This window comes from Cervus canadensis, chromosome 15 (genome assembly GCF_019320065.1).
Source record: "Cervus canadensis isolate Bull #8, Minnesota chromosome 15, ASM1932006v1, whole genome shotgun sequence".
NCBI lineage: Eukaryota > Metazoa > Chordata > Mammalia > Artiodactyla > Cervidae > Cervus > Cervus canadensis.
Genome location: NC_057400.1, coordinates 41,270,870 through 41,415,048, shown reverse-complemented (window position 1 = coordinate 41,415,048; position 144,179 = coordinate 41,270,870). Strand labels below are relative to the sequence as shown.

Below are 144,179 nucleotides of genomic sequence, written 5' to 3'. Positions count from 1 at the left end.
AGCATAACTGATGTATTTCTAATATATTAATTGCTATTTATTAAGAGGAAATAAGAGTAAATTACACAACTGTGCTATTTGGTTTTATGTTCAAATGTACATAAATGTGTCAGTATCATATAATAAATATTTGCATTAACTCACTAACAAATAATACAGTTTAAAGTGTTAGGCAACTTATTCTGAGATAAATTCATAGGCTCACAGTGTTGGAAGCACTCATCAGGCCTGTCACTGATGTTCAAATGACAGTTTTAACCAGACTCATAATTACCTACTCTTTTACTTATAAAGTAGAATGTTTGCATTTCCAGAAATAGAAATTTTTAAAGCTTTCTTTAAATTCATCTGTATTGTTTCCTGGACCTAACAAAAACTCTTCTTTATAAAAGTCACAAAAAATAGTCTGTTTTAATAAACATCTTTTTATTATTTAGACATGAAAAACCCCTGGTCAGCATCTTTTCTCTGAAAATAATACAATTGAATACCAATCAAGTCACACCTTAGCCTTTTAAGACTGGTTAATGGCAATTCCTTAGCTTTTCTCAAGGACCTGAAATACATCTTTAGCTTTATTTTTCTTTATTCAACTCTCATAAATTTCTCCACATCCTTTAAAAATGTGATCCAAAACAGGAAGTCATTTTCAAACAAAAGTAAAATTAATATTTGACAAGAGGAGACACTGTCTTTTGATAATCTAAGGTTATTCAGGAAATCATAAAAAATGTTTGTTTTCTCCCACATTGTTGACCATTTGGACTTTGTCAACAAACCTTAAAGATTTTTCTTCTGTCTTTTTTGCCTAGACACTCATGTCTAAACCTATACGGCACTGAATAGTTATGAGCATTTGCTTCTTCTAAGCATCATTTTTTATATGATCATTATCCTGAATTGAATTTTATTTTTGGGGGATTCTAGTCACTGCAATTACTTTAATATCATTTGAAAAGTTGTACAGTATAGTTTTGACTATTTAGAATAAACAGAAAATATGTTGACTATTATGGGGCCCAAAAATAATCCCTTAGCCCTCTCTTGGTAAGGCCTTGAAACAACTTGCTCATCATTCTAAAAGAAGAATGACTGAGAAGATATTTTCCTCAGTTATTAATGAGAAGAATATATATGATGGGATCAAATGTCTATGTATTTATTTGGAAAAAAATGGTAGAAAATAGAAAAATCCTGTAAAAGAAAGAGTGATAGGGTAGGAGCTATTATACTTTTCCACATATTAAAAGCTATATTAAGTATACTGTGGAGAAGCATATATACATTTTTTTGAATTACCAGATGCTGGGTTCAATGTGTTTGGCATTTATCATCTATATCATTGAATCTTTACAATAATCACATTTTAATAGCGAGGAACCAGAGACTTAAAAAATATATCTAGACAATGTGGTAGACAGTATCATTTATTTACAAGTCTTCATTTTCCCCAAGTTCTTGACCTGTGAAGGCAATATACTTTCCTTTTTAAAAATTGTTTTAAATTTATGTTTATTTATTTGGCTGCATCATATATTAGTTGTGGCATGCAGGATCTTTAGTTGCAGCATATGAACTCAGTTGCAGCATTCAGGATCTAGTTCCCACAACAGGGATCGAACCAGGGCCCCCTACATTGGGAGTGTGCAGTCTTAGCCACTGAACCACTTGGAAAATCCCAATTATTTTCCTTTTCTATTCACTTAGGGCTTGGCCAGGTGATTTTTCTTAGACCTGTTCCATTGGATGAGATTTAAGAAGTGTGACTAAGTTTTCACCAGCCATCTTGAACTCCTGCCATTTATCATGAGAAGAATATGTTCTAGGGAGCTGTTACTACTTCAGCTTGAAAAGAAGTGAAACAGTCATAAACTTGACCTGGAGCCCAGAGCAAAGTACATTTATGTTCAGCATAACACTGCAGTGTTACAGTTGACCCAGATACCTATGAGGGAGGAATAAATGTTTGTTGTAAGTCACAGAGGTTTTGGGGGAGTCTTTGTTACACATCACTATTGCAGCCTAGCCTGAGCAATATTCTCAGAATCTCACTAATAAGGATCATGGTAATACAGATAAATGAAACAAAAGATAAAATCTGGACCTAGATTCCAAGATATCCAGTAACTTAGTGAAGAAAATGTGGGTTTCTCAAAAGTGGCATAGAGACATTAACAAATAATTTGAGGATAAATATGGCTAGATCTCTACTTACATCTTAAAAAGAAAGTTTAAATAGCTTAAAGATTTAAATGCAAAATATGAAAACATAACTATAGTTAGAGTAAAACAGCAGAATTTTTATTACTAATATCACAGAAAATGTCTTTCTAATAACGATACCAAAGACTTTGAATTCAGTGATATCTTGTAAATTTGATGACATACAAAACTGTATGACAACTAGCTGAGCCACCAGGGAAGCCCAAAAATTACACAAAAAAGGTAAGAAGACTAAAGATATACTGAAAGACATACATATCACAAACAAATAATCATATTTTCAGTCTTTAAAGAACCATTTATAAGTCAAAAACAATAAGATATATACTCCAAAAAGAGGAAGAATCAGATAGAATAGGTAATTCACAAACACAGAAATAACAAAAGAGCATAACACATGAGAACCTGATAAAAATAAACCATAAACATATGAGAACATGACAAACTTCAGTTCAGTTCAGTTCAGTCGCTCAGTCGTGTACAAATCTTTGCGACCCCACGGACTGCAGCATGCCAGGCCTCCCTGTCCATCACCAGCTCCGGAGTTTACCCAAACTCATGTTCAGTGAGTCGGTGATGCCATCCAGCCATCTCATCTGTCATCCCCTTCTCCTCCTGCCTCAATCTTTCCCAGCATCAGGGTCTTTTCCAGTGAGTCAGTTCTTCACATCTTCAGTTCTTCACAAAGTATTGGAGTTTCAGCTTCAACATCAGTCCTTTCAATGAACACTCAGGACTGAGCTCCTTTAGGATGGACTGGTTGGATCTCCTTGCAGTCTAAGGCACTCTCAAAAGTCTTTTCCAACATCATAGTTCAAAAGCATCAATTCTTCTGTGCTCAGCTTTCTTCATAGTCCAACTCTCACATCCATACATGACCACTGGAAAAACCATAGCCTTGACTAGACGGACCTTTGTTGGCAAAGTAATGTCTCTGCTTTTTAATATTCTGTCTAGGTTGGCCATAACTTTCCTTCCAAGGAGTAAGCGTCTTTTAATTTCATGGCTGCAATCACCATCTGCAGTGATTTTGGAGCCCCCCCAAATAAAGTCTGCCACTATTTCCCCATCTATGTGCCATGAAGTGATGGGACCAGATGCCATGATCTTCGTTCTCTGAATGTTGAGCTTTAAGCCAACTTTTTCAGTCTCCTCTTTCACTTTCATCAAGAGGCTCTAGTTCTTCCTTACTTTCTGCCATAAGGGTGGTGTCATCTGCATATCTGAGGTTATTGATACTTCTGGCAATCTTGATTCCAGCTTGTGCTTCTTCCAGCCCAGCGTTTCTCATGATGTACTCTGCATAGAAGTTAAATAAGCACGGTGACAATATACAGCCTTGACGTACTCCTTTTCCTATTTGGAACCAGTCTGTTGTTCCATGTCCAGTTCTAACTGTTGCTTCCGGACCTGCATACAGGTTTCTCAAGAGGCAGGTCAGGTGGTCTGGTATTCCCATCTTTTTCAGAATTTTCCACAGTTTATTGTGATCCACACAGTCAAAGGCTTTCGCATAGTCAATAAAGCAGAAATAGATGTTTTTCTAGAACTCCCTTGCTTTTTGGATGATCCAGTGGATGTTGGCAATTTGATCTCTGTTCCTCTGCCTTTTCTAAAACCAGCTTGAACATCTGGAAGTTCTCTGTTCACATACTGTTGAAGCCTCAGTTGGATAATTTTGAGCATTACTCTGCTGGCGTGTGAAATGAGTACAATTGTGTGGTAGTTGAACATTCTTTGGCATTGCCTTTCTTTGGGACTGGAATGAAAACTGACCTTTTCCAGTCCTGTGGCCACTGCTCTGTTTTCCAAATTTGCTGGCATATTGAATGAAGCACTTTCACAGCATCTTTTAGGATTTGAAATAGCTCAACTAGAATTCCATCACCTCCACTAGCTTTGTTCGTAGTCATGCTTCCTAAGGCCCACTTGACTTCACATTCCAGGATGTCTGGCTCTAGGTGAGTGATCACACCATCGTGATTATCTGGGTCGTGAAGATCTTTTTTGTACAGTTATTCTGTGTATTCTTGCCACCTCTTCTTAATTACTGCTTCTGCTTCTGCTAATCAAATCACTTCTGCTAATCAAATCACTGCTAATCAAATTCTGGAAATTAAAAGAACAATAAAACACCATTACCTGCCTATCAGATTATAAAAGATTTTTTAAATAATATTAACATATAGTATTGGGAAGGCTTGAGAATAAAATCACCATGACTTTTTGGAAGACAGAGAGGCAGTATGTATCAAAAGTCTTAAAATTATGCAGACTTATTGATCTACCATTTCTATTTCTTAAAAAAATAATGTGTCAAATGTAAAAAGATGTTTTAGAATATTTATTGTAAAATACTGAAAATTAAATATTGATCAAAGAATTTCCATGGAGGCCCAATGGCTGAGACTCCATACTCACAATGTAGGGGACCTGGGTTTGATCCTTGGTCAGGGAACTAGATCCCACATGTTGCAACTAAGAGTTTGTGGGTTGCACCTAAAAGATCCTGTATGCTGCAATGAAGATCAAAGATCCTGCATGCTGAATTAAGCCCTGGCACAGCCAAATAAATAAGTAAAATAAAAATAAATATTAAAAAATGTTGATGAATGGAGGACTGATCACATAAATTATGGAAAATTGTGAAATAAAATGTACATTTCAATGGCAAGCACTAAGAATTATGAAGATGTGCATTTATGGATATAAAAATACAGCAGTGATTATAAATTAAAAGAAAAAAGCAGGGTATAAAACAGTGAGTATAGTGTGATCTCATTTATAAATATATGAAATACATATGAGTAGAATTAATTCGTGAAGAATAAGCAAAATGTGAATAGTTTTTTTTTTTTCTGGATAATAGGGTTATGGCTGATCTTCAAAAAAGAAAGTATTTTTCTCTATAACATTTGAATGCTTTTTACAGTGAGATTATAGTCAGGAATAAAATACTTTCCTTTTGAAAAGAAAAAATATAAAAAATAGGAGTATCTTCTACTACAAATGTGGCAAAAAGTCTACAGAACTCCAAATGGGTCATATCTATTGTTTCTTCCTTGTCTAGGTCCTCGTAAATTATTTATAGAAATTCTATCTATACTAACAATTACTTTTTCATTACTTCTTTAAATTTCTTTTCAGAACATGATAGGTATTATATTCTGTAGTGATTTTTATTTTAGAGGATCTTCACAATTTCTATTTCCTTAAACCATGTTTATATGACTAAAAAAAGTCATACAAATTAAAAAATTATATTAAGTAAAATTAGAATATTTATACCTAAACCAATAATTTTAGTTGAACTGACCAGTTACTTTAGGATTATCTTTAAAGTCAAGAAAATTAAAAATCAACCATTTCTTTCAGTTATTTAAAGAAAAAACAATTAGGAAATAGCCTTCAATTAGACAAATTAACTTTACAAAAGACAGCAGTTATGCAATATATCCATTTATGAAATATAACTTTACATGTCTGTATATCAGTCTATAGTTATAGATATATAATTAACATATAACTATAAATATATAAAATCGGGGGGTAAGCTAATAAATTACAGGGCTTGTGTAGTACCCATTACTGAAGAAAATTACAATACTCTACTGAGGAACATATATTTTTTTGAAAAGCGTTCTTATATGGGAAAATGGCAATATTAGAAGGGTGTCCCACTTAATTTATAAATTTAATGTAGTTCTGTTTAGAATTTCAGGAATATTTTAAAATCCAAACTGCCTAAAGAAGACTAAGTTTTAGTAAAACAGAAAAAAGTTCTCTTTCCTACAGAGTCTGTTCCTATTTCCCAAAGACAATCATTGTTAATAATTTTTTTTGTCTATTCTTCCAGAAATTTTGTATGTATATGTAAGGCATGTGAGCTTCCCCAGTGGCTCAGCGGTAAAGAATCTGCCCGAAATGCAGGAGATGTGGGTTCCATCCCTGGGTTAGGAAGATCCCCTGGAGGAGGAAATGGCAACCCACTTCAGTGTTCTGGCCTGAGAATTTCCATGGACAGAGGAGCTTGGCGGACTACAGTTCATGGGGTCACAAAAAGAACTGCACACAATGACTGAAACAACAGTATGGCACATCGTCACACACACATGGGCAAGCGCACACACTTACATGCTCTGACTTTTTTTTTTCCCCTAGTAGTGATAATATTATACACACTGTTCTACAACTTGCTTTTTTCACTTAATATATCCTGGGCACTTTTCCATAGTAAAACATATGTTCTCAAGTGAATTTTTTAACTTAATAAAGTAATTCTGAAGAAGATAATAAATTAACAAGAATAACAAAGAAAACTTTCAGAAAAAAACTACTTTAGAGGAACCTGCAACACCAAATGTAAAAATGTATAATCAAAATACTGTGGGAATTCCCTGGTGGTCCAGTGGTTAAGGCTCCTCACTTTCATTGCCGAGGATGCAGGTTCAATTAGATCCCACAAACTGCAGGCATGGCCAAAAATATATATAAATAAATAATATAAAGAAACATACTACTAAATATATCTACAGACCTATGTGGACCCTCAGATAAAAATAATCAAACAACACACACACACACAAAATGATATATAAAAAAAATTTTTAAATAAAAATTGTGATAAAAGTGGACGAGTTACCAGTGGAGCAGAAATTAGTCTAAGGACTGGACCCTGGAACATAAAAGCTATCAATTTGATTCAAAAAATCTTTGCAAATCAGTCAATAGTGAAGAAGTATATTATTCAATAATATTCAGAGGCAATTGCTTAACAACTGGAAAAAATGATCAAATCCTCACTTCACATGATATACTAAAGTAAATTACAAATTGATTAAAGCACTAAACGCATGAAATAAAAACAAAACGCAAAACAGAAATAAAACAAAGTCATCAAATATATAAGAGAAAAATATAAGAGAATAATCTTGGTGAGGAATATTTTTTAAATGTGATAAGCAAGGATAGAAACTTTAATAACATTCAAATAATTAATAATTTTAAAATGAAGTCAATAACAAAATATGATATTAGATTGGAAAAATACTTGTGAAATATATAGCACAGAGTCAGTATCCTTATTATTAATATATGAAGAACTATCATAAATTAACTTAAAAATAGAAACATCCTGAGAGAAAAATGGGTGAGGCATAGGAAAAAGCAAGCCATATTGAAACAATATAAATAGCAAATGAAGCATGAAATATATTGTTTTTCAAATAACCAAAGTAACAAAAACTAAAAGAATAAAAATCTTTTTCATACATCGAATTGTCTGTGCTTAGTTGCTCAGTCATGTCCAACTCTTTGTGACTCTATGGACTGTAGCCCACCAGGCTCCTCTGTCCATGGGGATTCTCCAGGCAAGAACACTAGAGTGGGTTGCTATGCCCTCCTCCAGGGGATCTTCCCAACCCAGGGATCAAACCCAGGTCTCCTGCATTGCAGGCAGATTCTTTACAGTCTTAGCTACCAGGGAAGCCCATACATTGAATTGTGTGTGTGTGCTAAGTCACTTCAGTTGTGTCTAATTCTGCGATGCTGGACTGTAGACCGCCATGCTCCTCTGTCCATGGGATTCTCCAGGCAAGAATAGTGGAGTGAGTTAAAAAAAAAAACAAAAACAATACTGAAGTGGGTTCCCATGCCCGCCTTCACGGGATCTTCCCGACCCAGGGATCCAACCCATGTCTCTTATGTCGCCTGCATTGGTAGGCAGGTTCTTTACCACTAGCGCCACCTGAGAAGCCCACACTGAATTAAAGAAGATTAAAAACCTAATAACATTTGGGGTTGGTGAAGGTATGGACAAGTGGACACTCTCATACATTTCCATTTTGGAAGACACTTTGACCTTAAGTATCAAAAATTGCAAAAAATACCCCCAAAACTAACAACTTTTGACCTTGAAATATTCCTTTTGGAAACTCATCTGGAGGAAACATAGATATAAACAAGCACTGTCTATAGAGATGTTCATCATAGCATTGTTTATAATGCAGAAAAATTAGAAACCATCAAATAGTCTTTGAGAACTTGTTAGGCAAATTATGGTGTACTATATAGGCATTCAAAATAACTCTGCTAACAAATATTTAATGACATGGGGAAATATTTGTGATATATTTTAAATGAAAAGTATAGTTCATGTATTATAGTTATTTTTAATTTATATTGGTGCATAGGAAAATGTGCTATAAGTATATACTCTAAAAAATTAACTGGTTCTCTAACTGGATAGGTTATGTGTGATTTTATTTCATTATATTATTTTCATAACTGCCAAGATAAACATGTATGTTTTATGACCAAAAATAATGTTATAAAAATAAAATACATTAAACAATTATTTGAGATGTAGATATTAAAATGCATGTTTTTTTCTCAAGGGACTGGTAGCTTTGCATTGCTTAATGTTGTTTAGGCATGATTTGAGGCCAGTTTCTAGGCATTTCATTGAAAAAAATTAAATCAGTATAATAAAATCATGTTTTTTTTAAAATAGCAATCTTTTTTCCACATAGCTAGAATATATTTTCATTAAAAAATTTTTTTATTTTCATTTTTTTAAATGAAACAAATTAGTATAATTAAAGCCTTCAATTAGCATTACATGTCTTTAAATAAAGATTAAATAGCTCTTCATCAAAATATATCATGTAATTCAGTTTCATTTTTTTAACTTGGGACACAAATAGGTATAATTTTATAACTTGACACTCAGCAAAAATCATTTTTTAAATAAAAAATTTCTAAATATTTTCTCATATACCAGCCCTAGAGACTAAGTCATACCATAAAATATGGCACATAACTTCCAGGAAAAGTCTTCATTTGTTCTTTCTAGAAAATACTGACACTGATTTTGTGACAAGCATATGTACATATATTATACTGAAAATAAAATTAATGTAAACTTAACAAAATATTGAAATTATGAAGTGCAAAGCAGCTAGTTAAGAGGACTCATTCTTGCTCATATGCCTATCATTTTCCATTTATATTAATAAAACAACTTTGCATAATCCTCAATGGGCAAAATAATATAAAATATTAAAAGACTCCCAAGTAGAAAATACTGTATATGATCTTCTAGGATCTGATTTTTAGGTATGACTAATTAGTCTGGCAGTATGATAAGCAACAACCTGTATAACAGGTAAACAGGAGGGGATAAATTCCAAGCATTGTCTGAATAAGAAGTGCAACTCATTTTTCTTAACCCAGACTTTTTTTACACATCAACGCACTCTCCATCTGAAACTTGGTGATGATCCCAAAGGAGAAAACACTGCCCTCCAGTGGTCTTCACTGGAGAAATGGAAATAGTTTCAGGTACCATGACTGCAGTATTTATGTAAAACATTGTGAGTGTTCACCTAGTCTTATTTCTGGCTATGTTTCTTAAGCTGAAACCTATATCTACAACTGAGTAACTGAGTATAAGGATAGAACCTCCAGAGTAAATTCTAATATACAGGTAGTCACTCTAGTTAAATAGAAATATTAAATAGGAGGAATGATTACGGCATCTGACCACCTAAGCTGACCATCTATTAGACTATGACAATTGGATTATGTTAGCCACCTATAGCTTCTTAATTCCCAGAGAAGGAAGAAGAAATTTCATCTCTATGTTTCCCTTGTTGGCCAATTTTTTAGCTAAAAGACATTTAAAATTGTACAGCAGGCAGAACCCCAGGGGACTGAACAGTATTCCAACATCCTTAAAGCCTTCCCATCACTTGAAAAACCAAATTCTCCCTCCTGCTTCTTAAACTAACCAAAGTAGGCAAAAGCAATTTTAAAAAGTCTTTGTGTCTAGCATTGGAACTTTCTCATATTTCACACCATTATATAAATGTCACTCTAACCTATATGTATCACAAATGCTACGCTAAATTAGGGCCAAATTTGCAACCTAGTTTAACTGGGTTTCCTCTTTTTGCAAATGCAGTTTTTGTGTCTGCATTTAGCAATGCATACAAAACTGTCCGTGTAGCTAACTGCTTCGAATTGCTAAATTTGAGGATGGGTGTGTAGATCGCCTGAGTCTTCTTCATGCATGTGCCAAAGCAGTGCTGTTCCTAGTCATATGAAGACTTCCCAATCAAAGGAACCTGGACTACACTGCAAAATTCTGGAAGTGTTTCATTGACTCTCTTTGATTTTGTAAAGGAAAAATGGAATGTTAAGAGGGTAGGAATGGTTTTCCAACCTCCAGGCCTCTATCCTTTAGACATCAGAATGGAAATGCCTTTTATGATAAGAGTGTGGTCTTCAGGGTTCTACAGCCACAGGGGCTCATCCACTTCTAGCTATTTGATTTAGACTTATCCTCATTTTCTTCATCAGTAAAATAATGATGCTGGTCTCACAAGGTTATTATTGTGAGGGAATGTATGTAAAGTACCTGGCCAGAACCAAGGATTATTATTATTCTATCACCATCATTTTCTAGACTAGTAATCCAACGGCCAAGTAGATTTCCTAGAAGCATGATTTTCTAAAAATACTATTCTTTTATCACATTAAGTAAAGGCTCCTCATTCAGCTTACTACATAGAGTCCTCCAGATAAATTCTTCAAAATGAATACCTTGTGCTAAGACAAAACATTTTAACATCATATTGCTTAAATACCTTTAAAGACAAACCAAGGGTTTCTTGTTCTCACTCCCACAGAAGGTGGTATCTATTATATATTCACCTGGATTCACAAAGTACTTTAGAGTTTAAATAAGTCGGAGATAAAAATTATTATGAATGTGGTAGAGGGATGAGACATATGTGGGTATATTGCAGTGAATTATAAAGTTTCTGGGTTTGAGAATATAGAGTGCCACAACCACACCCATTCTGGTTACTTAATTCAACTTAGAAAATGTACACTTCAGGGAGAAATATTGCTTTCTTTCAGAGATAAATGCACTTTTCTTTAAGATGAAGAAAAACTTACAGACACAGTCTAATAAGATGTGATTTCCCCTTCTCATGATTGTTGTGAGGAGTTTTCACTGAGCCATGAGTCCCACATCTTCATCTCCTCCCACTGTGCACACCTGCAGTATTAGAAAGCAGAGTTTCTATCTGTAGAAGTTAACTGAGTGTTGTCCTCACTGTGACATCTCACCAATCATCTCATGATATTCTCTGTCATACAGCACAGCATTTTGATTACTCAAAATAGCTTTTATAATGCAAAATTGTTTATGATTTAAAATAGGATATATTGAACTGAGAAATGATAATTTGATAAATATCTCATATTTATCAAACTGAGAAATTTTTGAGATGATGTTTCATTTAAAGATGGTGCAAAGTAAGTACAGCTAGATGGTGTAATAGTGTATATGTGTAAAATTGAAGCCCATTTATACGCATGATCTGTGTATCAATAAATGCAAAGAAAATAAACTTGGGTTAGAACAGTTATAGCTAATCTAAGTTAACTCAAAATTTGACAATGAAACAAATGAATTTGTGACAAACATTCTGAAATTTTAAAAATGCATCATATTTGTAACAGTACCAAAATAATCTAAAGTCAGAACACTTTCTTCTGGGTATAATTATATTATTATAATTCTCTACCTTAACAGATGACAATTTTAGAAAACTCTAAGTACAATTTCTAGTATATGTACTAAAATAAAATGTAACAGATAGACAACTCATCATAGTATAAGTAACACATTCAAATTTAGTAATTTATTTTCCAGGTGGAAACCAGGCTTCTTGGAAGACTTCAAACTATGCCAAATGGTCTGATTTTACCATAGAGGTAGGCACTAAAGGACTAAATTTACTTCTGTGTAATTTTTGTTAACTACATTTTACATGCAAATGTCTATACAACCATGTTAATGAAGTTATAGAGAAGGAAAGTTGGCATTCCCATTGTTCTGTTTTATTGAAAAGCAACTTTTCAATTGACTTGCTATATAGCATTTTAAATCAGTTTTCATTAGTCATAAGTCTAACTGCATTCTAATTGGATCACAAATCAAGAAAAATAATCCTTATGAATAAAATATGGGCTTGATAATTTTCTTCTATACTTTATAATCTTCAGAACATAGGCTACTTTTATTGGAATCAGACCAAAAGAGTTCTGTTAATCATAAATATTTAGAAAAGTGTAATCTACTGACCCAGAGGATAGGATTTTTGTGCTTTTTATTAAAGGCTGACATCTTTCTGTACCCCAAATGGGATTGGTTGTTTAATTGACAGTTATCAATTTTTTCCCAAATAATATAAACAAACATTTAAATTTACATGAGTAAAGTTCTTATTAAAATTTTAATATTCAAAATTCAAAACCAGTATTAGTAATGAAAATGTACAGTATGCTTTCAACTGGAATGTTAATAATCCAAAACTTATCTCAGATTATAAAAGAAGTGTTCCTAGGGTGTAAGAATAAGAATATTTTTAAGCTAAATGCACATTTGATTTGCAATAAAACTGAAAGTACTAATGCCAGACGTGTAGGTGATCAAAGGAGAAAAAGACAGAAATAACGGTTGCAATTCTGCAATTATGATATATGGTACAGTCAGAAGTGACCCAATCTCATCCTGAAACATCCAGAAAATAAAGCAAAATAAAACCTACTTCATCCTTACACACTGAAGGGAATCAGGATACTGACCCAAATTTCAAGCTCCCGGAACTTGGAAATATCTGTAAACCCTTCAACACCAACACTTCTGAAACCTGCTACATACCAGAAACAGGCAGATCTTCAACCATGGAAATATGACTATTAAGAATTCACAGATTATCTGAAACATTTGCTAATCACTCCATCCCTGTGCTAGAGACAGAGAGAGAGAGAGAGAGATGAAGACTCTCTCATTGGGGAAAGGCTGCTGTGGAAACGCCAGGCCCTTCTTGGGGTTTAGGTTGTCAACCTAATCCCAGCCACAGCCATTGTATGACTGTATCAGGGGAAACAGTGTACTCGTGTGTGAGAGTTGGGGTGAGGTGGGGGGCCAGGATGTTAAGAAATTTAACAAATTCATATGATTTTTTTCCCTTAAACATTTGAGAGTGTTGTGTTTATTCATGCTGGGCAACATAAACCATAAATCCTGCTGGATTTCTGCAAACTGCTGCGTGAAGCCTACAAACGGCATTTCTGTCAACGGGAGGAAGAGACAGACAGAAATCAAGACACAGACAGGCAGCACCCCCAGGACGTGAAGCTTACTCCTATTGCAAGCTGTAGTGGAAAGAGATGATGACATCCAGAACAAAATGTCTTTTTCACGAGGATGCGAAAGCTCTTGCTTTGTGTACTCTGTGCAGAGAAAGAATGATCAGTGGAAAGGGCTTAATTTCCATCTTTCTGGAATCAAAAACATAAGGAATTTTAGTTATTTTTAAACTTCTTCCTTTGAGTCCATTATTGTGTTCCATAAAACAGACAAAACTCAGCAAGACAACAAAGACTTGATCTGTAGGAGAGGAGGTAATAAAGAGCAAGTCCTCTCCAGAGGGTAATTAATCATTAGTCACTCATCCTAGAAGTCCCAGTTACACTTAAGGTTAATGTTCAGGTAGCTGCTTTCTATTTTCTTAAAAAATTTTTTTAAACATTTTTTTTTTTTTTGCAGAATGTTATACTATTAATTGCCAATTTGCATATGTGTGCAGCTGCTGTTCTGGCTCTGAACTCGATCCGATAAGCTTGCTGGAGGTATCGCAGAGCACTTGGCAGCTTTCCTATTTGAAAAGAAAGCCTCTCCCCACTACAGAACAGCTGATCGTCTATCAGCGATAGACCCTGATGGCGTGAATTACAATTACACTACTTTTCACACTAAATCTGGGTGATAGCTACTTGGAAAGAAGTTTCATCATTTTTTACCACAAACTGGAAAAAGAATTACATGGTCATGCTGTGCTTTTAAAGGCAGTTTGGTTCACTTTTGTCTATTTAACACCTAATTCCAAGAAGTCCATAGGCATCCAGAGATCTGAATGGCGCGTAATGAATTCACTGTTTAGATTGAAGATTTAAAAAATCTACCTCAAATTACATTTATTAACAAGGCGACCAGGAAGTGTTAAAGTTGTTAGACGCTTCATTTATTAAATAATTTGTGGGTATTTTCAGTTGTCATATCTAGAGTCATGGGTTTTGCTTATTTTTTTTAATTAGCAATCCAAAACAATGCTACTGCAATTTAACAATTCATCACATAATCTTGGGCTCTTTAGTTCAGCTGTTAATGTTAGATAATTCAGATTGTTATTTTGATCTGTTTATAAATGATTTAGGTTGCATTGTGCTATGAGGAGGCTGCTGTAGCAGGCCAATCTTTCTCATCCTCCCTGCATTGCTCAGGGTAGCTGAGGGGCCTTCCCAAAATGTGTTTGGGGAGTTTAGTGTCTAGCAGGAGGAAACTGGAGTGGGGGCAGGGGACACGAAAATAACCTGGTTTATTATCCTTACTTAGTTAACTTCTTTATTAATTTACATTCCCTGTGTGATTGGAGAACTAAGGAAAGTCCTCTTTGCCAAAGTACCTCTTATTAGATGCAAAGTGCATCTCTCTGGTTCCCTGGGATGTTAGCAAGTACTTTCTTTTCTCTTCTTGCAAGAACCGCTCAATCATCAGAAAAATGTAAGAAGCCCCCCAACATCCCTCTTCTTCTCACTCTTCCCTCAAATCGCTTCCCCTCCCATCTTGACATTTAACTCTATTTGTTTAAAGCAAACAAACCAAACAAACAAAAAAATTAAACCCACCTCAAGCAGCAGAAGTGGAACACACTCATCCTGACGTAGTGAAGCTAAGAGAAAAATAGATTTTGTTTTCCTTTTTTAGTCGCTAGTTTTATTAGATTTCTCACTCTCACAGATTATCCGAAGACTACCCCATTGATTGATCGCCCGTAGAGCTGCATTTGGTGTAAAGAAAAAACTCACAGCTTTATTGGCTCCCAGGAGACAAAACAAACAGAACAAGATATTCATATTAATGCAAACAATGCAACAAATGAGGGGAAGAATCGCCCGGCTGTAGCGAGGCGCCGAGCGGCCGGCCGGGCGGAGAAGGGCCCGGGGCCGAGGGTTCCGGCCTCCCCGACCCCCGGGCGCTCCGAGCCGTCGGCACCCGCGCCGCCTGCCGCCCACAGGGGCCCCGGGCCCAGGCGGCCCAGCTCTCGGCCTCGCGGGGCCGGGCCGGGCCGGGCCGGGCGGCCGGCAGGCAGGCAGGCCCGGGCGGCGGGAGAAGGCCTCCAGGCCGGGCCTCAGGAAGGCCTGCTCGGGCCCTCACCCCTTCCCAGAGCGGGGCTGGAAGGACCTAGCGCTCCCGCGTCCTCTCCCTTTCCTTGCCCACGCTTCCAGGGGCCCAACTGCACAGTCTCAGCTTCCCTTGGCACCCGGGTCAGAGGTGGGAGTGGAGAATTCCCGCTGCGCCTCCTTGCCCACCTGGGCAGCCTGGAAGCAGAGTCTAGCCAGGCGCCAGGGAAGCCTGTGGAAGGGTGGAAGCCAGGTGATAAGGTCTGTCTCCCTTTGAAAAAGCTCACGTTATCCTAGAGGAGACTAGATAAAGACACACACATTTCAATACAACGCGAAACCTTGTATAATCAAAAGCAAGAAGAGTAGCGTGTAGAGAAGAGGCTGAGAGATGCCTAAGAGGCGCTGAGACTTCCCCTGCGGAATGAGAAAGGAAGAAAGAAAATTCCAGGCACAAAAGGGGTATCTGATCTGCACCTAATCCCCACCCCCGCCTTCAAATCCACAAAAAGTAAAAAACTAGAGAAATATCTGTTAAGACTTGATTTCACATCTTTTTAGTCAACAAGATGTTAAAAATAGGAGTGCCAACATTGCACAGGGCATTCTTACAGCAAAAAAAAAAAAAAAATTATTTATTAGTTATCTGAAACTGAGATTTAACTGGGCATCCTGTACTTTTATTTGCTAAACCAGGCAATCCTCACTAAAAAATACTAGATTGAGGAAGCAAGGGTCATTCTCTGATGTATACTAATTGGGATATTTGAGACATATTTAGTGGGGCTTTAGTGCGGCTTGGAAAGGAAATGAGTTACCCCCACAGCACACTTTCCCAAGCATATTGTAGGGTGAACCAGGAAGAAATGACTGAAACGTTTGGAAATGTCCTTATGTTTTGGCAGAAGTGGCAGAGTTTTTTGACTCTTGTTGACTCTTGACTAGACAATGGACCACTGCTCCCTCTCTGTGGCCTTCCAAGCCAGTCCAGGTTACTATAGCACCCTCTGAAAGTGGAGCGTCACTTACAATGGTACTTCCAAATTGGGATCATGTGTTTTTTTCTAACTCTTGCTATAGAGCCACACTACTCCTTAGTATTAATTGTATTTAAAAATAAACTAAGTTGGGACTTGATAACTTTAAAGATGGAAAGGTGGAGCAAAATCTGCTTTGAAATTCATGAAGTGCCCTAATATACAAATAGATCTCATCCTGGTCTTCTTGCCTTATAGATGCTGAAGGAAGAGACTTTCAAAATGCCAGTAATAAAACCTCAGGATACTGGAGTGAGTGTTTGTGTGTGAGAGAGAGGAAGAGAGAGTGTGTGTGTGTATGTGTGAGTGTGTCACAAAGCTGCTTTAGCAGAGGAAGCCTGCTGCTTGCATTTCTTCCTCAGTCCTGGTTAGAGAGAGCTTTTTCCAGCAAGCTTTATCACCCTTACTGATACCTCAGATTCCCAGTGAGCTTGCCTTCCTTTTAAACCAATTGCTTGAAGTTGTATGAATACACTCACACAGGATGCCCCTTTCTTACTGGCGATTAGTGCCATTTAACAACTGCAAATGGAGAAACTATTTGTCTAATGAGAGCTGTTTTCAGAGTTGATTCACCAACACTCTAGGGAAGAGACTATAAAGCTGAGACCGCCTCCTGAGTCTCAAGTCCAAGGAGACAAGCAAAGGCCGGTTCTTGAAGCAGATGAAGTGTGTGTTTGGTTTAGAAAATGTTTTACTTCCAGATTAATAGTTTTAGAAAATACATAGGCTCACTTCCAGTTCATACTGGTTGGCTTTTTTCTTTTAACTTCCTATACAAACTATAACCTTTGATTTAGAATTTGGACTATTAAACAATTAGCATTGTGGTTTGGGTGTCATGGTAAGGTTTAACTCCATGCTTTAGAGGTACAAATCCTTTTTACCTTTTCTCCTACCTCAGATTGTGTCTCACGCTACAAAATACATTCCAACACTTGTTTGCTCGTCGGAGGAGGTATGGGGAATCTCAGACTCTGTGCTAAGATGCTTCTCCCAGCTGACAAGTTCTGGGGCCCTGTGTTAGGGTGGTGATAAATCGATAATCACCCCAGTAGCCACCCCATCTCATGGTCAGGGAATGCCAGGCTCCCTAATGTCTCTGTGGTTTAGCATATTAGTTAGTTTCTTTGGGTACAAAAGATTCCAGATATAAAGTGATTTAAGCTTCCTATGAAGTCAAGTACAAAGACAGTGAAGAAGTTATTTCTATCTTGAGGTGAAGGGTTATTATGGAAAAAATAGTGGATTGAAAGTCAGGAGAGCTTGAGATGGGTTCTTGAGTAGGTTTGAGATTCATTCATTCTCTTTAGACACAGTCTTTTTGTTTTTTTGAGTTTTTTTATGTTTTTGGTCCACACAAAAAGAAGGTAATCTTCAAGATTTGGTTATTTCTAAAACAATCATTCCTTGAATTAGTAAGTGATAACTCATCTTTTGTACAGTGCTTCTGAAGGGTACAAGCAGGATATTTTTAAAATGTATTCATGACATAGACCTAAACAACAAAGGAAGCATAGGCACACTCCAGGTTATCAGGCATTTCAGATCCCGAGGAGATATTCAAATGAGAGAGCCCAGTTAGGCATCAAGGGCTTCCATAATCAGGTGCAAATACTCTGGAAAAGTGTGCTTGACTTAAAGACAAACGACCTTGTACAGACAAGACAAGGGGATAACATGTTTGAGAACTTATATTTCAGTCCTGTTTGGGAATCTCAATCTCAGAAAGATGAGAACTGCAATAAAGCAAAAATTAAAGTTACTTAGTAAATATTTGCAGCACTATCATTCTAAATATTCTAGTGTTTGCTGCACTTTATTTGCTCGGAGGGTGGAGGAATTTAGCAATCTAATTGTAACTGGTTTTGGAAACAACCTAAGACTTTTCTTCCTTATATATTATCAGTGTCATAACGTGATATGTCTTTTAATTTGAGGCTCTCCTTGAACTGAAAGCTCCAACAAGCTTTCGCTAACCAGACTTCATTCACATTCTGAATCTGGTTTTTGTCTCACACATATTAAATTTTACAAAACAGAAAGAAACAATAGAGCTTATTAGGAAAAACTTGTTTTGAATAGTAAATTAAGCATAATGGAAATAGGCACATGTTTTAGCACGGTTTTCCCCCCTTTTTTACCAATTGAACATTTACATCTTTTTCAAAGTGCTGTGATTTTCCCCTTAAGTCTTAAGCTGGCACCACACACTTTCAATAAATGAGACTTACATCACTTGTATTTACTGAGAGAAATCATTGTAATACTGTAGATTCCAAATGCACAGCCTTCTGTAAAAAAGGAGTTTTAAGTAGTCACCCCTAATTGTATTAATCAAGTCATTGTGGCATTCTAAGAATCCAAAGAACTACCTAATTTCAAAGACAGTGTAAAATCAACTGTCAGTTCTGACTAATTTCAAATGATGCCCTGTTCTTGAGACTGGACACCTGTACATTTAAAGGTGCACCTGACTGTATGGTTTGTTTTTGAGAGATGTTCCCCAGGTGGAGGCATCTACAAAGTCAATATATTTTCTTTATAACTGGTGTCAAGTTGATGTATATATTAAAAAATCTTGGAAAATGATCTCAAAAAGGAAGTAACAGCCCAATGAGCCATATGTTCAGGGAACCTAACAGGTTTCCATTGGGACCAAATTTCACTTCACCTTTTTGTCCTTATGTGCAAATAAAAACTTATCTGCAAATACACCATTAAAACAATCATGCAAATTTGCGAAGTCTATAGACTGAGAAGAAATTACAGTAAATCCGTAATAACCAAGTTGTTAGAAGGTAAAGAATTTGATTATGTATTAGAAATACATAACACAACATAGAATTGAACTAAATTTATGTGAACTCTAAAGGTTTACTGCATCAGAGAGAGACACTTGGCTTACATAGAGTTGGTTAATGAAGAAAAGGCTTATGAATTGTTAATAAACTGCTTAATTTTGATATGATGGAGCATCTGAATTTCAAAGTTTATATTAAGAAATGTAAAGTTATTATTTTTTTTTCTGTTAGATAGGTTGCTATTTTAACAGATTCAGATGCCAGGGAATTTTCTAAATGCCAGATAATACTGTAGCACTAAAAAGTCTGTGATGTACTAAGGGCAGAGAGGCCTGCTTAGTGGTTTTCCAGAGTGGAAACAAAAAAGCATTAACATTTACACAATTCTTTATATGAGTCTTTTAAGAAATCTTAATTATAAAACTTTTAAACATTCTGTACAATTCAGTAGATTCTAACAATTCTGCTTTCTGCTATTGTATTGGTATGCCTGGGCACATTCTAAAAGGAAAAATTATTCATTCTGTGTGTTCGTGTAGTTTTTCATAGGACTAGATCAGGGATGAAGATCAATAATACCAAAATTTACTCAGGTCATTTTATTTTTTGTGTTGTACTTTTTAAATGAAACATTACAAGTAGAGAAGGGTAGAGAGAATATTATAAATCCTCATATATATATATATGACAATTTTTTCAAACTTTCACATTTTATGTTGATTTTTTAAACAAACAATAGTGTGTAAAGTTATGCAGTGGTAAGGTTCAGCAGAACAAAAATTATACTGTATGGATTATCTTTCAACTGATTTCCTTTTCCATTTATGACTGGGGGAAGAAAGTATTTTATGTTAATTCAGACACCTGGTTAGCTAAGTAGTACAGAACTCGTTAGAAGGGAATTGCATTCTCCTTCAAGTCTAAATACCTATCAGTTCTCTGGAGCTGTGTTTCGCTTAACCCACTTAAGAACGTCCGTGTTTCAACGTGTTTCAGTCTCTACGGGTAGTTTATGTAAATCTGTAATAGTAAAAACGTACGAATTAAAGTGTATTTTAGGCAAAAGCTTAAAGCTCAACAATGGGCTTTTAAATTCAAAAAGGAGGAAGAAACTCAGGTCCCAGGCCTGTCTCAACAGGTCTAAGGCGACCTTTTCCAGCAGAAAGGTTCCGGTGGTCTCCGTCCAGGGGCAGGCACGGCCCCGCGGTTTCGACCAGCTTCCCCGAGGCCGGAGCGCAGCCGCCCGGCGGGGAGCGGTGCTGAGAGAGATGGCCCGGACGCCTCCGGCCTCTGGTCACTGCGGCGGAGGGCGGAGGGCGGGGGACGGTTTCCTAGAGGCGTTCCTTCCCCGGCGACAATGGAGTGGTGTATCTCCAGGGGTCCGGAAGCCCCTAAGCCTGGTCTTGGGGTCAGGAGGTCAAGCCTTAGGCAGCACAACTAACGTTCAGGCCCTTTACTTGTCTTCCTCGCAGAGGTGCATATTAAACCACGTCCGTTTGGTTCTGGCCGGGCTGGCGAGGGGAGGTCGACCGCGGGGGAGACTCTGCCCAGGGGTTGGGGACGGCTCCAGGGCCGCGTCGAGGGGCCTGCCGTCGGTCCGGGGAAACTTTTCCGCCTTCCTGGCCCCGACTGTTTTCCCACCCCAGGCTGCCCCCCGCCCTCTTGACTTCGCTTGTCTTTCCCACTCGCTGTCCACCGCGAGAAGGCAGGTTCCCCGGCCTCTCCTCCGAGACCCACTCCCCCGAAGTGGCGCGCGGGGAGCGGGCCGGCCCTCGGAGCACCGCGCGGGGCAGCGCTCGCCGGTGGCTAGCGTGCGGCCCGGGCCCGGGAGGGCGCCCGCGGGGAACAGCGTGGAGGCTCCTGGGCCGCGTGGGGCACGGCGGCCCGGCCCGGGCTCCACTCGCCAGCGGCGGGAAGGACGCGCGGGAAAGCGAGGGAGCAGGAAGCGGGTGGCGGCGGCGGCGGGCCCGCTGGAAAGGAGGGAGCGCCGCAGGCGGGAGGGGGAGCGCGGAGGAGGGAGGCCGGGAGGAAGGAGGGAGCGCGGCAGGCAGGCGGAGGGAGGGCTGATTAGCATGCAGCAGCGCTCGCGCGCCCGGCTCCATTGTTTTAACACCTCCCCTCTCCTCCGCGCCAATCTGTCACCGTTCAGCAGGCGAACGCTGCTGCCTCAAATGCTGCTCTTCTCAAATGAGACGGATAATTAGTTGCCCCGCACGAATGCCGCACTCTTCTCACCCCTGATTGCTATCACCTTCTTGCTCCTGGCAGTTTTGACACCTCGTAATCAGCCTGCTGCTTTTCTCTTTTCTTCCCGACTTCTGCTTCCCTCCCCCCCGCCCCTTTCCTTTCTAGTTTATTTATTTACTTATTTATTATTATTATTTTAAATGCAATCCTGGTTCCTATTTGGACGAGGCCTGTGCCGAGTTAACCTTCTGCGTATACAAGTGTGCATATAGATGTATATGTAAAATAGTGTGCGTGTGTGTGAGTCGGGGGCGGGCTGGCAGTTTTGCGGAAAACACTGCTTCCACGCGGAGAGAATTCTCTTCCCCTAAAGATATTTTTGGGAAGGGAGGAGTTGAGGAGAGGGACGGGAGGGGAGAGTTGGGGAGACCTCAATTAATGCTTTAAAGATCTCTTAGAAATTAACAAACTGGGGAGTCTCGGAATCTGCTGTCAGAAGTGTGTTTCCCCCTCTCTCCTCTTAACAAGCACTGACAGTCTAATTACTGTAGCTACAAGCAGCTGTCGAGGCAGCAGCCCGGGAGAAAAGTCGCCACAGGCTGAGCGCACCCGGCCGGCCCCTGCGCGCGGCAGAACCGCCGAAACCCGGGCCACCTCCGGGGAGGCTGGAGAGGAGGGCAAGGCCCCGCACCCGAGAGCCCCGCGAGCAGAAGGCGGGCCTGGGAGCCAGCGGACACGCTGATCGTTTCATATTTATAAAGTCTTTACCTTGAAGGTTAAAAGATGTGAAGAAAAAAGGAGGGGGCGTGGGGGAGTGGGAAGAAGATCTCCCGAGCTTCCATCCACCCTTTTTCTACCTCCTCGAGCTCTCCCTCCCCCGGTGTTGGTAAAATAACCACGCAACCCGGGGCTGAGGAGGCGGGGTGAGCCAGGCTGGAGTGTAAGAAAGCAGATGTCCCCGCTGGCAGCAGCCTCAGCCTCCAGGGAAAGCTGCACAGGGTTGGGGGGGGGGAGTGGTGGTGGGGGGACGGGGGCCCTCCCGAGGACATTCACCTCCCACTTCTCAGGCATCCCGCTCACAACTGCCTCGCCTCGGCGGGGGTGGTTTTTTCAGACTCAGCGTTTCGCGTGTGAAGCTTTTTTACCTGGGAGCTGTTCTTACCCGGCCACGCGTAGCAGGTGCCAAGATGCAGCCCCTACACGACTCAGGACTAAGAGAGGAGACCCGGCGGGTGCCCGCTCCACTTATCAGGCTGCAGCCAGCACCACCTCTGCAGTGCAGGCTTGGAGCCTGGGTTTCCAGGCGGCCTGTCCCTTGGCCCGAGAAGGCCTCTGGCCCTTACAAGTTGGAACTTGGGATAGCACTGGAACCTAGCAGAAAACAAGAGTTCCCCGCTTACTAGAAGTGATGGAGGTGGGAAAAGGGTGGACTGGAGGAGTCAGTGATACACTCTGAGTCCCTTTCTGGGCCATAATCTCCTTCCGTTGTCAGTAGGCTAGTAGATGTCAACTGTGAGAGAGGAACTCTTCCTCACCTAGGAAAAGAGAAGGAAAAAGAATCGCCTTTCACTAGATAGATGCAGTGGTATATTCTGGCTGGAATACGTTGGGAAGTTTTTTTTGAATTTTGCGTGTGTGTGGGAGGAGTGAGTGAGAGGGGAGGTTGGGTGGGCGGGAGGTAGGGGGGAAGGGAAGAGACTTGGATAATTGTCTAGGCATTTCCATTCAGCCCCAGTGGCAGTGAAAGAAAGATGTACATGCCTCAGAACCCTTCACAGTGAATGCCTAATAATCACTGTCACCTTGCTGAGGAAGATGTCAATGTGATGTGCTTGGCACCCGGGGAAGTCGAGCCACCACTCTCATTCTTCCACAAGCTAAGGCCCTTCACTGTGGCACAGGTGAAATATGAACAAACTGCTCCAACCCCTTATCAGAAACCCTCCCCACAGCTTTCTAAAACACTTGCTCCCAAGAAGGCTTAATTTTCTGTTTTGAGAGTTGCAAATCAGTGTTTACTTCATAAAAGAGAAGCCATTCCTCAAACATTTTAAAAAATTGAGAGTGGGGTGGGGGAGGGAAGAGAAACCTAAATGACAAGAATCATAGGGAAGTCTCATTTTAAACAAAATTCTGCAGTCTTCTGAATTTGGTATCCTCTCTCTTAAATATCCTCCACTGGCCATCAGGCTGCTAACAATGAATTAACAATTTCTCAACAAGAATGTGAACATTTCTAATATAAATTAATAAATATGGATAATCCTTACAAGGTTTTAGATTTGCTCCCATTAAAGACAAATGTGTTCCTTTAGAAAGTTTAGCTTGAAAAATAATTTTAAATTTCAAAGTGATCTATTAACTGTAATAAAATGTCACCAGATCTGGTATCACCCTTCTTTCAGATTATTGGAAAGAAACATGAATTATATGAATTTCCCCCAAATGTGATTTATTTTTTTATTCAGGAACAAAGAACACATTAACTATCACAACATAAGTAACTCTTAATATTTAACTAACTTCATCATGTAGCTATACATACAGAAAGAATTAAACCTATGTCTATTATTTAAAAAAAACTAAAGTTTTTAAATAATCCCACCAGTGATTTTCATCACTGAGCAACAAATGTCTTAAGTTTGGCACTTACTCAGATATTTATCTTGTCTGCTATTCTCTATTATAGGTTTATTCAAAAAGAACACCCAATGCATAAATAATCTAAATTTTAAAATGAAAACAAATTAAAAAAACCCTATAAACATTTGACATCACCACATTCAATAGATCTAACTAGAAACCCAAGCAATAAGCTTAGACATTTGAAAAAACATAAATTATTGTTACACAATTGCATAATCCCATACATAATAAAGACTGTAAACATGAATACAATGAATTACAGCTTTGTACAAAACAATCTTTTAAAAGGCAATAAAAGACAGTTACGATATTAAGTTTAGAAAAAAATTCAAATAGCAGTGACTGGACTTTTCAGTAAATGATCTTGAGCTAAGTTTGCAATCAAGTATTAATATATAATATTACAAACCCAAAATCATCACGTAGAACTTGAGATGTCTGTTTTCAAATGCATCTTAAGTCTCCCCATTAAAGTGTGAATTAAGATGCCGGAGGAAATCCCCCCTGGATGTAATGGATGGTGGGAAAACTGCTTGACAGAATTCACATACTCGAGGTATACGCAGTTCAGAGCCTGTTCCACTTGGTACCGATAAGTCACTGTCTTGATTAGGAAAGGGCTTCCAAATGGGCTGCAGGAAACAAACAAAAACATCTTCTGTTATTTGTATTTAAAATCAACTTGCACTGAGTTTCAAATTCAAATTTTTTGAATGGGATATATACATATATATGAAATTCCCTAATATGAAAGCAAATTACCTTTCCATAGAATTAGCACGAGGACATGACTCAATTTTCTTTTTTATAAAGGGTATAGCTTAACTTAAAGAATCACTTAAAATACACATTCACACACTTTATCTTCACAAACTAAAAAATCTTTCAGCTTTAACATCAGCATGTTTTAATACCCATTATCACAGTGATAATAGTTCTGGAGCAACAGTCAATACCGAGACTTTAAAAAAATTAAAATTCTATCTTTTTTATTTTAATTGGAAACTTTCAGTTATAGGACCTTTATTAATACACAGCACACTAGACCTGATGTGTGTGAACATGCATTTTGATCAAGAGTAATTTAAATTTTACTACTATTTACCAGCAAATCCACAACGAATAAATCATAGAAATAAGTAATTTTTGAAAATAATTTTTTTAAGTATGAAATGAATTCTATTGATCAGTTCTTTTTTGAAACCTCAAATATTTAATCATTCAACAAAAACCAACACTGGATGCATTCTTTTGACTTCTTATTTTGCTTCTGTTATACAGTGTATACTTTGGCCTTCTTACCTTTTCTAAGTGGCTAAATAAAGTGAAGCCTGTCAATAGTTGCCCAATTAAAGAATTATGGAAAAGCATAATTCAACAGAACTACCTCTAGTATAATAAGCAGCACATACATATTCTTAATTGTATTTACTATTAAAAAAATATTTAGAAGGGTAAGAGAAAGCATTTAGTTCAAGAGTAGGTGCTCTGTAAATGTTTGCTGACTGGAATATCTTATTTTCCTGAAATGCTATAAGCCAAATTATTTCTAAAATTTGCTTTCTTATCTTAAAACATCTCAACTCTGGCACTCTGAGGAAAATCCCCTCAAAAAGTCAACTTAAAGAGACCCCTTTGTGCTCCTATTACTAATTTGCTTTTAAAATAACAACCTAATCCAACTCTTGACACAGTGTTAGTTTTCATTCCCTTAACCAATCTCTTTCATCCTGGCTAACCAATCATTACGTAAACAGTATATTACTAACTGAAGCATTTGGGTTTCACGTCATCACTGTCTTCTTATAAACATTTTACTGGACAGCTGTGTACAGTTGGTGTAAATATACAAAGTCTGTCTAAGCACCCAGATACATTCAAGTATCAATACAGAGGGCTTATAACACTGACTCAAATCCTTTTGTGAGAAGCAACAATTTTATAACAAAAAACAGTAATATTTAAAATACATATTTGAAATTTGGGGTGAAATCATTTCCTTTCTCCCATGATAAAAGAAAAGCAGTACTAACTGTGAGTATATAAGAGTTATCTAGACTTAAATTTTAGTGTTGGCGGTTTAAACAAAAATTAATAGGTACCATTCTAATGGGAAGTTGATATGGATATAAATAAAAGATTATTAAGTTAAAGATACTTTTAATTAAAATATGTAAAATAGTTATAGGCTCAGGAGCAAACTAGCTTTTAAATTTGATAAGCCAATCTTCTACTGCCAATTAATTTTCAAAGTCCATACTTATCCTTCTCTGTTAGGACCTATTAGTTCAGATTTGATCTTTTCACAGAATTTGGTTGGGACCCCAATGACTGACTCAGCAAAAGTAGGAAGAAAAGAAAATCACATAAAGCAAAATAAACAGATATATTTTAGACTTTATTATGATAGCTGAATGTATAAAAAAGGTGTTAAGTAGTAATGATATAAAAGTAAAAATCTGAATTATGAAACCAAAATTTCACTTTCTTTTGTTATCAACAACTCAAGAATTTTGTATTCCTCATAGTCGCTTTACTAAAGCAAATAAAACAACAAAATGTTTTAAAAAACCCATTTTAAGAAATATCCTTTGAATCCTAAACTGTAACACAGCATTCAAAACAAACGAGTTTCTCTGCCTTTTCTGCCAAAATATCAATTATCTAACCTTATGCCCCATGTCTTGTGACAGCTCAACACCAATTCTCCTGCATTTTTTAAGCTGAATACTTTTCCATCAAGTTGTAATCACATACCAGCTGTTTCTCTTGCTGTAGCATAGAAAGCAAATGCACAATGCAGGGTGCCATCTACTGAAACATGACCGTACAGACTAGTAAAAGAACAAGCAGGAGATATAATGGGGAAGAAGTAACAGCATTAGAACTGACGCACTTCACAGCTCCACAGGAATTCTACTTGCAATAAATGAAATTGTTTAATTTGTTTCATTAAGTAGTAACTATAACTGTGAATATGATGTAAAATAAGGTACAATGTAGAACATAAGTGAGTCAATAATTAAAGCTTATTGTCAGAGCTGCCTCCTTTTCTCCACTGCTAAACTATACCACAGCTTGAGTACTGCCTTCTTTGTATGTGGATTTAAAAGTCTATAACCTATAAAAATACTGACAAAGCCAAAGAGTATTAATCAAGTTGGTGGTGTTTTTTGGTTTTCAATATCTCAAGGCAAAGGGAAATCAAACAAATGTCCTTAAGTTGTTTTAGACACTTGTATCAATCTGCAGTTTTTTCCAAGCTCCTGTTTATTTTAACAACTGTATATTTTTCAGTTGTCTTCAGGCATTAACCCTCATCCCCAATTTTTTTAAACCTAAAGAATCATTTTGTAATAGCACCTGAATAAAAGGGAGGGTAGGAAGGGACTGGGGTGGCGTAAGGGTGGGCTGAAAGTAGTCTGCAAGCTTTAGAAACACTAAAGAATTTGATAAAAATCATACATATGTAACGACTATTTAAAAAATATATTAGGCTGTGTGTTCAGGGCCAGATTAGAAACCAAAACCAAACCCTCCAGATCCTAAGTACTGTATAAATGAGACTGCAACAAAAGTATTATTTGAAAGACAGTTCACTTATTTTCAGAAATAGAAATATACAGTGTGATTATTTACTTATTAAAAAATGATGCATTCTTATAAAGCTAAGTATGATATATACAACTTTTTGATAAAAAATGACATCTGCTTCACTGAATAAAATTTAATAAAAAATCTTATAACAATGATACTGAGTAAAAATCTGAGTAAGGGACTAGGTAAGATAATGACACATACTAGATATAGATAAGGTTTACATCTATTTTTAAATGTGCCATAAATTTTAAGGTACTTTGTAATAGACCTTTGCCATAATCATCTTTTAAATTTCAAGTCATTTATTTTAAGACCTGGATTTTGTTAGTTGAAAGCTTAACTTTGGCTAGTCAGTAGTTTAAAAAAGATGTCTGATAACCTGAAAGAGATGCGTATCTGTGCATGCATGGCAAAATGTGTGTTCACACATAATATATTTGTTAATGCAAAACAGTTACCTGCTGTGGTCCTCGGATAGCTTTTCCTGGGGAATCGAGTGAAGGAAAAGGTGCATCAGATGGGTCCTGAAGTGGGAATGTATTTACAAATAATGCATTATGGTCTCCAGGTGGCAAACACGGAGCTCTGTCCAGAGATGTCCTAATACAAGGATTTAAGGGTTTTGTTTTGTCAGTTGTTTTAAGGTTTTGTATAGCTGAAGCTATGGGGTCAATTCCCTGAATTTCAAATAAAGTTTCTTCTGTTTTGACAAAGTTTCCTGGATTGTCTCTGGGCTCCATACTAAATTGATCCTGGCACACAGTCTCAGCTGTGACAGAACCAAGGACATTGGGTCTTTCTGGAGTGCTATGTAAGAAAGTCGAGTCATTGTCCGTAGGTGGAAACTTGACATTGAATTTAGAAAGTGATTCAAAAGATGTGTCTTCCTCATCTTGGCCCAGTCCTCTTGGTGTGACAGATGTGATGCATGGTGCACCTCTATTTATATCATCTTTTGCCTGGGGCTTAAACAGCACTTCTTGTTTATCTGTTTTATCCGTACACTGTATAGGCATAGAGCACTGTGTCTCTGCAGGGAAAAAAACACAAAAGGAAAACAGTCGCATTTCAATCATTCTTAAAAATCTGAATGTTCAATTAGCTTTGGATAGATGAGTATTATTTTTTCTATTGGTTTTTATAGTAACTGAAGACAATTGGCTTTTTTTTTTTTTACATTTGTGACCATCTTACACAGAAATATTAACAGTCTCCAGTGGGTGAACTGGAATATAACTTATTAGTCACAGTTTAACTACTTTGTCTTTTCCTAGGTCTTGTGCTGTAAGCCTTGAGTCTTGTTCACAGTTATTTGCTCTACACTTAAAAACATTTGCTTATAGTATATACATTTCAACATTTTGTCAGTAATGGAAGCTGCAACTGTTAGCTTACTTAGACAAGTAAGTTATTAAAAGGGAAACTCCTTACCAATCACATATATGTACAGGTTAAGAATCTATATGAATTAGGTCATTTACTCCCCTATAATATGTCTGTGTGACAAATATTAATATATCACCAATCAGCTTAGCCACTGTCTACTCTATGTGAGGGAGTGGTGGTGGTGGGTGTTAGGGACAGAAAAGCTTGGAAGCAAAAGAAGGATGAAATTTTAGGATGCATGTTCAGAAAACTCTATGTGAATATAGGATTTTCTCATTTAGAAAAGGCCTCTCTAGATAACAGGTAATATCAGGTAGATACTAGAAACTCCGAAGCTCATTTATCTAGAAGATACTTTTCCAACAAATTCAGCTCCCAAGGACAGAGGCAAAAGCTAGAAAATAAGAAAACAGTGCTTTTGAGGAGTCAGGTTTAGAGCCACAAGGCCCACTGATGAATTTTGCTCTTATTCTCATTTTAGATTCATTCTAACAAGCTTGATGATGTCTGCCTAGTTCATAGCTGGTTAGAAGCAGCACACTGCAAGGTATGGACCTGAGTTGTTGAAAGCAGATGCAGCCATCAGTAAGAGCTGAAAGCACGAGACAGGAAAAACAAAAAAGCAGATATAAGAACTCAGAAAACACTACAGTTCAGTGTAGGGCCGACCAGAGCTACGTTTTTCAATGCAAAAAAATGATGATCAAAGCACTCTCCCTGTTGATGATATTGAGAGATTAGAAAAAGCTAAATTACGCCCCACAATGTTACTTAAGATGACAGTGAAATTGGAGGCTGGTAATATGCATATTTTCATTAAATGGACAAATGGTAAAAAAGAAATTTTTTAAGTGAAAGTGAAGTTGCTCAATTCTTTGTAACTTCATGGACTGTAGCCCACCAGGCTTCTCCATCCATGGAATTTTCCAGGAAAGAGTACTAGAGTGGGTTGCCATTTCCTTTGCCACTGGATCTTTCTGACCCAGGGATTGAACCCGGGTCTCCTGCATTGCAGACAGATGCTTTACCGTCTGAGCCACCAGGGAAGGCTGGTGATTTTTTTAAAAATCAGCACGCTAAAAAGGTAGTCATCAGTGAAGCTGTACATTAACCAATGATGCCAATTTAAGCAGACAGGGTATAGAGAGCACTGTGCAATACAGCGTTTGCCCAGATCAGTAAGCACTTAACAAATGTCGTTCTTTTCCTTTCCTTTTGGTGTTTACAGTCTCATGACACCTTTCTCTTCTTTGCCAAGCTACATTCCAACACAAGATGTTTACTGTTTGGACATGATTGTAGTACGATGCCAACAGCTTCTTTAGTTCATCCTGTTACATACCTCTGCCTCTCTTTAGTATGTACCATCTTCTCTTACTGGATTAACTACAGCAGCCTTTGAACTGCTTCCTTGCATCTAAATTTTTCTCATATCCACTCCACTATCTACACTGCTTTCCCCTACCCTGCCTTAGTTTTTCTAAAACACGTATTTGGTCAGGTTATTTTCTTAATAAACCCTTCTCATGGCTCTCCAAGGCCTTCAGCCCTAACATTCACATAAAACAATGCGTGACTGATCCTTGATCATGTCTCCATGCTGCAATCTTTCACCACACCTGCTCCATTCCTTACTCCAGCTTTAATGAACTTTGGTACAGTTGTCCCAAAGGTCATACTCTCTTGTCTGTGGGCCTTTGCGCATGTGGTGCAGACTATCTGAACTGCCCCTTTCTGATACTCTTTGCCAAACTCTTATATGCTCTTCATTTCTTGGCGTAGGCATTCACTTCTCTGGATGGCTGGCTCTGGCTTCCCAAGACTGGTTTAGTAATGACTTGTGGGTGCCCTGAGGACTAAACACTCTGCATTTTATTTGCAAATTACCTCTTTCTCCCATTAAGGTAGATTTATTGAGGTCCTTAACTATGTTTTGTTTCCCACTTTCCCCAGTACCCTGCTCAGAACTTGCACATAGTATGCCCTCAATAAATGCATTCTGAATTAATCTGTGTTCTCTTTCCCATGGAGCTTAGTATAATAATCTACATTTGCTAGATAATCTGTCAGTAACTAGGAGTGAAAGTGAAAGCGCAAGTCTCTCAGTCATGTCCGGCTCTTTGCGACCCCATGGACTACAGAGTCCATGGAATTCTCCATGCCAGAATACTGGAGTGGGTAGCCTTTCCCTTCTCCAGGGGATCTTCCCAACTCAGGGACTGAACCCAGGTCTCCCGTATTGCAGGCAGATTCTTTACCAGCTGAGCCACAAGGGAAGTGGTACAGTATTAAGATCAAGCACAACTGGTTGGCAGGATTTCTTTGTCCTCTGAGGTTCTTAAAGTCCATTAACTCTCAAGTAGTCATTTTTCCTGGTAGTAGACTTAAAAAATGGTAGGAAATTCTAGGAAATAGTACTTTCTTTGTAGATTACTTACTAATTGCAAATAATAAACCAGGAACCACCTCTTGAGATAACTAAATTTTGTTAACACCTTAGAAGGAGGAAACGCTTATCTAAATGTTCTTCAATAGGAGAACAGGGTGAAAGCGAAAGAATCTGCTGCTGCTGCTAATGACAACTATTAACATTAACAGAACTTCTATGTGCCACACGCTTATAACCATTGTATGTGTGTTAATTCAGGGGTTAATTCCAGGGCTACACAGCTAATAAATGAGTGGTAGATCTGGAACTGAACTCAGGCAGCCTAACTCTAGAGCCTGTTCTGAATTATTATGACACATTGAACGTGCTGCTTTCTACATTATAGAAAAGAATCTCCAAAATGATAGAAATGTGCTTTAAATTTCTTTTCCAGAAGTAGATCTATCCCCTTTGTGAACAAAACATAGAACACCCAAACGAGTGTAAAAAAGCATATATTTTCTTTCAGTATAGCTAGTTGGCATACCTCTCAGCACATTAATCTTCTGAATTAATCTGTTCAAGCAACAAGAGTTACTATTAAAAAAAATTTTTTTTTGTTTAAACCTAAGATTTCTAAGGCTACCAGAAATCTAAGCTTAGAAAATTTAAAACTCAAGCTGTATGAAAGCACTTCCATTCTGACACTATACTAAGAAATATGATTAGGTGAGCTTATTGTCTTTCTACTTTGTTTACTTCAAGGACACTTATCTCTAAATTTTAGATTTCTAAATTTTAAGAACAGGCTGTCCATTTGGACTACTTCTCAGTTTAATTATCTGGTATATGACAAAAGAAAAAGATCTGATGGTTGTTTAAACTTATAGTCCTATATCTTCGTCTCCTGATCCCCACTGAAATATGACCCTGCTTCATGGACCAAATAGTTCTTCTTCCTGAAGCCATAACTGCTTAAGCATACTTCATCTTTATCCTTTCTCAAGGTTATTGTCATATGTGGATGAGAAGAAAAAATTAAAAGAAAATTTATAACTCTACTAACTCAGCAATTTATGAATTATATCTGTTTCTTAGAAGTAAAAATCAAATTTTAACAAAAAATAACACAGGGGACAATCATGTTAAATATACTTTTTCCAGCTATATTATGCAAATCACATTAATACAGTTACTTTGTATTTGTATTCAACGTAGTGTTCACCCTTAAAATAAACCTGAACAGGCAGGCGTCTTCCCCAACCCATCTCCAAACATTTCTTTTTCTTTTTTTCCCCTTTTATCTACTCCTTTCAGAAGCAGAATATGTGATATTGTGGTTTGTTCGGAGTCAGAAAACTTCATTGGAATTTGTAGCACAAAAGACCTAAAATGTTTCCAGAATAATGCTGTATTTATTATTTGTGACACAGTTAATATAAAACATAAGAATATTGTTATGAAGCAGTTTTAGTGGGAAAGGAACTGAAGTTAAACACTCCAGTTAAGTATTCCAGTTGACAGATACATACTCATATTTAGACCTGTGCAACTTAAAAATGGTCAAAGTATTATGCCATTGATAATGGGTAGGTTCTCTGTGTAACAAGGAATATGTCACCATTACAATGTTTTGATAAGATGTTGATGTTCAAAGAGGCATGTTTATGAATTCTAGGTACTACATCTCTATAGCTAGTAGATTTTAAATAAAGATAATTCTTTTACTTCAGTAGTACTTAGTGTTTTCAGTCTGTAGAAAAGATCAATTTCTCATGAAAATGACAGAAATTAAAGTGTAGAAACTCAGAGCTCTTTCTGGGGAAGTACAGCAAAGGGACGAGAAGTAAACTATGTCTGTTTACAAAGATTGTTTTGCTTTTCCAACAGAACACTGTGTACCTTTTCTGAAAACAAAATGGTAGTAGTAAGCAAAAAGTGAATTTACACAATAAAATGATTTCTTAAATAGCCTAGTTATGAGTTTTAAGAAATGGGAAGTGATCTTTAAAGGGGTGTTTCAGATTGAAAACTGTAAATCACATCTCTTCAGAACTGTATACAGAATATCTCAAATCACAAGGGTAAAAGAGAATTTATCATTATAAATGATCAGTTTACCTTCCTTTTGTTTACAGAGATGCTTGGTAGCCAAATTCAATCCTTCCTTGGTATTTTGCTATTCATATTTAACCACTGAAGCAAATACCAGGAAGCCTGTCTGGGGTTTTAGGGAAGGGTAGAGCTTTTAAAAACCACACTACACATATCTGTAAAACAGATATTCCTTTTGAGTTGTATTTTATGCTAAATTTGCACTTGGTGCCTTCAACAGAACTGGACTCATGAAATGTGAAATGTTTATTTCTTCAATCAAATTAGAAGAATGTATCTATGATGTACAATTAACTTTCAGGCAGAAGTTAAAAAACAAATCTAATGTTATAATTTTATTTAGCTCATATATGATAGTGTAGCTTCTAGGTTGTTTACTAATATATCAATTAATTTTAATAAGACACCCAGTAGCAACTGAAGATTTTGAGAGATATATCCTGTATTTATTTTTCCAAGGTAGGACTTCTTATTAAGAGGATTAGTAATTATGTCAATCAATTCAATCTGAATAGCGCCACACAAAATAGAGGGAAGAGGCCAATAATTATATAATGTAATAATTATAGAATTTAAACAGTACTTACCCATTTTAAGTGGTGAAAGGCACAAGTCACAATCCTCAGCACTTAATAAGCATTTAGAAACATTTTCACAATCAAAAAGAAATCAATTTCAACCAATTAGATTAACATTACTGTATATTAAATCAAACCTTACCAGCTGCAGTGGTTGGTACATTAAGTTTGCTTAAGTGGTCTTTTTGTGCTTTAGCTAGCACGCATATTCTATGAAATTCTTCTTTCAGATCCCGGAAAGTCTTCTCTATACAGCTTCTGAAAATAAATCAACATTTTAAAATGTAAAGACTATATCTTCAAATTTTAAAAATCATGATTGAATTTACAAGCACCTTTGAATGTACCACAAAATAATTACTGAAAGGTTCAAGTTTAAAAATGTCATTTTAAATTCCTAGACAATATTTCCTAAAACAACTTTAATATTTGGCAAGCCAGGCACAAAGTAAATGATAAAGTTCTAATACAGACATATTGCACAAACTAGCATGTCTCCTTATTCATATATTCCACTTATGCTGGCTGTCTCATTCTTGCATTAGAAACTACAATGTATTGACTTTTTGTCCTCTGTGGATATTTTAAACAGAAAAAACTTAATTTTTTATTTTTCACATTGAAAAGATTAAAGATCTATCCATATAAAATGATGTGGCCATAATACTTGTTCTACTGAAATAGGAGAACTTCAGAGAATTCAGTTTTTAGAACCATCTCTGATATTAACTGTATGACTTATTTAGGTCATTTTAACATGGAGAAGCCTTGAGTTCATCTCTTCTAGTTTTAAAAGGCTGCTGTTTCTTACAATTTCTAAAAACTTAAATATGTAAATAAAAATATATTTGAGTATTTATAATTTGTAGAGTGGGCCAAGAAGGACACAGAACTACCTTTCATGGAATAAAGGAATGCCAAGACTCCTTGGTGAAGTTTCTTTTCTTGGAGAGGAAACCTCTTGTCTTCTTACCTTCAAGATATAAAATGATTACCACTTTAAATTGCTTCCAAACTCAAATGAGAATGGATTAACAGAAAACAATGGAACATTTATCTTCCTCACTGAAAAGTAAGTTTAGTTAGTTTTACATATATATGTTTATATATATTAAAGTGAAAGTGTTAGCCCCTCAGTCATGTCCAACTCTTTGTGACCCCATGGACTGTGGCCCACCAGGCTCCTCTGTCCATGGGATTCTCCAGGCAAGAATACTGGAGTGATTCCCTTCTCCAGGGGGATCTTCCTGACCCAGTGACTGAACCCTGTCTTGCATTGCTGGCAGATTCTTTATCGTGTAAGGCATCAGGCAGGGAAGCCCCATATATGTGTATATATTACAATAGATTTTTAAAAAATGAGAACATTCAGTGGAAAAAGGAAAATGAAAATAGAAAAATAAGATGAAGTCATGAAGTATTTCTGGTAACTTCAATACTATTTCCAGTATTGATAATTCAAGGAATTTCCTCAAACTCATATCTTGATGAAATTGCTACTCTGATCACCAAGCATCTGACATGACTAGAAACTTTAGGAAAAAAATCCATGTGAGTTTACTTCTTTTCCGTTATTGGCCTATACATCTAAATCAGTGTCTTTGTATTCTGCTATAGATTCTTTGATGAGAAATGCAGCTGTCTAAGAGGAATAAAGAAAACCAAGTTACAGCTCTTTAGCATTTAACAATCGTTTTTAAAGACAGGGCAATTATGAATTTAAGCTCCTTTAACACAAGTTCTTGCCACCACCCTGTGGCTTCCACTGGTATTACACTTATCACGACACAAGTCAACATTAAAGAACATGTAATAATTTACTGCATAGTTTAGATTTTTAAAAAATCTTCAATCACACCTAGAGAACTTTGTGTACCTTTTAAAATTACAAATTGATAAATTCAAATATTTGAAAAAACCTTAATATTATTCAATTATTTATACTTTGGCCAAACTGCATAGGATCTTATTTAAGTTCAAATTCAAACCAGTATTTTGTATTAAGTGACTTTTCAGATTTTATTCAATTAAGGTCATTGTAGCTATTACTAAAATGGATAATTTTACTTCATTGCTTACCACCTGAGTACATCTCCCTTATAACCTTACTTTCCAATAGGTTCTTTTAATTTCTTAAGAGTATTGTTCGTTCTTTAGGGAAAAATCTGATTCTAGTTTGCTCTTCTTAAAATTCATATCTGCTCCAATTTCTTCAGTTTATTGTTCTACTTTTCCAGCTTTTTCGAAATACTAGTGTTTGCTTAACATTTCTAAAATAGTGTTATTAGTTTATAGTAAGTAGTAAAATATAATCTTGGCAACACAAACATATGCGATTTTATATATTATGTTTTCAAACTGAGGTAAAACAAAGATCATTTGCTGATGCATACTTTTTGTCTGCAATATTTAGGCCATTTCTTCTTCTGGATTAAAACTGCTTTGTTGAGCTTTATGGCTTCCCAGTTGGCTCAGTGGGTAAAGAAGCCACCTGCAAAGCTAGAGATGCAAGAGAATGGATTTGCTCCCTGGGTCAGGAAATCCCCTGGAGAAGGGCACTGCAATCCCTCCAGTATTCTTGCCTGGAGAATCCCACGGTCGAAGGAGCCTAGTGGGATACTGTCCAAAGAGTCGGACATAACTGAAGTGACTAAGCATGCACGCATGCACACACTGAGCTTTATAAAGCAGTCATATAAAAGACATTTTCACATTCACAGTTTGTTTTTAAAAGTGGTAGACAAGGTTTTCCTTTGGTGTTATGTGCAATTAGAACACTCAGTAGATTTTAGTGTAGACTAGGCAAAAAGGCAACATTTTAAAGCTAACCAATCATGTCAGGACACTATAATAAAAACCTCTTAAAAGGTTATATTAAATCTATAGCAACAAAATAGAGAAGAGGTAATGTTAAGAGAACAGAAACATCTGACAATTTAAATAATAAAAAAGGTGATTAAACTAATAATCTCCTTTTAAAATTTAGTATCTGAGACTCTCAACATGGGAAAAAAAAAAAAAAACTGTGTTAGGAGCCAGAAATAACCAAAGAGAAGTAACTCCTATAATTTTAGCCTGAAAATGAAGATAGTTAAAGAAAACAGTGATGACTTCTCCAGTTTTCAAAGTATACTGATTTAGACATAAAGTAGGAATGACTGCTTCTGAAACTAAAGAAGCCTGAAGACCAATGGGTGGGGGTGGGGTGGGGGAGGAGACAGAGGTGAAGAAAAAGGTAGGAAAAGAACGATGAATTTTTGTTTGGCTTGCCAAATAACTTGTGTCGACTTACTTCTGAATTTATCTGGAAAAGACTCCTGGGTTGTACTGGCAGGAGGTAAAGGAAGACAGACTTACTGAGGAATCTATGAAGCATCTAAATTAAGGACTTCAAGTTTCTTTGGAGTTAGGAACGGCTCTACTTACTATTATTTCTGTTACTATTGATATATTTCAAATGAAATTTTTATGTCCCACATCCCAAGAGAAAATTCAAGAGATCTTAATATGCTAGTTAAAAAAAATAAAGGAAAGTACATTTTGAAGCAGGGTTTATCTAGAATGGGTAGAGAAAGTTAATGTTAGTTTCCATTGTAGCAATCAAACACAATTTTCTGAAAAAGATTATCTATTTTCTCATAGGATTTAAGATCAGTACAGTTAATAGCAACTCAGAAGCTCAGAATTTCTTTTAAGTGGTAAAATTATCTTACCTAATGAAGACTACTCAGTTTTGTAAGCATCTCAGAGAGTAAGTAAATATTAGAAGAGATAACTAATATTTTGCTATTTTCAAATATTATCCAGGTGGGTCCTGCACTGCAGGAAATTGAAGTTACTACAACTTCAGATAAGGAAGCAAGAAAACTCTGAACGTTATATTTTAGGAGATTTTTAACATGAAATCATTCAACAAATGAATTTATTTCGAGGTACTAAAACTTAAAATACTTAACATTATAAACTGTTCCAAGTACTAGTTTGGAAATGGCGAACTTGTGGAATGAATACTGAAATAAGAGTTTTACACGTCGTACTTTTCATTTACACTTCCAGTATGGCACTGGATAAGTCATTCAACTAAATCATTAAGATAAACCCATTTGAAACAGTTGGAAGACGTTGTGAAACGATTCCTTAAATTTCCTCTTATGTAAATTGGGAGAATTTGTTTTAGTGTAAATCAATTTAGGTTTCTCATAGATGAGTAGTATATATAAAAAATGTTCTGTTCAAGACCTAGTTAAATATGCAAAGATATTTAAGAAGGAGAAAAATGAAAAAGTGCTAATATTTCATTAGTCCAAAACCTTCTTATTCTTAATGCATATGATAACAGCAAATATTTTTGTGTTGGAATCCAAGATTTGTCACACATCAACATTTCAAAGAAAGAAATGTATATTTCCCCCAATGCCTGCCTTTTTAATATTTGGCACTAAAAGTATTTTGTTCTTTTTATAAATCAATGTAAAAAATACAGAAATGATTCACAATAGCAAACATATGAATTCAATCTATGTGTCAACTGATGATGGATGAGTAGTGAAAGAAAACGTGGTATATATGCAATAGAATATTGTGTGTGTATACACACACACATTTTACCGATGAAGACATCAGCTTTAAAAAATAATAAAATTCTGTCATTTGAGACAATATGGATAAATCTAGAGGACATTATGTTATGTGAAATAAGATAAGACAGGCACAGAAAAACAAATATAGCACAATCTCGCTTATATGTGAAATCTAAAAAAGTCAAACTCATAGAAGCAGTGTAGAACGGTGGCTGCCAGGGTTTGGGGGAAGGTGGGGGGAGATGTTGAGTACAAAGTTTAAGTCATGCAAGATGGATCAATTCTGGAGATCTAAAGCAGAGTATGACAACTACAGTTAATATTACTATATGTATATTTGAAATCTGCTGAGAGTATAAACCTTAAATGTTTTCACCACAATAAAAAAGAAAATTATATGAAGTGATAGATATGTTAATTAGCTTGACTGTGGTGATCGTCTCATAACGTATACATATATCAAAACATGTTACACACTGTAAATATATATAATTTTTATTTGTCAATTTATACCTCCAAAAAGCTAAAGGGAGAAGAAGAAATGCAAAAAACAATTTTAATCAGAATCATTAGTTGACTCTTAATAGTTTTTCTTTAAAATCATTAGTTTTTAAAAATTTTGAACAATTAAAGTCAGCAAAATTAAATTGAGTTATTTAAAACTCTTTAATACTTTTAGGGTATATTCTCTCATATGGAAGGAATTTTAACTTTACAAGGCTATTACTAAATAAAGGTGGTAAGTTTTCAATGATACGTATTTGAACTATAGCAATCACTAACACTTTATTCTAGGATTCATATCAAAGATTCTCTCTAAATTTAGCTGAGATCCTTTCATGCACGAGGAATATTTATTTTCCAGTATCTCAGGCCGCTGAGTGTAGGCTATATTTGATTTTACTTCTGAGATTATGCTTTTAAAACAAAAGAGAGGTATGTTTTTACTTGGAACCAATATCAACCAAGAAGTCAAGGTGAGATGGGATGGATCAGTAAAGGGAATGTAAACTGTGGAATAGTTATAAACACTAGCTTAATAAAATTTACTACAGAAAAAGAAAAATGAGCAATGGAAAAAGAAACTGCAAATAAGGATTCAGTTATCACTTAGATTTCTGAAACTAAGAATGAAATGTTAAAGGAGAAACTGAGGTTGCATTTGTTAGTTTAGATGTACTGAGACAAAAATGGACTAAGAAAGCGAAGAGCTTAAAGTAGAAAATAGGAACAAAAAAGTTACAAGAGATTTGATAAGAATATAAAAGCATATTAAAAGAAAAGTTTGAAGACAAAATATAATTTTAAAAAATACACAGAAATTGTATTTATAAGAACTTATGACCATGTGAAATCTATGGTTCTCTCACTCTCAGCAGTATTACTGAAAATCTAGAAAAGCAAGAGGAGCACAAATTCTAGGAGCCTTATTGGTTCTGCATGATGCAGTATGCTAGGTAGATCCACTACCAATGCAGGAACAATTCCAGGGCAAGATGGGATCCATCCCAGAGTTCTGAAGGAATGGCAAGAAAATAAACAATATAAAAATAATATTAAATATCCCAATTATTTCCAAGTGCTTCACAGGGTTTTGGTTTAATGTTAATCCCCCCAAACTTCTATCAACTCAATGTTACAATAAAACACTAAAAAAAGTTATCTTGCTGAATTTTCTTAACAAATAATTGTATCTAATTGTGGGAATGCCTTTTTATGTGGAACAGAAAATAAATGATTAATCTTAAAAAGTAAGGTTTCCCATACTTCCCTCACCCCTTTGCCGAACACTGCATTTAAAACGAAATAATCTGGGAAAATTCTTTTCATTAACTACTCATTTTATGTTTTATCATTACCATGGTGAACAGAGAATATCTTCATGAAAATAGCTGTTATTTAAGCAACTTGCATATATTATTTAACTTAATCCACATAATTTTGTGAATTGTTGTTGTTTAGTTGCTAAGTCGTGTTTGACTTTGCAACCGCATGGACTGTGGCCCACCAGTCTCCTCTGTCCATGGGATTTTCCAGGCAAGAATACTGGAGTGGGTTGGCCACTTCCTTCTGCAAGGGATCTTCCCAGGAATTGAACTTGAATCTCTTGTATTGGCAGATGGGTTCTTTACCACTGAGCCACCAAAGAAGCTCAATCTTGTGAATTAAGTATTAATACTTGAATTTGATTTTAACATTTGCTAGAGGCTTTGCTAGAGGCTCCCTGGTAGCAGAAGACACAGGTTTGATCTCTGTATCCAGAACATGCCCTGGATAAAGAAATGGCAACCCATTCTAGTATTCTTGCCTAGGAAATCCCGTGGACAGAGGAGCCTGGCGGGCTAGTCTATGGAGTTGCAAAGAGTCATACATGACTTAGCGACTAACTACAATAGTTACTAAGGCTTTGGAGAGGTCAAGTAATTTGTCTACCGTCTAGTAGAAAGAGAGGCTACAATTGGAACCCCAGGCTCTCAACTTCTTGGCTTTTAGGTCCTAATGGTGCTAGAGGAGTAAAATAGTAAGGTTATCTAACCTGGAGAAGGGAAAGGCTACCCACTCCTGTATTCTGGCCTGGAGAATTCCATGGACTATGTATAGTCCACGGGGTCACAAAGAGTTGAACATTACTGACTGAGCGAACGTTACTGAGCGACTTTCACTTCACTTCATCTAGCATGGTGAGGAAGATGGATAACACTTACACATTGCACCAATGCAAACAAATTTTAAGATTCTAAAACTTGGCTGTCATATAACAAATATAGTTCTCAGTGAGGCATAGTTATAAGCCAAGTTTTGATGTTTAAATATTACCTGGGGGAAGAAACTTTTGGTATGGCCTTTTTTTGTGCTCAAGAATGTCAAGAAGAAATTCAAACCCCAAAATCACCTGGATAGATTTACTGAAATTTTACAAACCAGTTCATGTATCAGAGGCAATTTGGCAACAGTTTCTTAACCAAAATTTCAGTTTAAGTGTTTCTCAACCTTCTGACAATGCATGACAACTGGAGTACCTTACTGTTAATTCTCTCCTTTCAAAACCTTACTTCTCTACCTGCCTTCCTAAATACCTCCTAATAGACAGCTAGACATAGTTATAGTAGCTGACTGAAAATCTTTGTCTGATAATCTCAGTTGGTACATTATCTCATGATAGATATCTGTTCCCTTGAAACTGGGTGAGACTTTTCTTGACTCACCATATGTTGAATAATTTTGGATTATACCCCAAACATTGTGAATATTACACTGGGGAGACAGTATTTTATGGTGCCAAAGGGTGTTGATGGTTTTTGTCTTCACCAGGTAATTGAGTGGTTTGGATGCAGACCCCACACTGCCCCTCCTCTGAAGAGCAGCAGCTCAGATCTCAGCTCATCCCTTTATGCTTTAGCTGCAAACTGCTTCCAGTGTGCCCACACATCCTTGGTTTTGGGGAGATCCAGAGACTTAGGCTTAGTTTAAACACAGAACTTTGAGTTCATTTTCTCTTGCTCTCTCCTCTCTGGGGCTCCTTCCCTCTCTGGTGACAGCTGTTATTCTGGGCTCATTTTCCTTTCTGGTTCTTGCAGCCAGGATGGTGGGTAGGCTTTCAATTGGAATTTCAGCCACTCGAAGTGTGGCCCACCCTCAAGACAAAACCACAGAAAACTTGTGAATTTACTCTGAGCCAATTACATGCTCCACATTTTGACTCCTCTCCAAAATATGCAAAGTTCATATCCAAAGTCCTCAGATAATTGTTTTGTTTGTATGCTGCACAGTTATTACTGTTATTTGTAGAGGACTGGTTTGCTCAGTACTCATTCCTCATTGTAACATAAGCTGAACTTCCAAACTCAATTTTCTTTTGTTAACCCCTCCATTCTTTAGAGGATTCACCATGGTTTTCTAGAGATGTCTTCATCACCAATCCAATGACCTTTCCTAAAGTTCACCTTCTGCTTAATGCTCATTTGACAGTTTTTCACCCTAGTGAGCAGCTTTTCTTTCTTGATAACTTTTTGGGTACCAGTATAATATTTAGGTTTTCTTAAGTTCTGGTGTTTTCACTGGTCCTTATTCTTCCAAGACTAAAAATGTGGGTATTCTCTAAGATTAAGACATGAGGGTATACTGTTCTTCCCTCATTATACACTTTTCTTATTATTTATTCTTATGTTACGTCTATTGAGTATTCATTTCTTAAAGTCTGTCTTCAGGCTCACCGTCTCTCTTGATAACCACTCTCAATGTTCTTTGAATCCAATATATTTTTACCTATTCTGTTGCCTATTGTAGAGCACCACATTTTAATGTAAATGTAATAACCATTTCCTCAAATCTGTTTCACACCTCTAATCTTCATATTCCTTTATTAATATAAGGCCATTCTCCTTAGCATCAAAAAACCTTAGATAAAGATAAAACCTTAAGGAAACTGAGATTAGGCTTTCCTGGAATAGTAAAATTCAAAACAAAACTAGAGGTCTGATAAAGTGCTACCAACTTTTTATTTTGCCAAGAAAAAGCTTAGTAAAAACAACTAACTATAAAGATCTATTATCTTTTTCATATAAACGAGAAATTGAGGGACTTCCTTGGTGGTCCAGTGTCTAAGACTCTGCACTCCCTAAGAAGGAGGCCTGGGTTTGATCCCCGGTCAGGGAACTAGATTCCATATGTTGCAAATAACAGTTCATATGCCTCAACTAAAGAACCCACATGCTGTAAACGAAGACCAAAGATCCTGCGTGCTACAACTTAGACCTGGTGTAACCAAATAAATTTCAACAAAGAGAGAAAAAAAATGGACATTTATCAGAAAAGTAGAAGGGAGAGTTTTAGATTTAGCTTTACCAAAAAGTTTTCACTCTGTCCCCAGGACAAGATAAGAAACAAGAGCTGGGACAAGAACAGGGATTCTGTGACTGCAACATGGGAAAAGAGGAGGAGGAGAGAAGGTTCCATCAGCAGCATCAAGAAGGAAAGGATTTACTGTGGCAACTGACCATCCATCCTAAATTACACTTTCAGGGAATCTGGACAGGTAAGTGACCCCTTGCAGCATTATTTGGATGAAATGTAGAAGGAAACATGCTGCCTTAATGTTAACTAGTGAAGAACAATTAGAGGTAGAAACAGAAGTGGGTAAACCCATCCAATATGGAATATAAAAATCACTACTGATAAACAAAAGAAGAGAGAAAACAAAAGACAGCCACCTCAGAATTATTTGGTTTTCCAAAAGGAACTTACCAGAGAAGGAGGAAAAAAAAAAAAAAAATCACATTTAATGGCTTAGAGAATGCACAGGAACTAATTTACAATAGTTTTATTAGGATTCTAGGATCTTTCTCTCTATTTTAGAGCAAAGTATCGAGTGTATGGAAAGATGTCTAATCGGCAAAGAAAGAAAAAGTCTTTCAGGGAAAAAAGTCAGCTTTCATAACAGGGCAAGAGTGCCTTAAGCAAGCAACAAAGACACTGAAAGAGCATAAAATACTAGGTACAAATGATAAATTAGATGTGCCCTCCCCATCTCTTTCCCATCAAATGCTAGCAATATCTTATAGAAGACTACAAATTCAAGAAGTGTTGTTAAAGTAGCAACTTCCCTGGTGGTCCAGTGGTTAAGACACCATGCTTCCACTGCAGGCCACACAGGTTCGATCCCTGCCTTGGTCAAGATAAATCAGGAAAGAATAGAATACAGTAACTCTGTTTTGTGGACTCTGGAGAAGAGTAGAAAAAAGAAAAATGGGAAATGTAAGAAAGCGTACAAAAGGGGGAGATAAGGGGAGAAAAGCCACATTAGGGATATTTAAATCTGCTTAGAAGTCAGAGAAAAAGATTTAAAAAATAATATGCCACGTCTCATTATCTTCTCCCCTCAAAATTTATTTCCAGTATAATAACAAAGCAAAACCTAAAATTACATATTAAATTAAAAACCAGAGACTCACCAACATAGAGAAATCTGTTCTGTTTCTTTACATTAACCATAAAGTATCAGAACTGGAAAGTATCAATAAAAGAATAATCCTTTTTAAAATCACATCACCAAATAAATAAAACACTTAGAAATAAACCTGATCAAGGAGGTGAAAGACTTATATGCTGAAAACTAAAGAACATTAATAAAGGAAACAGTAGATGATTCAAGGAAATGGAAAGACATTCCATGCTTTTGGATTGGAAGAATTAATATTGTTAAAATGGCTGTACTACTCAAAGTAATCTACAAATTTAATGTGATCCTTATCAAATTACCCATGACATTTTTCACAGAACTAGAACAAATAAGCCTAAAATTTATACAGAACCCTAAAAAACCCAAAATTGCCCAAACAATCCTAAGGAAAAAGAACAAAGCTGGAGGTATAACCCTTCCCAGATTTCAGACAATACTACAAAGCTGTGGCAATGGCAACCCACTCCAGTACTCTTGCCTGGAAAATCCCACGGACAGAGGAGCCTAGTAGGCTGCAGTACACTGGGTCACGAAGTTGGACACGACTGAGCGACTTCACTTTCCCTTTTCACTTTCATGCATTGGAGAAGGAAATGGCAACCCACTCCAGTGTTCTTGCCTGGAGAATCCCAGGGATGGTGGAGCCTGGTGGGCTGCCGTCTATGGGGTCGCACAGAGTCGAACACGACTGAAGCGACTTAGCAGCAGCAGCAGCAGCGATTAAAACAGCACTGTACTGGCACCAAGAGATGGATCAACCGGACAGAGTGGAGAGCCCAGAAGTAAACTCTCACACCTACAGTCAAATCATCTTCGAGAAAGGAGGTAAGAATATACAGTGGAGAAAAAACAGTTTCTTCAGCAAGTGGTTACTGGAAAAGACAGAAATCTATTAAGTTAGAACACACCCTCACACCATACACAAAAATATACTCAAAATGGCTTAAAGACTTAAATATAAGACATGACCCCATAAAGCTCCTAGAAGAGAACATACGTAAAATGTTCTCTGATATAAATCGTACCAATGTTTTCTTTGGTCAGTCTCCCAACAGAAACAAGACCAAAAACAAACAAATGGGGCCTAATCAAACTTATAAGATTTTGCACAGCAAAGAAAGTATAAACAAAAGGAAAAGATAACCTACAGAATGTGAGAAAATATTTGCAAATGATGTGACTGACAAGAGCTTAATTTCCAAAATATACAAACAGCTGACACAACTCATTAACAGGAAAAAAAAAAACCCCAATCAAAATATGGGCAGAAATATATATGGAATTTAGAAAGATGGTAACGATGACGCTATATGCGAGACAGCAAAAGAGACACAGATATAAAGAACAGACTTTTGGACTCTGTGAGAGAAGGCAAGGGTGGGATGATTTGCGAGAACAGCATTGAAACATGTATATTATCATGTGAAATAGATCGCCAGTCCAGGTTCGATGCATGAGACAGGGTGCTCAGGGCTGGTGCACTGGGATGACCCAGAGGGATGGGATAGGGAGGGAGGTGGGAGGGAGTTTCAGGATGGGGGACACATGTACACCCATGGCTTGGCTGATTCATGTCAATGTATGGCAAAAACCACCACAATATTGTAAAGTAATTAGCCTCCAATTAAAATAAATTAAAAAAAAATATGAGCAGAAGACCTACATAGACATTTCTCCAAAGAAGTTGTAAGACTGCCAATAGGTACATGAAAAGATGCTCAATATCATTAATCATTAGATAAATGCAAATCAAAACTACAGTGAGGTACCACCTCATACTGGTCAGAATCAGTTTAGTTTAGTCCCTCAGTTGTGTCCGATTCTCTGCGAGCCCACGGACTGCAGCATGCCAGGCTTCCTTGTCCATCACCAACTCTCGGAGCTTGCTCAAACTTATGTCCATTGCATCAGTGATGCCATCCAACCATCTCATCCTCTGTCGTCCCCTTCTCCTCCTATCTTCAATCTTTCCCAGCATCAGGGTCTTTTCTAATGAGTCAGTTCTTCAATTTTTATAATAGAAATTTCAATGTAAATATTAAAATGATTTGGATATTGATTTTTTTCTTAAGAGTTTGTGATATATTTATTATGACACTTTGGGAAAACTTTAAAGAATAAACTTGTTGAAAGCAACCTTCTAATTATTATTCTACCAGAAACTTTATAGACAAAGACTAATCATCAAAGAAAGTAATATATAAATGTTACATATAAAAAGAAGGCATATTTGATCCAATCTCTAAAAATAAAACCAGGGGGAATGGAACATTTGCTCTGAGAAGGCAAGCTGCTATACACAAACACGTTTTCTCCAACCCTTAGTAATCCCTAGGCTAGGCTGTCATGTGCCATTATATAGTAGGCATTTCTATCTAATAAAAGATGAATCAAGCCTTAATGGAGTAAGGGATATACATATATATACTTTTTTTTTTACAAAAGTAAGAACGTAAGAAGTCATATTTTTTTTAAAGTTCCTCTCTCAGGAAAGGTAGTGAGTGTTTGGTGGTATAAATCATATTTTATTTTGTCATGGAAATCACTTGATAGTTACCTATCTTGATTAATGGTCTAATTTCCGTTCATATAATAAATATTTATCATATACCTATATATGATAACTTTTATTTTAAAGCATTTACTATGTATATAAAACCAGGTACCTGATAATATATAGCAACCTAGCCAACAAATAAATCTAGTTTAAGATACTTACAACAGAGAAAGTATCTACAGTGGTCAGAGAAGCTATAGGGGCCTGAAACTCAGATGGAGATCGTGAAGTGAGAGGTGCACCTGAAGTCCAGAGTATACGCGATATGAACAATTCAAGGATGGAAACCTTCCAAGGCCACCCAAGACCTAGACTTGTGAGGCCAAGATTTTATAAGCTACAGTGCCTGCCAAAATTGTCACACATAATAAATGGAGGAACACACCATGGGTAAATGTCTCTCACTGAAGAACTGTCTACAGAATAAAGAAACAAAAAGCAGCACTATCCTCTGAAGTCATGATTATGTCATTTAAAAAAGGTTATAGTCAGTGAAATTGGTTTTTCAAAACCCTCAGTTTGAGCTTTCTGTTTATTTTATGTTCTGCATAGTAGCCTGGAATAATATTGGTCCTTGCCTAGAAATTATTCTTTTTCCATTAAAATACTGCACAAAACTTAAGTTTACATGTCTACGCATATAATATTAAGGTATAAGCAAGTTAAGAATTCCCTCCCCACCCCCAACTTAAACTAAATGCTGAGTGCCTGATCAAGCCTACCTTTAGCTCACTGGGAATATTTATTTCTAAATTAAGGTTCTATATACTTATCTGTGGGCTTCCCTTGTGGCTCAGCTGGTGAAGAATCCACCTGCAATGCGGGAGACCTGGCTTGATCCCTGAGTTGGGAAGATCCCCTGGAAAAGGGAAAGGCTACCCACTTCAGTATTCTGGCCTGGAGAATTCCATGGACTGTGTATAGCCCATGGGGTCGCAAAGAGTCAGACACAACTGAGCGACTTCCACACATATTTATCTGTACCATAAAATGATAATTAGGATTTCATTCTGTCATGTAATTAGGATTTCATATTGTCTCATAATTTGCTTGCTATTATTACTATGGGTCTGCAAATCTTTCTTTCCCCAACTAGGTTGTAGCTCCTTAAAGGAGGGAGATTTTACCTCTTATTTTTTGGTATTCCTATCAAAGACTAGCAAGACTGGGTAAATAGAAGGAGTTCAATAAATACTTCTTGTCTAAGTGATTGACAAGTGAATTTTTAGACATCAGTTTTCTTCAAATATGTCATAGCTTCTATATATACTTGCAATTGCCAGGTACAGCATATCTTATTTCCTTAATGTTAGCACTGATGGTAGCTCCACAGGTCCATCACTGTTTTACTATTCTGAACCTACAAAATTTTTCCTACTCCTCAAAGCTACCATATATTTGCTGATCTAACCACAATGATAGCTATATTAGAAATTTGCCAAGTGTCTAACTGGCATCTTTCAGCAACAACTGTATTCTTTGTATTTTTAAACTTTTGTTTAAAGTAAATACCTCAGATGAAAAAAGATGCATAAGGAATAAATTATATACAATCAGAAATAGGCATAAAAACAGCTCTTTATACACATGAATACATGGTCTCTAAATAGTTAAAAGTTCAAATAAACTCATACAATACCTACTTTGTATCCTGGATACTAGACCATTCAATAATGTCTATTTGGTTATTAAATCAGGACTTTAAGTCAGAGGGCAGTTTAGAGGTATTGAATGAATGAGTGAAAAAATTTACTAATATTGCTAAATTCTTTTATGTATTTTACATTATTGCTCTTTATATAGTGTCAAAACACTCTAGACTTCTGTATAACTTACACACACACAAATGGAAAAGAAAGATGCCAAAATTTTTTGTCACACCCTATACACCTCGGATAGCATTTAGTTTGACAACTGAAGTGTTTCCTAAAACACTATTATAGAAAGTTTTGTTTTCAAGATCATAAAAATGACCCAGGGGATTTTTCTGGCAGTCCAGTGATTAGGACTCTGTGTTTCCACTGCACTTGGCCTGGGTTCAAGTCCTGGTCAGGGAACTAAGATCCCACAAGCCATGTGGCGCAGCCAAAAAAACCCCCAACATATTACAATCCTAGCTTTTTTATAAAAGTAAATTAAACAATGCCAATTTGTATTTACATTAAAATACAAAATTTGCTAATTAATAACTGCCATCATGACATATGTTACTATGTCTGACAATGGTGTCCTGCAAACAAGATTGTAGTCTTTGCCAAGAACAAGTATATGTATTTTTGAGTGATTTGATTGTTTACAATTTTTAATTTTCACAGTAATAACATGCAAGTTTCTTGATTCTCTAAAGCACCGCTCAGCTAATCTCCCCTGAAAAGTCTATATTCATATTAGAATTCTTGAAACTACTCTCAAGATAAATAAGCTATGATATTTCTTTCCTCTGAGATGAATAATAATAGAATTCAGGAAGTCAAATTCATTATTAAATTCTGCCAGATTCCTTTATCTTTCATTCATATTTATCACATGGTAAGTGAAGCACTGTGCTGTCCCTCCACATACCCTTGATCTTTTTGGTACCCTCTTCTGTACACCACAATCTACAATCCCTGTGATACTTTTAAATACAGTAGGTCTACAAAAACTTCGATAATCTTCTTTTTTCCAAGAGGAAGAACTTATTTTCTTATCTCTGGAGCACTTAGTGATTCATTTCTAATAAGCAGAATAAAGCAGAAGCAAAGGTGTGATTTGAGAGACTAGAGTTGAGAAAGCACTATGGGCTCCTCCTTGCTATCTTGTATCTCTTTCTTTCTTAGTCTGAGTAAGATACCTGTCAGTGTGATGAGAGGCCTGGGTGGCCAGGTCTCTTGTCAACAGCCATCTTGGAGTAAGCCATCTTGAAAGTGGATCCTCCAACCACAGTAAAGCCTTGAGATGACTGGAAGGCCTTGGCCACATCTTGACTTCGATAACACGGGATCCTGAACCAGTACCACCCAGCTAAGTCACTCCTGAATTTCTGATTCACAGGAAGTGATAGTTGTTGCTAAGTACTAGGGTAAATCTGAGGTGGTTTGTTATATGATAGATAATATAATGAATTCTATCTCATCAAGAAACACTGTACAAACTACTGTGGTGAACAAGAAGTGAAACTCAGGTTTTCCTTTAAACTGAGGACTTCTCCCCTAATGTCTCTATACTGTAAATAGAATACTAACGGTCATTCAACGATACAGGTTCTGCTATCTTGACTCTTTATATCCTTTTAGAAATCAAAGGATTCTTGCATGTGCTTTGTGTAAAAAAAGTGATGCGTTAGTCCCTCAGTCCTGTCCGATTTTTTGTACTTGTGGCTCCTTGTGTAGGATTACCATAAACAGAGACTGAACTACAAATTTCCTATTTCTCAAATACAGTCTTCTAAAAGGGCCTCTTTCCCCTCCACTCTGTGTCTCGTTTTCCAAGGCAGCCATTGTTGATATTTACTATAGTGTCCAGGGATCTTTCCCTTTTCAAATACCGTAATCAAGTCCTAAACAAGATAAATATTCCTCAAAACTTCCCACCAAATAGAAGGAGGAAAGCGCTGTGAGTGGTTAGTAGCAGCTTCCTTCTGTTACTGGTTCAAAACATTTCTGTTAAGTCACTAATTCATTAGAGACTTGGCCAACTGATTGGGAATGAAATCAATTGGAGTTTTTTATAACACAGAGAACTATATTCAGTATGATAAATCATAATGGAAAAGAACATACAGAAAAGAATGTTTACAGTATATGTATAACTGAGTCACTTTGTATACAGTAGAAATTAACACAACACTGTAAATCAACTATACTTCAATTAAAAAAATTAATTCATTTTTGAGAAGGCTAATAAAGTCACATTGAAAACAGAAAAAAAATTGTACCACTATCTTAGCCATTTCTGAATACTACCTGATAGGTTTTATTTTGTGTATACATGCATACTTTTTTAAAACTGCAAGCAACCAATATGGAATTTTTTCATTTTGGAAAAATCTTAAATGTATCCATACCATTTAAAGTTTTTAGGAAAGAATTTCACTTGTATTAGCTAAAAGTGTATTTAGTTATAACTTAATAAGCATAGACCAACATATATGCCAATGGAAAAGATTTTAATTTCAACTGGCCAGTATTTTTCTAAATTAGGTCTAAGGTTTTACAGTGAAATATATATCTAGCTCTTAAATACTCAATAAATCCAACTTATTAATTCCTTTAGAATATATCTGTTCTCTTTAATCCTTTATATGTTCAGGGCTTATTAGCACTTTGGCTCTAGATATATAAAAGGGCTCCCCTGGTGGCTCAGATGGTAAAGTGTCTGCCCAAAATGCGGGAGACCTGGATTCGATCCCTGGGCTGGGAAGACCCCAGGAGAAGGAAATGGCAATCCACTCCAGTATTCTTGCCTGGAAAATCTCATGGACAGAGGAGCTGGTAGGCTACAGTCCATGGGGTTGCAAAGAGTTAGACACGACTGAGCGACTTCACTCACATATAAAAGGAGATCTTCCCAACAAAGGGATTGAATCTGCATTGCTTGCATCTCTTGCATTGTTAGATGGATTCTTTACCACTGTGCCACCTGGGAAGCCCATTTTTAATGTATGTGTGTGCTCAAATGCTCACATTAAATATACAGTTGTCAAATATAGTAAGGAGAATTAAGAGAACTCAATGAATTTTAGATTTATTTCTTATTTGGAGCTTTATATATTTTCCTCTTATCATCTGTCTACAAATATAATCAATGCAATATTATTAATTTTTTGATAATAAGCTACCTTTGACATGATTCCTGTTACACTTAATTTCAGCTCAAGTGTTCATAACTGACAGATGTTAATAAAACTTTCAAATAATGACAAATTATCCAAATTCAAAATTAACTAAATTAGTAACACATCTTAAGAGTTTTTCACATTACCCCTTTTGTTCTAATCAAGATTGCTATTTTCAAAAATACCTTCTATGTATTTTGAACTGGAGATATTTTATTATCCTCAAAGATATAATCGGAATAAATGTAAGAATTGACTAAAAATTAATGGTAAATCATGACATTTAGAAGTCCCTGAAACAAGAAAATGGTCTGCAAATATTACTTACTTAAGCACTACCTTTATAAGTCAGTATCTTATAGTAGTTTAATGATTTTAAAATGTACTTACTAGGCTCTATCACAAAACTGTATTCTAAAAGTCAGAATCACTGTTTCTGAATTTTGTGTTTGGCAAAATAAGTCTATAAACATATTCCAGTGGCATGGTTTCTTGTATTTACTAGCAGTTTTAGATAAATGGAAATTGGAGCGAGGGCGAAGAGAGCTGAATGATTCAAATAAAAAAACCAATACTGATTCTTAATAAAGAACTATGAACTGAGAGATACTGTAGGAAATTTTTCATTCTAAAATTTTTATTTATAGGGAAGTATCCAACAGGATTTCTCAATTTGATGTTAAATAAAAACAAGATAGTCTTAGTTCTCCCCATCTTTATTTTTCTAAAGAAAATATGTAACCTTCCTGCATGTATTTTTCTACTTCATTATGCATTTATATTTTTATAAATGATGTCATTTTACATTAAAAAAAATCTAAAAAAATTATTCCTATTTTATCATTTTGTAATCTCCATTGTTTATTCAACACTGCTTTTGAAATCCAAGTATAGTAGTAAGTAAATGTTCAGTTTAATTTTTCTAAAATGTTTAACTGTAATGATGTACCACTGTGCTACTGATGGATGTTTAGGTTATTTCTAACCAAAGTGCCATGAACATCCTTGTGCATGTCTCCTCCACAGATATGCAATATTCATTTTTACACTGCTTCAATGAAGACTTTTGCTTCAGCTAGTTAGGTGGATTTTGTTTTTTAATTAAACACAGGCAAATGAAAAAACAAAAATGCTATTTTCTAGCCCAGAATCATCTGTGTCTTACTATATTATTTTTATCTTTCTTTGTTAAATCTTTTATCTCTTTGGTAAACACCTGTGATATAGAAAAGTGAATACTAGAAAATAAGAAATTTAAGCCTTTATTTTAGTGCTTCAAATATATTTAGGAACATGTAAGTTACTTGCTTGTAATATAAACAACTTCTGTTTAGAATTCCAGTGGTGGATTCACTTTAAGAAAACAAAATGAGGAAGATGTGTTATATACTAGCATTTAAATTCTACTTCTTGTAATAACAGTGTTAGGGTTGAAAAGAATCTTGTCCGCTTTCTCCAACTTTCCTGCCCACCCCAACTGTAACAGAATACTGACTAAATAATTCAGAAAGTCTGATTTTTCATTTATTTCCTTTAGGGAATGAAATGGCAGCGCAGTCTACCTTTGATTCTTTTTCTCTTGGTATTCCTGATTTTGCTTTATCATGAGGCTGATCAAGAGTCAAATTATTCTTCCTTGCTTCACTGTCTTCAAGCAGGGGAACATAGCCACAACTGTTATCTGTAAGACAAAAACCTCTTGGATCTAAGTGGGAAATCCTTGTTTTGGGTACCACTTAGAAAAGTAAAAAGAATATACACCCAAACCCCTAATTTTAAAGAGCAGAGATTTTAAACTATGGGTTTTAAAAATTCTTTAGATAATAGTTACTTTAACAATTTACATTTGTCCACTTAGATTCTGGCATATTTGATTCGTATTTTTAAATTTTCATTCCCAATAAGCACACAAAATTCCTACACTTCCAGTATTAGTAGTATACAGAATACATAGAATTTACAAAACTAAAATTATGCTGTTTGTATCTTATCATCAGCAACCGCAATTAAATTTTTATTTAAGAAATATATTCAGGTATGCATTTGCTGTTTACTTACTTGTATAATGACTCTATGCTTATTATAAAAAAATCAGAAAATGCAGACATGCTGAAAAGTATAAATAAAAAGCTACTCACAGTTTTTATCATCTGTGAATGATTCCTAGTAACATTTTGGTTTATATTTTACCAGAATTTTTCTTTCTCAATACACATAAATTCACAAGAAACAATTTTTTTGCATAGATAAAATGCACGTTTTTTATCTTGCTTTTCTCATTTTGCTATATATCATGAATATGTCTCATGTTTCTAAGTGAACACCTATTATTATCACTTTACTTGGCTACACAGCTGTTTCCTACATGAATGACCGTAATTTAACGGTTGAACATTCCATTATTAGAAATTATTACTGTGATGAGCATCTTTGTAATATATACCTTGAGTACCTGAAGAAATATTTTTTTATGATACATTCTTAGGACTCAAATTTTTGGTTTAAAAGGCACACACACTTAAAAAGCTTTTGCTAGTTACTGAAAAATTGTCTTCTAGGAAATTTTACCAACTTAAGAGGGCCACCATATGGTACATGTGGCTGTCCACTTTCCCATTTCCTGCAAGTGTTCATTTCTTAAATAAACATAAAACTTAACTGCACCACAGGTATTAAGATACCAGAAACACAGGAGAAATAAAACAGAAAAACTTAACTTCCACCTTTCTTTTCCACAGAGGTTTAAGAAATACTTAAAAATTTAACATGAACATACCTCGACTGGAGTTCACAAGAAGTAACTGTGACTTGAGCTTGTCAATGAGCGTTTGCTGACGTGACAGCTGTTCCTGTTGCTCACGTATTCTCTGCTCATAGTTCTCAGTCTGCTGACCATAAAGACCAGTTAGCCTGGCATCTACTGACAGACATGTGTATACATTAATGTCCGTTAGTAATTACATATAGGTATGAGTTACCCATACTGCCATTTCCCAGCCACAGGGGCATTTATTTACGAGCTGAAAACAGGATTTAATCATGTACTTACAATCGTTACAAACAAAAGTGATTTAAAACACTTTAAGCACTGTAAAATTTTAGAGAAACCTTAGAGAAATTTTTGTTAAGAGCTCAATGTACAGTTTCTTGGGTAAAAATTATAATTTAGAATTTAATCTGTAATGATAACAAAAAAGCATGAATGACAAAATGGATGCTACGTTAAAGTTTTTCTATAAAAATACTAACTTTAAAAAATTAAGATTTCATGTTCTTAAAACAAATGCACTTTTGAATTTATTTTTAGAGTAGAAAAACACAAAGTAGTTACAGCTAAAACACTATGAAAATCAAAGGTACAAGCACAAATTATAAAATTACATTGATCAGAAATTCCAAGATTAGGATTTAAGAAGTCAAGAAACCACATGGTTAATTTCTAATGGACATCTTAAATACCACAATTTCCCTTATATTTTTAATGCAGTCACTTTACTACTATTGCAATGGCTGTGAGAATTAAGCAATGAAAGTCTATGGCCATACCACCCTGAATGAGCCCGATCTGGTCTGATCTTGGATGCTAAGCAGGGTCAGGCCTAGTTAGTACTCGGATGGGAGCACTGAAAAGAACACACAAGTTCGCACTGCAGCATATAAATGTTGCAAACCTGATATCTGAAAACACTCCATTACGATGATCAAGTTAGCACAAAGTCTGAAAAATATATAACCAAAAAATAATAGAGAATTCTTTACCAATATCTATCACTAGAACATATAAATGACTAAATTGTAAATTCCTTGAAATATGAAATGGGGTTCTAATAATCTTGGAATGTCCTTCAATAGATACTAAATATTTGATTTTGAATTGATTCTTAATCAATGATCAAAATTAGTGAAGCTCTAGTATTTTCAGAGATCCACAAATACTAAGTACTTTATAAATGACACAGCTGTTTCTAGAGTCCCAAAAGAAATTAGCTTAAGAAATGAAAGCAAAATAGCACATTTTCCCAAATAAAAGGTGAAATTTTGTACTACATTTTAAATATGAGTAACTGACAAAGCTGGTAAGTAATCCAAGTGGTGTTTTGTCTTGCATGCTGCCTGAGGGTAGCTTCATGTAACTTGACATTTCTATGCAAAGTAACTTACACATAGGACATATTCAGTACAAGGTTATTGAAAAAAAAAAAAGAATTCCATTAAAATAAAATTCAATTGGTAAATTTTATTATTTTAAGTAAAAGAATGAATCTTTTGAATCTGTCTGAACCATACATCCTATGACTAGGAGTGTGATAATAGAACTTTGGATACCAAATTCTAGCCTAGGGCCAGGCTTCCCAGAACAAGACTTATTCATACATAAATTTGCATCCAAGCCCCTAGAAAGAGTGGGTGGGTTGACTATAAGAAGGGTTTAAACCTCTAATGCTAATTCTGTAATACTTTAAATTTGCCTTGTCTACACAGAGCTACCAGGGCTGAGGAATCAGCAAACATGCCTGATATTATGGTTTGTTCTATCTACTTTTGTGTATTTAGAACTTCCTCTAAAGAACTCCAAACTTTCCATAAACATGAACCAAAAATTATCCATTCTTTCACTTTTTCGATAGGTATATATATTTTACTATCAAGCATTAAATGACCAGTACAAAAAACTTACTAAGTTAGAGACACACTCAGAATAAATGTATAAGTTATTCAAACCTCAGCCCATTCTCTATCTACTACATATTTTTTTCCCAACCTTAATGAAAAAACAAATGACCTGTATTTTCTTTTGGAAGCAACTCAGAAAGCCTCTGCCAGGTAATTTTCATCTTCTAGTTTCTGGCTTAAAAACATACTTTAGCACATCTCCATATAACATATTATAATAAATGAAAAATGCTGAAAATGTTTTCATTAGCAGGTAAAAAAATCAAGAGATCAACAATTTCAAGTTGAAGTTTTCCACTATTTAGTAAACCACTTAACAAAGTACTTCATAAACTTAAGCAAATTCTGTAATAATTTAAAAAACTGATACTCTGGAAGTATAGCAGGAGAAACAGAATAGCAATAACCCATGTTCTTTTAAGTTCTTTCCACACACTTTCATTGTATCAATTATTAGTCTAGCCTAATTGTTTATATGTATGATTTCTCTTCAGACTATGACCTCCTCAAGGACAGAGACTATTCTGCTATCTCCAGAGTACCTGGCACATACTGAAATGCTCAATAAATATTAGTCAAATAAATAATCTAATTAAGTTAAGAAAATATAAGAGAAATAGATATGTCTTCAGAAGTTAACCTGAAGGAATGGAGATAAGGTTTTGCTTACATTTCTGAAGAAAAATAGGAAAAATAGAGATAGTAAGTCAGTAAGTAAATAAGACAAAAGAAAATTAAGCTTCAGAAGATAGATGCAAAAAAATGGCTATGTCTGAAGATTTTTTCGTTTTTCCTTTTTTTGGAAAAAAAGGGAAGCTTATACTGTTAGAAAAAAATTTACTAATTTGAGAAGAGAAAATATTTAGAAACAGTATAAAGACTGACCACAAAGCCATGAGAGGGAAAGTCCAGAAGAGGATATTGTATCAAATTGGGAAATAACCAGAAGAACTGAGTTTACTTGCTATGTTTGGAAACTAACAGAAACAAGAGGCTTTTCTTCTTTTTATTAAATGCTTTTTGTTCACTGAACAGATGTATATAAACTTATTATCTGAAAATTCCTTTTAAAAGGTCAGATAATTGTTTCACTGTCATAGTATTTACACACACAAAAATCAGTACAATTACAAAGCAAGTACATTCCAGCACTACCAAAGACCCTACAAAACAGAAAAATTACTAACAACCACATTGAAAATGTACAACAGCAATGTCTTGTCAACACTTCTGTACAGAGCACAGACATGACAGCTAAAACAGACAGAAGAGAAGATGCTTTTGACAGCCAGTGTGTGTGAATGATTCTTTGAGTCAGATGGCAGCAACAAGTTACCAACTAGGAGATCTGCATGACAACTAACCATCCATCTGTATCAAACACCATCTGGCCAAGATGACTCTGGCTTCTGTGTATCTGACACTCCTTCCAATTCCAAAGAATAGCAAAACAAGTGGTCTACCAGCATCTAAAGAGGTAAACAGGTACTGAGGTACTTGTGCCAGAATATACTTTAATCCTTTCTCAATGTTCAAAAGCAAAACTTGTAACAATGCTGATGAAATATAGCACACACCTTGGATTTACTAAAAATGGTTCTCCATACACTCTCTTGACTATCATAAATAAAGCAAAAAGCTTATCTTAAGAAAAGTCCCTTTATCCTGGCAAAATTTCAGTCCATCTTCAAAATTAAGGCAGCATATTTTCTATAATTTTGGACATACAGCTGCTCAAGTTTTCATGGGTTTCATAAATATTAAAAGAGTTCTATAAACTGAATTTTTTTCTATTGCTAACATTGAAAATTCTCATTTTTCATATTTTCCAAAGCACTTATTTCCTAAATGGGAAAAAGTTCAAGTGTCCTCAGTCATCCATAATACTCTAAATAAGTCAAACATAATCTCTCTCATCCTCAAGAAATAATCCCAATATTCTGAGAAATACCATTTTTTTTTCTTCCAAGTATAAAAAAGAAGAGAAATTTAGTAAATATTGAATGGATTCAGAGAAAAAGTTTAAAAACCTTCCAAACTATTGCAAGATTAACAAAGAGAACAAAAGCTTTATTGACGGGTTTGCTTGGCTACTACAAAAACTCTCAATAGGAACTCCATAGTTCATGAAGGAAGATAATTAAATATTAATTATTCCAATATATAACATTTTAGACAAAAACTATCTTGAAACTGGTAAACCAAAAACATCAACTTCAATTTGAGGTTAAGAAAAAGAGAGACTGCATAGGATTAGCAACTGGAGATCTGGTTTCTACAGCTCATTTCTAAACCAAACTCTTATATTCTCTTATAACTAGGGAGTTATAAATCCTGCCCTCTCCCACCCTCCTGATACCAACACTTATCCAGGAGACCTACAGTCTGACATTAGATTATCAATCTGATTATCTACTTTTAAGTGATGGTGCTGTCACCAATTTCTCTGTATACCAAATGGTAAACTATTTTTATTTTACAATATTGTGTTTTGGTCCTGATTAATTTACTTAGGTTCTTTGGGCCTTGGTTTCTTTCACTTTGAAATAAAATTAATATTTACTTGAAGTACTGAAGTAGATGGCATGTATAAAATGTATGTTATGTAGTAAGCTCTTTGCAAATGTTAGCTCCCTTCCTGTAATAATGAACAAGGTTTCTACATACTATTATTAACATGTGTGAATATGTCCATTAACTAAAGCTCTGATTATCACTGATTATCACTACATATACAATTTGTCACCAGACTTACCACACAACCACTGCATGCTCTAAGCCAGTTTTTTCAATTCTTCTTATAGTTCACTGTAATTTAAGACTCAGAAGCTTTTTCTCTGAAAAATCAGTGTGGTATCTTCATTGAATCAAAAACATTCTATGAAGCAATAAACAAACAAAATAATTAATAAACAAATTCTGGTTGTTCAAAGTTTACAAAGAGACAAAATAGGCTCAAAATGATTAAGAAACAAAATGGTTGCTAAAAATTACAAAAGTAGCACATCTGTTGAAAACAATGCAAAAAACAACAAAATGTCCACCATCACAACCATATCAAAACCTCAGATGTGTACAAAGTAAAAAACTAACAGTCTCTTCCTTTACTTTGCCCTCCATTCCTCCTTAGAGGTAATTCCTATTGACATTTTGGTATGTGTTCTTTCAAAACTTCAGCGTACATGTGTATGTATCTTTTTAAAAAATGTGAATTGTTCTACAACCAAATTTTTCATCAACACATTATTATATGATCATTTCACTGACTACTATGCACCAGAATCAGAGAGCTTTATTTTCTCTATTTCACTTAAAAGCATTAAATTAACCTCCTGAGATTATTTCCCACATTTTATAGATGAGAATACTGAGGCAAAGAGCTAGAAAATAACCTGCTCAAAGTTTCTCAGTAGGAAGTAGAGCTGGGATTTGAATCCAGGTTAGCCTGACTGCAATGCCCAAGCCCCCTGAATAATCACCATGACTAGACGCACAGGAGTCTATCTAGCTCTACCAAGATCTTCTTTTTGCTATTTACTCTCCAGTTGGATATGCAGATGAAACCACCCTTAGGGCAGAAAGCCAAGAGGAACTAAAGAGCCTCTTGATGAAGGTGAAAGAGGAGCGTGAAAAAGGTGGTTTAAAACTCAACATTCAAAAAACAAAGATCATGGCATCTGATCCCATCACTTCATGGCAAACAGAAGGTGAAAAAATGGAAACAGTGGCAGACTTTATTTTCTTGGGCTCCAAAATCACTGTGAACTGCAAGGAGATCAAACCAGTCAATCCTAAAGGAAATCAACCCTGACTATTCATTGAAGACTAATGCTGAAGCTGAAGCTCCACTACTTTGGTCATCTGATACGACGAGCTGACTCACAGGAAAAGACCCTGATGCTGGGAATGATTGAGAACAGGAGAAGGGTGCAAGAGAGAATGAAACGGTTGGATGGTATCACTGCATCAACGGACATGAGTTTGAGCAAACTCTAGGAGACGGTGCAGTCCATGGGGTCCCAAAGAGTTAGACACGACTTAGTGACTGAAAAACAACCTCCCCCTCAGGCAATCTCATTTCCAGTGGTTGGTTATTTGCCAGACTTTCAAATTCTCCTTCCAGCAGACCTCTCCTTTGAACTCTCTATTTATGTGGCCAAGAGCTACTGAAAAAGTATTTGTTATCTGTAGCAATGGGAAGAAAGCAGATGGAAAACCTGGGAAGGGCTGTGATTTAACTAGGTTAGTATAATGATTACGAATTTAGAGGAGTCAGATAAGCTCAGTTTCAGTATCGATTCTGCCACTTATGTTGCAATATTGATTTATTTCTGAGTCTCAGGTTCTTCATTTGAGAATGGGGCTAATAATGCCAACTTCGTAGGGCTGGGCATATTTACATGTAAAGGATGTGACATTTGTAAAATATATTTATTCATAAAAAGTTAATTCTCTTTGCTGCTTTATGAAGTAATATGAATTTAAGGACTGAAGGAGCAAAGAGAATACAATTGGTTCAGTATTATCTGGGATTACCTGACATTTTAGTATGGTCTAGGATAAAGGCTATCCTGGGAAGAAAAGCTAAAAACAGTCAAGTTTTCATAAAGACTAGAGGTCCTTAGACAAACAATTTAATGTCATAGTGGCAGGAGTGTCTAGGTATAACAATGGAAAATTTGGTATCAAGAAGAACACCTCTCAGGTCCCAGGGAAAGTGAATATACTTGATGACCAACAGGACATTAGTAGCAGTATCAGGAATCATCCTTGGAAATTTAAGTGAGATAATTTAGGATAAATAAAAGGCACTATTATTCCACACAGTAGCTTATAAGACTCATTACTCTTTTAACATGGTATAGGTGGGAAAAAATAGAGGATGTATAAGCTCAGGTCTGACAAAATATGGTTTTCAAGTGACAATGAGACATATGGATCTAGAGCTCAGAGAGTAAATCTGGAGTACGGAGATAAATTTACAAGTTATTGTCATAAGTATCCGAAGCAATGGAAGATGAAATAGCTCATACAAGAATATAAAGTAAGATACAAAGAAAGGCTTGAATAAGTCTAATATCTAGTGGCCTGGTATTAGAGAATAAACCTACAGAGAGAAATGAGGAATTGCAACCCAAAAAGGAATGAGAAAAATCAAATATGGTGTCTGAAATGTTAAGGAAAAATAGTGCTTTAAGGAAGAGGTAGCACAAGAGATACAGTTATTAAATGGAATAAGGTAGTTTTGTATGTGTGAACTTGAAAGACTATCAATGATTTTAGGCAAAGAAGTTATAGATGTGAAATCCGTGGTCAAGCAATTTTTTTCAAATCATAATTCTACTACGTATTAGTGGAGTGCTTGTTATTTCACCTTTTTTGTTTGAAAAATTTAAATAACAACTTACTCAAAAGAGCCATATAATAATTAAATGAGATGACTGTAACACTTTGCCAAACATAAGCTTCAATAAATCTTAGTGATGATGATGGTGAAGATAAACATAGTTTTAAAATTTTAAAATCTTTTCCAAATTAGCGTAACTCCATTTTTGAAAAGATACGATTCACATATTCTGAAAGGATAGAGGTATGTTATTAACAGTGGTGACCTCTGGGAAATGAGGGAGAGGACCATCACTTTATACTCTGTATATCTTAGATTATCTGCATTTTTTTCAATAAGCATGTGCTGCTTTTGTAATTTTAGCTAGTAATATTTTAAAAAAATCACTTACCTGTCTTATTTGTCTTTGTCTCCTTTACTGATTTGGAATACTCGGATGTCTTTGCTTGATAGAATGTTCTAAAATGGATGTAGCACACTGACTTTTCAAAGAGGAGCTTCTGAATCTTAAACTGAAGTGAACTAGAAGAAACACTGTGAGAAGAACTGGCCTGGAGTATGGACAGCTGAGTGGTAAAAGGTGGGCAAGTATAAACTAATGAATGACAAGTGAATAGAAATAAAACATAGTCAGAGAATCTACGCTAATTTTTTAGTAATAGATTTTTTTAAAAAGTTTGGTAAAATACATATAGCATAAAATTTGCCATTTTAATCATTTTTAAGTGTATAGTTCTGTGGTATTAAGTATAGTCAGACTGTTGTGCAAGCATCACTACCATCCCTTTCCAGAGCTTTTTCATTTTCCCCACCTGAAATGCTGTCCTTTACAACATGAATTCCCCACTCCCTTCCCCCAGCCTCCAGGAACCACTCTACTACTTTCTGTCTCTTTGAAGTCAACAGGAACCACTCTACTACTTTCTGTCTCTTTGAAGTCAACTATTCTACCCATTCTATGTATATATTGTTTTTTGTATATTGTATGTACATATACAAAATGTATGCATATTTTGTTTATCTATTTATCCACTGAGGGGCAACTTGAGTTGTTTCTACCTTTTGGCCACTGTAAATAAGGCTGCTACAAACACAGGCATACAAATATCTCTTTGAATCCTTGCTTTCAGTTTATTTGGGTATCTATCCAGAAGTGGTATTGCTAGACTATGTGGTAATAATCCTATGTTTTGTTTTGAAGAAACATCATTTATTTTTCACAGTTGATACACCATTTTACATTCCCATCAGCAATGTACAGGAGTTCTAACTTCCCTACATCCTCACCAATACTTTAAAAAAAATTTTTTTTTAATAGCCATCCCAATGGGAACGGGATTAGTGTGGTTTCAGGGCTTTCCTGGTAGCTTAGTTGGTAAAGAATCCGCCTGCAATGGAGGAGACCCTGATTCGATTCCTGGGTTGGGAAGATCCCCTGCAGAAGGGTTAGGCTACCCATTCCAGTATTCTTGGGCTTCCCTGGTGGCTCATACGGTAAAGAATCCGCCTGCAATGAGGAGACCTGGGTTCGATCCCTGGGCTGGGAAGATCCCCTGGAGGAGGGCATGGCAACCCACTCCAGTTTTCTTGCCTGGAGAATCCCAGGGACAGAGAAGCCTGGTGGGCTACAGTTCAAGGGGTCACAAGGAGTCAGAACACGACTGAGCGACTAAGCACAGTGATTTCAACTTGCATTTCCCTAATGATGTTGAATTAATGTTGGCTTCCTAGGTAGGCTATCCACTCCAGTATTCTTGGGCTTCCCTTGTGGCTCAGCTGGTAAAGAATCCGCCTGCAATGCAGGAGACCTGAGTTGGGAAGATCCCCTGGAGAAGGAAAAGGCTACCCACTCCAGTTTTCTGGCCTGGAGAATTCCATGGACTGTATAGTCCATGGGGTTGCAAAGAGTCGGACACGACTGAGCGACTTTCACTTTCACTTTCCCAGGTGGCTCAGTGGTATAAAGAATCTGCCTGTCAATGGAGGAGACACAGGTTCAATCCCTGGGTTGGGAAGATCCCTTGGAGGAAGAAATGGCAACCTATTCTAGTATTCATGTCTGGAAAATCTCATGGACAGAGCAGGCTGGCGGACTACAGTCATTAGCATGGTAAAGGGCTGCACACAATGGCTGAGTGATTGAACAATGATGTCGAGCATCTTTTCATGTGCTTATTGGTCATTTGTATAACTTCTTTGGAGAATGTCTATTCAAGTCCTTGGTCAATTTTTTCATCAGGTTGTTTTTTGTTGTTGTTGAGCGTAGTTCTTTATACACTCTAAGTATCAATCCTTTATCTGATACATGATTTGCAATTATCTGCCCACTTTTCTTGGGTTGCCTTTCACTCTGTTGATAGTGTCTTTTGATGCAGAAAAGTTTTAATTTTGATGAAGTCCAACTTATTAATTTTCCTCTTGCTGTCTGTGTTTTTGGTGTCATAGCTAAGAAAGTGAAAGTGAATGTCACTCACTCGTGTCCGACTCTTTGTGACCCCATACAGTCCATGGAATTCTCCAGGCCAGAAAACTGGAGTGGGTAGCCTTTTCCTTCTCCAGGGGATCTTCCCAACCCAGGGATCGAACCCAGGCATCCCACATTGCAGGCGGATTCTTTACTAGCTGAGCCACAAGGGAAGCCCAAGAATACTGGAGTGGGTAGCCTATCCCTTCTCCAGCAGATCTTCCTGACCCAGGAGTCAAATGGGGGTCTCCTGCATTGCAGGCGGATTCTTTAACAACGAGCTATAAGGGAAGCCAATAGTAAGAACCCTCTCCCAAATCCAATGTCATGAAGCCTTTCCCCTATGATTTCTTCTAAGAGCTTTACAGTATTGGCTCTTGCATTTAGGTCTTTGATCAGGTTTAGGTTGATCTGTATATAGTGAAAGGTAAGGGTCCAACCCATGAACACAGATTTTCCCTCAAATGTTCATTTTTTTAAAAAAAAATTATTATTATTATTTTTGAGTATACCATAGAGCTTGTGAAATCTCAGTTCCCTGAGCTGGGACTGGACCTGGGCCATGACAGTGAAAGCTTGGAATCCTACCCATTAGGCCACCAGGGAACTCCCTCTTTTTAAAATTTCTTTCAGCAACATTTTGTAGTTTTCAGTGTGTAAGTCTGTTGCCTACCTGGTTAAGTCGATTCCTACTTATATTATTCATTTTGATACTATTGTAAATTCAATTTTCTTAATTTCCTTTTCAGCTTGTTTAATGTTAATATATAGCAATGCAGTTGATTTTTGTGTGCTTATTTTATATCTTACAACTTTGCTGAATTTATTACTTCTAACAGTTTGATGGAACCCATTTAGGGTTTTCTATACATGGGATCCAGAAATCGGCAGAGATAATTTTTCTTCTCCCTTTCCAATTTAGATATTTTTCTTGCCTGACTGCTTTGGATAGGGCTTACAGTGCTATGTTGCATAAAAGTAGTGGAAGTATACTTCTTTGTCTTGTTCCTTATTTCAGAAAAATAAAGCTTTCAGTCTTTCACCATGGAGTATTATGTTAGATGTGGTTTTCTCACACATAGCCTTTATTATTTTTTTTTTAACTGTGGTTATTTATGGCCCAAAGCAAGTGGCTGGCTGTTTGCTAGAAGCCAAGGGTTTTCTTTCCTTTTTTAAAAAACTATTTATTTATTTTAGTTGGAGGCTAATTACTTTACAATATTGTAGTGGTTTTGCCATACATTGACATGAATCAGCTACGAGTGTACATGTGTTCCCCATGCTGAACTTCCCCTCCCACCTCCCTCCCCATCCCATCCCTCTGGGTCATCCCAGTGCACCAGCCCTGAGCACCCTGTCTCATGCATCGAACCTGGACTGGCGATTTGTTTCATATATGATAATACACGTTTCAATGCTGTTCTCTCAGATCATCCCACCCTTGCCTTCTCCCACAGAGTCCAAAAGACTGTTCTATATATGTGTCTCTTTTGCTGTCTTGCATATAAGGTTATGGTTACCATCTTTCTAAATTCCATATATATGTGTTAGTAAATTGTATTGGTGTTTTTCTTTCTGGCTTACTTCACTCTGTATAACAGGCTCCAGTTTGATCCACCTCATTAGAACTGATTCAAATGTATTCTTTTAAATGGCTGAGTAATATTCCACTGTGTGTATGTACCACAGCTCTCTTATCCATTCGTCTGCTGATGGACGTCTAGGTTGTTTCCATGTCCTGGCTATTATAAACAGTCACACATAGCCTTCAATATATTGTAATAGTTCCATAAAGTCTGTTTGTTGAGTGTTTTTACATTAAAAAAAAAAAAAAGGTGTTGAATTTTGTAAATTCTTCTGCCATCAATTGAGATGATCCTGTGCTTCTGTCCGCCTCTTCATTCTGTTAGAGTGGTGTATTACATTCATTGATTTGACCATTCTTGCATTGCAGGAATAAGGTGTATAATTGGTGAAGGTGTATAATCCTTTTAACACACTGTTGAGTTTGGTTTGCTAGTATTTTGTTGAGGATTTCTGCATCACTGTTGATAAGGGATATCAGCCTATGTAGTGCCTTTGTCTGGCTTTGAAGTTAGAGTAATGCTGGCCTCATAGAATTGAGTTAGGAAATATTCTATTTTGATCAATTTTTTGGAAGAGTGTGAGAAGGACTGGTGTTAATTCTTTGAATGTTTGGTAGAAATCACCAGTGAAGCCATTAAGTCCTGGGCTTTCTTTGTTGTAAACTTTTTGGTAACTGCTTCAATTTCTTTACTAGGTATTGGCCTATGCAGATTTTCTAGCTTTGCATCCCATTTTGTTACTGATGTCACTAATTACACCTTTATATATTGTAAACCCATTAATATAGACTTAAAATTATCTTATGTTTGTGTTCTAAATATGGCTATAGAAAATAAAAAGCAGAGTGACAAATCAAAATTATAATAATACTGATATTTATATTTGTCTATTATTCACCTTTCCCAAAGGGTTCTGTATTTTCACTTGGCTTCAAATTATTCTCTAGTACCTTTTCACTTCAACTTGGACATTCCTTAGCACTTCTTATAGGTCAGGTCTAGGGGTAACGAACTCCTTCCACTTTTGTTTGTCTAGGAATATTTTAATGTCTCCCTCAGTTTTGAAGGACAGTTTTGCCAGATATAAAATTCTTGGTTAATAGTTGTTTTTTCCCCCCTCTTTAATACTTAAATACAACACAGCATTGCCCTCTGGTCTGCAAGCTTTTTGTTGAGAAATCCACTGAGCCTTATTGGGGCTTCCTTGTACACGAGTCCCCTTCCTCCTGCTGCTTTCCAGATTCTATATCTTTTTTTTAATCATTATTTTTTTTTTCATATTCTATATCTGCCTTTCAACAGTTTGATTACAATTTGTCTTGATGTAGGGCTCTTTAGATTTACCCTACATGAAGTCTGTTGAGCTTCTTGGATTTATATATATATATATATAGTTTATTTTATAGTTTATTATATATATATATATAGTTCCTTAAATTTGAGAAGCTTTATTTAATAATCTATTTCTTCAAAAGAATCTCTCTCTCCTTCTCCCATAGCACATACTGCTGTACTTGATAGTGTCCTGTAATTCCCTTAGGCTTTGCTAACTCTTCTTTATTCTTCTTTTTCTTTCTGTTCCTTGGATTCCAATCTTTCAAATGACCTGTCTTTCAGCTCACTGATTCTTTTCTCTGCTTGTTCAAGTATATTCTTGAACCTCTAGGGTAAAATTTTTATTTTCTCATTTTGTTCATATTATTGCTTTCCTGATTTACTTTAGCTCTTTGATTCTGTCTTACTTTAGCTCTTTGGGCATGTTTGCAACAGTTCTTTGAAAGTCTCTGTCTAGTAAATCTGATGCATATATTTCCTCAGGGCCTGTTTCTGGGAATTTATTTTTTTCCTTTGAAAAGGTCACATTCTCATTTTTTTGAACGCTTTGCTATGGTTGAAAACTGTGTATTTGAACAGTCACTCGCCAAGCCTGCAACCTTGTGTGGATGATCTTCACTAATTAGCAGGTCCTTTAACCTTGACATTAGTCCAGGCTAAAGGTTTAAGGTTTTCTCAAGTATTTTCTGGGTGTGTATCCTGTTTGGTTCTCTGTTTGTGATTTTTTCCCTCTTGATTTTTCCTGGCTGTTTGGAGGTGTCTTCTCAGGGCCTCAGATGTTCCATTATATTCCTTTTCCCACATCTCTTGCACCATGTGTTCACTGCAATCCCCTCCCCACAGTTTCCGTATGTTATGATGCCACCACTGCTTTCCACAGTTGCCAGTCTGAGACCTAAACTATGCAGTCAGTCATTCCCAATTCCAAGCTTCAATTCAGATTAAGACAGAAAACAGTCCCTTGGGTAGTCCACAGACTGACCAGGATGTTTCAAAAATGTTCCACTTTGCTTGTTCCTTTCTTCCTTCCTGAGGGAATCAGGAACTGGGCTGCTTCCTTCCAGATGCACCATGCCATGCTGGGGAGGAGGTGGGTCAAGGGTGAGTAAAATGCCCTTAAATTTTCTTTATTTTCAATGTAGGTTTTTCTTGACTAAGTGTTCACTTTGTTGCCATACATCACTGACTGATTTCCAGAATTCCTAAAAAAATTTTTTCAGTCTGTTTAATTGATGTTTTTGTGTAAAATCAGGGGATTGGACTTCCTACTTTATTACCTTGCTGATGTCATTCAACAGACCAATTTATTTTAAGCTTAATGTTCAGAAGCACAGCCAAGCTCACTCAGAGTACAGCTCCTGGGGCCTTTTCAGAAGGCCAGGCAACTTCTCCAAGGTTATTTTCTTGCTTCCCTTCTTCCTTTGCTCTATTCTCTTTCTCCTTAGAACCTCCTTCCCCTATCACTCCAAGTATCACTCTACAAAGTTGATTCCTAAATTTGTATTTTCAATTGTTACTTTACTTCAAAGATCTGTAACTCAATAGTCTGCTGATAATTTTCCCCAATGATCTTCTAATTCTTGAACTCAAAATATCAGATAAAACCAAATAACTTCCTTTATCAAAATCAGCATTCTCTTTTCTTGTGCCTGCATCATCAATCTTCCATTTATCCAAGCTAAAAATCTTGGAAGTGACATTTGTTATCTTCTCATACTACAAGCTTGAGAATGTGTGTATATATATATATCTTATATATAAGATTATGAATAGGGAATATCTAGCTTGATTGAACTTTTCAAAGTTCAATCTCACTTCTGAGAGTAGACAGATAAGGAGAAATTAGTGATTTACACTTGGTACATTTGAGTCTATAATTTTAAAAAATAAATGCTCCATAAAATAAAATACAAAAAAATGTCAAAAGGATGTATAAGTGTTTTCTCACAAAAATGTTTTAGAAAAATGTTAGTTTTTTAAAAAAGGAACGAATGAGATCAAATTTCTAAACTCTATTTCATTGTACTATAGAGAATGCAATGGCCAATAAAATTGAATTTCAGCAAGTCTAGCATCTCACATTAAAATGGGAATAATTATGTTGTCTCCTAATAATTATAGATGCCTCTGTAACTCCCTCATATGAAGCTGTCTAGTGTTATATCAAACAGGGATCGGGCAATGGAGTTAGATGCAGGAGAACAGAAAGGTAAGTCATTTGCTTCATTATTGCCACTATGGGCCATTATTCCTTTAAACTTAAGCAAAAAGCCATTCACAAGGCATTTTAATTATACCAGTCTCTTCTCAAAACAGTTATCTTCCAAGACACTAATCATTTCCTTACGTTCAGGAATTTTTGCTCTTCCCTTCACGTCTCTCTAAATGTTCTTAAATCTACCACCATTCTAGGAGAAGTGCTCTAGTCTTAAGAGTTTCCTGAATTCCTCAATCTCATTCCAGCTATCCACTTTCATGACTCATTATGAAAACAGAAAATACTAAACATCAATCTTTGCTCACTGACAATAATCCATCCTTTGAACTCACATTCTTCTACTCCCGCTGTATCTGTCCTCTCACTTCATGAACACTTCATCCATAAACCCTCTTTTTGTTCTTAGTCTTAAACTCTTCTTGGATTAGCTTCTTTCTGATTTTAGCTTATATCTCAAAGCACATAACTTCAATTGCTTTTGTATGTACTTTCTGGTCACCTAACCAAAAATTCTTTTACTTTAACTCTACAATCTCTTAATCTTGGATCTAGCCATCCAATTACTTCTACATCAAGAAAGCTGCTGAAAGAATAACCAGCAAACACAGCAAACAAAAATTCATGATAAAGGCTGGATGCCATATTTTTCTTCTTTCACTTAACTGAAGCTTTCAAGTCTTTATTATCACCTTCAGACTATCTTAAAATCCTAAAATCATTTCACTCAGTAGATGATCTTGTATTTCACAGCCAAAAAATGGACTCTCATAAGAAAATCTACTCTTTTTTTATTTTTTAAATTGAATAAATTTGACATATAATAATATGTAAGTTTAAGGTGCATAGTGAGTTACTTTGATACATTTATTTCATAATATGATTGTTGTAGTCATACTTAACACATTAAATAATTATACTATAATATTATTGTTTATATTCATTATAACATGCATTAGATCTCCATGGCTTATTTACTACTTGTTATAAATTTAAACAATACCAATCTTCTCTGCCTCTCTCCATCTCCCAAGTAAACACCGTTTTACTGTTTTTACAGGTTTGACTTTTTTGGATTCCAGATATAAGTAATACATGATAATCCCTTTAAACTTTCTGCCATCTCCGCTTCTTACATACAAACTTATTTTCATTTGCAGCCATTTTTCTCTCTTGTGCCCTCCAGTTCTCAGAGGAATGGGTGTTTCTTCATGTTCAGAGTAAGTTCCTTAACCTCTTTCTGAATCTCTAGCAACCGCCTGGCTGGCCATGTTTCCATCCTCTGCCTCTTCTTTTCTTCAAATATCCCTTTACCCCACACATTGTAATTTGGAAATGTACACACTCAGGGCTATAATGAAATTGTTGTTCTATAATCTATATCTATAATCTCCAATTCAGGACATTTTCACCTGTATGTCCCAGAGGTAACCAAACAATTGCCATTCATTTTTCTTTAGTAAATTGAAACGTAATATTCAGTTCAGTTCAGTCGCTCAGTTGTGTCTGACTCTTTGCGACCCCATGGACTGTAGCATGCCAGGCTTCCCTGTCCATCACCAACTCCTGGAGCTTACTCAAACTCATGTCCACTGAGTCATTAATGCCATCCAACCATCTCATCCTCTGTTGTCCCCTTCTCCTCCCGCCTTCAATCTTTCCCAGCATCAGGCTCTTTTCCAATGAGTCAGTTCTTCGCATGAGGTGGCCAAAGTATTGGAGTTTCAGCTTCAGCATCAGTCCTTCCAATGCATATTCAGGACTGATTTCCTTTAGGATGGACTGGTTTGATCTCCTTGCTGTCCAAGGGACTCTCAAGAGTCTTCTCTCAACACCACAGTTTAAAAGCATCAATTCTTTGGTACTCAGCTTTCTTTATAGTCCAAATCTCACATCTATACATCAGTTCAGTTCAGTTCAGTCGCTCAGTCATGTCATGACTACTGGAAAAACTGTAGCTTTGACTAGATGGGCCTTTGGTGGCAAAGGAATGTCTCTGCTTTTTAATATGCTGTCTAGGTTGGTCGTAACTTTTCTTCCAAGGAGCAAGCATCTTTTAATTTCATGGCTGAAGTCACCATCTGCAGTGATTCTGGACCCCCCAAATAAAGTCTGTTGCTGTTTCCATTGTTTCCCCATCTATTTGCCATGAACTGATGGGACCAGTTGCCATGATCTTAAGTTTTCTGAATTTTCTAAGAAATCCAGAGTTTTAAGTCAACTTTTTCACTCTCCTCTTTCACTTTCATCAAGAGGCTCTTTAGTTCTTTTTTGCTCACTGCCATAGGGTGGTGTCATCTGCATATCTGAGGTTATTGATATTTCTCCTGGCAATCTTGATTCCAGCTTGTGCTTCTTCCAGTGCAGCATTTCTCATGATGTATGTAATACATGTATATTAATAGGTAGGCTTCCCCAATGGCTCAGGGGTAAAGAATCTGCCTGCAATGCAGGAGACACAGGAGATGAAGGTTCAATCCCTGGGTTGGGAAAATCTCTTGGAGAAGGAAATGGCAACCTGCTCCAGTATTCTTGCCTGGAAAACTCCATGGACAGAGGAGCCTGGCAGGCTACAGTTTAAAGAGTCACTGGACATGACTAAGCACACAGGCAAGGCATATTAACAGGTATATAATTATATATTTATATATAATAAAGTGCCAATTGATGGTTGCCACTTATTTTTATACTCCTGATCTTAGACCACTGCTTAGCACCAATATGCTTGTTGAGCCAATTCCACACTATTCTCTATCCTATCTATCCTCTATCCCACTGTCAGGAAGACTTTTCTAAAGCACATATTAAGTCCTTCAATATATTTTGAATGAGTAAGAATACAGTACAAAACTACTTGGTTATAATCATCATAAGGCCCTAATCTATCTTCACAGCTTCTTTTCCTGTACTGCCCTCACTTCTGAGTTTTTACTATATATAGTTCTCTTCCTGCTTTCAGGATCCATCTTCCCTAATTTACCCAGTTCCTCCTAATCTTGGCTCAAGGGTTGGGCTTAGTGGTAGGCTTATGACCTGATCCTCCCAGAGTGAGTTAAGTGCCTCTTAACTGTGCTCACATGTTATCCTGTATAGATCTCTACTACAGCACTTAGCACGCTATAGTAATAACTATTGATCTTTTTTACTTATTGAAAGTCCTTAAGGACATAAACCATATTTTATTTAAGTATTCTCAGAACCTTATTAAGAGCTCAGTACATAGCAGACACTCAATGTTTCTTAAATTAGTATGTCTAGAGTTTAACATTTTTTCTTCTCCTATTTTTAAACAGTATTTCCCTTTCCCCTCTTTAGGATAAGTGCCATAGTGAATAAAGGTTTCTTCCACGGCAGAGATTAAATTATACGAGTTTTCAGTTGCTTACTACTGGCCAGGGCAGAAAGATCAGGAGATAGATAAATACCTGTCTCTGTTTTATCGCAAGAATATCTCAATATTCCTATTCCCTAATTCTGTATTTCCCAGTGTTCCTAGAACAGGCATAGCATTGTTGAAGTTTCTTAATGAACCTAATAAGAAAATAAGAGTAAAAGCTGCGAATTTTTGTTACTCTCTTTAAAAAGTGATTATGCCTTATACATGAATTGGAAAGGAAAACAAATCCAAATTCTAAATTTCACTTCAATAATCGAGAAAGTGTCTGTCATTATCCTATCTCTGTTTCTCTTATGCACCCCTACTGAAGATCTCTAGACCATTAAGTTTACCTAAATAACTGGGAGTATTCTTTTGTAAATCAACATGAGAATCACACACAAAAAAGATAATTTTTGAGAAATGGAGTGCAGCAGGTATAACACCAGTTTTATAGTAGATGTATCAAATAGAAAGGAGAAAGGGAATTGTGTATTCCTATACTTATGGAGGAAACTAAGAACTGCATGACTAGCATATTTCTTAAGACTTCACAATACCATAGACTAGTAAAAAAAAATTTTTTTTTAATTGAGGGAACCAACAGAAGATCCTCTACTTTCCACAGCCTTACAGGAATGATTTAACATAGCAGGCCTTAAGCTATTTATCTTCAGAAAGGCCTATTTGCAAGGCTGGCCCCTTGACTGGCATCTGGGAATGTAATCTTCAAAAACATTTCTTAAGTGATAAGATTCTAAGTGCTGTGCCAACCTACTTAGACTACCATGATATTCATGGTGAATAACTACTTTCCCTCTGACACAGGGTGCCTATGTAACCAACCCTTAAAAATAGCCCAAGCTCGTGAGTCTCAAATGGAGTTCCCCGTGTCAAAGCACTGCATATAGGCTGGGTGAACTTCTGAAAGCTGGAGAGAGGGTGCACTCCGTGTGACTCCTCACAGAAGGGAAAGAGTATAGGAAACCTGCACATGGGTTCCTCTAGACTCCACCTGGTGTCTTTTTCCATTAATGATCTGGCTGTGTATTTTTACTAGTCTCTGTAATAAATCCTAGCTCTGAATATGACAGTTTTACTAAGTCCTGTAATCCTTTTAGAGAATTGCAGAATGTCTGGGTGTACTGGGGACTCCCAAAACACTAAGTAATGATACTAACTAAGCAACAAAAAACACAAAAACCAAAACCTCTATGATTATCATTTGACAAATGGGTATGTTAACAAAATTTTGCTCTTTATTCTGACAGTACAGAAACATAGAAACAGTATCAGAATAAAGGATAGAATTTTAAATGGAATAAATTTAGCATTATAAGAAGTTAATTACTTTATTCTTATTTTTCTCATTTTACTGTAGGTTGGTGAAAACCTTATCAAGGACCATCGACAGACATGCCTAGGAACTACTTAACCAGTAATTTTTGCCTGGATATACCTTTCTTCCAATTTACTTTCTTTAGAAACTGAAAACACTAAGCGGAAATTTGATGTGAACAGGAGTATTTTAAAAAGCTGAAACTTCTGGTAAGACATTAAAGATTTCACTGAAATAATAGTTTATCTTTAACTTATAGTTAGAGAATAAATTAATAACAAATTTAGTTCCATGATATTTTAAGATTTGTATCGTCTTCCAGTCAGCCAAGTAACAATATGAAACAAACAAAAAACTAGCTGAGATACCGATACTCTGACTTTTAGTTTGTCATTTTGCTTAAAAATTATTCATGGAAGATAACGTACTTATTTTTCCTCAATACAATCATCTTAAAATGAATTCTTTCCATAGGTCACAATATTCTTTAAAAAGTTAGCAAATAAAAACCTCAAATTTCATCTATCAATATATCCCTGTGTTTTAGTTCCTTAAAAAGTTCTTTCTTTAGTTCTAACAACATAATATTTTCCATTGCAAAAGATTCAAATTCCATTCACCAGGATAAATAACAACTTTCAAAACTAACACCACATACCTTTTGCTGTAGTTCTTTTACTGCAGAATCTCTATCCATGCATGCCTGTCGAAAGGCTTCATAAGCTTTATTGAGTTGCTCGCCAATGTTTTTATCCATTCCTCTCTGTCCTGTTGCATCACTATAAATGATGGAGTAAATGACAGATCTGGAAAATAATTGAACAATTTAGATAGCTATCAAGTAGTATACATCATTTTAAAAATGTGCCTCAAAGACAGTTCTGTATTGTTTAGCATGAACATTATGGGATCATGTACTATAAAGTTTTTTAAAGTATATTTATTTATTTATTTCTTTGGCCGTGTTAGGTCTTAGACGCAGCACACGGGATCTTTCATTGTAGCACAGAGACTCTCTAGTTGTGGCGCCTGGGTTCCCGAGCCACAGGCTTCAGTCATTGCGGTGTGTGGGCTTAGCTGCTCGGTGGCATGTGGGATCTCAGCTCCCCAGTGAGGGATTGAACCCATGAACCCTTCATTGCAAGGTGGATTCTTAACCACTGGATCATCAAAGAAGTCCCCATATAAAACAGCTTTATGAAGGCAAAAAAGTCTCATATAAAATCCTGATCATATTTTAATCCTGGAATATTGTGAAACCTTAACTTCTACAATTTTGAAATATTCTTTATGAATGTTTAAGGAGCAATTAGGGTTCCAGTTCATAAAGATGCTACTTTGCAAATGGTATTCTATAAATGTAAGTTAAAAATGGAAAAATATAAAAGGCCATTTGTTATTAATCCTTTATTATAGAAATGCACAACAGGCTTAGCAATGTTAGAAGGGGTTTCTTTTTACTAAATGGACAGTTACTTCCACTTATAAGGTGAATGCTTGCTATACTGAAATTAGAGCAAAATTAAGTAGATAATAAATGTTTGTGGATGGAGTTCACACTGTTATCACACAGCAATTAAAATGTGTGAAAATGCTCTTATTTTAGCACAAAATCTAGGGAAAACTGCCACTGGATTGTACATTAAAGAAGGAAAATCACACCCCATCAGTCTTACCCCTACTCTATATTAGTTTTCTGACTTCTCTGCTATTTCTGAACTACAGGTGATTTCCTCAGTGTAAGTAATTTAGTTTTATCATCCCAATTTGCATTATATCTTTAAAGACACTCCCTGACTCTGAGCAGAGGATCATCTATCTAATGACTGATTTTTCTTGTCAAGCTGTAAAAACCACACCATGGAGCCTTTCTCTTAATCTTCTGAGAGCCACAGAATAGACAAAGTTGTCTATCAGTCACATGGGGTTTTGGGGATACCAAATTATTTCATACCCTTTATGACTGGAAATCCTTCATAATATCAGTCTCTCTCATAACATCTTTATCTTTGAGTATACCTGCTTTCCATATTTTACATTAAGATATAATTCATATAAAATAAATTCACCATTTTAAAGTATACACTTCTGTGGTTTTCTGTATTCACAATGCTGTGCAACTATCACCAAAATCTAATCACAGAACACTTTTATTAGCACAGAAAGAAACTCTGTACCTACTAGCAGTTAGTCCCAATTCCCATCTCCCCTGTAACCCCTGACAATCACTAATTTGCTTTCTGACCCTATGGATGTACTTATTCTGAATGTTTAGAATCATACAGTATATGCCAGTGTGTCTGGCTTTTTTCACGAAGCATTAAAATTTCCAATCTTTAAACACGTTGTAGCATGTAATAGTACTTCACTGCTTTTTATGTTTGAATAATATTCCATTTTTTAGCTATACTACATTTTACTTATCCATTCCTCAATTAATGGATATTTGGGTTGTTTACATTTTTTGGTTATTTTGAATAAAGTTACAATGCGCATACATATCTGTGTGAACACAAGTTGTCAGTTCTCTTAGATATATACCTAGGACCAGAACTGCTGAGTCAGATGACAGTTACGTTTAACTTTTTGAGGAACTACCACAGACATTACAGTCATTTCCACAGAAGCTGCATCATTTTATATTTTCACTAGCAATGCCCAAGAGTTCCAATTTCTCCACATTTTCACCAATAATTATGGTCCATTTGAAAATATGTTAGGATCCTATTGGGTGTGAAGTGGCACCTCATCACAGTTTTGATGTTGAGCATCTTTATAGAGCTTATTGGGCATTTGAATATCTTCTTTGGAGAAATGAATAATCAAATTCTTTGCCTACCTTTCATATACATGTGCATATACACATACATATATGTACATGTGTATATATGTGTGTGTGCATGTACATCAAACGTCTAGTCAAATCCATATGTGCCTATATGTGCACGCTAAGTCATTTCATTCATGTCCAACTCTTTGCAACCCCATGGACTGTAGCCTGCCAAGCTCCTCTATCCATGGAGTTCTCCAGGCAAGAATACTGGAGTGGGTTGCCATGCCCTCCCTTCTCCAGGGGATCATCCCAAGCCAGGGATCAAACCTGCACCTCTACATCTCCTGCACTGGAAGCAGGGTTCCCTAGCATTAGTGTCACTGGGAAGGCATATATACACACACTGCGTATGTGTGTATATACATGTGCATGCATGCTCAGTTGTGTCCGACTCTTTGTAACCCCTATGAACTGTAGCATGCCAGGCTCCCCAGTCATGGAATTTACCAGACAAGAACACAGGAATGGGTTGCTATTTCCTTCTCCTATATATATATACGTGTGTGTATATGTGTGTGTATATATATATATGTATATGTATAAATATATATATTTATGCATATGTACATGCATATATATAATTTCCAATATTTTCTTCCATTCTGTAGATTATCTTTTTGTTTGATAGTGTCCTTTGACAAAGTTTTAATTTTGATGAAGTCCAATTTATCTTTTTTCTTTAGTTCTTGTGCTTTTCATATCTAAGAAACCCCTGCCTAATCCAACCAAGATCACACAGATTTTCACCTATATTTTCTTTTAGAAATTTTGTAATTTTAGCTTTTACATTTAGACCTTTGATTTGTATTGAGTATCTGTGTAATACAGTATGAGGTAGGGCTCCAGATTCATTCCTCTGTATGTGGCTGGTGAGTTCTCCTGGCATCATTTGTTGAAGAGGCTATTTTCAACTGAAATGCCCTTGGCATTTTCCCACTGAATGTCCTTGGCATCCTTGTTGAAAACTAGCTAACCATACATCACAATGCCCTTAAATACCCAGGTAATAGTTTAATCCTATCAGCCAGTCTTTAATATACTAAGCACACTCCTACATCATTTTCTAGACTTGGTAAAGAATAATTTTCAAAGATTTTATTATGGGGATCAAACAATGGAAACTCTTCAAGAGATGGGAATACCAGACCATCTTGAAAAACCTGTATGCCGGTCAAGAAGCAACAGTTAGAACCTTGTATGGAACAACTGACTGGTTCAGGATTGAGAAAGGAGTACAACAAGGCTGTTTATTGTTACCTTGTTTATTTAACTTATATACAGAGCACATCATGAGAAATGCTGGGCTAGATGAGTTCCAAGCTGGAATCAAGATTGCTGGGAGAAATATCAACAACCTCAGATATGCAGATGATACTACTCTAATGGAAGAAAGCAAAGAGGAAATAAAGAACCTCTTAATAAGGGTGAAGGAGGAGAGCGAAAAACCTGGCTTAAGACTCAATATTAAAAAAACTAAGATCATGGAATCCAGCCCCATCACTTCATTGCAAATAGAAGGCGAAAAGGTGAAAGCAGTGACAGATTTCATCTCCTAAATTACTGTGGATGGTGACTGCAGCATGAAATTGGAGGACAACTGCTTCTTGGCAGGAAAGCTATGACAAAGCTAGACAGTGTGTTAAAAAGCAAAGACATCACTTTGCTGACAAAGGTCTGTATAGTCAAGGCTATGGTCTTTCCAGTAGTCACAGATGGTTGTGAGCGCTGGACAATAAAGAAGGTAGAGTGCCGAAGAATTGACGCTTTCGAATCGATGCTGGAGAAGACTCCTTAGAGTCCCTTGGACTGCAAGGAGATCGAATCAGTCAATTTTAAAGGAAATCAAGCCTGAACATTCATTGGAAGGACTGATGCTGAAGCTGAAGCTCCAGTACTTTGGTCACCTGATGTGAACAGCTAACTCAATGGAAAAGACCCTGATGCTAGGAAAGATTGGAGGCAGAAGGAGAAGAGGATGACATAAGATGAGATGTTTGGATGTCATCACTGACTCAGTGGACATGAATTTTGGCAAATTCCAGGAGATGGTGATGGAAAGGGAAGACTGGAGTGCTGCAGTCCATGGGGTCATGAAGAGTTGCGGACACGACTTGGTGACTGAAAAACAACATTATGGGGATCACAGTGTTTTTACCTTGTGAAGCAATGAAGTGACTGAAGTAAGTGAAGTCGCTCATTTGTGTCCGACTCTTTGAGAACCCATGCACTGCAGCCTAACCAGGCTCCTTAGTCCATGGAATTTTCCAGGCAAGAGTACTGGAGTGGGTTGCCATTTCCTTCTCCAGGCAAGATCCAGGGGATCTTCCTGAACCAGGGATCAAACCCGGGTCTCTTGCATCGCAAGCAGACGCTTTACCATCTGAGCCACTAGGAAGGCCCTGAAGCAATGAAAGTCATACTTTTTTAGGCATTCCAGTTAGGAAGTCTGTTTTTACTGCTACCTCTGATAGATGGAAAAGATGAAATACTGTTAAGATAATTAACATTGCCAGGATCTCTAACATACCATAGACACTATGGAAACAGAGTAATTAGCATTAGCACAAAGCATCATTTTGAGTATTTATTTAGATACTATTATCATTCAAAAAAGGATTTAGGGTGGCTTTAAAAAGCACATGAGATTAAAAGTAAGTATATGAGCAGGAAAAGAAAAATAAGGATAGGAAGCTATAGGGAATATAGTATACTATAATACGCTCATACAGAAATTAGACAATTTAAGTAGCTATGTGGCTTGATTGCCTAAAACTGTCTTAACAAACTGCAGATGTCATAATAAACTGTCAATGTAAACCACACTTATATTTTAAAATCTGGGACAAACAAGAATCTTGAACTGGGAACTCATCTAGTTTCTTGTTTTATTCTGTCACTGACTGACTGTGGGACCTTATTTCAGGGCTACTAAATCTTTTTGGACTCAAGTTTCTCTCCCTTCAAACAAAAAAAGATGTTTGGATTTGATTTCTAAGAAACTTCTTTGTTCTACACGTCTTGCGTCTGTGAATTGAAAAATGCATGTCTGTTCCATCAAGAAGGTGCATTCTTGTTTTTAAAAATGTAAATACAGTACTAAAAATAGCTGCATCATATGCAAGTAAATCATGTGCAGTCTTCATTTCAGGTCCTTGAATTAGATCACACAAATGTCACTACGAAGAGTTACTGAGTAAATTCCACATGGATGCATCCTATTTCCTGAATTAAGAATGTATGCTGGGGAGATATGATTCAGGTCAATACAACTAAATAAATGATACATTTCATTCCTATCCCACAGCCAAGAAGAAAATTGGGTGTCAGATCAGTGATACTGACTAGAAAAAAAGGAAACAGTCTCTGGAATCCAGCTAGTTAAACTGGACAGGTTTCAAATATTAACACCGTAAACTTTAAAGCCACTTGTTCCTTTATTTTTTAAAGCGTTTGTTAAGTGTAAAATTAACTTCACAATTCAAGAGGTAGTCCATTTCAATTACATTTTGGTATCCCTTCTTCAAAAGTTGCTGGACTCCAAGGAAACGGTTTTATTTATAATAAACATGTTCAAACTCAAATCTAATGGCCACTGTGCTGTGCTTAGTCGCTTAGTTGCGTCCAACTCTTGGTGACCCCATGGACTGTAGCCCGCCAGGTTCCTCTGTCCGTAGGCATTCTCTAGGTAAGAATACTGGAGTAGGCGGCCATGCCCTCCTTCAGGGGATCTTCCCAACCCAGGGATCGAAACCAGGTCTCCCGCACTGCAGGCAGATTCTTTACTGTCTGAGCTACCAGGGAAGCCCCTAATAGCCACTACCATCCCCCAAATCCAGGAGGTCCAAGCTAGAGCTACCTCTGCCGTGGAAACACTCTTTTTAGTTATGGCTTCACTCTTTTAAATGTGTTTTCAGGAAAGCTTTCTGTGCTAATTTATTTCTGGGTTTGGTTTGCTGGTTTCCTTATACTTGCACTGGGAAGAGATTAACTTACTGATGCCCAACACTATAGCTGAGCGGGCAAACACAAAGCACGCCACCCCTAGCGTAATCCTCTTGAAAGCAAGGTAGTCTTGTCATATCCACCTCTATTACTCTGACAGTATTTCCTTTTTTCCTTTGGGTACTTCCTGTAAGATGGAAAATGAAGAGGGTACCAAGTTCCTCTTCTACCTCCCAGGTCCAGCAGGTGCTCGCCCAGGAGGAAGCACTAAGAAAATTCATAGGCATCAGGCTGCTTTCTCTTTTCACTGATCCTTGGTGCATAATAAAAGTGTCCCAGAGTAGGAAAATCAGCATGCACAAGGGCGATAATTTTATTTTTCCCTTGGTAACATTTCCCAGATGTGTCGACTACAAGGGCCAAATTTTAATTTTAATAAAATATATACCATTACTATCCAATTAAATGAAAAAGTAAAGCATGTGTTTGCTGAATACATGTAAGGCACTGTACAGGACGCGGCAAGGAGCTTTAGGGATAGTGCCACCTTAGTTTTATGTGCCTTTTACGAAGCTGTTTCCCCACCAGTTCATTTCCCATTACTCATATTTCAATTTGACTGACAAGGCGCAGGGTAGTTAAATGACCTGCGTATAGTAACAAAGCTATAACTGAGTGACTAGGACTAAGTTTCTGGAAATCTTAGTTCAAGGATTGTTTATTACAGCCAGCTGCAAAATATTCTCCCAGGATGCCATGATGGATATTTCATTCAGTAAAACAAAAAACAAAGCCTGGGCTGGGCACCACTGATGTTCTCACCACTGTGAGAACAAAACAGACTCGAAACCCACCCTCATGAAGGCACCACTAGCTGTAATTTAAAGAATATATATGAATACCTGGATATATCTGAAGGCTAGAGTTTGGAAAGCAGAGCGCTCATATCTAATATTTATGAGGTTTAGGAAAGGCTTTGAGAGGTAGATGTCATCTGAGTTGGGTTCTGAATTATGAGTAGGAATGACTTCACCCATTCCTTTGACTATCAAATAGCATCATCCTTTCTAAAACTGGTTCCTAATAGCTATAAAGATGTTTTTATTTTATTTTTTTTTAATAAAGACATTTTTAGTGCTAGATAATACTCATTCGTTACTAAAACAGGCCAGGATTATATGTATTTATTGTGCACTGTCCAGCCTGAACTTCCAGATCAGAACAACTCTGCAAACCTGAGACAACTGTTAAGTATACCACTGAGAGTTACTTAGAGAAATGATGACCCAGGCCAGTGTTTGTACTATGAGGCTTGAGATGAAGCAATGGTGGTAACGACATCAAGGGCAAGTTCTGCCTCCTCTGGACCTTGATTTTCCTTGCTTTTAAAATGAAGGGGTTAAAGATATCAATACAAGATGGTCAATACCAAAATCAGATTGATTATGTTCCTTGCAGCCGAAGAAGAAGAAGCTCTAATCAGTCAGAAAAAACAACACCAGGAGCTGACTGTGGCTCAGATCATGAACTCCTCATTGCAAAATTCAGACTTAAGTTGAAGAAAGTAGGGAAAACCACTAGACCACTCAGGTATGACCTAAAATCAAATCCCTTATGATTATACAGTAGAATTGACAAATGGACTCAAGGGATTAGATCTGATAGACACAGGGCCTGAAGAACTATGGATGGACGTTTATGACATCATACAGGAGGCAGTGATCAAAACCATCCCCAAGAAAAAGAAATGCAAAAAGGCAAAATGGTTGTCTGAAAAGGCCTTACAAATATCTGAGAATAGAAGCAAAAGGCAAAGGAGAAAAGGAGAAACATATCCATTTGATGGAGAGTTTCAAATAATAGCAAGAACAGATAAGAAAGCCTTGCTAAGTGATCAATGCAAAGAAGTAGAGGAAAACAATAGAATGGGAAAGGCTAGAGATCTCTTCAAGAAAATTAGAGACATCAGGGAATATTTCATACAAAGATGGACACAATAAAGGACAGAAATGGTATGGACCTAACAGAAGCAGAAGATATTAAGAAGAGGTGGCGAGAATACACAGAAGAGCTATATAAAAGAGATCTTCACGACCCAGATAATCAAGATGGTGTGATCACTCACCTAGAGCCAGATCCTGGAATGGGAAGTCAAGTGGGCCTTAGGAAGCATCACCACGAACAAAGCCAGTGGAGGTGATAGAATTCCAGCTGAGCTACTTCAAATCCTAAAAGATGATGCTGTTAAAGTGCTGCACTTAATATGCCAGCAAATTTGGAAATCTCAGCAGTGGCCACAAGCCTGGAAAAGGTCAGTTTTCATTCCAATTGCAAAGAAAGGCAATGCCAAAGAATGCTTAAACTACCGCACAATTGTACTCATTTCAATTGTACCTCATGCTAGCAGAGTAATGCTCAAAATTATCCAACCAAGGCTTCAATGGTATGTGAATGGGAAACTTCCAGATGTTCAAGCTAGATTTAGAAAAGACAGAGGAACCCAAATCAAACTGCCAACATCCACTGGATCATAGAAAAAGCAAGAGAATTTCAGAGAAAATATCTACTTCTGCTTCACTGACTATACTAAAGCCTTTGACTGTGTGGATCACAACAAACTGTGGAAAATTCTTAAAGAGATAGGAATACCAGACTACTTTACCTGCTTCCTGAGAAACCTGTATGCAGGTCAAGAAGCAACAGTTAGAACTGGACATGAAACAATGGACTGGTTCCAAATTGGGAAAGGAGTACAAGGCTGTATACTGTCACCCTGCTTATTTAACTTATATGCAGAGCACATTATGTAAAATGCCAGGTTTGATGAAGCACAAGCTGGAATCAACACTGCCAGGAGAAATATCAATAACTTCAGGTAGGCAGATGACACCACACTTATGGCAGAAAGCGAAGAGTAACTAAAGAGCCTCTTGATGAAAGTGAAAGAGGAGAGTGAAAAAGTTGGCTTAAAGCTCAACATTCAGAAAACTAAGATTATGGCATCCAGTCCCATCACTTCATGGCAAATAGATGGGGAAACAATGGCAACAGTGACAGACTTTATTTTCTTGGGCTCCCAAATCACGGCAGATGGTGACTGCAGCCATGAAATTAAAATATGCTTGCTCCTTGGAAGAAAAACTATGACAAACCTAGACACATATTAAAAAGCAGAGACATTACTTTGCCAACAAAGGTCCTCCTCGTCAAAACTATGGTTTTTCCAGTAGTCATGTGTGGATGTGAGATTTGGACTATAAAGAAAGCTGAGTGCCGATGAATTGATGCTTTTGAACTGTGGTGTTGCAGAAGACTCTTGAGAGTTCCCTGGACTGCAAGGAGATCAAACCAGTCAATTCTAAAGGATTGATTTCCTTTAGAATAATCACTGGAAGGACTGAGGCTAAAAAGCCAACACTTTGGCCACCTGATGCGAAGAACTGACTCATCAGAAAAGACCCTGATGCTTCAAAAGACTGAAGGCAGGAGGAGAAGGGAACGACAGAGGGTGAGATGGCTGGATGGCATCACCGACTCATTGGACATGAGTTTTGAGCAAGCTCCGGGAGTTGGTGATGGACAGGGAAGCCTGGTGTGCTACAGTCCATGGGGTCGCAAAGAGGCGGACACAATTGAGCTGAACTAAACTGACAAGGTATCACCCTTGTCAACTTTATGATTAGATAACATTTCTAAACAAATACCAAGCACTGAAGCTTTTGTTCAGCAAATACAGTGATTTATTTTTCCTCATAAATGATATCTTAGATTTAAAAATTAAAAACCAGTTAGCATGGCAATTTATTTCATGATGTGTGAGAAGTGTGGAATAAAGTTACATGGGATGTCCTAGAAGAGATGACATGATACTGTGAAAATATGTGATATGAAAATACATGATGTAACACTGTGAAAATTAATGCCTTTAACAATTATATATTTCCTCCTAACACTTTACTAGGTAGAATGGAAAAAAAGGCTTTGAATTCAGATCTCAGACCTGCAATTTTTCTGGCTATTTACTTAGATCCTCTGAGTATTAGTTTTTTATATATAGTTTGTAGGTTTATTGTGAAGACTGAGGTCATATGTGAAACATATCTGTTAACTATTTCTCAATATCCATTCTCTACTCTTCTAGTATTCCTGAATTTTAGTTCATGTGGTCATGTGACCATGTTTCGGTCATAGGCAAGTAAGAGTAACTTCCAAGACAAGCTCTCTTTTTTACCCCTTTCCTTTTCTTTTATTGTGGTGAGACACCCGAACCATTGTGGTGAGGGCAACACTTCCGGATGGTGGAACAGGGGGATGTGGAATGACAGGAATAAAGATGCCTAGGTCCTTGACCCTGTGGAGCTGCTGTATCGGCTCTGGACATCTTATACTTTGAACTGTCATACATGAGAGAAATAAAATATCCGTCTTGTTGGTTTAAGCCACTGCCATTGGGGAGTTCTTAAAAGAGAAGCTGAGCTGTATCCCAACTGGTACCATATTCAAGACTGACCCAGCACTGAAGACAGTAGGCTCCCTTTTTTTCCAAGGGAAAGAGATAAACTTAAATAATCTTTGCCTTTTTCTCTAATTAGAGCTTATAATTTAGTAAGGCAAAAACACATGAGGTCACCCAAAGGTTCACTCCAGATTTGTGCATTGCATTGTATACAGGTTTTACCTCAAAGGAAGAAGAAAAGAACTGTTAAGTAAAAGTGTAAGCAGTAAAAAGGTATAATAGAAGGAACAATTAAAAGGAGAGAACTGAGGAAGGTTTCACAGAGGATCTGACACTTATACTGGGCCCTGAAATATGAGAATGATTTCAACAAGTAGAGTGAAAGGAGAACAAACATTCACTCTGAAAAAGTAGATGCTCTGAGAAATCACTAGTATAATGCATTTAGGGACTGGTGGTGAATATAATATTTACGCAAGTGAGGCATGTATACAGAAAGGATGCAGAGGTCAGAGTGCTGAGACAGGATAGTTGGGGCCACCACATATGACTGTCCTGCACTGAAAAAACCCTATGGGTCCCAATCATGTAGACCATAATTGGAATGAAGCACCCTAGAGTTACGGAGTGTACTAACTACATAAAACTGTACACAGCAGACTTAGATATGGCCAGACTGCAATAGACCTTGAATGTCACTAATTTTAACCTGCTGACATTAAGGAATTTTCAAGCAGGAGAATTTTCAAGCAGGAGATGAATATGTTTTAGAAAGATAAACCAGATACCAGCAGAATACAAACTAATGAGGGAGACAAAGTGAGTATATCCATAGGAAACCATTGTTGTATTCTGGTAAAAGATAAGGGCTTGAACTAGAGTAAGGGAAATGAAAGATGAATGGACTCAAGAGACATTTTAAAGGCAAAATTACCAGGATTCACTGGCCAACTGGATGTGTACAATAGATGAGAAGGAAGCATTCAGCGACTCTGAGTGAGTTGGCCTGGGATGGAGTCCTAGCATCTATGTTTTAATAAGCAAAGTAACCGGTTTATTTTGTTAAAGGTGGTTGGCCAGCCATATTTTTCAAAATATAGGGCAAACAGCAATGCCAGTCAGCCACAGAGAAATAGGAAGAAAAACTGAGAGAGACAGGAGAGGATACTGAATTCGATTTTGGACAAAAGTGCTAACAGAGACATAATAATAGGCAGGAAAAAATGTACCAACTGAGTGATAACGAAATCTAAAGAAGAAATGATGGCTAAGTAAGCCTTCCCTCCAGCTACTATTCTTAAAGTCCTGTTTTTAATGTCCTCTGATACTGGCTGACAGTCAACCAGGCCAAAATCTTTCTACCAAAAAACAAATAAACAAAACCTCTACATTGTTTTAAAAGAAAACAGTGGAGAGAGAAAGAAGCAAAACTCATTATTGTACTACTTTGTATCACAAGATATACACCTTTCTTTCTCCCAAATACAAACCAAAATATAGGTAGGAATATTGTCTAGTGCTCTGCTGTGTTAACCCTTATATACTGTTAAATAACAAGAAAAATAACTTTCTGGTAGAGTGTTTGAATGTGTGATTTTTCTTAAGTCTTTCTATTCTACTCTACCAAACTTATGATAATGAAATAGTAATCATCTTTCACAAGAGTAGAACAGTTTCTACCTATTTTCTGGTTTTAACTAAAAAAGTTTGAAAAAAAGGTCCCTTCATCCCGAAGACAATGTAAGAGATGTCACAGGCTGTACCAGATTCATAAAAGGCAAAGTTGTTCTTGAAAAAGTAGTTAAAATTTCATGAGTTAACAGGTTAGGGGCCCCTCCAACAACTCTGAGTCATTCACTAAATCACAATCACTATGAAAGGGGAGAGCTCGTCTATGAAAAGAGAATGAAACTTCGGGAGACAGAGGACCTTTTTCACAAAAAGGCCTATTTCCTCTTAAACTGCAGTTTAAATTGCTGGGCAGTCATTTAGCCTTGAGAATATTACCAACGATAAATGGGAACAGGCAAAAAGTCTACATAATTATAAGCTGTATTCTGTGCTCTTAATCACTGGCACAGAACTCTTCAAACCCTGGCTTTTAATTTCCCCGAGGACACCTAGAGGCTGTTGGGCCAATGCTTGCCAAGTCACAACTTGTTTTACTAGAAGTAATTGAGAGAACTCCAGTGAGAAAATAAATAAGGTTTCAGAGATTTCCAGATCTCCATTTCCAGGCATTCCCAAAAAGTTTAGGGTGTGACTGTAAATGTATAATATGATAAAAGTTTAAAATCAGATAGAATATTTTTATACCATGCAACACACTTTCTTACTCCTACTGTCAAATACTTCTGAATACAGGACCCCAAATCTCTAAGGAACCCTACAAACCAACTTCTCAAACCTGTCTCTGTGCCAAAATTACACACATTTCCACTCTTTTCAGGGCCACCCCAGTTTTCCTCAAATGTGAATACTCAGATCTAGTAAGTCCTAGCATTTGCTATGCTATCCTATTGTGGAGAAGCAAGAGTTTATTAAAAATTCTGATTTGATGTTTCATTTCCTTTTCCATCTGGAAAAAATAAAAAAGATGCTATAAAATAAAAATTCCAAATCCTATTTTTAACTGAGGCCACATCTTGTGTAAAATATATTAGCTTTTCTTAATACAAATCAGAGAACCAAAATTAGAAAGCCTAGTCAACCAAAGATAAAATCAGAGTTGGAGGGCAGAATACATGTCCAAGGTAGACATGCTTGTTGATGGGTGAGAGTGAATAAGCTATAACCTTTGTGTGAACCTCAGTTCCCTCATCTGCCCCAGTTTAGAATGTCTGGGGTACAGCATGCTGTAGGCCAATGGTTCCCAACCTGTCAGTACATCAGAATAATCCAGGGCAGTTCAAATAAACAACAACAACAACAAAATTAGCAAACCCTGTCCAAGACTTCTAGGACCATAATTTATTTTTTTGGCATGGGGTGGAGTAGGGGGAGGTAAGTGAGGGTAGAAAAAGAGACAAACAAGTGCGAGAGATTTCGAATCACTGCCGCAGAGGGTCAAGTCATAATGGGAAAGCACTGAGCTCTGAAAAATACTACACAAATATGTACCAAGGTAGGGAAATGGGCTTCCATAAAGTGTCCTTTTGTTCCACAGTGATGTTTTTTTAATTGTTCTAGAAGTGCATAGAATTCAGAATCAAAAATAGCAGTGGCTAAGGTAGATGTTCTTTAAAAAAAAAAAAAAAAAAAAGGTATTTTGATACTTTGGCAGATGGTTCAGAGCAATAGCACTCTTGCTGATCTTGGTTCATGAAATCTCCACAATTCACCAGTCTATGTGACAAGTGTTTTCTTTATTAATGGAAGAGACACCATTAATGGCATTTGCATTGAAGTTCGTGTTGAAAGACAAATCTGAGACCACAGCTTTTCTCCCACCGAGCAGTCCTTTTATAACTTGATTCTCACTGCTACCAACATTCCAAATCACCTTAATTCTTTTAAAATTCTCTATCTATAGATAGTTGATAAAGGACAGAGATCCCAGTGACAGACCTTAGTCTGAACAGGCACACACACAGCCATGAACCTGAAGATTCTGAACACTAAGAACCTTGTATCTGAAAGGTAATAAGCATCCCAACAACGGTGGTCGTTCCCTATTTCCTCCTAGGAAACATTAGTGACAGGGGTAGAATCTTACACCTACTAGATAAAAATTACTTGCCAGCTACTTTACTAAACTACCTTATTTTAATCTTCCCTCTCCAGATAAGGAAACTGAGGTTCAAAAGGTTAAATAAGGTGCCTAATATCAACAAATTAGAAAAAGGGAAGACCCAGATAAATCCAGGTCTCTTTGATGTGAAAAGACCAATATCTTAGTTCTTTTCACTATAATTTAATTTCTATTTTATTTTTAATCAAAGCATAATGCATCTATATTTTAATGAGACAAATGACTTTATAAGGTTTAAGAAAAACAGTAGTCCCTTACTCTCCTCTCCTCCCTCCCCACTTCCTGCTTCACCCTGGCAACAATTTTCAGCTCTTTTGATTCGTTTTGGTATTTACCTTTGTATTTCTAAATAATTTGCTAATATTGTCACTACTGATTTCTATTTTACTTGTCTTCCCACTATGGAAGACAAGGATTCAGCTCACTTTTAAAATCTCCTCTCCCTTTATATCCTCCTCATCCTTCTAACAGTTATGTACTATTTGATTAGATCTACATTCCACTTTTACTTTCTTATGACTGTGTAATGCTATTCACTGATGAGCCATACACTAAACTATGGCTCCTTTTTCTTTCCTGAAAAATATTTTTCCTGAAAAAACTTATTTGCTTTATTTCTTACTATTACTAATACAATTCCTCAGTAAGTTCAGACATTACTTTATCTATTTCATTTTCTAACAAGGATCTCTCCTTGAGCTTTCCGACTTGCTCAAGTTTAGATTGTTCATCTCTGTGCAGAGAGGAAGGCCTTCACCTTGAGACCTTCTTTCAACCTGAATCTGATGATTCCCTTTATTCATCTCTCTCTCTAGCTGATCTCTCATTCTCAGTATCCCAAATCTTCATCCTTCCTGTTTTACTCCTCAGTTTGATGGGGTAAACCCTCCAGTAGCTTTCTGATGAAGTGCTTGCAAAGTAAATTTTTTGAGACCTTGCTGAAATTATATTTCAGATAACTGAAAATATCTTTACCCTAAGATTTAACTGACAGTTCGCCAGGTTAAGAGTCCCAGGTTGAAAGTAATTTTTCCTCAGAATTTTCTAAGTTTTGCTACACTCATTTTGCTTTTGTTGAAGTTCAGGGCCATTTTGACTCCTGCTCTTATACTTAACCCATCTGGAAGTTCATCCTTCAGTTGTTGCAAATTTTCTTGAATTACTTTTTGGGCCATTTCATTCCTTCTCTGTGCCTATTTGGGACTCCTACTATCGGGATGTTAAATTTTGTGAAGTGGTACTCTAATTCCTCCTACCTCCTTCTTTTTAAACAAACATTTACCCCCTTACTTTATAGATAAATATATCTTAAGTCTGTTGTCTTTGACAACAAGCATTGTGATGACAAATAGTGTCCAACCAATCCTCAATAAAAAGTAATAATCAAGGAAAATAGTGTGCTTCTGGAACTCCACTGAGGCTGTGGGTGTGTAGACAAACAATGCTCTACTACCAATTGCCCAGTTCAACCAGAGCAGCTCAACTTTGATTAGTTATACACATTTGGATTTCAAGTTTGAAAAGAATCACATGCTTAAAGGTAGATTTCCTCCACCCCTTTTGCTTTTCAGTTGCCGAGTCATGTCTGACTCTTTGGACCCCATGGACTGCAGAATGCCAGGCCTCCCTGTCCCTCATCATCTCCCTGAGTTCCCCCAAGTTCATGTCTACTGAATCGATGATGTCATCCAATCATCTCATTCTCTGTCACCCTCTTCTCCTTCTGCCTTTGATCTTTCCTAGCATTAGGGTTTTTTTCCCAAAGAGTCGGCTGTTTGCATCAGGTGGCCAACGTATTGGAGCTTCAGCATCAGTCCTTCCAATGAGTATTCAGGGTTGATTTTCTTTAGGATGGACTGGTTTGATCTCCATGCTGTCCAAGGTACTCTCAAGAGTCTTCTCCAGCACCACAATTCAAAAGCATCTTTAACAAGGTCTACTTTTTGTGGACAAGTAGAGACAAGTGTGGGTGATTTAGTAAGTAGAAAAAGGGTCCTCTCCTGGGTTTTCCCCACTGCTGAGATTATTATGCTTCTGGGTAAGTGTTCTACCAGGGTTGACACTTGTGGTAAGAGGCCAGTTTAAATCTAAAGCAGTTTCAGGATGGGGTGATTCTAGAGTAACTGTTTACCTCTTCTACTCTGCCCTAGAAAAGAAAGTCACCTGCTTTTCCCAACCCCTTGGGGTATGAATAATAACAGTTCACATTCTACTTCAGAAAAGTTGCCATCTTAGCAAAGGAAGAAGTGAGTAAGTGAGTGAGAGATACATCCTGTCTTTTCTATTTAGCTCTATGTTTGACTCCTCAGCCACAAAAAGCAACAAAAGCAAAAAGCAGAAAAAAAGTCAATAATGTAGAATATACACATAAATAAAAGAACATCTTCTGTCTTAGATGGTTAAGGTAAATCTTTGAAGGCACTGAAAAGTATGTGTGTTTCCTTACTTGAAGAAAGGAAATGGAAGAGAACTGTCACTCCTGACATTAACTTCCAATCATTTCCCAGTTTTAAGAGAGTTCCATTAGTACAAGCAGCCAGTTCCCCAAAATGACAGCTTCCATTTCTATTCTCACTTTCCAGGTTGTAAACTTCAGTTATGGATACACCCACAGCACACTGCACTACACTGTCACTGTGTAACACTGTTCCAATCAGGCAGCTGAAATCACAGAAACTTAAATATCATAGATCCAGCAGAGTCAGAATTTGCATTTTGCATTTTTTTTTTAATAAGCTGGTTGGCTAAATGCATCAGGATAGATAAGGTAAGACAATCCCACAGATCAAACCCAAAACTCACCATACTAGGTTCTCTGTTTTTCTGGATGTCAGAACTTGGTGAAACTTTTTGTTATCTTCTAAGAGTTAAAAGGAGACTTCATAGCCAAAGACCACATCCATGAGTCTCAGCTTTGCCTCACTTCCTTTTTTATCTCCAGTAGCACTTCTTTCCCTCAAGTTGTATAAAATTCTATGGGCTGAAGTGCAAAACTAAATAGTGTAACACCAAAAGGGAAACTAGACATGTGATGTTCTACCCATCTCAGGCATTGCTCAGTTAGCTTGCTTAGCCATGTTAAGGGGTATCTTTTCCTCTGAGTAGGGGCCACGTTAGAATCTGGAGATGCAGGAGAAAGAATTATCAGTTTGAAATGGTTACCTAATATTAAAAAATCTGTCTTTCATAAATTATATAAAGTAGGGCTCTACAGAATATTCTTGGATGGGGAAAACTTCAAGAGGAAGTTTACATTCAGTAAGAGGAGGTGTAAGAACTTTGTGGGAAGAAAGGTCACATATTTTTATCTCCTAGGATTTGTGGTATTTTAATGTTTATAAAAAAGGAAATATGGATTTAAAAAGGCTGAAAAACATCAATATGAAGGGAAAGGCATTTTAGTTTAGGGATAGCCAATACATAAAGTAATGAAATTAATCATGGTAAAAGCCATATATTTATTGGATGGAAATAGTAAAACCACTTATATATCCAACAAGAACAGTTGATTTTTTTTTTGAGAAATTTAAAATCATTATTATCTTGAAGGGACTTGAGTCCCTGATTTCTGTCCTTAGAGCAAATCATTCTTCACAGCAAAATCACCTGATTCAGTTTATTCTGCTGCTGAAGAGAACAATTCTCCATACCTCATTCTACTGCAAATATCTCAAGGATTCCTATAACTTCAGCTAAGTAACCATCAAACGAACTCATTATTTTTCTTAGTCCACTCAATTTCCAATAATTCATAACTACAATGACTTGCAGACAGACTGTTTTCACTGTTAACAACCTATTTTCAATAGACCCTTCTTTTTTTGCAAAGAAAAAAGCATCGTGGTAAGTGAAAGCTACTACAGATTATTGCTCAAAATGTTTACCCTCATAATTTAGTAATGATAATTACCATTAAAGAAAGTATCTCTCTGAAGTTAAAAAGAAAACAAGGTTACTGTTTAGGACACTTCTCCCAGGAGACAAACAATTATCATTATTATTTACTTCCCAAACTTTTTTCTTAAAATAATTTAAAAAGTCTCTTAAGAAATGCTTTTCTTGCTTGAACAACAATGTGAATACATTCAACACTACTGAACTATACACTTAAAAATGGCTAAGGTGGTAAACTTCACAGTATGTGTATTTTACCACAATTTTTAAAAATGTTTTTATAGATTAGGAATTGAAAAACTGTAACATATACAATTACATAGGTCCCAAAGGCTTGTTTTCAGTTGCAAAGGCTCTGGTACCACTGCCTGTTTCAATCCTCCTCAACTTTTTTGAACAGTTTTCAAACAATGCACACGATTCAAAAGATTCCGTACGCTAATTTGCCACCCACCCACAAGGGAGTTCAATTCATATTCTGTTACCCTTTTTTGAAAATGATTCAGAATCTTGGTCTTGGACTACAGAGAAATTTTGTTACCTATTCTTGCTAACAGCCTCCTCTTTTCCCCTACCCATGATTGAAAACCATAGCAGTAAGCATAAAAGACAACATGGAATGAATGGCAGCCACAACGTAAATCCTACAGAAAATAGAAACTAAAAGTTGATTTGACATAATTACACACAATCAAGTTGAAACCGAATAGTAATATTCATGCTTAGAAAGCTGTTAGAAAACATAAGGATATATAGTAGCAACAGCTAATCAACTAAGGCATGAGTATATGGCTGGCTGTTGAACAACACCAGTTTGAACTGCACAAGTCTACTTATCCAAGGATCCATGGATATTTTCATGAGTAAATACGGCAGTATTATATGATCTGTTGTTGGTTGAATCCCTGGATGTGGAAATGCCGATATGGTGGAAGTACAGGTACACAGGAACCTTGGATACAGAGGGTTAACTTTACACGCAGATTTTCAATTGAGCAGAGGGTTGCCATGCCTTAACCTCCGTGTTGTTCAAGGACCAACTGTAGTTAGAATAGTGTTTTACATCAAGAGGCTATGTATTCTTTTTTTTTTTTTACCATTTCCTGACAGATAATTGCTATGCTTTTAAAAAATATGCAGTCTTTGTCTGTTATAGGTTGTTGTTTAGTTGCTAACTTGTGTCCGACTCTTTGCGACCCCATGGACTGTAGCCCACCAGGATTCTCTGTCCATGGCATTTCCTAGGCAAGAATACTGGAGTGAGTTACCATTTCCTCCTCCAAGGAATTTTCCCAACCCAGGGATGGAACCAGTATCTCCTGCATTGGCAGAAAATTCTTTACCAGTGAGCTACCAGGGAAGGGCATGCCCCCAAATTGTGCCAATAATCACTTGTTCTAGATTAACAGATTTTTAAGCTAAGCTACTCAAATATCCAAACACTGACAGAATACCTGCATTCCTCTGTAAATAACATTTATGAGCGTCTTGAAGTTTCCTCCAGTTCACAGATGTATATTGCTAAACTGCATTATCTAAGGTAATAGTCTTGCTTGAAAGCAATCAAAAAGTATTTCAAATAAACATTTATAAAAGTGAATAGCTCTCCCAAAGATTACATAATACACTACTATCCACATATTAACAGTACGCCATTCGTTAGCTGAGTAAAACAGTGGGCTGTGGTTATATGGTTTATATGCCTCAGAAGCCAGCCCTGTTCCTATGTGTGTCCACAGACTATGTACATACGTAGACTGTTACAGATTTTCACTTCATATTCAGTAAGTAAAAGCATGCTGAGCTTGCATATTTTCTCAGCCACTCATTTTGAAACTCCCCTATTGGATTTGGCTAGAGTAGAATGTCAGCTAGGTTACTACCTCTAAAACAAGAAATTTCCTGGGAAAATTGGGAAGCTGATGACAACAAAGTGAACTAATGCTCTTTTAGTTGAATTTCACTCAATGTTTCTTTCAGGTCATAAAAGTTTGCCCATGTAGAAGCAACACCCTTTCCTTTATAAATTGGAGTAGAGGAGAAAAAACAGTAAAGCACTTTATTATCACCCCCAGTCTACGTACAGCATTTTCCCTGAAAAATAAAAAAAAGGTGGAGGATAAAAATGACCAGGATCAGCACAGCAGTTCTTCATTCTCTACACTACTGGTGCTTCACACCCCTTCAATTATAAGGATTTACTCTAAGGAGCTTTTGTTTGCTTTTTAAAGTTCTGGATCTTTCTGCTGAATATTATTGCTGCCTTAAGAACAATGTACAGTTGACCTTGAACAACATGGGTTTTAACTGCATGGATATACTTACAGGTGAATTTTTTCCCCCACTAAATATATACTACAGTACTACACTATCTGCAGTTGATTGTATCTGAAGATGCAAAACCTGGGAAACAGAGGGCTGACTATAAATTGCTTGCAGATTTTCAACTGTTGGGAGCTGTGGCGCCCCTAACCTTCAAGTATTATTCAAGGGTCCACTGTATTTTCATGAATTAATTCTTTCAGACTTTCAAACAGAGAGCTCTTAAACTATTTTAGGTTTCACTGGTGGCTCAGCAAGTTGAGCTGAGTCTGCCAATGCAGGAGATGCTGAGTTCAATCCCTGAGTTAGGAAGATCCCCTGGAGAAGGAAATGGCAATCCACTCAATATTCTTCCTGGGAAATCCCATGGACAGAGGAGCCTGGTGGGCTACAGTCCATGGGGTTGCAAAGAGTCAGACACAACTTAGCAACTAAACAAGCTATTTAAACCACCTCAAAGCAGAGAAAGAAAGAACTAACCTAAAGTCTTTTTAGAAAATCAGCATAGCCTTGATATCAAACTCTGGCAAAGATAACAGGAAAAAAGATATCTACAGATGTAACTCAATTACTGATTTTAAATAAAATTGTTATCAAAAAGAAACCTATATGCTGAAATTTAACACAGTGATGAAGTGCAAGTTTGGTTCAAAAACTAGAAATCAAAGATACAAATGAGCTTATTTACAAAACAGAAGCAGAGCACAGATGTAGAAAAAAAAACTTACAGTTAACATGAGATAAAGGGGAGAGGGATAAATTGGAAGACTGGGACTGACATATACACACTATATAAAATAACTAATGAACCTGCTGTATAGCACAGAGAAATCTATTAAATACTCCATAATCAATATGTAGGTCAAGAAGCAACAGTTAGAACTGTACATGGAACAAAAGATTGGCTCTGAATCAGGAAACAAGTATGTCAAGGCCGTATATTGTCACCCTGCTTATTTAACTTATATGCAGAGAACATCATGCGAAATACCAGGCTGGATGAAGCACAAGCTGGAATCAAGACTGCCAGGAGAAACATCAATAACCTCAGATATACAGATGACACCACCCTTATGGCAGAAAGCGAAGAAGAACTAAAGAGCTTCTTGATGAACGTGAAAGAGGAGAGTGAAAAAGTTGGCTTAAAACTCAACATTCAAGAAACTAAGATCATGGCATCCAGTCCCATCACTTCATGGCAAATAAACAGGAAAACAATGGCAACAGTGACAGACTTTATTTTCTTGGGCTCCCAAATCACTGCAGATGGTGACTGCAGCCATGAAATTAAAAGATGCTTGCTTCTTGGAAGAAAACCTATGACCAACCTAGAGAACATATTAAAAAGCAGAGACATTACTTTGCCAACAAAGGTCTGTTTAGTCAAAGCCACGGTTTTTCCAGTAGTCATGTATGGATGTGAGAGTTGGACTATAAAGAAAGCTGAGCACCGAAGAATTGATGCTTTTGAAGAAGTTTTTGGAGATGCTTTTGGAGAAGACTCTTGAGAGTCCCTTGGACTGCAAGGAGATCCAATCAATCTTTTTTTTTTTTCCCCCAATCAGTCAATCTTAAAGGAAATCGTCCTGAATACACATTGGAAGGTCTGATGCTAAAGGTGAAACTCCAATAATTTGGCCACCTGATGCAAAGAACTGACTCACTGGGAAAGACCCTGATGCTGGGAAAGACTGAAGGCGGGAGGAGAAGGGGACGACAGAGGATGAGATGGTTGGATGACATTACCGACTCGCTGGACATGAGTTTGAGCAAACCCTGGGAGTTGGTGATGGACAGGGAAGCCTGGCGTGCTGCAGTTCATGGGGTCGCAAAGAGTCAAACACGACTGAGCATCTGAACTAATGGCCTATATGGGAAAACAAACAAACAAAAAAAGTGGATATATGTTCGTATACTTTGCTGTACAGCTGAAATTAACCATTATAAATCAACTATACTCCAATAAAAATTAACAACAACAACAAAGGTAGAAATCTACTAAAACAATTTGCCATTCTAAAAGGTCAAGGAAGAAAACCACATGATTGGCCATATTAGATGCCAAAATGCCATATATGACAAAACTCAACTTCCACTCCTGATAAAAATGTTTAGCTAAGTAGCAATGAAAATACATCAACAACAAATATATACACCAAATGAAAACTCAACATCTACTATTCAAAACTGCTCTCAAAGTGCTGGCCAATGCAAAAGAAAAAACAAAATAAAAAAACCCCAACTTTAGACACAATCCAAAATCCATTCCCTGCAAAAATCCAAGTAGCTAGAAATATTAAAGATATTTATTTGATAAATAAAATTATTTGAAATTTATTATAAAATTCATATTCAATGATGACACAATAAAAACAACTACAAATGAATAAATATGATAAGGATGCCCAGAATCACTGTTATTATATATCACTGTTTTGGAGAAGCTAGATATTTATAAACAAAAGAAAGAAGTATAAAGAAGGAGATAAGAGTATATTCAGAAGACTATTTTCTTAGAAAATTCAAGAGAATTTATTAAAACCAGTAATTTTAGAAAGTTGGCCAGAAATATAAATCATCTACATGTCAGTCACAAAATATCAGCGGATAGTTAAAACCCCCCAAGGGCTTCCCTGGTGACTCAGTGGTGAAGAATGCAGGAGAATCAGGTTCAATCCCTGGGTTAGAAATATCTCTCCCCTGGAGAAGGAAATGGCAACCCATTCCAGCTTTCCTGCCTGGGAAATCCCATGGACAGAGGAGCCTGGTGGGTTACAGTCCATGGGGTCACAAAGAGTCGGATATGACTGGCAACTATACAACAAAACTCCCCAGAGAAACCTGTTTTAATGAAATATAAATAGTTTACTTTAAATTTTACCTGAGAGAGAGTACAATCATCAAGGACATTTGAAGAGGGGCTTGCTTTATGCATGACTACAAAGTGCCTAACCAAAGAAAGATTGGTAATTGTATAGGAAGAAGCAAATACAACAAAGGAACACAAGAATCCAAAAAAGACTCATGTATGCCTGGAAATTTACTATATTAAGGTAGTATTTCTAGCCAGCTGGGAATGAATTAATTTCAGCAAATGATTGCAGCAAAAATGGCTAAATCCTGATCTTATACAATTTTCAAAAATAATTTTCATACGTTTTAATGAATAAAGCATAACAAAACTGTAAGAAGATTTAATGAACAATAAAGGAAAATATTTTAATAATTTTTAAGTGAGGACCATCTTCTTAAGTGAAAACCTGGGCATTTTAACCCAAAGACTGATAGTTCTTGAAAATATTCGCCATGTAATTCACAAAGGGTTAATATATCTGTATCCTAATGAAATACAGATTAAATAATTGTGAAGAAAAGGGCAAAATATATAGACAGGCCATATTAAGAGATGTTTAACTACATTTGGATCATCCAGGCAAAGAAATCCCATGCTGACATTAAGGTAAAGCAGAGTTATATATGGTAAGATTTCCACTGTATATATTCTATCTGAAAAACCAAATAATAGGACTGTATGCACATACAATCTTATTTTCATAAGAAAGCGAAATAACATGTTTATGTACACATAAGAGAGATGTGCAAGACGTTGGAGTACCTGTGGCTGGGGAGAGGGCCGTGAAGGAGTTTCATTTTCTGCTTAAAACATGACTGTTACCACTTTAGGGTTCTCTTCTCCTCCCCAGTGAGAGGGACAAAAATTTTTTTCGCAGACTACAGAGCTCGCTTCTCTGCTCCCCCTCTTTGAAATGTGTATTCCCGTCGTGGTAGAGAAACAGATCACGCTATTTTCCTTCACTTTCGTGTCACTTCACTTCCTTTACTAACCATTTCTCTCTTAAGATAAAACTTGTCAAAAGCGTCTGTGAGACACAGGACACTTTATATAGCAAAGGCTGCTATACTTCTCCTTGTTACAGCATAGTAAGAAACACAGAGACTCCTTGGTTTGAGTATCTTCCCCCTCCTTGCTTCACTTCGTGACGAGCACAGCTTGTTACACGTGTAACTCGTCACTAGTCAGTTTACACCGCGCTAGGGATTCCGCCTAATGCCCGGTTCCCACTGGGGGCAGGGTTTGCTTCCGCTCTTTCCGCCTCAGCCATCCAGTTTCTCCTTGACCCTCGGGAAGGTTACCCAACTTCTCATTGACAAGGCGATGATGACACCCCACAGGAAAGCTGAGAGAGAAACTGTGCAATAACCTTGGTGAAAAAACAACAGAAAGAACCTAGGAAGTTTTTGAAAGAGTAACAAAGATAGTATTAACTTCTGGAAGGCAGCCCCCGGTCCTCAAGGGAGGCTGGGACCTCCAGGTGGGGTCCACTGCTCACCCTGACATCACAGGCCTGCCTCCCTGGTTAGCAGGCCAAGAAATCAAGTCACAGAGAGCGGCCGACGCGGAGTCGGGCAGGGTCCCTTCCCAGCAGCCGTCGCAGCCGGGGCCGTCGCTGCTGCGCAGACGCCGTGAGCCCGGAAAGCCCCTCCCGGTCCGCTCCGGGACGGGGACCCAGGTGATTTCTCTCGCACAAAGTCCCTCCCCACCAGAAGAACTGGTTGTCTCTGCAGCTCCTCGGTTTTTCTCCCTGCGGCGCCCATACGGCAGCGTATCCCTTTCGCTCACACACACAAGTTCTCCGTCGCCGTGCCCGACGCATTCGGACACAGCAACTCGCTAGCGAAGTTTCTTACTTACAGCTCAGGGTTTCCGCACCGGTCTCTCCACCCTCAAGTCGCCCGGCGCCCGGCCGAGTGACTCCGACCGGAAGTTGTTTTCCTTTCCAGTTCAGAGGGCAGCGCCTGCGCGTGGATCCCTTAACCCTTTCACCCTCCACCCTTCCAAGCCAGACCGTGCCCCTCCCGCCACTTCCCCCCACCGCACCCAAGCCCCGCCCCGCCCCGCCCCGCCCCGCCCAGCGCAGCCCCGCCCCGCCCAGCGCAGCCCTGCCCGGACTCAAGGGGGAAAACCACAGGCCCGGAAAGGCACGCGATGTCAAGTTTAAAGGTCAGCTGAGGGTCTCTTGTTAAAGATATAGATTCACCCTTAGAGATTCCCAGAGTTAAGAGCGCAGCTAAGTCGCTTCAGTGTTGTCCAACTCTTTGAGACTTGGTGGATGGTAGCCCATAAGGCTTCTAGTCCATGGGTTTCTCCAGGCAAGAATACTGGAGTGGGTTGCCATGCCCTCACCAAGAGTTAAGAGCAACTGGGGTGAATTCCAGGAATCCTCATTTTCAGCAGATATTCATGTGAATGTGATTAGGGTTATTAAAGTCCACATGCTGAGAAAAACCACACACACACACATACACACACACACACCCATTTGGGTTTTCCCCAACTAGCAACACCTATCATTAAAAGTACTTGCTAAAGTTGAATGATTGCTACATGCAAGTAGATCTCTTTTTAAAAAATTTCCCCTAACTTAGGATTCTCCGTTATTCCATTTCCTACCCATGCTTGAATATTTTCCAAGGTGAACATTTTAGACAGATACCTCAAGAAAAGTTTTATCTTGGATATCTACTATCTCAGGCAAGTTGCTTTAATCTAATGAACCTTGATTTTCTAAAATCTGACAGCAAATGACAATGATAACCTACTTCACTGGATGGATGGTTGCAGGATCAACTGATAATGTAAGCCAAAAAAAAAAAAAAAGAAAAATCGTAAAATTCAGAATGCTCTGCAAATGAAAGGGGCTGTCTGGAGTCAGTCATGTCATCCTGGCTCCTTCCCACCATCAAGCTCATTCCTAGGATTCCTTTTAGGAAAAGAGTAGTCAAATTCACAGCATATACACATATGGACTCTCCCTGAGAACACTGAAAGTTGGGACTCTCCACATTGACTGAAGTATAACTGTATTTGGTCGAATGCATGTAACACTTTTAGAAGCTTCCATGGTGATTACTTACTATTTATTTAATTAAAACAATATTTTTAAAAACTTTCACTATTTTTGCATGTATCTGACAAGAGTTGGTGGTGTTTGAAAAAGACTTTATCACCAAGCACAAGCATATTAAGGGTGTTGAAAATAGCAAGTTCAAAGCCAAGATTAAAATGACCATGAATACTATATACTGTTGTCAGGCAGAGCCTGCTCTAGAACATAGCTTTATATCCACAGACTTGATGAAATTTCCAAATTTGAGAACATGCCTGTCCTAGTGATCTTGGACAAGCCATGCTTGGACAGGTCTTCAGTCCATCCAAGATTCTTTCTTCATCCTGAGTGTTTCAAGCCTAGCTCTGCAGTCTTGAGCTCTTTTTTTTCTAGTTATACTGCTGCATATAACTTAGAAGCTGCTATCCCTCCAGGGGAGTCCAGGATCTTGCTCCTCCTAGGATAGCAACTTTTCTCTGATACAGCATAAAGATCAAGTTCTGATTGCCTCAATTTCTCCCTATACTTCTGAATCATGGATATTTATACTCCGTTCCTTAGGCCCAGTCATCCAAGGATTTAAAGACTTGCCAAATTACAGTGTATTCTACTGGATTATCTTGAGTATTTGGCTTATTTTTTAAGTCAAAGCCAGAACATAATTTTAAAAACATTGTCTTTTTAAAAAACAGAAATGTTTTGGTATAGCATTGTGACCAGTTGAATAGTTTTCTTGTAATAAGTAATTGAGTTAATCATGACAGTACAGTACCTTTTTAAAAAAGAATTTGTGATTGATTTTAAGTTCATAGCAAATTTGCAAGGAACACATAGAGATTTACCATACACTCCCTACTCTGAAACATGCCTAAGACTCTTTATCATCAACACTTCCCACCAGAGTGATACACTTGTCACAACTGATGAAATTACATTGACATATCTTTATCATCCAAAGTCCATAGTTTACATTAGGGTTCACTCTTGGTATTATACATTCTATGAGTGTGGACAGAGGCATAATGACATATATCTATCCTTATAGTATTATACTATACTGGAGGATACCAGAGTATACTCTATGTACTCTGACATGTATCCATAGTTGTAGTACCATACTATACTAGAATAATTTCACTATCCTAAAAATCCTCTATTCGCCACTTATTCATCTCTTCCTCTCCCTAATCTCTGACAGCCACTGATCTTTTTACTGTCTTCATAGTTGTGCCTTTTCCAGAATGTCATATGTTGGAACCACACATTATATAGCCTTTTCACATTGGCTTCTTTCACTTAGTAATTGCATTTGAATTTCCTCCATGTCTTTTCATGGCTTGAAAAATCATTTCTTTTTATTGCTGAATAATACTCCATTGTCTGGATGTACCACAGCTTATCCATTCCTACTGGAAGACGTCTTGGTTGCTTCCAACTTTTGGCAGTTATGAATAAAGCTACTATAAACATTAGTGTGCAGGTTTTTGCGTGTGTTTTCAGCTACTTTCAGCTACTTTCACACTCCTAAATATCAAAGAGTGTGATTGTTGGGTTGTAGAGCAAGAGCTGGAGAAGGCAATGGCAACCCACTCCAGTACTCTTGCCTGGAAAATCCCATGGACGGAGGAGCCTGGTACGCTGTAGTCCATGGGGTCACACAGAGTTGGACACGACTGAAGTGACTTAGCAGCAGCAGCAGAGCAAGAGCATATTTAGTTTTGTAACAAGCTGCCAAAGTGTATTCCAAAGTGGCTATACAATTTTGTATCCCCATCAACAATGAAAGAGAATTATTTTTGCTTCACATCCTCATTAGCATTTGGTGTTGTCAGTGTTCTGGATTTTGGCCATTTTAAAAGGATGATAGTGGTATCTCATTGTGTTTTAATTTTCATTTCCATGATGATATATAATGTGAAGCATCTTTTCACATGGTGATTTTAATCTGTATATCTTTTTTGTAAACTATCTGTTAAAGTTCTTGACCCATTTTAAAACTGGATTGTTTGTTCTCTTATTGTTGAATTTTAAGAATTCTCTGTATATTTTGTATCACAGTCCTTTATCAGATTTATCTTTTGAAAATATTTCTACCAGTCTGTGGCTTGTCTTTTAATTCTCTTTACAGTGTCTTTTGCAGAGCAAAAAAATTTAATTTTAATGAAGTCTAACTTATCCAGCCCTGCTTTTGAGCAAATTGAAAGAGCTACTTTGACTATTTCTAATTTAAATAGTAGAATTTAATAATATACTCAGAATCTAAAACTGAATTCATGAGCATTTTGAAATATAAAAGTGCTAAACATTTTAAATAAAGAAAGAAGAAATTAAACATATCCATTTCTTAACTATATATTTTTATCTTTCCACTCCCATAATGTTGGAGTCATGAAGAGAAGTGGCTACATACTTCTCCAGTGGCTGAAATATGCATAAATGCTGGGCTAAATGGATGAGTTTTGTGCTAAAATGGTGTCAAACATTTTCCTTTTTTATAATGATTTTTTCAAAATTTATTTTTGGCTATGCTGGGCCTTCGTTGCTGCGTGGGCTTTTCTCTAGTTGTGGAGAGTGGGGGCTCCTCTCTAGTTGTGGTGCTTGGATTTTCATCATGGTGGCTTCTCTTGTTGCAGGGCTCTAGGGCACATGGGCTTCAGTAGCTGTAGCTCCTGGGCTCTAGAGCACAGGCTCAATAGTTGGGGCACATAGGCTTAGTTACTCTGCAGCATGTGGAGTCTTCCCGGACCAGGGGTGGAATCCGTGTCCCCTGTATTGGCAGGTGGATTCTTTACCACTGAGCCACCAGGGAAGCCTGATGATAAACTCGTTAAATATAATGTTTTATTAAGGTTAGGAATTTGAGGAATAACCCTTTAAAAATGATGTAATTTCACTCTAATTTTCCTTATATTATTATGTACCTAAGGTTAGCAAGCAAGTATTGGAGGGTAGGATGAAATGAAAATGACAACTGCAGGCTTATTAAAACCATTTCAGAACCTGTTTTCAAAACTGCTGAATATTTTATTGAGAGTTCTGAATATCAATCCAGAAACAAGGAAAGCTGCCAGTATAAATACTACTACAACTTGGAATGTCAGGTATGCATCGATGAGCTCAGTCAAATCTTTGATGTGAAATATCACTATTAATAGAATCTGGTTGACTTCTGATTTAGGATGACATCTGGACTAGCTGTGTTTGTCTCAGACTCTCTGAATTAAATACCTTATGAAAAATCAGAAAAATATGAGAACTCATAATAACATTAAAAGGCAGGATTGATGACCAGACCCACTGCACATGGCTGAGAAACTATACCCAGTACAGGACCCTCAATTGAAATAGGCACTCACTTGGCAAGCTTTGCTTACTTTGGGACTTAAGTCTTCCAAAGTAGATGTTGACAGGCATCCTCTGACAGAATTTGACAAGATTTTTCACCATTTTCAAGAACCATGGGGCCAAAATGGACATGAAGCTTCATAGTTTGAAGGTGAGCAAACTTGTGACTTTAAGGATAGTAAGCAAGCTATCTGCCTCATAGCACCTTCTAGTGAAATGGACAGTACTAACTCCACTACTGTGTGTTACCTCAAATACTAGTTGTTGTTTTTTTTTTTTTACATCTTGTTGCCCCATCATTCCCCATTAGTACTTCTTTTTATTATCTATTGATAGTTTGGACCTCTGGTTTGGAGAATACCAACATGATTCCAATAGGTGTAGACACATGTGATATTCTGTATCTCAGGATATGTGAAGCAAATAATGGAAGGGCCTGGGCAGACAGACCGGTGTGTTTGACCCTCTGGGAGTTTAATTTTCATACATGGTGCCAGTCAAGGAAAAGATGAATGATTTTTTTTCTAATTTAACCAGGAATTCTCTTCTTCATATTAAAATAACTCGGCAATAAGGGTGAGGAATCTCACCTCAGGCCAGTACTCATGGTGAGAACTTGCTAAATGTTAGCTTTAGATTCAAAAGTTAGATATGAGCTATGCATGTCTTTATGTCTCCCAGCTCAAGACCTATGCTGAGGAGCTAGTAGAAACCAGGCAGATAATGAGAAGAACCAAATAAAATCCACACATCTGGTTATAAGGGCTACAAAAAACTTGGAATGAGTTTAATACAAGATAAGCTTGTATTAATAAGTGTAATACAAGATAAAGCATCCTTTTGAAAAGATTGTGTTGCATAAAGGAAGAAGAACTAAGTCCCCCCAAATTTTGGGAAAGTGAACACTTTAGAAAATGGTTTGCCATAACCATAAGTAAATGGAAAGAATTGGATTTGTATTCTCTGTGACACAGAACTTGAAATCTAAGACATGATATTAGACTAAGATAAGAAGGGAGAAATAACAAAGATGGGTAAGTTAAGGCTGTAAGGACACAGAACATGCAATTTCAAAATCTGAATATTTATTTGAACATAAGAAAAGGAATCATATTACAGAATGTTAAATCAATGATTAGAGGAAAGATAATGAAGTGAAAAAGAGAAAGTGTCAGTTGCTCAGTCATGTCCGACTCTTTCTGATCCCATGGACAGAAGCCAGTCTTCTCTGTCCCTGGAATTCTCCAGGCAAGAATGCTGGAGTGGGTAGCCATTCCTTTCTCCAGGGAATTTTCCCAACCCAGGGATTGAACCTGGGTCTACCCACATTGCAGGAGGATTCTTTACCATCTGAGCTACCAGGGAAAGGATAAATGGATGGAAACAATTAAATGGAATTAATAATAATGGAGAGAGAGTGCTCCATCTTCTGAAAAAGAAATCTGAGGAAATGGAACAAAAATAACAGCTAAAGATATATCAGAATATATCTGAAGTAATACTTTGATATAAGGCAATCAGAGATGAAAAAACCTCAGTGAGTTTTGAAACATAGCAATAAAAAGAGATCAAACATTTTGATCTATCCGGAGAAAAATTTTACTATTCAATGATATATCTACTCATTCATTAATTCAGGAACTATTTTGTGAGTGCTTGCTATATGCTAAAAGTTAGGGTCACAAGGACTACCAAACACAGTTCTACCTAAAAAAGAATTTAGTGTCTTTTGTGGAGGATATGCATGTAAGAAACAGGCAATTGCTACACAATGTGGTATTATAACATTACAATGGGGTAAGAATAGGGTGCTCAAAAAACATTGGAGAGAGGGGATGAGGGAAAGTTTTCTCAGTCTCAAGTATGGAAACAGTTCAATAAAAATCCAGAGAAGAGACTTCTCTGGTGGTCCAGTGGCTAAGATTCCCCACTTCCAATGAAAGAGGCCCAGGTTCAATTCTTGGTCAGGGAACTAGATCCCACATTCCACAACTAAGATCCCACATACTGCAGCTAAGATAGTGCAGCTAAAAGAAAAAAAGAATTCAGAAAAAAGAAGCTCCTTTCAAAGGAAGAAAAAGAAAAATAGACTTATCTTCAACATTAAACTTCAGAAGCTGAATAGAATAACATATACAGTAGCCTGAAATAGATTTGACTTACAAAGTTTATACCCACACAAATTATCATTTGCATAGGAAAGGAAAACTTAGACATTCTTAGATACCTCATAGTTCAGAAATATATCACCTCTGTACCGAAATAATTGAACATATACTTTAGTAAGTCAGGAAGGAAATCAAAGTACAAGAACTAAGAAAGATGAAATTCTGATATAAAAGAAATACCTATAAATATTTGAAATAATTTAAATATTGGATGAGGCAAAAATATAATGAGAATATTAAAAGTGATCTTTAAGACATACAGTCTAAGTATAAATAAATAATTTAGTAATAATGTGTTCTGAACTTCCTGATTATACCAATAAGATCTCAAGTGGTTGGAAAAGAGGTGGTAGGAAGGAGAAAGTTCTAATTTCCTCATTTTCTTATTTTCTATTTGTGAAAACAAGGAAATGATAGGTTTTCATTCTAACAATGACGTAATTGAACATATACTATTTTATGTTTTTTTAAAAAACATGAAGGTAAATAATACAAATAGAATAAAAAATTATTTGTTTATTTTTTCATGTTTGTTTATTTATTTTTTTTGCCACATCTCATGGCTCATGAGTTCTTAGTTCCTTACCAGGAATTGAACCCAGACCCTCGGCAGTGAAAGCATAGAATCCTAACCACTGCCCCCCCAGGTAATTCCTTATTTTTTCATGTTCCTCAACAGAGGAACAAAGAAAGGAAAACATTGCTCAGATAACAAAGATGTAAAACTCTCATCCCAGTGGTTTATCAATCATCCATTAAGGAGCTCTTGTGAGCATTCCTCTACAACATTAAAAAAATTTTTTTTTGGCTGCACCACATGGCATGTGGGATCTTATTTCCCCAACCAGGGATCAGACCCATGCCCCCTGCAATCAAAGCTCAGAGTCTTAATCACTGGACTGGCAGGAAAGTCTGAGTTTTTTTTTTTTTTTTGCAAGCATATACTGTGTGCTTGGGCTTCTCTTGTGGCCCAGCTGGTAGAGAATCCGCCTGCAATGCGGGAGACCTGGGTTCGATCCCTGGGTTGGGAAGATCTCCTGGAGAAGGGAACAGCTGCCCACTCCAGTATTCTGGCCTGGAGAATTCCGTAGACTGTATACTCCATGGAGTCGCAAAGAGTCAGACACAACTGGGTGACTTTGACTTTCACTCTGTCCTCATTGTCATCCTCTGTCCTCACCACCACATTGTTTCTATTGACACTCTTTGTTCAGACCATCATCAAATTCATATTTACCATGTTTTTCTTCTAACTTTCCCCCTAACTTTCTCTTTTGGAAAATTCTAATTTTTTTTTCTTTTTTAAATTTTTAATTGGAGGATAATTGCTTTACAATATTGTGTTAGTTTCTGCCATATATCAACATGAATCAGCCATCGGTATACATATGTTCCTTCCTCGCACCTCCCACCCCATCCCACCCCTCTAGGTTGTCACAGAGCACTCAGTTTGAGTTCCCTGAGTCTGACAACAAATTCTCACTGGCTATCTGTTTTACATATGGTGGTGGATGTGTTTCAATGTGACTCTTTCAATTCATCCCTCTCTCTCCTTCCCTGAGTGTGTCCACAAGTCTGTCCTCTGTGTCTGTGTGAAGATTCAGACTTACTTCGTTCTGTATGATAGGCTCTAGATTCATCCACCTCTTTAGAACAGGCCCAAATGCATTCCTTTTTATGGCTGAGTAAGGAAAGTTATGACCAACCTAGATAGCATATTAAAAAGCAGAGACATTATTTTGCCAACAAAGGTCTGTCTAGTCAAGGCTATGGTTTTTCCAGTGGTCATGTGTGGATGTGAGAGTTGGACTGTGAAGAAAGCTGAGTGCTGAAGAATTGATGCTTTTGAACTGTGGTGTTGGAGAAGACTCTTGAGAGTCCCTTGGACTGCAAGGAGATCCAACCAGTCCATCCTAAAGGAGGTCAGTCCTGGGTGTTCATTGGAAGGACTGATACTGAAGCTGAAACTCCAATACTTTGGCCACCTCATGCGAAGAGTTGACTCATTGTAAAAGACCCTGATGCTGGGAGGGACTGGGGGCAGGAGGAGAAGGGGACAACAGAGGATGAGATGGTTGGATGGCATCACCAACTCGATGGACATGAGGCTGGGTAAACTCCGGGAGTTGGTGATAGACAGGGAGGCCTGGCGCACTGCGATTCATGGGGTCGCAGAGAGTCGGACACGATTGAGCGACTGAACTGAACTGAATAATCATGTATATGCAGTGGAATATTATATATGTAACTTCTTTATCCATTCATCTTTTGATGGACATTTAGGTTGTTTTCATGTCCTAGCTATTGTAAAAAAAACAAAAAGTGCTGCAATGAACATTGGAGTATGTGTATTTTTTTCAATTATGGCTTCTTCAGGGTATATGTCCAGTAATGGTATTGTTGGGTCATATGGTAGTTTACTCCTAGTTTTTTAAGGATTCTCCATACTGTCAAATTTGATTATGCTCCTTTAGCACCTAAGGTCACTTCCTATTAACCTTAGGATAAAATCCAAACTCTAAACATAGTATGAGGTTTCTTCTTACTTCTCTATAGACTCATATCCTGCCTCTTCTGGCTTTTTTCAATACCTCAAATGTTCCCTGTTTTGTTCTTTTCAGACAGAATAGTTCTGTCCTGTTTGCTAGTGTGTTTTCTTCATCACAGAACCTGTTTCCTTCACATTTTGCTTGGTCTGTTAAGGCCTCAGCTGAATGGTCTGAGTTAAAGCAAGGCCCCCACTTCACTTCTCTTCCAGGTTAGAACTATGGGCTCATATTTCACCCTATCTGTTTCCCTTTATGATATGCACTGCACTTTAAATTCTAAGACATATATTTAGATGTTTTTGACGTTAGAGTGACTATTACAACTGATATTAAAGAAACTTGCAATACCATTCTGAGGCCTAAATGGCCATTGCCCTTACTAAGGCAAACTCAAGCTGATGTAGGCTAATGCAAACAGACTACAAATGAGAGTTCTCATTAAAATTGCCTCATTCATATGTTGGTATTGCCATTCACTAACCACATGACTTTACCAACCCTGAGCTTCAGTTTCTTCTCCTGTCAAGTATAAATGATAATATTACTGGCCTCAAATGTTGTGTCTATATGTGTGCGTGTACAGTGAGATAATATATGAAGAGGACCTGAATTATAGGAGGAACTCAGTAAATATTAGCTAATACAGTTGATAGTTGAACAACCAGAAGGTTGGGACACCAACCCCCCTAAGGAGTTGAAAATACACATATAACTTTATAGTCAGCCCTCCGTATCCATGGTTCTGTAGCCGCAGATTCAACCAACTACAAATCATGTAGGACTGTGGTGGTGGTAGTTGGTGGTTTAGTCACTAAGTTGTGTCCGATTCTTGTGACCCCATGGACTGTAGTCCGCCAAGTTCCTCTGTCCATGGGACTTCCCAGGTGAGAATCCTGGAGTGGGTTGCCATTTCCAGCTCCAGGGGATTTTCCTGACCCAGGGACTGAACCCAGATCTCCTGCATTGCAGGCAGTCTCCTGTTTTGCAGGTAGATTTTTTACCCACTGAGCCACCAGAGAAGCAGTACTGTAGTACACGTTTGTAAAAAAAAATCCATGTATTAGTGGCCCACCAGTTCAAACCCATGTTGAACAGATAATATCTGTAACTTAAGTAGCTGGCTCCACATGCAGTTGATTTTTAATTTAAGTAAGTAGTCAGAATTACCATTTAAAAAGTCTTTAAAAGTTTACCTTAAGGAAATGTAGAGATTGTACTTAGTAGAAAAATATCTTACTTTAAATCAGTTGTCTCACATATGCCCAAAGAGTTAAAGGAAACCATGGGCAAACAACCAAAGGAAGTCAGAAAATGGTATATAAACAAAATAAGATTATCAGTAACAGGATAAAAAATTGTAAAAAGAAACCAAATAGAAATTTTGGAGCTGAACAATACAATAAGTGAAATGGAAAATTCACTAGTGGAGTTTGAAGACAGATTTGAGCAGGCAGAATAAGTTTGTAAATGTGATGATAAGATAATTGGAACTATCCAGATAGAAGGACAGAAAAAAAAAGAAAGAATAAAGAAAAGGGCATACAGTCTAAGAGACCTATGAAACATCATCTTGCAAACCAAAATATACATTATGGAAGTTCTGAAGGAAAGGTGAGAGTAAAGGAGCAGAAAATAAATTTAAAGAAATAATGGCTGAAAACTTCCTGATATGTTGAAAGACTGAATCTGCACATTCAAGCAGTTCAATGAACTCAAGTAGGCTAAACTCATAGATTCACCCTGAGATACATTATAATCAAAGTGTTGAATGCCAAAGACAATAATGAGAGAATCTTGAAAGCAGCAAGAGAGAAGCAACTCTTTATATACAAGGATCCTCTGTAAGATTAACAGCCAATTTCACTTTGGAATCATGGAGGCCAGAAGGCGGTGGGATGACATACTTAAAATGCTGGGGGAAAAAATAGGTGTCAATAAGAAATTCTGTATCTGGCAAAACCATTTTTCAAAAATGAAAGAGAAATTATGACATTCTGAGATACAAAAAAAAAAAAAAAGCTGAGAAAGTTTGTTGCTAACAGATTTACCCTTAAAGGAATTATAGAGGGTCCTTCAGATAAAATGGAGAAGGAAATGGCAACCACTCCAGTAATCTTGCCTGGAGAATTCCATGGACAGAGAAACCTGGCTGGCTACAGTCCATGGGGTTGCAGAGTCAGGCATGACTGAGCAACTATCACTCAGATAAAAGGGTCATTAGACAATAATTCAGAGCAACACAAAGAAATACACTTTGGTTAAGGCAACTATCTAGGTAGCTAGAAAGACTGTCATGATTTTGTTTTTGGTTTGTAACTTTTAATTTCCTACATATTTAAAAGAAAATGCTTAAAAATAATTTATCAATCTATGTTAATAGGCACACAATATATAAAGATGAAATTTGTGATTACAAGAATGTAGAAGAGGGAAATAAACTGTATAGGAGTAGAACTTTATATATTATTAAGGCTAAGCTGGTATTAACTCAAATTAGATTGTTATGAATATTTCAAATTATAATCCCCATGATAACTACTATGACAATATCTGAAAAATTACATAAAAGAAAATGAGAAGGGAATAATATGGTACACATAAAAGAATCAAACACAAAAGAAGGCAGTAGTGGAGGAAGTGAAGACCAGAAAAATGGTATAAAGTATATAGAAATCAAATAATAAAAATGCAGAAGTAAACCCTTACTTATCAGTAATTCCTTAACTGTTAATAGATTAACCTCTCAATCAAAAGGCAGAGTTTTGTGGAGTGGATAATATAACAAGGTCAAGCAATATACTCTCTATAATAGACTTGCTTTAGATCCATAGACACAAGTATGTTGAAAATAAAATAACAGAAAATAATTTTTCATGCAAATAGTGGAAGAGAGATGGGGTGACTAAATTGATATCAAACAAAATAGATTAAGTTAAAAACTGTTACTAGAGACAAAAGAGAGAGCTTATGTATGACAAAAGTGTCATTTATCAAGAAGACAACAATTACACACATATACACATCAAACAATAGAGCCCCCCCGCCAAGTATATGATGCAAATAATGATAGAACTTAAGGGAGAAATAGAGAGTACTACACTAACAGTTGGAGACTTCACTACATCATTTTTAATAATGGATAGAAAAGCAGAAGACCAAAAAGGATATAGTAGACTTGAAAAATAACATAAATAATATATTTAACAGATATATATATAGAATATTCTACCCAGCAGCAGCAAAGTACATATTCTTCTGAAGTGGATATAGAACCTTCTCCCAGACAGATCAAATGTTAGGCCACAAAAAACCTCAGTATATTTAAAAAGATTGAAATCATGCAAAGTATATTCTCCAACCAAATGAAATGAAGCTGGAAATCAATAACAGAAAGAAAAATGAAAAATCCACAAATATGGAAGTCAACCACAACATTTTTAAATAACCAATAAGTTAAAAAAGGAAATCACGTTAAAATCATGAGTTAAAAAAGGAAATTAGAGATGGGGGAAAAAAAATTAAATCATACCAAAACTTATAGGATGCAGTGAAAGCAGTGCTCAGAGGGAAATTAATAGAAGTAAATGTCTACGCTAAAACAGAAGAGAGATCTTAAATCAATAACCTAACTTTACAGCTCAAGGACGTAGAGAAAAAGAGCAAACTAAATCCAAAGACAGAAGAAGGAAGGAAATAATAAAGATTGGAGCAGAGATGAATGAAATAAAGAATAGAAAATAATATCAATGAAGTCAAAGTCAGTTCTTTGAAAAGATCAAAAAAAAAAAATAGAAGAAACTTTAGCTAGACTTAAGAAAAGGGCAAAGAATAACAAGTAACTAAAATCAGAAATGAAATGGGGACATTACCATACCAAGTAGGAAAAAAAAAATAGAAAAAAAACCAATTATTTATAAAAGAATAGTGTGAATAACCACACACCAAAATATTAGATAATCTAGATGAAATGTATAAATTCCTAGAAACACAAAATACCAAAACTGAATCTAGAAAAAAAAAAAAAACTGAATAGATTTATATTAAGTACATTGACTCAGTAACCAAAAACCTCCCAACAAAGCACTTCAGAACCAAATGGCTTCACCAGTGAATTCTACTGAACACTTAGAGACGAATGAATACCAATCCTTCCCAAACGCTTAAGAAAATAGAGGAGGAGGGAATACTTCCCAACTCATTCTATGAGGCCAGCATTACTGAGATACCAAAGCCAGACAAAGATACTACAAGAAAAGAAAACTAAAAACAAGTGTTTTTCATGGATGCGGCTGCTGCTGCTGCTGCTGCTAAGTCGCTTCAGTCGTGTCCGACTCTGTGCGACCCCATAGATGGCAGCCCACCAGGCTCCCCCTGTCCCTAGAATTCTCCAGGCAAGAAAACTGGAGTGGGTTCTTTATGGATGAAGATGCAACAATTCTCCACAAAATACTTGCAAACTGAATTTAGTAGCATATTAAGTGGATTATACATCATGATCAAGTGTGATTTATCCCTGGAATGAAAGAGAGGTTAAACATAAGAAAATCATTCAAATGCACAATTACACTGTGAGGCATATACTTAAAAGAACTGAATTAGGTACTCAAACAATGCAAATGCACAGTCATAGCAGCATTGTTTACAACAGCCAAAAAGGGAAAACAGTTCAGCTACCCTGTCCATCAATAGATGAATGGATTAATAATAATAATTAGTTATAATTATTAGTTATAATAATAATATTATAACACAATTAATAAATTGTGTATAATACACATTACATAGATGTATCTTGAAAACTTTATGCCAGGTGAAAAAAGTCAGACAGAAAAAGTCACATATGTGATTTCACTTACATGAAATATGCAGAATAGCTATATTCTCATATAGACAGAATACAGACTGGTCGTCCCTAGGGACTGAAGAGAGCAGGAAAGCAGAGCAGCTGTTTAGTGGGTACAGGGTTTCCTTTTGGGGTAACAAAAATGCTTTGAAACTAGATAGATGTGGTGGTTGCGCAAGACTGTGAGTGGACAAATACCACTGAATTGTTCACTTTACAGTGTTTAATTTTGCTCTGTGAATTTTACCTCAATTTTTTAAAAGGAAAAAAATAAGGAAATTTAAATAAACTATAAACTGAGTTAATAAGAATGTACCAATATTGTTCCTCAATTGTCACAAATGTACCATACATTAATATGTTAATAATAGGGGAAACTATGTGTCTTGGGGACCAGGGGGAAGGATGGGGAAGAGGCAGGGCTGTACACGGAACTCTCTGTAGGGTTTGTTCACTTTTTCTCTAAATCTAAAACTGTTCTAAAAAAATCTATTAGCTAAAGAAAAAAGCCCTTTGTTTTCCTAAATAACTCTGGGATCAGAGAGGAAATAAAATGGCAGTTAAAAAACAAAATAATAATGTGAAATTGACATAGCAAACGTGTTTAAGAATTGTTAAAATGGTATTCAGAAAATTCTTAGCCTTAAATACTTTGATTCCAAAATAAGAAAGAATACAAGTAAATGAACTAAGCATCCGACTCTAAAACTGAGGAAAGGAAAAGTAAAATAGTCTAAAAAGAGGGAAGGGCAGTAAGAAAATAGAATAAAGATAAAGGCAAAAATTAATTATTTAAAAAACAGCTAACCATAAAAGTGGTACATCCAAGAGATTCACACTTTGACATGTCATATCAGGGAAAAGAGAGAGAAAAGATAAATGGACAAAGTTAGTAATGAAAATGGGTATCCATATGGTTATGAAGATGATTAGAAATACAATACTTAGCATAATAATACATTTGAAAACTTTAATAAAACTTTACTTAAACATAAAAAACCTAAACTGTGTGAAAAATAAGCATAAAACTTGAATAGATCAATAACAATAGAAAATATTGAAAAGCTTTTAAAGAATTACTTCCAAAAATGTGTGCCAAGGACAAATGTGCTAAGATTTTCTCTTTAAACATCTCAAGGAGCCGCTAAGTCCCATGAAACTTTTTTAGAACATGGAAATGTTTTGTAGTTTTATCAGAAAATAAAAATGCAGATTAACTTCACTTATAAATAGGAATGCAAAAACTCTCAATAAATTATAGGCATTTCTTTTTCAGTATGTATTTTGTTAATATAAACTGGTGTAAGGTAAATCAATTTGGACACACATTTTGCCCACCACTGTTGGCTAAACTGTGGCCTGCAGATAGCACTGCTAAAATAGAGAGAAAGCTTTTTGCACAATGTGTAGGAGCAGCTGCTTTGTTTGAGTAATGGTTGCTCTGCCTTGATAGGGTTCCTTGGCTATGCCACATTGTTTTCATTCTTTTCTGTTAATTTGAGTTGTGAACTGAATTGTGAAGCCAAAATAATAGAGGAGAGGCGTAAAGCATGTGGACTGAAGAGAAAATGAGGAAATGTGTAGGTTTGGTTTGTTTTTTTTTATCAGCCAATTTATTATCTAGAGTGATAACAAAATACACTATATAATTATAAACCTACTTTTATTACTGTGGGAAGATTTTTATAACATGTACTTTAAAAAATGCAATTACTGTATCATACTGTATCACTGAACAGGACCCATATAGTTTAAAAGTAGAAACACTGTATGGTTGTCTCTAATGATATAAAAAATATAATGAATATAGTTTAACATGAAGTCTTGATTCACTTTTAGCAAATTAGGGTTAGGAGTATATTTGGTAGTTATTTGGTTTTTATGATTAAGGTGTTTATCTCAAACCAATAGCCAACGTCATTCTTAATGTTAACCACTAGGGAAATTCCCACCGAGATCAGACCATGATGAGGTTGGCTGCTCTCTCCTGTTATTAAACACTGTTCTAGAAGTTCTGGCCAATGTTACCATCAGAAGAAAAAAAGAAGACAACGTTATGTTTTTCCTATCTGGGCATTGCATATGAATTACCCAAATAATTTAGAATAAGTAAAATAATGCAATGACTGGATGCAAGATAAAATTATTATATCAAGGACTTTCCTAAATGTCAGCAGTATTTAGTTAGAAAATACAATGGAAAGAATGTCCTTATCAAGATTGCATTCCTATTACCCTCCTGAAGAAGATAAAATACATTGGAATACATTTTATAATAAACAATCTGTTTCCTGAGGCCTTAACACATGGAAAGAAAAAATGTTTGCAGACAGGAAATTTCTTTCCCATTAAGAATGATTGTTTTCTTCAAATTAGTGCATAAGTTTCATGAAATTCCAACCAACACTTTTGGGGAGAAATTTTAGAGATTTCTTTGAATCTTCCAGTTGGCCAGCTCTTTCACTGTCACAGGTGTTTAAGAGAAATAATTGGACATTGCTTTAGTTGACTGCTAGCAGGAACTTCAGTCAGGTTAGACCTGGAATACAGTCCCAGGTCCTCGTCCTGCATGGGGGCAGATAAATGTGAGCACCTGTGCCCAGGTGGAAGCGAGCCCTGGAGGGAGTGAGGAGATGGGGTGGGCAAGTAAGGACAAGGAAGACCTAGGAATGAATTACAAGTTTCTGTAAATGACTTGGCTTTCCTGTGACCTTGGCCCAGTATTGATTGCCCTTCCCCCGAAACCCCATCTTTTTGCAGTTTGGATAAGATATCTCAAAATATTTTTCAATATTGTAAGAAGGCAGGGCAGTGGTGACAGAGAGCCAGAAAAAAAGAAGTGATGGGGATTTATGGTTAAGCCCTGGCTCTGCCCTGGCTCTGCTAGTTACTCGAAGGCAATGGCAACCCACTCCAGTACTCTTGCCTGGAAAATCCCATGGATGGTGGAGCCTGGTAGGCTGCAGTCCATGGGGTCGCTAGGATTCGGACATGGCTGAGTGACTTCACTTTCACTTTACATTTTCATGCATTGGAGAAGGAAATGGCAACCCACTCCAATGTTCTTGCCTGGAGAATCCCAGGGACGAGGGAGCCTGGTGGGCTTCTGTCTATGGGGTCGCACAGAGTCGGACACAACTGAAGCGACTTAGCAGCAGCAGCTGCTAGTTACTATTTGGAAGGTCCTGTGATCATTTTCCCTCTGGCAGACACAATAAATGGCAGGTGTTTATATAACAGTAGTGATGATCCTTGTAGTTTCACCTTTTTGGAACAATCAACTTATTCTTAAGAATACACTACATAATCTTTAATATTCACTTCTTGTGAAAATAAAGGCCAATTGATAATAAAATAAGACTGGATTGCTATTATAGTATGAATTTAAATGTTTGAAGATAGGTAATGCAAAGTTTTCTATTAATATAAAGAAAATACTGTAAAGAAATATTTATAAACATATTTCTTAGAAGATGGAAATGAACACACTGAATCAGGTCAGAATTGATCTTTAAAAATTTAACCAGAAAAGTATGAATATATATATAATATTTACTTTTCAACCTAATAAGCTATATACAACTTAACTTATGCCAAATAGATACCTTTTAAGTTTTACGTTATAGAAACCACTCACTGGAGAAGGCTGTATTCCAGACATAAACTTTAAAAAAGCATTTCAAATAGAGACATAAGTTTTATCTTAAAAGTTGGGACAGTAGCAAAAGGATCACAGTTTTTAAAAATTTCTCATAATCTTGGCCAGGGACCATATTTTTTAAAAGGCTGAATTTCCAACTATGGCAGTGAACAAAAGACATTATTGAATCACATCATAAATTACTCATTTAACAGAATCAATTGTAGAGCAAATCTGCAACACAGCAGTTTAAGATATCCAGGCTACCTTGCTAGTTTGTGAATAGGTAGGAACTACTAAAGTTCTGATTACCTCTTCTGCAGGTTACAAGATTTCCTTCGTAGACTACTGCTCTTTAAAGAAGTAGACAGTTAGAGTCTGGAAGTTTTATCTGCAGGCTCTCATAGTGCCGCTTAAACTGTCCTGAGATCTCCCTTGTGTTAAACTGGGAACTTCCACTGAGAAATCCCCCAAATTGAAGACTTCCTTTTTTGTAACTATCAACAGCCAATCGTGGCAAGATATTGAAATGAAGCAAAGGCTACCAGAAATGTCTGTAAACCACCGTGACTGTAACTTTGACTTCCTTTTGAAGCGAAGATACTTTACTTGAAGAGCTAGGACATTTTAACAAAAATCCAGAAATTGTAAATCCCAAAATACATTTGGATTAAGCACATTTTCATGTCAGAAAATTTTAAAGAAACCTTATTTGATAAATGGCTTTTTAAGGTTTTAGGAAGTCACTTTTGGACCTAAGCAGTATAATTATAAATAGCAGGTAAAGACAAGATTTTAGTATAGCTGTCTTTGCTTCATGGCCTACAGAGGTCACTAGGATGAAGCCTCATAATAATAAAGTTTATGCTGGAGTCCAGAGTCCGACCACAATTTTCTGCTTTCTTAAAGAGTTTTCCTCCCAGGGAATTAAGATTCGCTCTTCTATGGATAAGTGTATGTGCCAGAACACTGGGGAAGTGCTTTACAAACATATAGATTCTTCTCAGGCTACTTGGAGAAAAACATCAAGTTCTACATGCAAATAGAAGGCAGCATATGCACCCCAGATATTTTTCTTTGTTGTAAAATTTCAAAGCTGGTGTCCTTAGACACCATCTGTTCCATTTCCTTTTTATTACAGATGAGGAAACAGGAGAGGGCAAATGCTCAAAGTCACCAAGAAGGTTAGAGGCAGCACTCAAATTAAAATCTGTTTTTTGAATCTGAGTGTATTTTTCTCAGCGTAGCAGGTTATTAAACAAGAAAAGGACTGTGGCAATGGAACCCTTTCCTCGTTCAACTCCTGCATTTTGTGGATGAGAACTCTGAGATCTTACTCAAAGTTTCCCAGTCAGTAAAAGACTAGAATTTAGAACTTCAGATTCTCAGTCTAGTTTCTTTTCCACCTTAAAACACCACCCTCTCTTAAGTATCAATTAAGCCTGAGATATTTCTACTCCTGAAGAAATTATTGTATAAAAAGGAAATAATTCTGAATTAATCTAAAATGATGAACAAGATTATGATTAAAAACATTCCATTTACTTATCTAACATATAAGGAAGTATTAATACCTTTAGCACCTTACATTGTCTAATTAGCTTACAGATATAAACCTCAAACTCTCTTGTGTGTAATGGGAAAACAAAGCCTATCTAATACTGTAAATATAGCCAACAAAAAAGTGAACTAGCCATTGGTGAAAGGAAAACTTTTCTCTCAAGAATTTACTTTTTTGAGTTGGATATTAAAAACATAAGTTTTGTTTGTTTGTTTTTAAATTGCTGTTGATGCTTTAACTGGGAAATGCCCCAATAATCCCTCCATTCTAGGCCCCTTCCCTCTTCCTTTTTTTTTTTTTTCACTTTGGTATATGAGCTTGGTTTGAGCCAAAGTCACAGCAGAACCAGCTAATCCTGGGTAATCGGTCTCAACTTGATGGAGCACTGTTTGCAAGAAGGCCCTGAGGCCAAGACAAAGAAGACAAAGAAGACAAAGAGACTCTTTTGGAGGAAATTTTGGCTGTGTGTGTGGAATGTAGAACCTATGCTGGTTCTGGCTCTAGGCAAAACATGCGAAGCAGATGGAAGTTTTTGTTGTCTCTAGTGGTTCCTTTTCCTATTCCCGCCCCCTCCTGTTTTCCTCTCACTGACTAGAGCGGACAGAAATACAGTGATTTCTGCAGGGGAGGAAGCAGCAAATTGGTCTGGAGAGACAAGAGAGCCAAGCTGGTATTGACAAGGGTTAGAGTATTATGGTTAGGACTGGAGGGGACTCAGTGGGCGGGGAGCTCCAAGCCCAAATTAGGGGTTGGGAGTCACAAGTGAGTTTCCCATTCAGGCAGAGGTGAACAACCAACAGTTTGCTAATCAAAGAATGAAGAGATTGCCACCATAGAACGACAAGGTTCCCTAGGCAGGTCTGGGTGAAAGGCCTCCTGAAGAAGAGTTCCTGGAAAGCAGAGTCTACCCTGGAGGAGGTGGAAGGCACAAAAGCTGGTTTTCCTCATTGCTGACCGGGATTTAGAGATAGGCTTCTTCCTTCAGGAGGGGGACCCAGCTGCCTGTAACTCTGGCCAAGGAGATAGGCAGCCAGGCTGCACGGGTAGGTGTTTAATTGGGAAACGTGGTGACAAAGACACCTGCAGTACAAATCCATGTTCCAGGCATGGTATTTGTGGGAGAAGCAGAATTTTCTAGCCTCTACTTGTTGGTGGGCTGATGCTCTGGGATTTCATTGGCCAATGGCCACAACAAGGCTGGCATTTGGGGGGGTGATGGATACTCTTTTTTCACTACCACCTCAATCTCTATAAACGGCACTAGGAGGAATGGTTGGTATGGATAATTTGCAACATAAAAATTTCTGCCAAGGTATTGCTCCAATAGGGATATGTACATTTTCTGTCATAGAGACTTATAGAATCAAAGTGCCATTAGAGTGAACAGGGGAAGGAGATTTGGTGGAAGTAGGGAGGAGGTAGTCATTCTAACTCAATAAACATATATTATCTATGAAGTGTTGGGTTCTATGCTGGGTGTAAAAATCATTAAAATGATTTTTCTTGCCTTGGAGGGGCTCATGATTTTAAGGGACAGACAGACAGCAAACAACATTTTCCTCCGCCCATTGCCAAAGATGACAGCAGAGATACATACAAGGTGCTGTGTGGGCAGAGAGGCAGTTCTCAGAGCTAGAGCGACTCATGAGAAGATGCCCGCCTAGACATCCAGGAACTGAGCAAGCAAAAGATCAAGGGTTAAAAGTCAATTTTGTACCTTTTGCATATTCTTAGTAAGTTCATTCTGATTTCCCTTAGGCTAGCCTTGTGGCTTTTTGCTCATTTCTATAGATTTATAAGTAAAAATTTCCTAAAATCTTAATTTGGCTTTTAACATTCTAAAGGATTGTTTACAGTCTTGATGAAAGATAGACACTATTTTAGTGTTTTGGGTAACTGTTGTTACAAACCAAAGCTGCGAGGTGCCCAGAGAGCCTGAGCATTTAAGAAGTATGTTAGGCCAGTTATTTTAAGACTAGGAATAAAAGTAGGACTCTACCTTTCCCAGTACTCTGCCATCCTCATTGTATGATGGCTACATATTTTTGGCTATCAAAAGAAAGAGGACACTTCGTTATGTAGGAAGAAATAAAGGTTGATAAAACTAAAATCCAAAAATATCCTGATAAACTCATGTTGTAGGCTGATGCCTTATGAACTATAACAGGGGTAACTATAAAGTTGTCTAGTTACTAGTTTTACTTACAGACTACATTACTCTACAACCATCCACCATCCTATAAACAAACAAAAAACAGGAAAAAATTTCATATGGTCAGAAAGGGACGATGAGATGCAATTTGTAGCAGTCATACAAAAAAAGACTTAAGACTTTCACCTGAGGTAGATATAGGGGGATGCTAATAAAATTCCAAAATGAATAGGACCTTTGAATTCCCTCTAGAATGAGGGAAGCACTAGTTCTTCTTCCAGACCCATCTTTCCAGGTGTCACTCTTTAACAAGACCATAGATAAACTAGTTATAAACTCATCCATGTTACATATATGTGATTGCAGGAATGGAAGATGTTTAGCTTATAGAAAGGAAATAACAGCATTTAAACATCAATTATATTCTTCTGTAGAGTTCCAAGGTAAACCTCAAGGTAAGTAGGAGACAAAAGGAAGACAATTTTGCTTCACTGTAGAAAGATCAAGTAAGAAAAATAGTAAGTTACCTTGGGAGATAATGAGTTCCATGGTCTGGGGAAAAATCAACATGGGATAAATGACCGCTGCTTGGGAAGATTGAAAGGTTATAAAAAGTCTCAGCTAAGATAAAATGACTAATACCTACATAGCATTTCCTGTGGTCCTAGCACAATTCTAAGTGATTTACATGTATTACCTCATTTAATTCTTTGAAGTACCCTACGAAGATGGCGCTCTTTTATAGCTACAAAAACTGAGGCATAAAGAGAGGTAACTAATTTATCCAAGTGCACATAGCTAGTAAGTGTAAACCTCTGCCTACAATGCAGGAGACTCCGGTTCAGATTCCCAGGTCAGGAAGATCTGCTGGAAAAGGGATAGGCTACCCACTCCAGCATTCTTGTGCTTCCCTTGCGGCTCAGCTGGTAAAGAATCCGCCTGCAATGCGGATTGCATTGCAACCCAACCTGGGTTGGGAAAGATCCCCTGGAGAAGGTAAAGGCTACCCACTCCAGAATTCTGGCCTGGAGAATTCCATGGACTGTATAATCTATGGGGTTGCAAAGAGTCGGACAAGACTTAGCGACTTTCACTTTCACTTTCTGACATTTGTCTCTAAAGTCCGTGTTCTTAACAACTTCACTGTCGTGCATCTGGGATGTCCATTACAGTGTATTTTATTGAATAGATTCCTTCAGTCACTGAGAGCACGAAATCTTAGAGGCAGAAAGAAATTCAGATGTGTTCTCCACCACTTTTTATTTCTTCTCACATCCGATTTGAAAGCTTCCAGCCTGCCAGGAAGTTAACAAACTGAGCGTATGTCACCTCTGATCCCTGCCTGATATCTACCAGTTTGGTCTTAGGATGGGCATGTAAGGATGATATTACTAGAGACAGCAAAAGGAGTGTGGGGCAGGAGTAGGGATCATGGGGAGAAGTGGAGGAGGTTTTAGGCTTGCTGCTTTTTCTCAAGTGTCAATTTTAGAGCAGCCTTGGAGCAGATTCAATACCATTAGTTAAGGAAGATGACAGTGCACATTTTGTTTCTGCAGATTTACTTAGCCTTCAATTTTTTTCTCTTCTAATCTGTTATGGATTGCTCAGTAAGTCTCATAAAAAAATCCGTGATACTTCCTACCAGATACAAGGTGAATGATCTAAGTCTCCATAAAAAATCTCTATAAATTGACAGAATTTCATCAGGGAATGAAGGTACCTCATCACAGAAAGGTTTGTTTCAGTATTATACATTCTACTTTCTCTTTTAGTGGCCAATGTAGCAATATATTTAGTTTATTGCCAACTGGTCCTTTCATTTTGATCTATGTACTGGGATTTCTCTTGTCTGAGGTTAATGAGAATCACCAACCAAAAGAATGAGTCTCACAGGCACTTTCTATCAAGCTGAGAAACCCAGAAAATGGTTTAGGTATTAGAACAGAGAAATTAGAAATTATTTGGATTCTTTATGAAGGTCCAGAATTTATAAATGGTGGAAAGCAAATTTTGCACTACCTGAGACATATTTATTTTGGATTTATAAATTTATGAAATTGAAATTGCTCTGAGGTGCTTAATGTGCATCAATAATTTTCTATGCAAGCATACAGCACAGTAATTTAGTCCTGATATAGTTTCTAACATTAGCAGGATTAATAGTTCCAACTTGTAATTCTATATAAATGAGGAGATAAAAAAAACATTTTACCCCATCTATAACCTCTAAGACATGATGGCAGTGAGAAAAGAAAAGAGGGAGAGACAGGAAGGATAATCCATAAACTCTGGATTTTTCTATGGCTTTAATAAAATAAGTCAGGCTTTCAAAGATCTGACCTTTGAAAATGGTTTAGCTTGATTCCAGGGGGTTGTTGGGAGGATTAACTAGCTGAATCTTGCAAAGAGATTTCATGATTTCTTGTGTGTTATTTATTCTTTGGTTTACCAGTTAAGTTCCTTTTTAATTTGATCATATTTGGAGAGATTCCAGAAACATGATAAAAAATTTAATAAACATGGGTTCCAAGTAAAATCACAAGCTATTGTTTGAGGAGGAAAAATTGAGGTCGTACTAGAAGTGTAGGAGTAATTGTGTGTGTATATGTGTATATGCTGTTTTTTAGATAACCTAGTTGTAGCCCTCTACTTCAAAGGGGAAACTGAGATTCAGATTGACTTTTTCAATACAAAGCAGCTGATTGATAGTGTTGACAGCTTTCCTATCTTTAAGAATTAGAGATTCTAGATCCCATGCACCTGATCATCCTTGACTTTATAATATTTGGATGCTGTTCAGGTTTGGAAGCTGAGTGGAGGTGACTAGAGAACTTTAGATTACTCTGTAAGCAAAAGGCCTATGTGCTTTGTCTCTTTTCATTGGCTTTCAGGCTTTGAATGGGAAAAATCACTGCTTTATTGAGAGGTAGTCTAGCAGAAGGGTTAGGCACACAGTTCCTGGAAACTTATTGTCTAGGTTCCAAATCCTAACTCCATTCTTGGATAGCTCCTTGCCTAAATCTTATGGTAGTTTTGAGGACTGAATGAGTATATCTAGAGAATTTAACCACTTAGCACATGATGAGACTATGTGAGATTTTTGTTGTTGTTTATTCATAGTCTCTATAAAATCACAATGTGAATTTAAACGAGCTTTACAGGAAAACTAGACAGAGGCAAATTAAATTATTTAAGCAAGATCTTTTTATATCTCTGTGTAGCATCCATATTGTCTTTTCTTTTTCCCCCTTATAGTCTATGTACAGTTTGGGAAAACTCCACCCTTGATTCCATGGGTAAGCTGCTGCTGCTGCTGCTGCTGCTAAGTCGCTTCAGTCGTGTCCGACTCTGTGCAACCCCATAGACGGCAGCCCACCCGGCTCCCCTGTCTCTGGGATTCTCCAGGCAAGAACACTGGAGTGGGTTGCCAGTTCCTTCTCTAATGCAAGAAAGTGAAAAGTGAAAGTGAAGCCGCTCAGTCGAGTCCAACTCTTAGAGACCCCGTGGATATGGGTAAACTAGGATTGTCTTAAATCAGTCAGCATATAACATTTCCCTGAACTTTGCTATTGTGGTGAGCAGATCTATTGGTGAGAGCTATTAAGTGACTCAAGTCAATCTAATCTGAGTGAGTTCCAGAGCTCTGGTCTGGAATACAGAGTTTACTTTCCTTTATCTCTTGACTTCCCTATTATGTAGCACTTTTAAAAATTGTTTAAGCTAATTTGAGTTGGCTTTTCTGTTACTGGTAACCAAAATCTTCTTGCTATGATACTCATTGAAGTAAAAAAAGAAATCATGAGTAACAGCAATAGCCATCAAAAAAAAAAAAGACTTTTGGAGAAGTTGCTATGCGGCAAGCACTGTCCTAGGTACTGATCTTTATAATAACTCCGTGAGACAGTCATGAATCTCACGAGTCAGAGTGAAACTCTGAACATCATGTACAAAGTATCATGACTGTAGGCCTTATGTTTCCAGCAGATCTGTTTGTGGCGTGTTTTGTACTAATATTTTTGCAGAAAACAAATGTAAAAGTCTAACTAGTTTGGCTTCCTTTTCCTTGATCCCTCAGATGATTTTTAAAAATAAGTACAGGACATGATCATTTGGGCACAACAATACTGAAACTTGACAATTGATTAGGGCCCTTGTGTATTTAGGTTTGAATTTTTAATTTTGTTTGTTTATTTTGCTTTGTTTTATTGCAGGCTTAATATGAGAGTTTTTTTCTAAGATTTGAATGTTCATTGTTTTTTTTTCTGTCTCATTTATTATAATCAAGGTATTATGTTCATTTGCAACAGATTGCTGTGGCAGAAAGTCAAACTGTCTGATTCTTTGCATTCTTTGAGTTTTTAAACAAATGCTTTGATAGTTTATTCTTCAGAAATGAAGATTTTTTTTCCTCCCCCTTCTTATATCAGTGAGAAGCCAATAGAGGAAACAGATACCACAGAGTAATTTAAACAGGAAAAATTTTATATAAAGAATTAGCAATTGTAACAGATGGTGATTTATAAAGGGTAAAGATAACTCAAAAGAATAGCCTAGGGTTCATGGAGGGTATCCAAAGAGGGAGCAAATGTGGAAAATATTCCTCTTCCCCAAGGCTGAGATTAAGGCCACATTGGAAAAGGTATGGCTGTGGACCACTGGATTGCAGAGAATTTTGCAATCCAGTTGCCCAGATTAGGATTGATCTATGAATACTGGACAAGCAGGAACCACTCTTCCAAAGTGCAGATGGGCTTCTGGGATGGGCTTCTGCAGATGATTTCTGGGATGCCTATGAGACTCATTAAGAAGCTGTCAATCAGGATGCGGCTGAAACTTGATGAGAAGCTGTCTGTACATGTGCCAGAGTAACTTGATGGAGATGAGTGCCACTGGTTGAACGTCAAACCTGAAGCTGGCAGCAATGAGCTGGGAACAGGAAGAAGCAAGTGGAAAGTACCAGAATCAGTAGGAGAAGCCCTGTTCTTCTCATAGTGTCTCTCCAGTTCTCTACACTGACAAAGCTTGACATCACGCTTATTGAAAGAAGAAATATTCCAACATTTCAACTCCATTTAATAGGGCATACAACAAAGAGTGGTTTTGGAACTGGGAGGAAATATACAGTTTCAGCTGGAAACTTTTGAATGTAGGGGATTTGTTTTCATTTTAGCCTGTTATGACAATGTTCAACAGTAGCTTTTATTGAACTATATTATCTATATTACTTGAAGATAAATATAACAAGTTTTAGCTCTAAAATGTTTTCTCAGCTCCCCACTGAAGCCTTGGGGCTCCCCAAATTCTCCTTTACTGGTGTCCAAAATAGGCTAGACCTTTACTTGTAAAAGAAATCTTTTACCCCAATTAAAATGTAGTTCATAAAGGAGAACCATTATACTGTTATGGGCCATTAAACCTTGGGGTAACTGAAGACTCTAATGATGACTATTGATAAGGGAAATGAGAAATTTTTGAGGAACTAGGATGGGGGTGGTCAATGAAGAGGAATGTGGGCTAAGAATGAAGAGGTTAGGAGTACCAAAGAGTTTTATCCATTTCTCAGTTTTGTCTAACCTGATGACATAGAGAAGGAGCAGGAGATAAATTCTTAAGGACAAATGGGATTTAGCAGTGAATACAGTTACTGGGAATGTTGTATATGGTAGGGTGGCTTAGATATCTTTGAAGTGAAATAATGAATAACTGAACTGTAGTGGAAGATGGAAAGTAGTGGATGAAGGGAAGGGTGATCTATGATGTCTAAAATGACATCTGGCTCTAACACATCAATATTTTATCATTCTGTTTCTTGTCATCATTGAAACTTCTAACACAGAACTTGTTTATGAGGGGATAGGACATAGGAGAAAATTAAGAAGCAAAGACGGTGGAGCACAGGTAAAGGTGGGGAGTGAAAATGTGAACAAGGATGGTTGAGTGCAGGTGGGCTGCAGAGATGGGCTCTTACCCAGTGTGCAAGGCTGAGGTGGGGATTCTTGAGAAGAAAAATGAAGTTATCCAACTTGAAACAAACATAGTTAATTTAGTATTTAATGACACATTCATTGTGAACATTCTGTTCTTGAATTAGAAATCTTTTTTGTTTTCCCTATGCTGAAACTTTCCCCTATCATTAGGGAGACTTTCCTGTCTCTGGAACTTTTCTAAGCACTGAAATTCTGAAACACACAGTTTAGCTATATCTTATATATTCTTTTACTGTTCTAGAATTATTCCATGTATTTTGAGAGTGGAAGCCATGATTTGCACATAATTTGTACCCTCACAGTACCCAAAAGTCCTATGAGGTTAATTATACATTTGAGTTAATGATATATCCAAAGGAAGAATTTCCTATTGGCATTACATGTTAAGAAAAACTTCCTATAGTAACAAGACTCTTATTCACAGAAAAAAGAGACTTAAAGGCTTTGGACATTCCCTCTTTTCTGGAATTGACTCATCTCAGCCACACTATTAAGTAGATTTTGTTCTCATTCTGCAGGTGAAAAAACAGAAATGGCAAGGTCACACAATTACCAAATAGAACCAGGGTTTGAATTGAGGCCTGTCTGATTCTGGATCCCAGCTCTTTCTACCATATGACATACTCTTTCTTGAGAAGAGAATCTATAATAATCAGAATAAGTGGAAAATTCACTTAGTTTAGGTGCACAACCTGAGTCTCCTCTAAAAGCAGAGAACGTTTCCATGGGGATTGGGTTTGTAGCTTTGAATGAAAGTGGTTGGAATGAAGTGGGGGCTTGTCAGGGAAGCTGCCTGCACAAGAACCAGTTTTCACCCAACCGGTAACCCAGCAGGCACGGGAATACTGGGCAAGGTTTATTCCCAGTCGAGTGCTCCTTGCCAGAGTTAGGGGGTCATGCTCTGGAAACAGGTGGAACCACAGCTAGAATAGCTTTGGAGTCTTGTAAATTTCTGAGGCTAAATGTACCTTGGATATTTATTTGTTGGGATTTCCCATTATGTTTTAAAAATTTCTGTCATCTAGAGGAGACATCTTTTTTATATACCATTCTCTTCTGAATCTTCAGAGGAAATGGTTATTTAATGGCTGAAAGCTCTGAGTAGAAGTTATTTTGTACTAGTTTGTGGGATACAGAGAGGTATAAAACATTATAATCTAATGAAGAGAAGAAGGCCAGAGGTAAGGAAGTCAGTTAGGAATGATGCTTTGACTGTAAAATTGGCCGAATGTGGGGACTGATTGTGGAAAACCAAGGAAAAGCAGTTGTTGACGATGCTACTGGATCTGTAAGTAGATGACTGGAAAGTTGGTAATGCCTGTGACTGAGAGAAACTGCTGTGCCAGACAACATTCTAGATACTGTATGCAAATCTCTCATTTCACTGAAACTTTGTAGTCACCCTAGGACCTAGATGAAGGATGTAGAGAGAATGGGACTATGGTGGTGAGGAGATGTTCAGTTTTATGGAAGTTGATATTCAGGGGCAATCGAGCCTCTGTGTGGAGATAAATTCAGTTCAGTTCAGTCACTCAGTCATGTCCAACTCTTTGCAACCCCATGGACTGCAGCATGCAAGGCTTCCCTGTCCATCACCAACTCCTGGAGCTTACTCAAACTCATGTCCATCAAGTCAGTGATGCCATCCAACCATCTCATCCTCTGTCATCTCCTTCTTCTCCTGTCTTCAGTCTTTTCCAGCATCAGGGTCTTTTCAGATGAGTCAGTTCTTCGCATCAGGTGGCCAAAGTATTGGAGTTTCAGCTTCATCATCAGTCCTTTCAGTGAATATTCAGAACTGATTTCCTTTAGGATTGACTGGTTGGATCTCCTTGCAGTCCAAGGGACTCTCAAGAGTCTTCTCCAACACCACAGTTCAAAAACATCAATTCTTCAGCACTCAGCTTTCTTTATAGTTCAACTCTCACATCCATACATACTACTGGAAAAACCATAGCTTTGACTAGATGGACCTTTGTTGGCAAAGTAATATCTCTGCTTTTTAGTATGCTGTCTCGGTTGGTCTTAGCTTTTCTTCCAAGGGGTAAGCATCTTTCAATTTCATGGCTGCCATCACCATCTGCAGTGATTTTGGAGCCCAAGAAAATAGAGTCTGTCACTGTTTCCATTGTTTCCCCATATATTTGCTATGAAGTGATGGGACTGGATGCCATGATAAATTAGCAAGGATTTAAGTCCACCCATTAAATATTAAGGTGATAAATCCTATCAAAATCTGAGGAGACTAATTGAAGCTCTGTATCTCAACCATTATTTCCCTTTTCCCCCATAAGTTCACTGAGAAATAATGGGCATACATCACTGTTTACGTTTAAGGTGTATGGTATAATGGTTTGATTTACAAATATTGTGAAATAATTACCATACTAGGTTTAGTTAGCATCCATCATTTCTTATAGACACAACAAAAATAAAAGGTAAAAAATTCCTTGTGATTATAACTCTTAGGATCTATTCTCCTCACTTTCCTAGATGTCATGTAGCAGAGTTAACTATGGTCATCATGTTGGACATTACATCTCTAGCACTTATTTATAACTGGAAGTTTGTATCTTCTGACCACCTTCCTTGAACTCCTTTTCCTCCCACACTCTATCTCTGGTAACCACAAACCTAATTTCTTTTTCAATGAATTTGGTGAGTTGGTTTGTTTCTTTGTTTTATATTAGATTCCACATGTAAGTGAGATCTTATTCCTTCTTTGTCTTATTTCACCAAGTATAATGACTTCAAGGTCTATCCATGCTTATGGATGGCAACAAATGGTAGGATTTCCTTGTGCTTTTGTATGGGTGAATAATATTCATATTATTATATATATATGCATGTATCTCACAACTTCTTTATTCATCCATAGATGGACACTTAGGTGGCTTCTGTGTCTTGGCTATTATAAATAATACTACTATGAATATGGTGATGCAGATATAGTTTTGAGTTAGTGTTTTCATTTCCTTTAGGTATATTCCCAGAAGTAGAATTGCTGGATCATACAGTAGCTCTATTTTTAATTTTTTTATGAACCTCCATACTGTTTTCCATGGTGGCTGTGCCAATTTACAATTCCACTAATATTGCAAAAGTGTTCCCTTCTTTCTAAATGCACACCAGTATTTATCCTTTGTCTTTTTGTTATCATTTCCTTTTGAAATTTTTCAGTAAATGATTACTCTCTGAACAATTCCTTCCCCCACATTCCCCAACCCCCATCCCACCCCCATGCCAACTATAATCTTGTCAGGATTCATCACCTTACTGCCTTTTATTTTTAAAGTTGAGTTTCTGGATTAGCTTTTTTGAGTGACTTCTGAGCAAATTTATGATCTGAGCTCTTAACATTGTTCTCTGCTCTGGGACTTCAGAAGAAAACCAGAGGCAACAGGACAGGTCTACTTATACTGCTACACACATCAGTAATTTTATTATTGAGACAATTTTAACACAAAGTGTAGATTCAGGCTGTATCTATCAACAGAACACAATGGCTTGATTTACAGACCTATTTAAAGTATTGCTTTAGTCAATATGACCGAACCAGTTTGGTGTGTAGAATCAACCTCAGAGGCTTTCATCATTCTTTCAGAGTAGTTTCCACAAACAGGCAATGAATAGACTGTTCAAATGAGAGTTATTTTTTTAGGCTAGATCCAACAGAGGAGCAGATTTCCAAGAGGTCTATTTAAGGTCTCTTAGATCTTCTTTTCCAGAAAGCCTGAATCAGGGGCTTCACTAAGCATTCTCCTGCCTCTGGCCTTTTATGTTCCTGAGTCTCAAATAATGATCTAATGCTGATCTATTGTGTTCCTAGTTTTGGCACGATCAAGACTCACAGCCGTGGCCTGTGCTATTTCTGCTTTACTCTTGATTCCAATATCGTACTTCCAATCTTGGTGTTACAGTCTTGGCCTGATTCCTGCCTTTCCCTTGCTTGAAATCCTGCCACTGCTTTCACAGCCTACCTGCTAGTAAAGAGTTCAAAAGTTATTATTTCTCTAATCCCTCCAATTTTTTTTCTTTGATTTCATCTTTTCTGTCATTGAGGCCAGCTTAAGACTGGGAGAAAACAGAATTGTTTTGCCTTCTTTTCAAAGCCAATGCAGCTTCTTAAAACCAATGGCAGGATTAAAATCTGACAGAGAATCAGAAACTTGTTCCTCTTCTAAGTACTTAATACTGTGTGGGCTGCCTCATAAGTGGGTTCATAAAAGCAACCCACATAGTGTAAAATAGTTTATGGTGACTTGCTAGAAATCAGAGGTTCATATTCTAGGATAAATGAAGAAAGGGAAAGCTCATTTTGTCCATAACCTGGCCTTTTCCTCAGTAGGTTGGAGAGAGGATTGCCATATGTATACATGATAGAATTTATCACTATGGACAAGCAGATGAGGGAAAGAAGCTGAGATGGAGCAGATGGATACAGGAGCTGGCCCTACAGGGACAGCTGGGTGTCCTCCATACAGGGCACAACACCATGATATGCACAGGGCGGATTTAGGCAGGCACTGATTTCCAAGTCTGGTTCAAATAGAGCCAATTCCCTGAGCAAAGAAAGACCCTAGTTCTTATTGTTGATGAGGAAAACATTACCTGCTACCCAGAGTTCTAGTTACTTAAATCCATAGTGCCCAAAGGACAGTATATAATCTACTGTCTATGATAAAGCTTTTAACAGGCCATGTGATGAGGAAGATAATGTAGTGATTTTTTTCCTAAAGCTAACTTTATTCACTTTAAAGAACCACCTTTTATTCTGAGAGTTGTTCCCTCCTACTTAATTTTTTTGGTATTAATGTGTGCTTTTAAAAAATAAAACAGCAGTGTTAGTGTATGGTCATTATTTGTTTTATATCTTTGCTTAGTAAATTAAAGATGAACAGCTTTATATTGGTCCCCAAAATATTTTTTGAAAATATTACTAGTGCATAAAATCCAAACGTTTTGGGAGTTCTGATTTAAGCCACATGCTTTCCAGATATACACCAATTGACAAGGAACCAGGAGATGTAGTCATGGAGAGACCATATTCTTTGCATGGTAGCAAGTGGGGTGTGGAACAAATGTCCTAAATGTTTTCTATGGGTTTTCTATCAAAGCTATTTTAGAGTACCATTTAAAACTATTTCTGTTTGTTGTTGATAGTAGATCAGGAAGACTCAAATCAAGGATTTTAGAAGTATTGATAAAGCACAAATACAATTACATAGTTATGGATAAAATATATATAATGTTATCTTAAGTGTGTGACCATTTGAACATACTAATTTATTTTCACTGTCAGGTTGGTGTCACCAAGAAATGTTATTGTTTGGCCAGAATAAATAAAATTCTACTCTCTTTGGGAAATGCTCTTCTTAGAGTTGTTTCTCATCATACCCATGTCAGGGATGCAAATATTGGATATTGGATACTGTGTTGGGAAGGAGTCTAAGGCTAAGTTTGTGCTCAGAGAGAAAGAATATTATGAATGGTCACTGATACCTGCCAAGGGCTCCAGAAGCGATATGCTGGTGTTTGTTTACCAACTTGGGTTGATATCTTCATTGGATATACTGCTCCTAATTGTAGCTTTCAGTTAATTTACACAGAAAAATTCTTTCTTTTTACCATGGTACTTCCTGTGAACTGAATATAAAAGTGGGTTTTCACAAAATGGATCGTGTTTTTGTGTGGAAGCGATGCTTTAATTGTGCTTTAAATGCTCAACATGAAATATACTGGAAGTAGCAAAGAATGTTCCACAAGAGAAAAAAAGGCCTTGAAATAACAGAATTGATTCTTCCTTAGAATTTAAGGATGAAGAGACCATCCATGTCCTTGCTACCTACATATGGTTGATGGACCAGCAGCAGCAGCAGCACCATCAGGCTTTTAGACATGCAGAATTTGTGGGCCCTGCTTCTGCATTCTGACGAGATCCCCAGGTGATTCTTGCTCTGTCAAGGGAACCTGAACCTGAAGGACTAGCAGACAGAACAAAATCTCTCATGACCACAGGATGGAGGCATTCTTAGCACAAGTTTAAAAGAGGAGCCCAGTGCAGTGGGGACGTAGAACCAAGCCAAGTCATTAGGAGGGTTGAAAGGAACAGCTGTGTCATAGGAAATGCTTCGGGGCTGAGCTTGGGAAGTGAGTGCAGACTCACTGGGCTCTTTCCTGGAAAGGGATGATGTGGCTCTTCTAAAATCCCATCCAGAGCCTTGGCTGGAGTCGGGACTCAGAGATTAATCAGCGGGGAGAGGTATAATAAACAAAGAGGAGAGAACTAGTCATGGCTTTGCCATTCTACTTCCCTCAGGCTGCTCATTACAATCATCTGGGGGAACTTAGAAACCCTCCAATGCCTGGCACCACCCCAAGAGACACTGATTTAATTGGTCTAAGGTCTGTCCCAAGTGTCATTATTTTTAAAATGTCCCCAGTTGATTGTTCTGTGCAAACAGCATTGCAAAGTCTTGATATTTTATTTCTTTAAAGACCTTTAAAAGAAAACCCTGCAGGGGAAAAATAATAATAAGTATTTTTACTTCATAAAAAGCAGTTCTCCTATAGCATAAATATATGTGACATAAATTAATATAAAAATAATTGTAAACATTTAATTAGAAATATCTTTTTATTGTGTTAGAACCTAGAAGGATGGGGCAGGAGGAGCATGAATTTGAAGAGCCATTTATTTTTTAAAAACTACAAATAAAGCCTTTGCACGTCAGGTTTCCTGCTGCAGATACTCAGAAGTTAAATTGGGATTAAGAATCAGGAGGCCTGAATCTGCTCTGTGACCTCCTTCTAGTGATTAACCCTGTTGAGACTGATGAACACATGGGTGAAGGTGAAGAGTGGGTGTTAATTGGACTGCCTTGAAGTGGAGCCGCTCCACAAAAGGCTAATCTTGAAAATTCAGAGATTCTTTTTATTACCTTAACACCTAGTAGGCAAATTCCTATGAAGGAAAGGAGCAGGAAGCTAACATTTTTTTTTTTTATAAGAAGCTAAATTTTATTGGGAGCCTATTCTGTGCTGGGTTAGGCTTTCTCATTGCATTTTCACAACTCCCTTGTGAATTAGATGTTTTTCAGAGGATAAAATAGGCTCTGAGGGACCAAGTAACTTGAACATAGTAAATGGCAGACCAGGATTTGAATCCAGGTATGTCTGTCTCTAGGGCCTGTGATCTTTGTATAGCATTAATGCTGTGTTCCCCAGGGGGCAGAAGGGCCTGTTAGATCATGTATTTTGATATCCATAAAGCTATTTCCCAAACATGATGGATGTCTGACAAGTATTTCTTTTTGAGAATCCATAGTCAAGTTACACCTGACACACACATTAGGTAGGTGTGTCCAGCTGTGTTTTATATCATGGCAGTGAGCTGTGATCTGCTCCTCTCACTTTCCATCATCTCTCATCATTCTCTTTCTGATAAATCTTCATCTATTCTGATTCTATGATATGCTCCTTCTCTCCCTGTGGAGATGAGAGGCAAACGTCAGTCTAACTCTTAGACTCTCTATACATCCTATAACCTACTAATTCTGGCCTGACAGTCTTTGCCACTTTAGGTGGAGAATCAGATTGGACCAAGCCTGGAGACACCAAGGGAATTCAATGAGCTGCATGGTGTCTGAACCTTGATTTGAATTAGATACAGGTGGAACTGGGATAGACTCATAACTTCAAACAGTCTAATTCAGAGATTTATTCAGTCTTAACACTCAGTAGTTAACATTATGGGTTTCTAAGACTCTTCATATTTCTGAATTATGGCTGGAACTGAATAAAAACTGTTGTCAAAGGTTAATTCTGGTGTTGCTTCTTCTGTATAATTTGATGTGTTCAAGACTGCTTGAAAATGTCACATTGCATTTGAAAATATGTGGGTTATTTTAAAATATCTTTTGATATTGGTTTCTAACACAATTCCACAATGATAAGAGAACAGACCCTGTATGATTTTAATACCTTTAGACCATGAAATTTTTGCATCTTGTTTTATGTCCTTGGATATGTTCCAGTGTCTCCTAGTTTACAGACTATGGGAACTTGAATAGAATTTGTTTCCTGTGTGAGAATTGTATAAATCTTAATTATGTTGAATTGGTTCACAGTGATTTTCAGGTCTACTATATCCTTCTACTTCTCTGAATATTTATTTATTTATTCTATTTTTTAGATAGAATAATATTTATTCTATTAATTTTTGAGTTTGATATTGAAACTCCAACTAAAAATCTTTATCTACTTAAAATTAATTTTAATATATAGCAGAACTATATGTAATTTTGTTTTGTATTTTCCAAGTCTCCTGTAAATGTTAACATATTCATAATTTAAAAATATAAATGAAAAAATAGACTGCTTAAATCACTAAGATGACTTCATAGGAAAAATTTTCTGAGAATAACCACAAAATGGACACTATTAAATAACTAAAATTAAAGCTGTAGTTTTTGTTAGAGTTGAATTAGAGAAAAAGCTAGAAATAAGTAGTTCTATAAAAAAATCAGCGGTTAAAGAATTGATAACAATAAGATGGGTTTGGTGGTAGAAGCAGTTTTGTGGTGGTTTGGGGCAGCTGTGTGGGCACATGACTGTCACAAGTTATGGTTTCAATACTAAGCATGATATGAACATTCATTAATCTGGGTAAGGGTTAGCTAAGCGGAAAATACAATTTTGGAACTAGTCTGAAACTTACCCAGTGCATTACTTTGTGTTCTTCCCACCTACAATTGAGTGTTTGACTGGTTTCCTCTTTACTCAAAATTTAGATGAGAGAGACAACAATGATGAGAATATTTGTTACTCATTAGGTATACAATGATTCTGGATTTTGTGTTAAGCACTTGTATGCACACATTATTTCTGAAGTTAAAGCACATAAGGAGAAAGGACTTTTTTTACTTAAAATTTTTTTCAAGTTTTATTGAGATATAATTGACATACAGTACTGTAAAAGTTTAAGGTATACAGAAAAATGATTTAATTTACACACATCACAAAATGATTACCGTAATAAATTTAATGAACATCTACATCTTACATAGTTGCAAAATTAAAGAAATAGTAAAAAATTTTTTCTTATGATGAGAACTCAGGATAAACTTTCACATATAACATACTGCAGTGGTAATTACATTTATCATATTGTACATTACATCCTGAGTATTTGCCTATTTTATAACTGAAAGTTTGTATCATTTGATAGGGAAGACTTACTGTAGATACAAAGAGCCAGCTGACCTTTTGTTCTCAATATCCTGAAGGAGTTATGGCATTTTTAGGGGCACCAGTATCATTACTATTGAGCTTCCCTGGAATTGTGCTTGAGTGGGACAGATGCTAGTGTTAAGTCAGGTAAACATGAGTCATATTCTGTTCAGGAGTCTGTATTCCCTGAAGAAATTGAGCACCAGTAGTCGTCTTGGGAGGGTCTGATCTAGTTCCTTTCTTTCCCATTATGGTTAAAAGGACAGGTGGGGGAAAAATGCTAAGAAAGGGAACATTTCTGTATTCACAGGTTGTCTGCTATATTGAAGTCTTTCCTGGGCAGGCATTTTGATGGGGTGAAAACCATGCAATCAAGGAGCTTTAAAAATAAACAAACATAAGGAGGATTTCATCTCCCAGTGGAGAATGTGAAAGTGAAAGTGTTAATCACTGAGTCATGTCCGATTCTTTGCGACCCCATGGACAGTAGCTGCCAGACTCCTCTGTCCATGGAATTCTCCATGAAAGAATACTGGAGTGGGTAACCCATCCCTTCTCCAGGAGATCTTCCTGAGTCAGAGATCGAACCCAGGTCTCCTGTATTGCAGGCAGATTCTTTACCGTCTGAACTACTAGGGAAGCCCTGAGGAGAATGTACAGTCCCTTAAACAAAGGAAAAGATCTTGTGAGCAGGGTTTTGACTCCATGTTGGCCCCCACTTAATCTCTTGACTAAGCTCTTGTATGCTGCACCTCCTGAACAGGGATGTCATGGCATCCCTGACACAAGATTTAATTTTATTTACGTTAGTTTACTGCTTACGAGAAAAGGGGGTGGTTGAAGAGAGGTATTTCATCTTCAGAGTCTCAATATCATGTTTTCAACTTGTAAGTAGAGGGAAAAAATTCTTTCCTCCTAAACTGAAACTCTAAGAAGAACCAAAAATCTCTAAAAAAAAAAAAACCCAAGTATGTCTAATTTTCGTAGGCCAATCAGGTGACTTTTACACTGCAGAGCAAAATTTATTGTGAATTCTATTGTGGGTTTCCAGAGAAGGGAAATGTAGGTACTTTTTGGAGGCTAGATCATGGTGCTATCCCTTGAGAGACAGTGGACAGATGCAGGAACTTGAAGCCACTGGGGGAGGGAGGAGAAAAGGGAGAGTATTTAGTTTCTAGTTCGAGAAGTGAGTTAAAAGTCTTAAAGGATAAGTGTTTGGATGTTAGGGCGAAGATGATGGAAATGAAAAGACCTTAATACATTAATGTAAAATCTAGGCCCCATCAGAAATCAAAATATACAGAACTAGTTACTTTCACTTATTCTCATTTCATAATACTTATAAAATAACACTGTTATTCTACTTTATAGAATTATCAGAGGCTGCAATTTGGATTCCCATACTCTATCACAATCTATTTCTTTAGCTTAAATTGTAGAAAAAATACATTAAATATATTTTTGAAAAAAGACAAAGTGGCATATTCATCCATAACTCTGACCTTTTCTCTCTTAGTTTTTCCTAAACTCATATATATATTTAGTTGTAGAAGTTATGTGCATGCAATTTTGTACTGTACATTTTTGTATATCTTTCATAGATATTTTTATATTGCTTAATCAGTTTTCATAAGGATCATTTGCAACAACTGCAAAATATTCCATTGAGTGGACATATAATACTTTATGTAACCCTTTTCCAATTGTTGTTAATCAGGCTATTTACATATATATAATTAAGATATAATTGGTCTTTAGAAGTCATTCTATTTAATTAAAAAACAATTATTTTCTCTTTCTTGGCCTATGCATCTATCTTGCAGTCTATAATTTAGAAAATGAATACAATTACTGAAATTCTATTGGTGGTTATTTTAAAGGTTTGTTCCTCAGACTTTAGTGACTTCCAGAATCACCTGGGGCCTTTTAAAAAGCACATTTCAGGCTCTATCCTTAAATGTATCGATTAACTAGGTCTAGAGTGTGGCTCTAGGTTTTCTTGTGTAGGGGATATAGAGTATACGTGATAAAGAATCATTGTCTTCAGGAAAAGACATAGGGGTGTAGAGAAGATGTTGTAAGGAGAACCCGAGGTTCCTGAGCTATGCAGCAATGTTACAGACAACAAATCTGTTGGCTTTCTTAAGAAATCTAAACAGTGATTTCAATAAAAACAGAACATTTAAGGACATCTAGTCAGCTTTACTAGAGAAGGCAATGGCAACCCACTCCAGTACTCTTGCCTGGAAAATCCCATTGGCAGAGGAGCCTGGTGGGCTGCAGTCCATGGGGTCCCGAAGAGTTGGACACGACTGAGTGACTTCACTTTCACTTTTCACTTTCAGGCATTGGAGAAGGAAATGGCAGCCACTCTAGTGTTCTTGCCTGGAGAATCCCAGGGATGGTGGAGCCTGGTGGGCTGCCGTCTATGGGGTCGCACAGAGTCGGACATGACTGAAGCAACTTAGCAGCAGCAGCAGGAATCAGCTTTATGGGCTTCCCCCGTGGTGCTAGTGGTAAAGAACCCACCTGCCAATGCAGGAGACCTAAGAGACTCAGGTTGGGAAGATCCCCTGGAGGAGGGCATGGCAACCCAGTCCAGTATTCATGCCTGGAGAATCCCATGGACAGAAGAACCTGGTGGGCTACAGTCCCTAGGTTTGCAAACAGTCTAACATGAATGAAACGACTTAGCAGGCACACAGGCAGTTAGCTTTATGGCTTCCCAGGTGGCTTAGTAGTAAAGAATCCGCCCACCACTGCAGGAGATGCAAAAGAGGCAGGTTTGATCTCTGGGTCAGGAAGATCCCCTTGGAGGAGGAAATGGTAACCCATTCCAGTATTCTTGCCTGGAAAGTCCCATGGACAGTGGAATCTGGCAAGCTATAGTCCATGGGGTTGCAAAGAATCAGACATGACTGAGCAACTAAACAAGTCAGCTTTATAGTTTGATGAAATTAATGGCTTAAATTCACATTCAGCATGAACAAATTAATATTTTCACATTATCAGAGTGAAATATCTGTATGCTTATCATACTTCCCTCAAGGGCATCAGAGAATAATAGTGTGATTAGAACCCAGAATGTTTTCATATGATGCGCTTCTATTTCAGAGTGTCCATCATGAAACTCAGAGCATCTGTCAGACTGTTCTTTTTCCTTTATTTCTCAAAATAAGCAGTGAGTGAGCAGATATCATTCCTATTTCATAATCACAGGAAGAGAAGCTCTGGAAAATGAAGTTTTCTGTTTCGGAAACCAGCTAATTGGTTTCTTTTACTGAATTATTTGAGAGTTGAGGTCATGTTAGTTTTTAGCCTTTATAAATGCTACAGCAGGCTCAGCACTGTTTTCTGTGTGTCCATCACATTTCTGCAGAGACACGGACTGCCCTTTGCTCCAAAATGTCTTTTCAAGAAGGTTTGTATAGCAAACAGCCTTTGAAGACAGAGTGTTTCCTACCAGAACAAAGGGCAGACATGCTTGCTGTCCAGTATAAAAGATCTAAGTTGCCTAAATTCAAAGATCTTTTTCTGAAATGCAACCCACACATGCGCGGCATCCATCTGGGTTCATCTGCATTGCCTCCCGGGGATTTGAAAACAAGGAAGAACTGACCTACGCTACCCATGCTGCTTGCTGTGCTTGTGAGTAATAAGTCTTTCATCTTTGACCCAAGAGTTATGTCTTATGTCATCAGCCAACATTCATGAAACTATGGCAGGCTAACTATTGTTATCTAATCAGTAAGTAAAATCTCACAGCCTTCACAATTCTTGACAACCACAAAATGGTGTTCAAGTAACTTAAAGTAACTTAAAGACCATAGAACAGAATCAAAGCCCAGATAATAGAGTCTGGGTCTTCTGATCACAGAATCGTGGTCCTTGGAGAAGTCGGCACTGCCCTACAAAGTATAACCAAAGAAGAAATAACAGCAGCTACACAACCCCTGGGAGAAAAAGACACCTAAGTAGAATGCACTGCTAACAAATGTGCTTAATCTATTTTGTTTGCATTTGAAACTGTCCAATTTAGAATCATACATATGTGTGACTAAGAAATGTTGTATGACTTTATTTCCTGTGAGTTACTAAGCAAGTTAAAAAACAAATCCAACCTTTGTCATTACTCCTTTTGCTTCCTTCCAGAGGTTTAAATTTTGCCCAGAAAATAGAGTCAGAGACCACATGTCACCACTGATATGCACTTTGTCTAAGCCTGTGAGTGTCTCCTTGAAGCAGCCAACCCTGCTGTTGCCATGACACCTGGCCCTGGACATCTTCTCTGCTGAAGCTCCACGTAGGGTAAGCGGTACAGGTTGTAAGCTCCTCTCTTCCCAGATAAGAGAGGAAGGGACCCCCTCTCTCTGTCAGATAACTTCTTTCTCATCATCCTTATGACATAATACCATGATACCTTCAAGGAGCTCTTAAGTGTTGACAAACAAAGTCAAAAAGGAAACCCTGAGCTCCTGCAACAAAGGAACCTAAAGGGTGTGGCTCTTTTTCTGGAAGTGGGCTGAAGACGGAAGTGTAATTTGAGAATAAAGCATAATTTAGTACATCAGTAAATTGTCCTGCCATACTGTGTTTTATATTTTTTCTTTCTTTGCATTCTCCTTGGATCCTTTCTTTTAATAAATGTGGATGACCGGTTTGAAAGTGTTACATGGACAGTGTTAAGCATACAGTTCCCGAACAGTAGCCTGGGGGTGGGAGCAGGGTTTAAGGAAAGAGGCAGCGCAGAGAATGAGCAAAATGAATAGGAAACGTGTGGGTTGGCGCCTGTGGTTCTAGTCCTCTTTGTTCTCTTCAACTAGTAACCTTTCATCCCTCCATCAGGCTCTCAAGGTAAAACCAACCAGCGAATTGCCTGTTTAACCAACCCTTCTACACTCGAAGACTATGTAAATGACAATAAAACACTGGCGGTCTGTGCAGATTCTCTTGCATACTAGATGCAGCAAGGAAAATATGGTCTGTCTTGACTCTCACTGCTGTCAAGTGTTTAAATTGTCCTTCCAGCATATATTTAAAACACATTGTCATTGCAATGTTACCAAACAGTGAACAAGTCAATGTATCTGAGACCACACAGTGATTGACACTCTCTAAATCAAACAGAGCGACATGGAACCTCAGCCTGTGACTGCTGTTTCCAGCTCGGAGGACGGCTGACGCCGTTTCTGACAGTGTGGAGAGATGTGTCGTGTCGGTTCACAACCACAAGCTGTAGAGTCAGAAGGTAGCTTCCGCTCCTTGGTCTCTTGGCACATGTTGCTTCCTTGGGTGGGAAAGAAACGAGGCAAAGGGCAGTGATGTTATGAACATATTTTTTAAGCAGTTGTTCTTTTCAATGTGAATGTTGGGGAGGTTTCTTACTTTATTGATTTGGGTCTTTAACTTTATTTGGTTTGGAGAAGATGAGCATATATGGGTTATATGCTCACATAGGATTACTTGCAGGATCACGGAGCAAGCCTTCTGGATAGCATCGTCGTATGTGAGTGAGCAAGGTCCTTGTTCTCAGTTTAAATCATTTGTTAAGTTTCTTACAAATCATCACAAGGACTCCACCGAACTGCAACTTTAGAAACTGGAACTTGCACTTTAGATAAAAGGTCAGGCTAACCTTCTCAATTAGAGTGAAGTTCTGTCTAAGCAGCTGCTCGCACTACCACTTCAGCTGAATTAGGGTGAAACAATTTTTCACCCCTAGATTATGTGCAATTGTGGGAGGCAGAAAACGAACTTTTCATCCTTATATTCTAAACATGTGTCTCAGTGCCTGGCACAAAATACGTTTGTCAAATGAGTAAAGGAATGCATGCCAACAATTAAATAGCAGTGCAAATAAAAAAAGAGCCTTTCAGGTTTCCTGGATCTTGTTTTCAGAGGTTACTCTTCCTAGGCTGTTTTTTTTTTTTTTTCCAGCTCTAATGACTACATCTCATTTTATTACATCTTTCATTTTTTTTCTAATTAAGCTTAGCATGGTTCACAAACCCTGAGAAAATAGCAAGCTTATCCACTAAAGAGTGTTTTTCGACCCTCATTCCCTTAATAAGCATTCCTGGCAATGTTTTTGACTTCCCCAAAGAGTGGTTACATAGATTTTATATTATTTAGATGGAGAAAGAAGAGAACAACATGATCAATGAAATTAAGGCTTTTGCATAATTAGGAAAAAACACCCTTTGCTTGGCACAGCTTCAATCTTCTTTTTCACCAGCTGCTAAGTCATTTTCATATCCCTAGCTGCTTCCTCCAAGCGCAAACACACCTGTTCTCCGAGCTCAGTACCCATTTTATGCTGGCTCCTTGTGAGCAGGAGATGTGAGTGTTTTGACTTGCATCAGAGAGCTGAATTATCATCTCTTTATTATGGGATGACAGTAGTTGTCATTGGCAGAGGAAGGCAGCTGTGCAGTGGTCAACGTCAGAGTTTTCCTCCTGAGACTCTGAGTAGGACCATTCACTTAGTAGCTTTTAGGTAAAGCTACAAGCTTGAATTTCTCTCTCTTTTGGGTCAACTTGTTGCTGTCAATCTGTGAAGGCACCTCTGGCCCCGGTTGGACTTTATGTGTTGCCCAGGGCCAAGTATCTGGTGGTCAGTCCAGAGACAAACAATCTTGTGCTTCCATGTCTGCTGCAGATGAAGTCACCAGCAGATTGGGTGACTGGCAGCCTAAGGGTCTCCTCTGACTCTGGCCCACGACGAAGGAACTTAAACTGATGCGTAAAGCCTGCACAGCTTCTGTGTTAATGGGAGCAAAGCAAAAGCAAGCATCAAGGATAAGATTAAGGGAGATCAAAGGCGGAGCAGTGTGCTGGCAGTGGTATTTGGCAAAAGTAGGGGCTCCTTCCACCACTGCTATTACCGTCATACCCCCACCAGGTACAGATGAATTACACGGAAGTCAGAAGTTTCGGTTCTCAACAGCCTTAGCGCTTTTACTCTCAGAATGTTCAAGAGTGACTGGCTCATTTTTATTGGAAATTGCTTATAGGCCCCCAGCACCCATCTGATTCATAACAGTTTCCAAAATAATGGTGTCATTCTGAGGATTTCTCTCCATTGTTCCACTCTGTATTCTTCCCATCTGGTTAGCACACCACTCATCTTAATTAGTAAAAT

The 144,179-nt window shown here is 37.1% G+C and overlaps 1 protein-coding gene and 1 long non-coding RNA gene across 9 annotated transcripts; one reads left to right on the top strand and one right to left on the bottom strand.

The window, feature by feature from the left end:
• Positions 1-23,947: 23,947 nt before the first annotated feature.
• Positions 23,948-118,535, bottom strand: TANK (TRAF family member associated NFKB activator). Of its 8 annotated transcripts, none has more exons than XR_006273130.1 (9): positions 99,270-99,895; positions 75,114-75,261; positions 54,896-55,007; positions 53,682-53,800; positions 35,104-35,180; positions 34,350-34,465; positions 28,219-28,790; positions 26,830-26,994; positions 24,664-24,792 (listed from the first exon to the last, which is right to left on the bottom strand). XR_006273130.1 is itself a non-coding variant. In XM_043487734.1 (8 exons), exons 2-8 carry the CDS (start codon positions 75,210-75,212, stop codon positions 24,616-24,618), a joined length of 1,272 nt encoding a protein of 423 aa, XP_043343669.1. In that variant the 5' UTR covers positions 75,213-75,261; positions 118,420-118,535; the 3' UTR covers positions 23,948-24,615. The 8 variants fall into 8 exon arrangements, 6 of the variants coding, with proteins under 6 accessions (XP_043343669.1, XP_043343668.1, XP_043343667.1 ...); XR_006273131.1 differs by having other exon boundaries at positions 54,896-55,004; positions 99,270-99,892; XM_043487734.1 differs by lacking the exons at positions 26,830-26,994; positions 99,270-99,895 and adding an exon at positions 118,420-118,535 and having other exon boundaries at positions 23,948-24,792.
• Positions 100,594-141,421, top strand: LOC122453651. The gene is made up of 3 exons (XR_006273132.1): positions 100,594-100,676; positions 140,418-140,686; positions 141,191-141,421. It is a non-coding gene; the product is annotated as an uncharacterized LOC122453651 (long non-coding RNA).
• The last annotated feature ends 2,758 nt before the right edge of the window (positions 141,422-144,179 follow it).

Excerpts from the sequence above, each read along its gene's own strand:
- TANK (XM_043487730.1), bottom strand. The coding sequence starts at position 99,304 with ATGAAACTCCTTCACGGCCCTCTCCCCAGCCACAG. Across the intron at positions 28,791-34,349 it reads TGTACCAACCACTGCAGCTG|AGACACAGTGCTCTATGCCT; the intron begins GTAAGGTTTGAT and ends TTTTCCCTGCAG. Across the intron at positions 24,793-28,218 it reads CTATCCGAGGACCACAGCAG|CCCATTTGGAAGCCCTTTCC; the intron begins GTAACTGTTTTG and ends TGTTTCCTGCAG.